Source organism: Periophthalmus magnuspinnatus, chromosome 16 (genome assembly GCF_009829125.3).
Source record: "Periophthalmus magnuspinnatus isolate fPerMag1 chromosome 16, fPerMag1.2.pri, whole genome shotgun sequence".
Taxonomy (NCBI): Eukaryota; Metazoa; Chordata; class Actinopteri; order Gobiiformes; family Gobiidae; genus Periophthalmus; species Periophthalmus magnuspinnatus.
The window spans coordinates 24,941,689-25,059,091 of NC_047141.1; the positions used below are offsets into that span (position 1 = coordinate 24,941,689).

At 38.7% G+C, this 117,403-nt stretch overlaps 10 protein-coding genes and 1 long non-coding RNA gene across 14 annotated transcripts; 9 read left to right on the forward strand and 2 right to left on the reverse strand.

The window, feature by feature from the left end:
• Nucleotides 1–2,101: 2,101 nt before the first annotated feature.
• Nucleotides 2,102–42,778, reverse strand: creb5b (cAMP responsive element binding protein 5b). 2 transcript variants are annotated; one of them, XM_033981717.2, is made up of 11 exons: nt 42,719–42,778; nt 39,688–39,765; nt 38,569–38,662; nt 36,064–36,185; nt 33,415–33,593; nt 24,164–24,287; nt 22,863–22,970; nt 7,683–7,985; nt 5,929–6,156; nt 5,274–5,382; nt 2,102–4,363 (listed from the first exon to the last, which is right to left on the reverse strand). In XM_033981717.2, the coding sequence occupies exons 2-11, from the start codon at nt 39,739–39,741 to the stop codon at nt 4,209–4,211; spliced, it is 1,476 nt and encodes a 491-aa protein (XP_033837608.1). In that variant the 5' UTR covers nt 39,742–39,765; nt 42,719–42,778; the 3' UTR covers nt 2,102–4,208. The 2 variants fall into 2 exon arrangements, with proteins under 2 accessions (XP_033837608.1, XP_055083526.1); XM_055227551.1 differs by lacking the exon at nt 22,863–22,970.
• On the forward strand, nt 27,244–31,565 carry LOC129456872 (uncharacterized). The gene is made up of 4 exons (XR_008648991.1): nt 27,244–27,394; nt 28,564–28,792; nt 30,762–30,812; nt 31,314–31,565. It is a non-coding gene; the product is annotated as an uncharacterized LOC129456872 (long non-coding RNA).
• Nucleotides 42,779–44,752: 1,974 nt separating the features above from the next.
• On the forward strand, nt 44,753–55,001 carry jazf1b (JAZF zinc finger 1b). Its single transcript, XM_033981132.2, has 5 exons — nt 44,753–45,008; nt 49,165–49,237; nt 49,914–50,083; nt 50,890–51,059; nt 53,662–55,001. Exons 1-5 carry the CDS (start codon nt 44,894–44,896, stop codon nt 53,836–53,838), a joined length of 705 nt encoding a protein of 234 aa, XP_033837023.1. The 5' UTR covers nt 44,753–44,893; the 3' UTR covers nt 53,839–55,001.
• Nucleotides 55,002–55,019: 18 nt separating this feature from the next.
• tax1bp1b (Tax1 (human T-cell leukemia virus type I) binding protein 1b) lies at nt 55,020–70,817 on the reverse strand. Of its 2 annotated transcripts, XM_033980334.2 has the most exons (18): nt 70,697–70,817; nt 69,916–70,109; nt 65,184–65,286; nt 64,370–64,560; nt 63,751–63,909; nt 63,031–63,179; nt 62,854–62,944; nt 62,565–62,750; nt 61,552–61,803; nt 60,913–61,083; nt 60,471–60,543; nt 60,246–60,364; nt 59,916–60,041; nt 59,094–59,180; nt 58,081–58,276; nt 57,171–57,331; nt 57,002–57,087; nt 55,020–55,939 (listed from the first exon to the last, which is right to left on the reverse strand). In XM_033980334.2, exons 2-18 carry the CDS (start codon nt 70,090–70,092, stop codon nt 55,741–55,743), a joined length of 2,526 nt encoding a protein of 841 aa, XP_033836225.1. In that variant the 5' UTR covers nt 70,093–70,109; nt 70,697–70,817; the 3' UTR covers nt 55,020–55,740. The 2 variants fall into 2 exon arrangements, with proteins under 2 accessions (XP_033836225.1, XP_033836227.1); XM_033980336.2 differs by lacking the exon at nt 59,094–59,180 and having other exon boundaries at nt 70,697–70,807.
• A 554-nt stretch (nt 70,818–71,371) lies between these two features.
• On the forward strand, nt 71,372–77,300 carry hibadhb (3-hydroxyisobutyrate dehydrogenase b). Its single transcript, XM_033981361.2, has 8 exons — nt 71,372–71,477; nt 71,886–72,046; nt 72,146–72,255; nt 72,792–72,913; nt 75,138–75,271; nt 75,359–75,435; nt 75,509–75,665; nt 76,173–77,300. Exons 1-8 carry the CDS (start codon nt 71,408–71,410, stop codon nt 76,329–76,331), a joined length of 990 nt encoding a protein of 329 aa, XP_033837252.1. The 5' UTR covers nt 71,372–71,407; the 3' UTR covers nt 76,332–77,300.
• A 1,410-nt stretch (nt 77,301–78,710) lies between these two features.
• On the forward strand, nt 78,711–80,170 carry hoxa13b (homeobox A13b). Its single transcript, XM_033981520.2, has 2 exons — nt 78,711–79,362; nt 79,570–80,170. Exons 1-2 carry the CDS (start codon nt 78,744–78,746, stop codon nt 79,806–79,808), a joined length of 858 nt encoding a protein of 285 aa, XP_033837411.1. The 5' UTR covers nt 78,711–78,743; the 3' UTR covers nt 79,809–80,170.
• A 3,019-nt stretch (nt 80,171–83,189) lies between these two features.
• Nucleotides 83,190–85,112, forward strand: hoxa11b (homeobox A11b). The gene is made up of 2 exons (XM_033981262.2): nt 83,190–84,004; nt 84,823–85,112. Exons 1-2 carry the CDS (start codon nt 83,404–83,406, stop codon nt 85,053–85,055), a joined length of 834 nt encoding a protein of 277 aa, XP_033837153.1. The 5' UTR covers nt 83,190–83,403; the 3' UTR covers nt 85,056–85,112.
• Nucleotides 85,113–87,972: 2,860 nt separating this feature from the next.
• hoxa10b (homeobox A10b) lies at nt 87,973–90,131 on the forward strand. Its single transcript, XM_033981238.2, has 2 exons — nt 87,973–88,756; nt 89,534–90,131. The coding sequence occupies exons 1-2, from the start codon at nt 87,997–87,999 to the stop codon at nt 89,806–89,808; spliced, it is 1,035 nt and encodes a 344-aa protein (XP_033837129.1). The 5' UTR covers nt 87,973–87,996; the 3' UTR covers nt 89,809–90,131.
• A 1,478-nt stretch (nt 90,132–91,609) lies between these two features.
• hoxa9b (homeobox A9b) lies at nt 91,610–93,133 on the forward strand. The gene is made up of 2 exons (XM_033980987.2): nt 91,610–92,182; nt 92,559–93,133. Exons 1-2 carry the CDS (start codon nt 91,702–91,704, stop codon nt 92,795–92,797), a joined length of 720 nt encoding a protein of 239 aa, XP_033836878.1. The 5' UTR covers nt 91,610–91,701; the 3' UTR covers nt 92,798–93,133.
• A 4,747-nt stretch (nt 93,134–97,880) lies between these two features.
• On the forward strand, nt 97,881–99,507 carry hoxa2b (homeobox A2b). The gene is made up of 2 exons (XM_033980986.2): nt 97,881–98,368; nt 98,790–99,507. The coding sequence occupies exons 1-2, from the start codon at nt 98,011–98,013 to the stop codon at nt 99,443–99,445; spliced, it is 1,014 nt and encodes a 337-aa protein (XP_033836877.1). The 5' UTR covers nt 97,881–98,010; the 3' UTR covers nt 99,446–99,507.
• Nucleotides 99,508–102,553: 3,046 nt separating this feature from the next.
• skap2 (src kinase associated phosphoprotein 2) lies at nt 102,554–110,771 on the forward strand. Of its 2 annotated transcripts, none has more exons than XM_033981689.2 (12): nt 102,554–102,644; nt 102,901–103,006; nt 103,080–103,105; nt 103,196–103,294; nt 105,358–105,438; nt 105,776–105,859; nt 105,945–106,069; nt 106,624–106,687; nt 106,779–106,898; nt 107,192–107,281; nt 107,919–108,034; nt 110,325–110,771. In XM_033981689.2, the coding sequence occupies exons 1-12, from the start codon at nt 102,605–102,607 to the stop codon at nt 110,415–110,417; spliced, it is 1,044 nt and encodes a 347-aa protein (XP_033837580.1). In that variant the 5' UTR covers nt 102,554–102,604; the 3' UTR covers nt 110,418–110,771. The 2 variants fall into 2 exon arrangements, with proteins under 2 accessions (XP_033837580.1, XP_055084022.1); XM_055228047.1 differs by having other exon boundaries at nt 107,922–108,034; nt 110,325–110,450.
• Nucleotides 110,772–117,403: the final 6,632 nt, after the last annotated feature.

Consider the following 117,403-nt stretch of genomic DNA (forward strand, 5'->3'; position numbering starts at 1 on the left):
GCAGTGCGTTTTGCGTCATTGACCTGTTGCAAGCATCATCACCTGCGACTGAGACCAAGCTGACACAGGCCAGCACATTTCTCTCTAGAATCCCTTGATAGTCTTGAGATTTCATTGTACCCTGCACAGGTTCAAGACACCCTGTGCAAGATGGAGCAAAACAGCCCCAGAACATAACAGAGCCCCCCCCATGTTTCACAGTAGGGACAGTGTTCTTTTCTTGATATGCTTTATTTTTCAGTCTGAACATATAGCTGATGTGCCTTGACAAAAAGTTCAATTTTTTGTCTCATCTGTCCATAGGACATTCTTCCAGAAGCTTTGTGGCTTGTCAACATGTAGTTTGGCAAATTCCAGTCTGGCTTTTTTATGATTTGTTTTCAACAATGGTGTCCTCCTTGGTTATCTCCCATTAAGACCTCTTTGGCTCAAACAACAACGGATGGTGTGATGACACTCATGTTCCGTGAGCTTGAAGTCCACCTTTAATCTTAGAAGTTTTTGTAGGCTCTTTTGTTACCATTCGTATTATCCATCTCTTTGATTTGTCATCAATTTTCCTCCTGCGGCCACATCCAGGGAAGATGGCCACAGTCCCATGGATCTTAAATTTCTGAATAATATGTGCAACTGTAGTCACAGGAACATCAAGCTGCTTGGAGATGGTCTTATAGCCTTTACCTTTAACATGCTTATCTATAATTTTCTTTCTAGTCTCCAGAGACAACTCTTTCCTTTGCTTCCTCTGGTCCATGTTGAGTGTGGTACACACCATGACACCAAACAACACAGTGACGACCTGTAGCCCTGTATATAGACCCACTGACTGATTACAAGATTGTAGACACCTGTGATGCTAATTAGTGGACACACCTTAGATTAACATGTCCCTTTGGTCACATTATTTTCAGTCTTTTCTAGGGGTACCATCATTTTTGTCCAGGCCTGTTTCATGAGTTTATTTTTTTTAAGTAATTCTATTGAAGCATTGTTGAAAAGCAATGTCTGACTTTCACTGGTTAAATTTCATAGAATTTGTATGTATTATGTCCTGGATGTGATCGTGGCTGCGCCCCTCACAGAGAGATTTCTGCCCACTGTGAACTGGAGCTGCAAAGTTCAAAAATGTCTTTCGCTTCCCTTGGAAGATTCAGCCCAGCGACACAGAAGTGGCAGGTTATGTTCGACAAGTGGGAGATTTTTTCCAGGTATAGTCCTCATTATGACTCTACATGGCCGTATTTTAGAGGGTAATGGTTTTTGATTTATACTGTCGCACAAGTCATTGTTTGAGGAGGTGGACACATTTTGCCCTACGACCAGCCAGCACGCTCCTTTGACATGATTGACAGGTTCTTATCCACTATTAAGTGAGTATGAAAAGCCCAGTGTTTTGTTTTTTGTTTTTTTTAAACAGAGCTCTCTTAAAAGTATTGATTTTCAAAATGTAAATGAACAGACTCAATGCTTGACTGCTGTTTGGGAGTTGGGACAGTGAGGGGAAAGTTATCAAATAATAATGTTCAGATAAATGCTTATTTTTATTTTTTGATTACAAGTGATTACAAGCCAGTAATTAATGTTTTGGTGAATTCAAATGTATTACGTTACCATTAGTTCTGCTACTAAAGCTGTACTTTTTTTGCCCACCAGGAGTCACTGTGTAGTAGGGAGTAGACTTGTGTGAAGTAGATTTACGTGTATTGAGTTAGTCTTTATTCAAGAAAAAGGGGGGAAAAAATCCATGTTTAGGGCAATTATGTCTGAACAGAGTATGAAAAATTAACTGAAAAACTAAGTAAAATAGTTGATCTGCATGATCTTGAGCTGTAAGTTGCTGATGCTGACATAACAAAACTGCTGCACTGAAGATAAGTTGCATGTTATTTCATCAGATGACTATCAAGCTGTCTAGACCAATCAATAATTAATGAGCATTCTAAACCTTTAAAAGATATAAGTATTTAATGAGCAGTGTTTTGAACCGGCACACATCATTAGTTCTTATGATGGATGTTGTTCTGCATTTTCACATCCCTGGAGTCAGCCAAACCTCCACCGTCATCAGGTTTTCAACATTACTCATTGGGCTCACTGTAAAGATTGTTACAGAACAAGTGCTTTATTGTTCATACCGTAATGTAACTGCAGTGATGCTTTTCCATCTGTACAAATGTAAACAACTTTAGACCATGACAGACACATGTATAAAAGATGCAGACAATGGAATTACCAGTTCATTACATTAAACGTATGTAAGCAGTGAAATAAGCCTCGACGAAGGACAGAAGGCAACAAGTGCAAACGTAACTGTATTTTACACATATGTACCACTCATTTACTCCTCTCATGAAGAAAGGTGGTTGCATTAAATGTACAGGATTACGTAAAGGAATATTATGTACACTATATATAGTTTAATATTTAAAAATAATACAATTCTAATATCATTAATGCTTTGGAGATCATCTCCCCTCAAATAATTGCACACACACTTTGAATTTTCAACTGCTAATGCAGTACACTGTTACAATGAAACTACTGTTTCCAGTTGAACTTGAGGTCAATACAACATTTTCACATGCAAAAAGGTTAATTTGGAATGATCTATGAAACTAGATATGTTTTAAAAACTACAACCAAATATAAGGCAAGCTTCATATCAAAATGCTTGGTATGACAAAGCCCTTTTTGAGAGAATGCACTTCTCTATCTCTGAGACCCATCACTCCACACAGACTGAAGAGGTCAGATCAGAGAAAAACAGTCCAATGCCGCAGTTAGCTTCCTTCATACATGGAGCTCTTGAGTTTTAATGGGGGTACAAACTTAACAGTTATTTTGGGCCTCTGATGATAAGCTCACCTTTGTTTGGACAGATATAATATCATAAAGCCAAACACTTCGCTGGTGTGTAGAAACGGGCAGTCACTGAGAATTACTTGGACCTTAATATGGCTATTTGAGCCTCTGTGAGACAGAGGGCAAAGTGCATAGACAGCTCTGCGCCCGCTCCACCTGTTAGTGGAATGTATCTCATCCACCCATCTGTAAAACACAGTGCATAATGGTCATGCTCATTAAGCAACATTCCTGGTCATCGGGAAAAAGTACATGAGAAGGCATTATGTTTCAAGGCAGGGAGATGGAGAAGCTCAAGTCTAGTTCAGTCTATTCCATTGGCATTTTGAAACACATGAGATGCCTGAGAGAAAGCACTGATGGAGAGTTCAAAGGTCATATCCAGAGCAGTATCGCGCTTCCTTCTAGGCTGATTTTTGGTCTTACATGCAGCAGTCCAGTCACAGACGCTCTTCTCATAATTACCTTGAGAAGAAACATTGATTGTTCTGAAGAAATGATAAGAGTGGCAACACACTGCCCACGCTCATGTAAAAGGCTTCAGGCACATTGTGACACAAGCACAGATACAAAATGCTCCTCTGATAAACATGCCCATCCACACTCTACGAGCTGAACTTTGTTCTGAGGCAGAAAAACACATGCGTTCACAAACAAAACAAAACAAGAGGATACACTTATAGTCATTAGGAAAGACGATCCGAACACTGGATCTAAATGCATAAAGAGAAAGAGCCACTATATTAAAAGCTTCGATTGGTCCTGGAGAGTGGAGTGTGAACCCCAAGCTGCCTCACTGGTGTCACAGTGTACAGTTCTAAAGCTACAACAGCGCTGCATATGGCTTGGCCATATCAATCACAGCGAGGAGATACTTTACAAACAGAATAAGTGTCGGACGATCAATACTGAGATGTATTGCTTCAATTTGATCATATACATTTGTAGCACTCTTTTAGAATACCACTGTGGGTAACAGTCACATCCATGTCCCCTCGGGCAGCTCTATGTTTCATATGAACACTACATAGAGCTGATAGAGTCTCTGTGACACAGTCTGACCTGGGGGGCTGCTGTGGGGGCAGTCTAAGGGTAGTGTCCATTTCTTTATGAATGACGCATCGGTCCATTCTGTACCACAAAGAGCTGAAAGTCTTTTAAAGGCTGTATGGGATTAGCTAAACTGACTTTGAGCAAAAGCTGGTTAAACAGACCATAGAACATTTAAGCATTGCATTAGTAAGGTCTGTTTATAAAAATACACATGAAGCTACTGTATAAAGAGCTGAGGTTTGTCGTCATGAGGGAAGGGCCAGAGCACAGGGGCTGGTCAGTCTCTCTGTTCTCTAGTGAATAGGGTTAATGTCTGTGCGATGATTGGCCTGTCCGTGCACACCGCTGCCCCCTACAGCCGTGGTGGAGGTGGTGATGGTGTTGTGCTGGATGACTTGCTGCTGAGCGCACACTGGGGCCGGACTGCCCGCGGGACTGGACTCTGGACCTGGAGACAGTAACAGCACTGAGGAGAGGAGCAAACTAGCAAAACACATACCAAAACAACCCTCCATAAGTTACCACATGGCCTTCAAAATGTTGAGAGCAATAGAGCAATAAAGCCTGATGAGAATGCCTCACTTTTATGAAACAACTGGGGTTACACAACACAAAACAATCTTATTGTATTTTTTCTTAAAAGTATAGCAATTGTGATTAGATTTGCGATCCATTTTTAAAAAGGAGGATTCCATTCAGAGTGCGTATACAAACTCTAGGAGCATTAGCATTTAGAGAAAGCTGCAGGACAAGAAGTCTGGCAAACTAATACAAGAATCCAATGAGTTTCAGAATACAAGATTTTTCTATAAAAATACAAAATATTTTCTTCTTTGTAGAGGACATTTTTTTTAAATCAAAATAATTGCAGCTTTTGAGTTTTGATACTTGCGCCAAATTAAATTGAGGGGGGGTGTAATTGAATTGCAATTTTAATTCCATTGCGATATGCTATTTGTGTTATTTTCCTGTGCCTCACGGGGAGGTGCCTCCTCCCAATTACACTCAAATGTCACTTGTATCCGTGTCATGGGTGGGGCTCTGGTGTCAGAATGATTGGACGTGGGTGCTGTTAATCAGAACGAGGTGGTGCATCTATGAGTTTGAAGTCTATAGTCAGTGACATGTTAGCAGTGCGTGGGAATGCAGAAAAGCTTTTGGAATGGAAAAAAGTTAGTGTGCATTTGCCAGCTAAAGTCTTTCCACTGAGATTCTGACTGTGTGAAAGACACATATCTGTTACTACAGACTAAGATAACATGTATTTTCACATAGTAATTATTTTATCAGGACTTGGTTGAAAGGACATAGATAAAGTGTGTGTTGTTTTAAACTCCTAATGTGAATGTATTACTCACTGAGGTAACCTTGGGACTCCTTCTGCATGGTGGTGATGGGGCAGTCCTTATGTGTGAGGAGCAGCTGCTTGAGCTGAGTGACCTCGTTCTTTAGGAGTGTCACTTCATTCTGAAAGACACAAAACATTTATTACACATTTGTGTTGAGAAACGTTAACCTGAATAGACTATTATCATTTATTAGGAACAAAAAAATCAGTTATATACATTTTTGTAATTAATTACTGGAGCAATTAAATAAGATTAATTGAACATCCCTGGTAGTTGATATACCTTATTAAATAGTACAGAAAAAACTATGCCCTGTGCCCTAAACGTGCATTGTATAATTTTTCCGGTCCACCAACTGCTTGCGTCCACCGAGATTTGATTGCTTTGCCTAAAATATTACACAATATGGCATTAAACATGTATATCTCCATGGAGACAAGCAGGTGACATCACAAGACCAAGTTACAGGTTAGGTCTGTGGAGACAAACGCATGATGATGAAGTTTCAGAATGAATCTTTAAAATATGCAACGAGTGCACTTTGCTACCCTTTTAATTTTAAGTAAACTCTCTTAAGTAAAGTGTTTTTCAAGACTTTCCAATGATGCAATATCTGTAATTAGTAGTTTTTAGATAAGTGTCAAATGATCTGTTGGTGGAATACCTGCAGTTGCATGTTGGTCTGTGTCAGCTCCTCTGCTTTTTTCTCTAAAGACATGACCCACACTTTTCTCTTCTGTCGGCACCTGGTCGCCGCGGCCCTGTTGCGTTCTAAAAACTTGCGGCGTCGTTCATCTGGGTCTTCGTCCACGACTCGCCGGCGACGTCCGCTGCCTGGAGGAGGTGACTGCAGTGTCTGTGTGGGCTGCATCTGCTGCGTGGCCGGGGACATCTGGAACAGCATTGATAGTTTTTATTTTTCACATATGGATGAATATACATTTTGGCCCTCAATGTAGCCTTTTGCCCCTCAAAGGGATGGTGAGAATGGTAAGGAGTATCTATTTTGAGTATGAGTATTGTGCTGAAACAACTGTCAGTGGTTACAAAGGAGATCAAACTAGTCTGTTCCCCTAAAATACAATAATTAAAGACCATTTAATCAAAAATCTCTTTGCAGATTAACTTTTTAAAATGCAACACATAATTAGGTTTGGCTCTTGGCACGCTAATACTAATTTTGGCCCACAGAGGAAAAAAGGCTTGAGTACCCCACTGTAGACAATATATCCACTACTACGGTATATACTGCAATATACTACTATACAGACAGTCAAGCCTTGAATTGAAACTGTACCCACTGAATAAAATTGGTACCTGTTGTTTTCTTAAGTCACATACTGCATCACTGATTTGTTTGCAGATGCCACACCTACAAAACAACTAGTACACCTCCCCGTCAAACTCAGAAGTCTAAACATGCATCTATACATTACCCCACTTATTGATGTCTGGCGCCTGTCCAAAAACAACACCTGCTTGTACCCGTGTGCCATTGCCAGGCTGTGGGCAGGCCTATGGGCGTGGTTGTACCCTGAGTGAGTGACTGCACTGAGTCACCTGGCGGCCTGCTTTGTTAAAGAGGTGTGAGGGAGCAGTTTCCACCAGACCACCGCCCACTTCCCTCAGACAGACCGCTCTAGACAGAGTCTACAGGAGTTTCTGAGCTTGCAGTGCACTGACAGATCCTGACAGGGACTTGGCAAGGTCAAGCGTGTTCAGTCTTCAGCTCATTACCATTTTTATAAGTACCACGGAAAATACAAGCTTCTTTAATGGCCCCTGTGCATACGCTGAGTGTTGTTCTAATGTCCTAATAGCACATTTGGAACATATAGTCAATAGCATTTCAGGCCAAAATACTAAGTATTGTAGCAGACGATGTAAAGACTATGTAATGATACTTACAGTATCAGTATTAATGCAGTCTTTTGCTATATCCATACTTCAGTACGATAAATATTTTGTATATCTTGGCAGCACAATCATTTTTGTTTAATTGGAGTAATCACGCATGCACCTGTGCTTTTGCACCAAAATGCAAATATTAAAAAAACGCCATGCACTAATGAGACCCAGAGAAGGATTACTTGATTGACTGCTGTGACAGTTAAGGGTTATGCCAGTCAATGAAAATAAGACAGCTATTTAGTCGCTATTGTTGGTCCAGAGCATCTTATAATGTCGGAAATCTTATTCATACAATGCTGTTCCATTGTCATTCAAAAAATAAATAACATACAGTATTTGGATCAGTTTGTGATAACTTGATATAGAATGATATTGTGTATCCACACATAAAATGCATCTCTAATCAAAACTAAATTACATCCCTCCGTAGCAGTGGTCATGTGCTTTGTCTCATGCATTCTGGGTAATATGTCCAAGAAAAGCTCTAGTAGATGCTGGGTGTCTCACCTGTGAGGAGTGCATAGGTGCGTGGGGAGAGCTCTGGTGCGGGTGTCCCGGGTGCAGATGGGGGTTGTGGGAGTTGTGGTGGGGGGCGTGTCCTTGGTGATGATGCGCTCCGGGGCTGTGGTGATGGTGTCCGTGGTGCTGGTAGGCGTGGGGTGGAGCTTGCAGGTGCGGGTGTGGGTGGGAGTGCATGTGGTGGTGACCCTGCTCCTGTCGCGAGGTCATCATCTCCATCATGTGACCCATAGAGTTCATGTTGCCGTTGGCGATGGCTCCAGGGTGCTGAGAAAGTGCAGCTTTCAGCCTCTGAGTGGACAAAAGAGGGAAAATTAATCAGTCCGTCCGCACTGATATCCAAGTCGTTACTGTGCAGAGCCTGCCCGCCATAAAATGATGAACTGCCTCATAAATCTATGTGTCACTGTGAGAAATCAAAGCTAGTTAGCCTGTCCTCTGTCTATCCTTCAAAGCTGTCAGAGCCCCATTTCAGCACCCCTCTTTTCATATCACTAATAGCCTTTTCCTCGTAACGATGCTGTGTGACTGAGGAGCTGTCTGTGGGGTGAGCCATGTCATGCGCTGCTTTGTTGTTTTAACCAGTCTTGATCTATATGTACTGTGGTTGCCAATGCAACCTCTCCTCAAAAATATCAAAACAAAACTCCTTAACCACAGGTCAAGGCAAAAAACATTGCTTTCTTTTTATGTCTACTTTTAAATATTGTAACAGCAAAAGGCAGAGGAATGTAGAGGCAGACACCACAATAAATACATTTTATAGTTCATACTTTTTTTAATACAATAAAACTTCTACATTTCCTGAGTTTTTGTTTTGATTTGACTCTCACAGTTTTGTCCCGGTGCGCTCCCTTCCCCCTTCTCCAGCTGCTGTCAGTAGTCCACACTCTGTCCAGGGTCCGTATCTTTTAACAACCTTCACATTCATGATTCCCATTGGGAATGACATCCAGCTGGTTTGGATCACGCAGCAAAGACATGGTCTGAACTCTCCCTTCTCTCACTGTCTCTGAGTCCTATGCACCACACTGAGTTTAGTTTCAATTTTATAGAGTTATGTGATGGACTTTCTTACTCATGTAGTGTTAAGAATACATAATACTCAAATTTGAAAAAAAAAAACAAAAAAAAACTCTTGATGCTCAATACTGATTTCAATAACAATAATAATAGTAATAGTAATGTCCAACACAATTATAGTTAATTATAGTGGTCTTACACTAGTTCTTATATATATATCAGAGCTATTCAGCTATTCAATTTTTTTTAAATTTTTGATAGTTTTTACAATATCAATACCATCTAGCTGCAATAATGGTTTTACTGCAAATTATTATTTGGGTATACATTTTTTTGACAACCCTATTTTCATGTGATAATTTATACAACAGTCTCATTGTGGGAAGCTGTCTCATTCATTTAAACAGAGGTGCTCTTGAAGCCAGTGTGAAATTATGAGCTCGTCAAGCCAGTTTTCTTTGAGAGCAGTTTCTGTCAAAGATGCCGATCATAGTGTTAGTGACATCGCTGTACACTACACTTCCTATGAAACTCATGTCACTCTTTCCCTGTTTAAGCATACAGCAGTGCATTCGTAAACCACTCAGACCCAAACACCTTCTGACCAACTTCAATAAACTATAACAACAGCAGCAGCACCTTAATACACAAACACCACAAATGATCGTGAGAAAAGTACCATGGCATAAACATGACAGCAACAAGTTACAGAGTTAGTAAACTATTTTTAATACATGTGTCTTAAAAAATAATAGAAATATAGCTGCTTACAAGTCTTCAGTGTTGTGGATGACATCTTTTGAATATCCAAAAAGAGTATAAACACAAGACACACCTGATACCTTCCTCAGAGCTCCTCCACAAACCCCTCCTCCTGAAACCCAACACCAATCAGAGAGTGACAATCTCCAGACACTTAGTCACAGCATCATCAAAATATTGAATCTTTGCTTGTGCATTTGAGTTTTTATCTCAATATAAAAGCGAAAATTTGCACAAAAACAATATAATTGATTATGTAATGGTAATTAATATGCATGCATGTTGTGAAGAAAATATTCTTTGCGTAAATGCATTTGATCTGTGTCAGTCTGTCAGAGACCCAGACAAGACACTCACATGTGTGTAGACTCAGCAGGCACTGTCCCCAGCCCACAGGAAACTCAATCTTGTTCTACCTGTCCTCAGGTGTAAAAGCTGATTAACTCATGGCGGTGAAATAAAAGTCACTCTGCTTTGATATGTATGTAGCTTTGTAATTCTGGTATAAATACACAGAGCACAGATGCTCTGGGGGGGAGACTGATGAGAGATTTGCTTGTGACGCCGGAAGACTGCCAGTCTGTGGCCAGGGCAGGCCCTGTCCTGTCCTATCTGTTGTAACAAAGAATTAACCCTTTTGTACTTTATAACTCACCAGACTCACCAGACAATTATATTATTATTCCTCAAGATATCATTTTCACAACAATTAGATACCTAAGCCTGAACAAAGGTGGCTCTTATATTATTTGTACATATATATTTTTTTTGGCTATTCAAGTTATAGCCACAAGTTCTGCTTCCACTTCTTATTAGAGCTGTAAACCTCTGCAAAGCCTCCATAGTTAGTATTTAAGTCAATCTAGATTTTAGCAAAAGCTATTAGCCAAAATCCCTCACAACTGAGAAAAATCAGCTGCAGTGCATGTGCAATTATATCCCAATATTCCAAATTGAACCTCCATATATGTGAATACATTCAGTATGTGACCCAGCCCTAATTTGTATAGCCTGTAAGCAACACAGTAATGTGCCGGGAAGGACATATAGGGGTAAGGGGAGGTGCTGTGGGACAGTGATAAAAAGCCTAGGGGGTGGGGTGGGGGAGGGTGAGGGGGGAGACTTGATGGCTTCAAGTGTCTCCTCCCGAGCAACATGGAGAGAGTGCACATTTATTAGTGTCTCCAGATGAGCCCAGCTGGCAGCGCTCGGCTTTCTGTTTATTAAATGAATTTAGGCTGCATCCAAAGAGCCCTTAAAGTGTCAGAGAACAGAGGGGTCAAAGATGCTCAAAGTCCAGGTCAGAAAAAGGTAAATACACAATTTAGACTCCACAGGTTAGAGTCAGGTGACAAAACAACTTTGTAAACTGCACAATGCACAACACTGAGGGGAGAGCAGGTCAATCAGTTTTTGTCTCCTGTGGACAAGCCCATTAAAATGAAGTTCAAGTTCAATAGAAAGATGAATGTTTAAGTATGAGTGGTACATGGTAGCATGGTTGTCAAATACAAGGATTTCAGGATATAAGGCGAACTATGGAAATACTCTTGCGGAGGGTCTGCCATTTTCTTGTCTCTGTGAAGATGCTATTGCATTAAACTAATTTATCTCAATGGAGATGAGAAGGGGGTGGCAGAAGTTACAGGTCTTCTTTGTGGAGAGGCAATCCCACTGACAGAAAGAATGCATATTTTTCAAGGTATTTTTGAGCAATAAAAATCTGGAATTTAAATAACTGCAAGATATTACAGTATCATCTTCATAAAGACAAGCAGGTGGTGGATCCTCCAGTAAAGTTACACAGTTACACAAGATTAAAGTTACAGCAATATGGCAAATATGTGTGGTCTTTCTGTCAGACTATTATTTCTCAATCAAAAAACTTATATAGACGCCATCTGAATTTATGACATAAAATTCTAAAATTATGTGAAATAAAATCTTACCACAATCTTTGCCTATCCATGTAGCTGCACTGCAGGACTGGTTCACTCTCACTCACACTCGAGTGGTCCACCTCTTTAAGTCTTTGCATCCATGACCACAGTGACGCAACAGAGGGACGTTAGCATAGCGCTGATAGCTGTCTGTGAGGCCTAAAAACCCTCATCAGTGCCTAATGCCTCCTGAACACATGGTTGTATTTCTCCAGACTTGACTAAGCACATGACGCAACCGCCGCATGCATTTGTCTCTAATAACACATTCAGATACACTTCTCCTGCTGCAACATGGACGCCACAAAAAACAGTCATTAAACAAGTGCAGGTGTGAGCCTGTGGCGGGCACAGACCTTGTCCAAACAGTCTCTCTGCCAGTCTAATAGAATTAAAAAGAAAAGATGAACAAGATGAACTTATCCTTGTAATATGTCAGCATTTTTGCCCTCTGGTGTTGAATCTACACTGTCCTGTTAAATAAATAAATAAATAAATGAAAGGTGTCTTAAGTTATATCATTGCATTTTCCTAATGTTTTGTACAGTATAAGTTATGTACTGTTTGTATGGTGTAAATTATATAGTCTGCATATTTTACTTGAACATAAAAACATCTGTCTGTAGATATATCTATATAGATCTTGCAAAAACCAAAACAAAACCACAAAAGTGCATTATTCACTCTATACTCGGTAATGGCAAGCCAGTATTTTAGTCACAGCTGCCCTGAGGTAGAGTGACGGAAATGAGGCGTCCAATCTCCGCTATCTGCCTCTCTGACCATCACTCACACACCATACTAGGCAATGTAGTTCCAGTGTCTTGCCTAAGGACACAACAACAGTTTCCTTTAGAACCACTTCTGCCCCACCATGGCACCTGGTATTCTCAGCTCAATTTATCAAATGAGATTAGCAATTAACAAGCAGGTAAGGCTAATTTACTATTACTATTTATATTAGTAATGGACTTTTAAGACTTTTTATTGTGTATATATTAACTAGCCTGTAAATTAAGTTAAAGTTAAAAAGTTTGTCAAGAGAAGCCAGGTTATTATATTCTTCTGTTTGGATGAATAACCACAATTTGTTGGATGCATAACCATCATTACTTATCATATGCAGTCAATGGATTTTATTTGTTTAAATTGCCATAGCAATTAACAGTTCATAACAAAATAATCCATCTTTTGAATGGTGAAAAGTCCTCAAAATGGCACCTGAAACCAATGAGTATCCACAGACACCACATTTCATATATTGTGTCGTGTGCACTGAAAGCAGGATACTTATTGATTTTCCATTATAAAAACACTGTCCACAGTTTGGTTATCTTCTGACCCGAGACCAGCCATCTCCTCTGCGACCTCTGACCTCTCCACTCACTCGTTTTTTTTTAGAATGTCTCCTTTATGTGGTGCGGAGATACCAGGTGATCAGCCATTAATGATATTTATGAATGTGTGCTTCCTCTCCTACACTTTGGCTTTGAGTGATGTCTCTGTGAGTGCTCTGGACAGTTTGAGCTGCTCAGATGACTTCATATCTATTAACCCAAGGAGGAGGAAGGACCAGGAGCTCAGAGCAGGTACAAGCACAGAACAAGATGGGTAAATCAAACCCATCGAGGTCGTGGTGAGCACTTTTATTTCCCGTGTACTGTCAGGGGACCTACGGACCCCTGGCGCCGAACAACTGAAAGATTTAACCAGTCTGCAGTCATTGTTCTACTGCAGAAACATAAGAGTGCGTTTGAGATATTTTATTGAGCACCACACTATAATGGTCAAGGGGTTTGGTCACAGCACATGTACAAATGTCAATAGCTTTCTGAGTAGGTGGTATTCTGCTATTTGATATTGTAACAAGTTCAGATGGAGGAAATGCACTGCTTTTGAAAGAAACATCCAAACTTATGATCCACAAAGGTTGAAATTTATCATTATTTGTTGGACACTGGCTCCACAAATCTGCCATATTAAGCGTTTGTCTTAAAGTTCTTTCAACTGACAACAATCATCATCATCTGAGGTTGAATAATGCACCATTTTCTGAAACTATAATTTCACTTTTGTTTATTTATGCTTATAAAGAAGATGTCAAACTTTGTGCCATTTTTTGTTTCAGGTGGATAGTTCCAGTAATTACAGATATTACCCATAACTAGGTGCATAAATCTGCAATATGACAGGTATCAAAATCTACCATGAAATCTGACCTGTCCTCTATCTCAGTCTCAAACTATGGGTATTATAAATGTTGTGATGTCATAAATGCAATGTATTCTGAATGTCTCTCCTCACTTTTCACTCCCATTTCATTAGTGATTGCCTTCCTGTCAAATAGAACTTATAGTTAAAAAAAATAATAATTCCAAGATTAGGGCAATCAAGAAAATCTTCTGAATTTGTCCTGTTGCATTTTTCATTGTAAGGGAATATTGAGAATTGTTGCAAGGACATTTTTTGGTTACCTAGCAGTGCATGGGGTTCTGTACATCACAGCTTTAGATTGGCTTCACATCTGCTGTTAAACGTTTGTAGTTCTATGACTTCACTAAATGCAGAGGATCTAGTTCCACACTCCTCAAATGCTCTGGTGCTGCTGCCCACAAGAGTCAGCCTCTGTCCCCTAAAACTCCACATCCCCATTAGCCCTGTTTTATTAGATTTCTCTGTTCCCAGAGAGGCAGTAACATCCCCCACTCCTCTCAGCACACACCTCTGGCCTGCTCCTCCGCCCCCTCTGCCGGCGCTTGCCAAGAGCTGGGGACTGTTAAACTGATTTCCTCTGGGAGCAGCCAGGCAGACTGTCTGATGGGAGTGCTCGGCTGTAACGTCGCCCCCTCTGTCCGCTCCCAAATCCTGGTCTGGGCACATCATACAGGGGCTGCCAGGGACTCAGAGAGTTTGGGGTAAATATAAGTGGACCACAGACAGGCGGACCTTGCAGGCAGACAATAGACAGACCATGGACAGGCAGACACATGTATAGGGCCCTTTCTCAAACATCTTCAAAACTACATGGCCCTATTCAGTTATGCTCAGCAAGACTTTACTTGCTCATCATTTTCCACTATAGCAAAGGTGAGCTGTGTTGTCATGTGGCTTGGTGGCATTAAATCACCTTAAAATAAAGTCAGTGAAAGCTGCCAGCTGTTAGACAAACAAGTTAGTTTGGCAAAAAATTCAGCAGTGCCAAGCCAAAAAGTGATATGAGACACTAAAAGACATCTGACGTAGCTTATCTAATGTTAGCTATCTGTCATTGATCTTGGAATAAGAGAACGCTTACAACGTGTGTATCATATCATTACAAGCGGTTACTGCTATTAAACGTTAAAGAAGACATATTATGCTTGTGTCAGCTATACAGTTGTAATCTACACTCGTGAATCATTAAGTTATAATTTGTTACAATAAGTTTCTACAAGAACTTAACTACAGAAACAAGTCTGCTGGCTTCCTGGTTAGAAAACTGCAGTGCCCAATGCGTCACCGCAAACGTCATCACAACACACCTTCAACAGCTGCATATAACGCTAGTGAGTAGCAGATTTTTTTTCATTTATACTAAAATGACTATGCTACACCGTCGAATCCTAAAATTGGAGAACGAAGTAAGTACAGAGGAGAGAGAGCCTGCCAGTTGCGGTGAGAATGGGCGTCGATCGGCAATATGCTGTCTTGAAAATAAATGATTAAAGATTGCTCAAACATTCACAGATCACTCCAAATACAACTTTGAGGGGGTAAATGAGAAGGGAAAAGAACTATAACATGGTTAAAAGCTCTGAAAAGTAAATAGGTCTGCTTTAAATCGCAAATGCATGGACTTTCAACTCACCATTGTTAGAGTTGTTTTGTAATAATTCCCCCCAATCAGTGTCCGGCAGCCTGTTGATGTCACATTTTAATGTCCACTAGGCTCCCAGGTGTCCACACCGGTGGACCGCTGGTGGAAAAGCATGAAAGCTGGGCAGAGGCCGGTGAGTAATACTGAGTATACAGCTGAGATCTCCACAGACACTACAGATTAGCTCGATTATGGACAAAAATAATAATCACCATTATTTAAATCATATTTAAAATGACAGTTATTCAAAAGATTGTTATAAACGTACTCTACAAGTATGAAGGTATACAATCTATGAGCAACATTTCCACTCAAGGAAACCTGTACGAGGCACTGAGCACACTTATAAGTTAATTGTAATAATATGAAATTAAATATTAAATTTGATTAATTGCACAGCCCTATGACAGATCTCCACAGCCAGAGACAAACCCACACAGGCATAGCCGCACTGGAGTGGCAGTTGTCCCAGGGCCAGGCTCTTTGTGCTCTGTGGCGGAGGGCGCAGCGAGCCTCACGCCCTCTAAAGAAGTGTGCTCCAAAGCATGTGCTCATTCTCTTGGCAGCGTCTCCACCCTGTCAACTTAATGGATGGGCCTCTGACTCCAGTCTGCATATCCCCACTGTTCCTCTTGTAAAGCCCTGCTCCAGCACAACCTACACTGTTATCACAACAAGCTTAATCTGAATAAAGAAAATACCCAGCCAGGAAGACTCTGAGGACCCAATAATAAAAAAAAAAGAATATCAAACATCTGCACTGAGTAAATGACTGAAGACTGTACATTGCTAGCTTCATGCAACATTAGAGGATTTTGAACAACGAAATACTAAAACCTGATTAGCAAAAGTATGTGCCTATGTTGTTGACCTGCGGCCTCCCTCCTGCTCTAGCCCCTGTGGTCTCGTCTGCTCAGAGATGGAAGTTAGTTCACCAAAGTCTATTCAGAAGATCTGAACCATGAGCAAATTGCTTTTACACACAGCCTCTTCAGCGTGGCCAAAACAACAGGCAGTCGTCCCAATGCAAACAGATGCCACGCTCTGGACAAACCCTAGTCCATAACCCCAGGACCGCTCTGTCACTCACTCAATGCACACAATGGCATTTTGCACTTGGCTTCAGTTGCTACAACAACAGCTCACTTGTGTCTATATGAAATATATGGAGCTAACCTTTCATGACCGACTGTTAAGTACGCAGATGTCAAGCAGAAATTTCTCTGTCACTGTCCAGCCAGTGGAGAGTTTAAGTATGAAAATAAATTACTTGTGGGCAAAGAGATTGGAACTTTTGTAAATGCCCTTGAACCACAGCGTAAATCATTCTGTCAGTAAATTAAATTTGAAATCAGCAATGCAAATAATTCAGTAATAAAAATCATTTCAACTGCACATTTCCTTTTTTAAGGATAGTTATTTCCTTTTTAGCAAGATTTGAATGCATTTTAGTAGTACTGAACAACAACCAAACTATCTAAATATCTCAAAATGTCAAAGTAATTGTCTCTGTGGAAACAACTAAACATAGTCTAATAAAAATGTCTACATGAGTTAAAATATACTCATACTTGAATTTTTTATATTTATTTAAAGGTCTTACTGATGTGATTTCAAATTCAGATTTTTTTTAAGTAAATTAACAATTGTCAATATATTGAGATTCTGTGTGCTCAATAAAATAAGTTTAGTCCTTAGTATTTTTTTTATTTTTTATTTTTTTTACAGTGAATACATTATGGTTTCTTCCATAAAGGCCTACATACATACACGCATAGGGTTTGGTGAGGAATTGCTGGATCCGTAGATACAGCTGTGCTCACGGTCTCTCCTCGATGACATCATACAACAACAATGCCACCATTCAGTCTTCACACAGATGTTTCTACAAAACCTGGAGTTGTGCTTTTACTGTGCTCCTCCTCACAACAGCATTCAGCCTGAGGTGCTCCACAGCTCTCAAACATGCACTCTACATGTAACACTGTTGTATTATATTATATTGGTAATGGTAACTGTATATAATCAGATAATTAATATATAGTCTCTGTAGGAAAATGAATATCTTGATGTCCCGCTAATAATAATCACATCATATGTTTTGCAATTCCTCAAAAATTTGCTTAAACATGCTGAGGACTGTAGAATTAATTACTATTGTGCAGAAGTATCACCTTGTGTCACCTTGTGTTTTGAAGATAACTATTCAAGTTTTTATTCTTTTACATTTGTATCAAGTCTTATTGCAGCTTGTTGACACTTTGATTGGAATTGTCTTGTCATGTTATGTCTTGTAGACAATATATCATGCATCTCTACATGGCTGCCTATTTCATAAGACTCAAACCATTCATGGTATATAGAATCTTCATTTTCCACTTGAGTATCCCACAGCTGGTTATAATTCCTCGCTATAATATTAAAACAGTAAAAGTGGGCTAAAGGAATTGTAAAAAATAAAAAAGTTGCATTGGCACTGTAGAAACACTTCACTTATTGGTTCTCCTGTGTGCTATGAAATGTGTCTTTAAGAGTCGCAGCGTTTTTTCCCTCCCCAAGTAAAAAGGAGCACATTTAGAGTATGCCAGGAATTATGTCATCCAGCTCTCCAATGCCAGCTCCATGGCCAACCGAGCTGCGAGAGGAGAACATACATACTATTGTTTACCTCATAAAAAAATCAGCACCTCGCCTGATGCTTAGTGACAAATTTATTGTTCTTAGTAACAATGTAAACAACGGGTAATTCAAAGTTAATTCATAACACATTTTGGTGCATGGATTCCAAGTTGTGTCTGATTGAAGAGAGCAGAGAAAAGATATGAAGAAAAAAACTGTTGACACGCATCGAGTACTGACGTCACTGTAAACCAGCTCGATAAGGCAATGTTTGGGCTTCCCTAGTTTGGGTGAGAAGGATAGCAAATAGAGCATAAACAACAGTAAACAACAATACGAACTTGTACCTAAACATTTTTTCACTACTTATGCTGCTTTGGTCATTTTAAGAACCATAAAACAATATTAATAGTGTAGATACAGTTAATATTATACAGTTTCTGTGAGCATTTGATATCACAAAAGTATTATTTAAGAGTACCTAGGACTGTGTAGTTCTATCTTAAAACAGATTGGTATAGGAAAAATACATTGAAAATTTGAAGCATCCATAAAATGTTATTTATGGTTCGACCTGTGCATATTAAATCAAATATTATTTAGAAATATAATAAGTATAATTAATTAAATACTCAACAAACATGCGCCCTTCAGTATATAATAAATGAATAAAAGTGTATTCATGAGTTTCAGTTTGCTAGTTAAAGGTGGCATTTGGAGGACATACGGCAATTCAAAAGCTGCAGTATTTTGTTTTGAACTGTTTATTGCTGTGAAACCAGTGCTAATTTTTCATCACTCTGAAACCCACAGATAAGTTTACAAAGGAAAAGTGAGTAATGTATCCTCGTGTTTTTCTTGCTCTGTGCATGCCTCTGTGTGTTACTGCACAGTGCTGCAGAGTGGAGCGCACAGTCTGTTCACAGGGCCGTGTGGAGGGGTGACGTAATGCTTTGGCCCGGGCTCTGTGGAACTTGGCCTGCGCTCTGCCCAGTTTCCTCCACTCTGTGAGGGTCAGTGATCCCACAACCACCAATGCACAACACACAGCGCCTTATTCCCTAGACCACAACAGAGCAGAACGCAACCACAAAAGAACAAAACACCACAAAATGTCACAAAACACCACAAAGCACCAAATAACACCACAAAACGCCAAAAAAGCCACAAACGAAGCCATAAAAAAAAGTAAAACCACCATAGACCTGAAGAGAACCACACTCTCCCACAACTGAGCAAAACAAATAAAGCACCAATAAAGCAAGACACAAACCATAACAGAACATAAGACAACTACATCAAACAGAAGAGAACCAAATTCTACCACAACAAAAGCAACAAAGCAAAAAAAAACAACAGAATTATATGCAAACACAACAGAATTATACACAACACAATCAGAGCAATGCACAACCACAAGGGAGCCAAACACAATCATAACAGAATCAAACTCAGTACAACATGCCACCATGTTTCAAACAGGAAGTGCTCATGTGCATGCATCCAGCTCCAAGTTCACTTTACATTGAAAAATTGTCACCCCTCTCGCTATAACTGTTGTTGTGAGCCTCATCATTGTGGTCTTAAAATGTTCGCATTAACCTGCTCTACATGATCCTGGTATTTTTATTTTGCTATTGTGTCAGTAAATCAAGATATGAACATTAATAACAGACAAATCAGGCAACTTCTTTCCCTGATGTCGCTCCCATTGCTAGCATTAGCAACAAGTTTGATTGACAGTGTTGCTAACTATCTGCTCCATGCTAAACCAGCAGTGTGAGCGGGAAGGGGTGTTACCTTAAACAGTCTTGCTCCAGACTGGCTCTTTGGTTGCTATGATACTCGTGATCAGAGTTCCAAATATGGAAATCGGCTCTAAATTTGACCCTGTAACTGCTCGCCTCGATGAGCTTCATTTGACTGGAGCTGAACGCTATGGGTGACGTCGCACTCCCTTAGTCCACTTCTTTATACCTTCTCACCTCTATACCTTCTGTCTATGACAGAAATTCAGAACTCATCCACAACAACTAAACACAAGATACATCAACAACAGAACAAAAGAGAAGCACAACAGGACCAAAGTCAAAAACATATGAGCAAATTGCTATCAAAACAAAATTCAAATTCAAACAACTGAACAGCGACATACCAGAGCCGAGCATAACAACAACAGTTCAATACTTAACCTACAGAATCAAACATAACTACAAGTGAAAAAAGCAGAACAAAACCAAATGCAAGAGAAAAAAACACCAAAACAGAACCAAACACAACAGAACAAAATGCACAACAATTTAAAACTCACACAGAACAGAGCACAACCACAACAGGATTAAATGTAACCACAAGAGAAGAAAACAGAACAGCATCACAACAGGCTGCAAATACTGTGACACAAAAACACAAAAAACACAACTACAATAAAATGCAGCCACAATAGACCAAAACAGAACCAAAATTTAACAGAACACACCACCACACACCTCTGCTGTTTCAAGAAACACTTGACTCAAAGCTAATAAAAATGCACTAATCTCGGCAGAGCCCTCAGACGACAAACCAAAAGCATTACAACTAACATACAAGCACAACCTAGCACTTCAATTATGCCACTTAAGGAGAGATAGCAAAGGACAAAGATGGCACTGATGCACAGATATATAGTCTTCAGACTGGAGAGCACAAACAGAGAACTTACAGTGAGATATGAGTCCCCAAGGGGCCACAGCAGTCCTTTGGCTCATTAACTATTTACACCAGAGACAGGGCTCCCGGCTGCTCTGGCCCACCGCAAAATCAATTAGCCTTCATTAGCCCGGGCTCTGGGGCCAAAGCATGCTGCCCCTCACAGACATACAGACAGACAGGCAGGCAAGGGAGGGTTAATCCTGCTCCACCGACATCCAGTTACAACCAGATATACTACAGAATAACTGGACAACAGAGCCAGCACAACAGTCCCTTAAAAACAAGCAAAATAGCATATTCAGAAAAGTTAATAACTATATTTATAACACAATTCAAAAATTCCTTGTCTGCAAATTGACTTGGAAAAAAGATTTAGGATTACAAATCTCAGAGTTGGAATGGAAGTTTAAAATCTATTTAAACCTGTTCTATAAAGTCTAGATAGAGTCTGATTTGTACACTCCATTATTCAAATGACAAATTACATAAAATTTGTAGTGTTTAAGTATTTAGCTATCTTATGGTTAATGTGGGCTTCCAAGAGGCAATTAGTTTAGTTAGCTTAGTTTTGTAGACTGTCAAGACTATGTCTCTTTGGTCTGGTAAAAAAAGAAAAATATGAAAACCTGTAAATCTTACCGCTACTAATAAATGCTTTTGAATAGTAAAAACACGTCTCACGCTGCCAATTTTGCAGAAAAATGTACCTCCTTTTAAATTTTCTGAAACACTTTGCAATTAGATTTGTGTATTTTATCTTAGGTGGGTTAACATTTGAAAGTGAGGCTAAAGAAATACAAGTATCATATGAACTAGTATAAGCACCCATCCTAACTAATTTCAGTATTTGCAAATTACTTCCAATTTTGATTCAATTGCTTTTAATCTTGTCTTGCAATCTTTCTCACACCATCTATCTGTTCAGTTCATGTCAATCAAAGTTCTTCTTGGGCGCTGTTCTCCCAATGTAAACGTGGAGCAGAAAGAGTGCATCTAGGGTGTGGGGTTACAGTGCGGAGATTTCCCATTGGTGGAAAGACAACATGGCCGAGGTAATGTGATTAGAGGCGGATTGTGGACGTCGCAGGGGACACATGGGCCTGATCATGGCCCAGTTATCCGATAGCAAGTCCGTATTTATCGACCTGGCCCAGGCGCGGATATTACAGACATTAGAGACCTGCTCCATACTTATGAAGCCTACCTTGGAGATGGGGTCTTGATAACAGAATTAGACTCTCACTTTCTGTGCACAATCATCAAATTCCATCAGATGCGTTCAGACATCAGGGAGCTCTATCTCAATTGATCCACATTTAGTTGTTGTGCTTTGTGTCTCAATGGCCAACTAACCAGAAAGTTGCCTGGCCAAGAGATCTGCAGCCGTTTAGTGACTGCATATGTTTATGTGAGGCCCAGTCGAGCATTTACAATTCAATTACCCCGATAGAGCAGAAAAAAGATGTGTCTGGATGACGGCCAGAGGAGAGATAAGCCTAATACACTAATATTGTGTTACCCCGAGTGTTACCATAGGAACAGCTGAGGAGATTCAAAAGACTACAAAGACGATCAATCTTGAGAGCGCAGGAGGAAGAGGGAGAATTAAATGCCCTGGGAATGCTCCTGCTCTCCTTTATCAGACCCATAAGTCTTGTAATGACCTCTGCTACCTCTGCCTCTCCACCACACGCTGAAGCCTCCAACACAATGAACACTTTTCATTAGACTCTGTCATTCTCTGATAGCTCTGTCTCCTCTGTTTTTACACTGAGACTTCTCCACTTGTAAGGTTTAGTCCAAAAACATATGTTGCCTTGCCGCATTGCTGATACAGTTTTAAGCAGCAGAATTATAACTGTCAGTCATTAGTAGGGCTTGACCTGGAGGAACAGGTGTCCTTAGTCCTTCTCTGCCTTAGCTTCAGCTCTCAGCCGTACCGTACTCCACACTTTAAACTGCTGTTCTGTGAAGGATGAGGTCATTTGGTTTTCCCACTGTGTTAAACTAGTGCTAACAAGTTGCAGAACTTACAGAACATGTTTGGTACATTAAGATATACATCAGGCCGTCAGTGAGCAGCACAGCCACATAAAGAGGCCTTTATTCAGCATGAGCCTCCTGCCGCACTGGCAGGTTCAGACACAGCTTTGATTACACACCAATGATGAAATCCACACAGGCCTGGAGTGCAGCACTGCTGGCACCGCTCAGTGGAAAAGACTGTTTCAATGTGTCCCATATAGATCCAACAGAATGTGCGTTTAGGCTCACCATTTTGGTCTCTGAGTGCATAGCGGGAATGTGAGTGGAGCAGGAGCTGCTGTGGGCCGGCCCGTGCATGCCCATCATATTGGAACCCATAGACATCTGTCTCTCCATCTGAAGATGACAACATTAACAAATGTCATTTGCACAGTTTACACATAATCCAATACAAGATTTTTCTTAATAAAATCCACATTTGGGTATTTTATGACTAGAGTAAATGACATCACTTTTCTATCTCATACAACTATGAAAGATGAGAGGAACCAAAGTCCTTTTTCACACGACCGGCTGCTGCCCAGTGTGATGATAACTGACCCAAAACAGGAAGCCAGCACAAAAGGACTTAACACAGGAAGCTGCAGTACCAGGGTGTGTACTCTCAGAGGCAAGCAGCAAGTGTCAGTCAGGCTAACACTTGAAACTAAAGGCTCTTCACACGATAGGTCTCAAAAAGTGTAAAAGACAAATGCAGTTCAATCTCTGCCCATTTAAGTTCCTGGTTAGTGTTGTATTTCATATTTCAAACAGACGGGTATTTAAACAAATAGGCAATGAGGGTTCTACATATTCTGTAACAGCTATATGTGCATCACCCATGTCATGGTGATGCACATATGTGGCCTCATACCGGCTGAGCTGTGGCGGTGCTGCTTTTTCACTGGGACTCCTCGACTTTTCCTGACCCCTCCCCCTCTTGTCCTCAGAGACTCAGCTCTAGAGCTTGACGCACAGCCGTAATTGCACTAAGTGTGTTTTGTGTAAAAATATCACCCAAACCTGCACCTCTTTGCTGAACCGTCAATCTTCTCCAGAAAAGCATGGATCTAATTTAATAAACACTGCAGACGTTTGTCCTCACAATAAGCACAGAATGACATATTACAATGGGAACATTTGCATCGTGTCACAGTATGTTAACTACAACAGCTTTCTCTTAATACTTTAACATTTTACCTTTCTAAATATGGCATTGCATTTTGCATGACAATTACATGCAGACCACTCTGTGAAGTAGGGATGAACGTTTTTGGAAAAAAAAATTGCTGTATGTGAATAATGTACAGATTATAAAGCTTTTTTTTTTTCTAATTTGAGATATCAATTACATTTACAATTTAGCTTTTTTTAAACATTGACCATTATAAACACATCCAAATTTAATTATGAATTACTAAGCCAGTAGAACACAAACATTTTAGAACATGTTTGTAAACTACAGAATTAGCAGATTTAAGAGCCCATAATTACAGCCTTTACAAATTGCCAATATGATTTGTAAGTGTCTGTAAGTGTCTGGTACTCACTGGCATGAGCACTGAGGAGCCAGGCATGGTGGGATCTGGCAGGGTTCCGGGCATGGAGGCGGGCAGAGGCTGTCTCTGTCTGTTCCGAAGGTGCAGCAGTGAAGACAGCGACCCGGGCACAGGCCTGAGGACACACAAGTAGGGCTTTATTAATATTTGTGCTATTTTATCAAGATCTTTACAGTACAGTGTGTTTTTAAACACAAAGTTAAAATATGATTTACTGTGAAGTTTAGTACCTAATTTTCAAAACACGAAAAGAGGAAGTAGGTATTTAAATCTAATAGCAATCACAAACCCTTTAGCACACCACTAGTATATACTTACATACATTTTTGGCCAACAACTTTTTCAGAAAGAAAAGTGAAACAGGGTGGACCACCAAAGGACGGTTAATAAGCTATAATCTTCCCAAAGTGCCATATATTGACATAGGTATTTCTTAGAGCAATAGATAAATTATTTTATAATTAGAAGGAGAATAAACTCATATGTGAGGATAAATCTGGGTAATGCAGCTTAAAGTTACTACTTTAATTAATATTTAGCATTAATCAATAACTTGTAAATGGGAAAAATTGGTGACCAGAACATTTTTGTTTAAACCTACAGCTTTTGCCTTTATGTAGACAGGGCTGCAATATTTAACACAATACATTTATTAGGTGCATCGATAACTCTCAGGTTTTTCACCAGTCAATACAACTCAATCGACTTAGAGCATTTTGAAATGAGCACAAACAGAAACATTTAGAGGCGTAGTGTTCAGCCCGTTAATATAATCAATGACCACATCACAGCGGCTCGTGTTACTGTGTCGTGAGGCTGTGACACCCAAATAGGTTATACCAACGTTAACCACCCCCCACCTGAATAAATACCTGTATTTTTCCAGAGCTAAATATGTGCATTTACTCCGACATTTCAGATTGCTCCGTACACACAACCTCACAGCCATTACCATCCCAACTGTGTGTCAGTCCTGTCCAACATCCCAATTTATCACAATCACACTCATTTAAACTGCATGTGCGACATCTGAGCAAATCCAAACAGTTCCACATGGGAAGGGTCATGAAAGTACAATGAAGTCGCACAGCTAACTAGCACTGCATTTGAAACAGGGCCTGACAGAAATAAGCATACTACTATATCATAACTCAATTTACTGGAAGTTTATGTTTTTTATTGCCGAAATGTAATGAAGTTAAATTGTACAGGTTTTTAATACTATTTAGTCTGTATTTTTGGGGTGTGGCTCCACGGGTTAAACATAATTTGTTTTTTGTGGTCATTTTAAAACCATTTGGTGCTATGGTGAGACAGAGCCAAACTAACTTTAGCAAAACAAAGTAATTGCAGTATATTGCATCACTAGGCCTCCTCAGCTGTGCTTGAGTAATGTGCAAATTGATTGGAAGAAACTAATGGTTGAAAATAACAGGCTGAACTCTAAAGCTCCTTTAACTGTGTACTGCAGTGTATTGATTTAAACAGAGTTGTTTGACTAATCATAGAGAAGACGTCCTTTGTTATTCATTAGTATACATTTCCTAAATAAATGTGCTAGTACTACTCTTACTGTGATATACCAAAGAGTTAAAGGTGCAATATGTAACTTTTCCTTGGACATATGCCTCCTGCTTTTCTCCATAGAAATGTTGTTGTTTTAACAGTCTAGAGACAGGCAGGTGATGTCACCATGCCAAGTTAAGTTACAGGTCAGATGTGGCAAGGCAACCCCCACTCAAAGAAGAATGTATTATTTTCAATGTCCCTTTGCAATAAAACCACCAGTAATTGAACAAAAAGATAGTCTAATGCTACACTGTGGAGCATTCAGGCATCTCCATGGAAACAAGTATGAGACAGATATAAGTTATATAGTGCAGGAACTTTAAGTAACCTCAGTTTTTAAGTATTTATTGATGTTATTTCCACCCTAGCAAGCACTGCACTTGTCTTGTTTGTTTTGTTTGTTGCGTATAGATGAGTGAATCTGAATGCCCATCACCCCGCGTGCACATGCTTGTCTCTATGTGAGTGAATAATAACACTGTGGGTCTACAGTGGGGGCTGATAATGGTCTGTACCTCTGGCCCTGGCCTCTGGGGGAGAGCAGGTACACTCTGCAGTCCTGCCCCACAGCTCTCATGTTACCGTGACGGTTCACCAAGCTCCGCCCATATCTACCCCCCAGACCACCTCCGCCAACTGTTGATCATCATTGCCACTTCTCTTACATATTCTTTCTCATCTCATTCCTGAAGTTTTCACAAGTACTGTGTATCAACTAAACAACAGTATTGTATTGTGTATCATTTTGAACGTCTGCTATATAAATTGTTAATGCCTTTTACTAAACAATAATTTATCCCGGTTCATTTTACTAGCTTTGATAGTGTGGTTTTCAAGTTTATAGATGTCAACTTCAGCTGTCAAAAGCCCGTTTACACTTGCTCTTCCATCTGAGAAGTTCTATTGTACCAGTACATCCATCCCAACTCGAGTGTGGAGCAACACAACACAAGCGCCTTGGCTGTCATCCAGCGAGAGACAGAATGAGAGAGAGGCAGAGAGAATGGAGATAGGGAAGCAGAGAGAGAGAGACAGAGCAAAAGAGAGAAAGAAAGACAGAGATAGGGGAAAGAAAGAGAGAGGGGGAGGGTGTAAGAAAGAGAGTGAGACAGGAAGAGCGAAAAAGAGAAGATGGCTGGAGGGAGAGAAAGAGGGAGAGAGAAGAAATTCAGAGAGAAGGGAAGGGAGAGAAAGAGAGTAATAGAGAAAGAGAGAGACGAGGGAGGGAGGAGAGACGAAGAAAGGAAAATGGAGAGAGAGAGGGAATGAGAGAGGGAAAGAGAGAGAGAGAGAGAGAGAGGTGCACTCACTTACTGACTCATATCCTTTCCTCTCTGACTCTGCTCCAGTAATGATGTAATGCTCTTGGCTTCTGGCCCTCCCCCACCCTGTGCCGGCCTACCCCCAGATTCGTCCCTCACTCCTCTCTTTCCTCCCTCTCTCCCTCTGTCTCTCTCTGTGTCCCTGTCTCCCTCACTCTCTCCTCTCCTCGTTCAACAGATTTGCTCTCGCTCCTCTCGCTCGGGTGAAGTCACTGCGCGCAAGCTCTGGGTTAGACACAGCAGCTACAAAACTTTCAAACGTAACCAAAACAGCCCGGGGCCAACTTCCAGACGCTGAGGAGACGGTGGTGCAGTCTCCATGGTGACGGAGGTAAACATGGAGAGAAACAAGGGCCTCAAACAACTTGCAGCTGCCTGGCTCTCTGAGTAAACACTACACAGGACCTGCCCCTGATTTACTGCCTTTAATCACTGGTGGGAGGAGAGTGCCATGAGGTTTGGACTGAGGAAATAATACCAATCTGATCAAATAAATCAGCGCTAATGGGCTACGACACGGGCTGACTTTTATTAGCGGGGCAAAGGAGGGATGGGTGCTACGCTGGAGTAATGTGTAACAGGGTGTCTTCACTGGGGAGCACAATTAAACCATACCAATGCAGAGCCAAGCAGAAACGGAAATGATCTGATCAAATAAATTAGTGTTTTGTTATTTTGCTCCTCAACTAAAACAATATGCGCAGTCTGATTACGTACTAAACCAGGTTCAAGAAATTACAGATGGACTGTACTCTGTCAGAGCCAAAGCTGGATAAATTGGAAGATAAACAAGATAAGATTTTGAATCATACAAATGACTGCAAATAAGACAGAACAGTGTGAGAAATACTAGAAAATAAAGAATTTTGAACAGATACGATAATAACAGCAGGTTGGTTCCAGCTCTGACCTGTGCATATTGTTGTTGTGTCATTGGACACTTTAACTGCCTTGTCAATATAGAAATTTGGTGTGTGTGTTTGGTGGAGTTCAGAGGGGCCCAGAGACCAGGGCAGCTGTGGCTAATGAATTTTTTTTTTTTTAGTCACTGGGGGCGGGGAGTGAATAAATAATGCTGTTCAAGTCCTAGTTTAGCCCTGGTCTAGTTAAATGTTCAGTTCCAATTCTCACCAGTTGTGTATCTAAGTGTATCTAAGATGTTATTGTTTTGTCTGAAATGATTCATAGTATGACATTGGAGACAAGCATGTGTCACCACCGGGCTTAGTTACTGATCAGATTTGTGGAGTGGCAAGCCCATGTACAAGCCAAGTAATTTTGTTTAATGGGAACTGTAACTTTGCAGGAAAAGCAAAAACATCTCTATGGAGACAAGCAGGTGATGGACTCCACACCTGAAAAGTTACATTGTCCACCTTTAACCATGCACTCATCCAAACATGATCTTACATCTCTGCGTTTTAATTCACCCTGTATCCGCTCAGTATTAGCCCAGTCTCCTCCACATCCACATCTGATGCCTATCCTTCTCCTTCGCAGCATCCTGATCCCTCATTTCCTCCTCTCTTCCTCTCCTTCATCTCTCCCTCTGATCCCCTGTTTCCACACTCGCTCGGTGCTGTCAGTGTGTCTGTGTTGGAGCCTGCATGTGTGGTGGCCGCGGGGCAGGGATGACACAGTCCCGCTGGAATGAAGAGGGAACAGAGACTGGGCGTTCCTCGACACTGTTAAACCCACTGCACTACACAATGAGCTCATCTTAATTCAGGTCAGATGGACTTCCTCTGCTTTTGCCTGTAATTAATCTGATCATATACTTGTGTTAATCCTGTCAAACATCGCATATGTGCAAACATTTGGGGCACCTCTGGCACTTAGCAAAGGCCCTGCTCTCGGGACACACCTCCTTCCTTCTCCTGTTTTAAAAGCAATCTAATCATAAACAATAATAAAGAAGGTTTTGTTGAAATAGTTGGGTTGAATAGGTCAAAGTTTGTCCATGGAACACCCATAAGTCTCTGCAGGGGCTATTGTCATTTCTTGCACAATGCTTGTTGAAATCAGCTGTGTTTTATTTGATTATCGCTTTGGAAAATGTTATGCAATCCAAAAAAGAATAACATTGAAACTTGTAATGGAAAAACAATAAATTGTACCTCCATAATGAATTAATTGTACAAAATATTAAGACATATTTTAGTTGTCTGAACATGACATGGTTAGGTGCATGGAGAGTAACATTTTAAATTTAACAGACTTTTACCTGGAAATGAGTGTATGGCAAAAAGTCATCATCATATTAATCAGTCATCACACTGATTAATTAAGATTCAATATATTTTTTTAAACAAATAAAATGTCTTCCAATATGGATTTCATGTATACAGACAAAACAGACTTTTAATCGGTGCCTTATAACACATAAATAGTCCAATGTTTTCTTCTAAACTCTGCTCCAAACCACATGCTTTTAATGACAGAAGGCTGGCTATAAATCCTACGATAAAAACAAACTTGTCATTAATGATATGAAATGATTGGATCTTGATTTGATTAGACTTGAATGAATTGCATAAAATCTGTAGTTTAAAGAATTTGGTATTATTTGTAATTCATAAAAGAGTAAATGCACATCACAGGGTTAATAAGATGAGATAAGGAGCCAAAATTTTCGTGAAGAAGCACAGGAAGTTAAAAGCAACGCATTACTCTCCACTTGTGCACAATATGAAACCAGATCATAAAAAGACCCACTATCTTTCTGTGTTACTTCCCCTAAAGGCAACACCAGGAACCACAAGTAGTTTGGAGAGTGGAAGGTGTGAAAAAGTAATGAGTGGTTTTAGATACATGTAAAAACCAAACCAATAAATAACTTCCTTTGCACAAATAGCAATGCAGCCGGCGTGTTGCACAGATCACGACACATCGCTACATGTCCCTCAGTAGCAAGAAATGACAAGTTTTTGTGTCCGGGTATCATACATACATTTTTAGAACTAATCAGAGGTGGGTAGAGTAACCAAAGATTTTACTTAAGTAAGAAAACTGCTTCTTAAAAATAATATTACTCAAGAAGAAGTACAAAGTAGTGATCCAAGGAATTACTCAAGTAAGAGTTAAAAAGTATTTAAGAAAATTACAAGTTAATGTAATTGGTAGGACAAAATATTACATAGCTCACAAAAAAAACAATATATTAAATAACTCACAAAAAAATGTATACATACGCACACAAACACATATGTGTGTGTGTGTATACATATATGTATATGTATATGCACACACACACGCACCTACACACACATATATACACCCCCCCCACCCCCACCCCCCCCCCCACACACACACATTGTATGTATATATATATATATATATATATATATATATATATACATACATACATACATACATACATACATACATACATACATACATACATTATCATAGTGGGAAGAATAACTAGAACCTTTACTCAAGTAAGAGGTAAGAGAAGTTACACTGTGAAATATATTTATCAAGTAGAAGTAAAAATACAGCGTCTGAAATTACTCCAAGAAATACATTACATTTTATTTAAAAAGTTACAAAAAGATTGTAAATGAGTAACTGTAGCTACTACTACTACACACATATGTAACTAATATCTGACAGAGAAATATGGAGGTGTTGAAAACCACATCAAATAGACTGACAAGCAGGTATTTAACCACATCTGTGGTTTAATGTGTTCTTAGTTAAGCCAGGTGCATCCAACTGTCTCCTGATCACAGAGAGAAGAATGCCAAGTGAGTACCTGCATCATACCAGCACCTCCAACTAAACGATAAGGATGAACACAAGTTTGCATCAGGGCCTGACTATGATACAGAGCTAAATCAGAGCATTGTGAATATTATAAGGCAAAAAATTTATAAGGCAAAAAATTTAAGAGAAGCTAAAACATGTGGAAAAAAACTTGAAGTGCAATTTTTCAAAAAAGAGTATGTGATACTCCTGCCCTTTTTCATTCCATTTTACAGTCTAGTTACATTTGTGCCACAACAATACCACAATCAAGATTATTGTTATCATACAAACATAATTACCCCCTGAAAGTTAGAGGTTTTTATCAATGTGGCCCACCACTAATGTCCCGCATATTTAACTCATAAGTGTAACCCAGCGCCAGATGTTTTAAATTGTAGCAAAAATCTTTTAAAGTGTACACCAGTTTCTGTTTGCGTGTTAATGACAGTTGTGACATTAAAATGGGCTGTTCTTTTTCACACTGGCTTGTGTTGGTTTAGGTCCCACAAGAGCCCACAGCAAGAGGAGAAAAGAGAAAGAGTGAGTGGTCCTCAGGTTTCACAGCTGCCGGCCCTGATCAGCCCCAAAGTAAATGGACTTGAGGAAAGCCAATCCTAATTGATTCCAAGCCTCAAAGCTCTTTAGTAAACATTGTGGAGCAATGAAAATGACTTGTTATCCTAATTCATTGGATGCTCTATGTGAGTTGCACCGGCCAGGCAGAGGGATCCAAGATTATAGTGATCAGACAAAGATTTGTTCTTATCAGATGCTTTCTGTCCTCAGCCTGTACTCAACCTATTCTTCCAGAACAACTGAAATAAACCATATTTATGGTTTAATGACTTGGTTGATAAATCACTTTGTTATTGTTTCAAGCATTTATAGGATGGAGTATGATGATGCTAAAGCTAACATACTAGTGTGTTTTAAGACACAAATGTTGTGTTTTTCTTTAAAAATAAAAATAAAAATCATAAAGCATGAACTGGATAATTATGTGAGCCTTCACTGTAGGAAGGTGCAGAATGTTAATGACAGGTAAACTCAGGTGAGGCAGAGCAGGCCAAGTCTCTGTTACAGCAGTGATTGCTGCTCCTTCAAGGGGATGAAATTCCATCCTGTTCTGGACAAAGAGCCCAGCAGAGTGTCAGTCAGGCTTAACTGATGTGCCTCCATCCAATATTCACCAGCTCCTCAAGCTGTAAATCTACACAAGCAGCAACTCCACACAGCTCCACACAGCTCCACACAGCAGCACACAGCAACACAGAGAAACACACTGCAACACACAGCAACATGCCTGTAGTCGACTAAAGACATTATTGGCCAAATTAAGACAGGCCCTGTGCATCGATTGATCAACTAAAAGGGGACAGGTGTCTCTCAGAACTATTTAGTATCAACAAGCTAAAGAGAATTTATGGAAGAAAAAAAAACAACAACTTATTTACTAATTAATACTACAACTAAAATCAAATCTAGATATTCACTTGTATCAATACTGAAAAAAAAAATAAAACAGGACAAAGTTGGACCTTCCTTAAAAAGTTTTTAAATGGTCTTATACAGATCTCAGCCTGAACCTCTCCGTGTCCAGGAGCACCACAGGCAAAGTCTACAGAAACAGGCCTGGTACCGACCGCAGCAGCGAGACCAGAGACGGGGCAGAAACACGGTACAATTTTAAGTATGTGGCAATTAATAAACACAAATAAGTTGCTATAAATAGTACTTTAAATAAACAAGTTTTTTTATCTGCACTGACAAATGTGTTTATTACATAATGTTTGTGTTACTTAATACCCGACAGTGACTGAGAGGCTGTTCTAAATTTCCCATAGAGAGAAAGGAACTATTTTAGAGCATGAAACGCTAAACTGTTGTAAAAGCAGTCACGGCTGGGCCCTCAACAATGACCTCATCATATCCTCTGGGAGCCTGTGGCATGCTCTGCTGTGGGACAATACTCAGCGCACAGCAAAACATGAATCTTAGGAGCCACACACAGCACAAATGTAACAAAACCCCGACATCCCCCCTGAGACTGAGGCAGCTGACAGCACCACACAAAGGACCAGCTCAGCCTGCGGCCATCGCCTTGACACTGTCGAAGTAAGACCCCCAAAGATCACCTTTCGACAGGACACAGACCCACAGAACATCATGTCTGTCATAGAGACTAGTATATGTCCGTCACAATAACACATTTTGTGTTAAGTGCCATAAATTGGTACATAAAACATCACGATAATATTAAAACTGCTCATTCTAAATGTACAACGTCATTAAAAAGCTATAATAAACAGATAGCATAATGGAAAGAAAATGTGTACTTGATCAATTCTGAACAAAAAATTTCTATCATGTATTGAACAATATGTCCGAAGACTGAAGGTGCCGTTGAAACATGTCAAGGTAATACATCACCTCTTACCTATATTTGTTTGATATACACAAACAAAAATGAATCTACTAAGCAGATAAGATGAACATTATTTACCTATGAACAATATGTTGTGTATGTAGTAATTATCGTGACAGGCCTAGAGTAATAATAATTTTCTCCTTCTTTTTATAACATAGGCATAAGGGACTCACCCAATCTGCCTGTTTGTGGAGGGTGCCTGAGTGATGACGGAGCTAGACTGTGGCGAGGGCAGGGCCTGCTGGATGACGATGCTGGTGTCGTGGTTGCCCATCCGTGAGTGGGGCGGCTGGTGTGGGGGCTGGTTGTGCGGGGGCTGGTTGTGCGGGGCCTGGCTGTGCAGCGTGATGTTCTGCAGACAAACAGTGTTCAAGGTGAGAAAGTGTCAGTCTGTCACATTCTTTCCACCAGTGCAGCTTCATCACAACAGCATCGGGGCTGTTTGGCCTTGGGCACCGTAGCTCTCTGGATAATGAGGAACTCTATAAATTATCATGTGCAGGTTTCTCCTGAGTGCAGAGCGTAATCAACACCACATTTCTCTTCTTATGTGGACACGACAGAAAAACACAAGGTCTTGGTACAAACTATCAACATGTAAATGAAATGTTTGAAGAACTTCTTCATAGCAACATCTGACATCTCAAGGATTACTGTTACACAATAAACAAATTAAGTCATTAAAGGTGCACTATGCAACTTTTCTGGTGGAGGGTGTGCCACCTGCTTGCCTCTATGGAGATGTTATCGCTTGCCTGCCTCTTAATCTCCATGAAGAAGCAAGCCCACTCACGGTAGGAATGGATGTTTTTCAAGGTATTTTAGGAGCCTGCATTTGAATAAATGCAATGTAGAAATGTATAATACTGTGAAACATTCCAGGCAAAGCAATAACATCTCGAAGACAAGCAGGTGGTCATCTCCCCTTCCAAAAAAGTATAGTGCAAGTTTAAAGGCATTAAATTACACTGCAATTTTGCATAGATTTTTATACCAGATAGCTTACCATAACAATCACCATTGGGGCCATCAGTGGTACTGTTTTTGTTCTAATTTGTATTTATGTTGTTTTAGTGGAAAAAGTGATTGATGTCATGACTTATCCTTCTCCAAAAAACATTAAATAAATGTGTAAATGCCAGCGTCTGGAGTTTACCTCTCCATATGAAGCTCTGTCTTCTCAGAGCTGCTCAGACAGGCCTGTGCTGACACTGCAGGACGTCCCTCTTCAAACCACACAGCCCTAAGGCCAGACACTGACCTGAGACTTCCACAGACATGAGATAACCTCTGTCTGCTGCTGATTCCACTAGTCCTCAGGTTTTAGGTAGGCCTGTCACCATAATTACTATACCGTTCAATAACAGCAGAAACAATCAACTGTATGGGTCAGTATTTATCATGGGTATTTTTTCTTCGCTCTAGTGGGGAACTTTTCATTTTTCTGCACTATGATGATCTGAGTTTCAATAAATTACTTATATGACTCATTATAGATACAAAGTAACTTTTATTTTGATATTTGTTTATTGCACCATATGTTTTGTTTTTTTTACTGTATTGCACATTTAGAATATTTTTGGGGGACAATCCTGATTTAGGGATTTTGTTTCAGTTGCATAATTAAACTTCACTATTATCATTTATATTTTCTTCAGCAATATATCTCATTATAAAATGTTTTATTGTGAAAAGAATCATAATAACAATAATATTGAAACTACTTTATGCCACTGACACAATAACTGTAAAGCAAGATAATCCTGATGAAAAATGTTCCAAATACAGCTACAATGTTATCATACAGGCTACACAAAAGTATGAAAAACTAGTGCAATGAAAATGTACACATGATCATTACCGAACCTGAAAAAATGTTGTTCTTTGTATCATATGTTGAATGATAAGTCAGAATAGTAATTACTGTGACAGGCATTAAGGTGAAGGTACCTTGGGGGGAATCCATAATGTATAAATGATCACAGAGTTCTAGCGATGCAAATGCTGGGTCAGGTCTTTTACAGAAACTCACCTTGTTTCTATGTGTTCTATGAGTGTTTTTGAAGTCTAAGAAGAACTGGATCTCTGTTCCTGTCAGGGGTCACAGAGGTTCACCTGCCTGTCTGTCTCTGTCAGCAAGACTAATTGTGTTCAGGAGTGACATGGCTAAGATTAAGGCTGCGTTTACACTTGCATACAACACATCAAAATAGAGACTAAACTATGACTAAACCTAGACAAGAACACTACTAAACCAGAACTATTCTAGTAAAACAAGAGCAAACCAAGTCTACATAAGGGCTAAACAGGGACAAACCAGGACACGTGTGAACGCACCCTAAAACACTGTAGTGTAGAATACACTATAAAAGGCAGATCTCAAGGATGAGTTCAAAAACTGTTTTGGTTGATAATAGAATAATGGCAACCATGTTGAGATCTGGTGAGATCAAAATGCTACAAAATGTTTTGTTCCTATGGAAAATGACCTTAGGAGTTTTTGCCTACCAATCTATTGACAATAAAGATTATAACATATACAACTCATGTGTCAAATAAGACATAGAAAAACAAAATATGACATACAGTAATTATAGCCAATACAAGTGAAATACTATATAAACTGAGTATCAGTGTATTTATTTTAAATGAAACAATTTGATCTTTGATCTTGTCTTTTATAATGTAAGTCTATTCTTCAGCAGAGAACAGCCCAGCACCAGCTGACATCCCTGTGGGTGTGGGTGGTCATGACTTTTGGCTCAAATAGGTTTTTCTATAATCTGGAGGAGGGGGGGGGGGTTCTTCTCTTCTGGTGGTACCTGTTTACTGTCCTCCTCTTCCTGAGCCTTGCAGAACTCCTGTTCAATGGAGCAGTCCAGGTCACTGAAGAGCCCCACCTCCTCACAGTTCTTCAGGAAGCGTGTCGGTGTGGGGGTCTGGTCTGAAAACAAAGACAGCAAATATATAGGACGCATTCTGCAATTTATCTTGTTTTTTAAATGTAAAAGAATGTAGTAGCATGCATATGTTTATAATAAGTGAAGAAATATTCTTAACTAAAATATGTTGAACAATTCAGTAGAGAGAGTGGGCTAAGATTGGATATAGAGTACTGGTACTTGGCCAAGAGTTACATTTTTACATATATTGTGACTTCAGTACAATTAAGGGCATTTCATAACAATTTAAATGTTGTATTTTTTCACATCCATAAATAACTTTTCTCTATAAAATGTGAGCTCTTGTCCTCTCACTGTTTACAAAAGAAGTTTATTTTTTTTATGTACAAAATAAGTTGTTTTTTATGTTAATGTAAAACAAAAATATACCCTTTTGACGGGATTTTTTGAGCTGACAGAGCCCAGAGCAGGCTCAGAGTTAGGAGGGTCTCATTTGTGGAGCTGCAGGGTTCAACTTGACTTTGGGGGGTGCACACGGATCAGGTTTCACATGGCTGAGGGTGATTTTAGGATCAGGATTGTTTTAAAGGTTAAAAGCAAATTTAAGACTTTGTTTGTCTATTCTGGATCGACTGGGGAATGAACAAAAAGTAATGGTGAACCAAAGATATAACACTATGTGGATTTCTAAGAATAAAATCTGTAAAACCACTGGATCATTGGCTGTCCTTCTCCTACCTCAAAACTGTTTGCAATATATAATAAAAACAATTTAAAATTCTTAACCATGGCCTTGACTAAATAAACATTAATTTAATTTGCTTGTTTGTCTTAATGTATTTTGCCTAGAAATGGGAAACTTTATGTTTAATTTAAATACTTTGATGTTTAATTGAAATGCTTTTAACAATTATACATACACATTTTCTCAAAAAAAGAACATTTTACATTTTTTACATTTATTTTTCCCCTTTTTATAAAAGTAGCACTGGAAAAGAATCTAATACGATGTAATGTTGTATGTTATTTTTATTTTTTTTTATTTCCTTTGGGTTAGTCCTTGTACATAATTTGTGGTTTACACTTGTTTTTGGATCTGGTTTAGCCTCAGTTTTCAGTTTCTTTTAGTCCTGTTAAGATCTGATGCTATTTTCCTGGGTGGTACATTTGGTGAGAAAAGTTTATATAAAAATGCTATAAAATGTCTTGCCATTTTTGCAAGTGAAAATTTTGTTTTTTATATATTCAAACATTTCTGTCTCTCCTGCAAAGTTACCACAATGTCACCACTGATTCTGAGCCCTAACTATATAGTAGGCTATAACAATAATACTTTGAAGCATTGTAACTCTGATGCTGTAGAGGTCAATGAGGACATGGCCTAGAAAATCCAATCCCGCTGTTCAGTGTAAATAATAAAAAAGGTACAATTTCAGTGGCCTGGCTGTCGCACCACTGTGTCTTTGATGGCAAGGTCATTGGTTGGCCTTGAACAGTACATTTTAGGCAATTGAGGTCTGTGATATGAATATTAATCTAATGGGGAAAACAAAAGTGCAAAGACAAAGTTTTCAGACCATTATCTGTGAAATAAGGACAGGAGCCCAATGGAAAATACAAATGCAGCTTTAAATTTATATGCATCAAAACTCTCAAAATCAGTTTTATATATATGGACATGAATTATTTTGTTTTTTGACCCAATTTATTATGTAGGAGCTATTAGTTAATTATTTATGTTTAAGTCAAACTAATTTGCCAATTTTGTTTTGTCCTATTCCTTTCCTATTTTCTCCTGCTTATTTTTGTTTTTCATTGTTTATGTCTTGATCATTTTTGCTGTGTTTCTTTTGGATTAGTTGCCTGGGGAAAATTGTGGGCTAGTACAGGTAGCCCAGTATGCACCTGGGTGGGCCTATGTTTTTTTGCTTATCTTATCTGCTTAGCAAGTACGGTATGTCTTAAAAATGTATGCTTGTTGTTTGTCTCCCAACTTGAAAATAAACCCTGTAAAACTGCATTTGAATGGAACCACATACCCAGTGGTACATTATTTGAGTTGTGTGTGAGTGTGTATTTTTATGTGTGTGTGTGTATGTATGTATGTATGTATGTATGTATGTATGTATGTATGTATGTATGTATGTATGTATGTATGTATGTATGTATATATATATATATATATATATATATATATATATATATATATATATATATATATATATATATATATATATATATATATATATATATATACCCGTGCTCTTTCTGTTCTGTCTGGGTGAATTGGCACAGGGGAGGTGCAGACATGTTGTAAAGTGTGTTGATAATATGGACGTGTGTTGGAGAGCATGAGTCAGATGCACATGCACACACCTGTAGAAGAGCTGCAGATTTCCTGTGAAGACGGTGGCCATAACTTACCTGATAACATGTTGTCGTTCTTTATGGCAGGGAACTTGAGGGTCATCTCATGTTTGTGTCGGTGGATCATCAAATGGTCTTCTGTGGGAAACCGCTATCGAGACAGAGCAAAGACACACTGTTGATCCAAATATGTTTTCCTCAGTGACAGACTTATCTCCATGGAGATTTTTTGTTTGGTTTGTCCAGAATGGGCCATAGTATGGCATCTCCATGGAGACACACAAGGGACACCACCAGGTCAGATCTGTGGAGATCCCCTGCTCGTAATAATAATAGTAATCTGTTTTTAAATGTATTTTGAAGGGAAAAAACTATTGAATAAATACAGCTGATAAGTTGAATGCTATAATGTGGAATATTCCAGGAAAAGTAATAATAATATGTCCATTACAACCAACTCCCTACTGGGAAAGTTACATAGTGCACCTTTATAATATTAACTACATGAGTAATAGTTCATTAAGTATTCTATTGTGTGATAAAGGACTTCACTACTAGGTAGGGCAAGGCAAGGCAAGTTTATTTGTAAAGCACAAGTTGTACACAAAGTAATTCAAAGTGCTTTACAGGATGAGAAAGACTTTAAAATCACGATACAACAAATCAAAACCAAATCATCATAAAATGAGCATTAAAACAGAAGAGTTTAGAGTAAAAACCTTTCAGTCATATGCACAGCTAAACAGAACCATTGTGAGCCTGGATTTAAACATTGTCAAAGTAGAGGCCTGTCTCACGTCTTCAGGAAGACCATTCCAGGTTTTAGCTGCATAAAACTGAAACACTGATTCCCCATGTTTAGTCCTGACTTTGGGCACCAGCAGGATTCCAGTCCCTGAAGTTCTCAGAGTGTCCTACTAGTGACCTATTAGCAAATAGGATCGTTCTTTTGTTTACTTTTTGTATTGTTTTGGTTAATCTAACGCCAAAGATGTCACTTGTTGACACCAAACATGTCATTTTACCCAGATTAATAGATTTTGATGAAACCTCTATGCTTTCTGTCGATGCCATGACTTAACTTTGATTCTTTTCTTCCATGTGCGTGCAACCTCATCTATGTAATGCTCTTATTACAGTTCAGGTACAAAGATGTGCACTCTTTGACCTCCTCACCTGAGAACAGCCAGGGGCGGTGCACACAAACGGCCTTTCCTGGTCCGCATTCATCACTCTGATCAGTTTCTCATACAACTGTGGAGAAAAAAATAAATAGTGGTTGGCTTTTCGCGAGACAAAGTGAAGTGCTTTCAAATTAGGAGACAATTCACAGTGCACATTTGAAATACATCCAGGAGTATTAATATTTGAGAGAACACTGAAATATGAACTGCTAAACTAATTCAGGAATCACATTAATTTCAGAACATATTTGTAGAGGTCTATAAGCTACAGGGTTCGAAAGTGATTTCCATAAAAGGCAGAATATTTTGTTGTTTCCAGAGGACAGTATATTACCTAAACTAAGAAATGCAGCTTTTACGATTTGACTGTGACAATTGAACTTGTGATTTCAATGTGATTATGAATGATTAATGCAGAAAAACTGGAAAGCAAGATTCTCAGTGCCCCCAAAACAGCACTGAAGTATAGTGACATCAATACAACCAATACAAGGGAAGTGAGAGTGTGCTAATGGTAAAATTGACATAAAGTACGTGACTTTTTCAAAAGCTGTTGCTGTTTACACATTTTACACAAAATGATTTGCATGAGTCCAGCTGCATGTCCCGTGTCAACCATGAATGCCTTCATACATTATGGGTGTATATGTGTCTTTTACATGGGTACAGACTATTTCCTCAAGCTCAGTCAAAACACTCAAATATTGTGTTTAGCGCGGCAGTCCTGTTTTCCTAACAAGCTGTAGTTCATGATGGAGGCTGCAGGACTGCGTCTGGACAGGGTCTCTGTGTCAGCTCAGCTCTGCTTCTCTCACCACAGGGGCCCTGCAGAGCGGCCCCTAGACTCACCTGCTCTGCTGTCACACAACAAACACCAACAGCATACAAAAAATGTTACTTTATACGTTTTTAAGGTGAATATTATTACTATGTGATCGCTTAATTTATGAGTATATTTATGTAGAATAACAATGATTTATAAAAAGGATACTTCCATCAATACAATTCAACATATCTCAAAAAGGGAAATGGAAGAAGTGAAAAATTATCCCACCCATTACATTGTAGGGTTATCTCCAAAATTGATCAATAGTAAAACTAGTATTGAAACCAGATACTTATTTGAGCGGGAATTAACCATTATCAGAAATACTATGACCGTATGGTAAAATTAAAGAAATTATTATTATGGGTTGAAAATTGCATTCCACTGTTGTGTCACAAGTGTATCGAGTATCATGATTTGAATATGCTGTTTTTATGTAACTATAGGCCTTTAAATGTTATCTTTTCACAAAGTGGAGAAATAAATTTTACAACACACAAATCAATAAATAAAGCCTTTTTCATTTAGCTTTTTTATTCAACACAAAATTTCAAGAAAAGCGTATCGGCACATACCGCTCTCACTTTGGAAACAGCACTTGGCTGTTCTTCTTTGATATAGATGTTTCAGGTTAGCAAAGGAAATTTAGTTACACTTTACATTAACTAAATCCTGATGTGAGAGGGGGGAAGGATTATGCTGCGGAGTTCAATTTCATGTGGAGCAGGGGAGAATTCTCCAGGTAGGTCGTATAGAACAATTTAAACAATATGGTGAGGAAAAGAGGGTTTAGCTGGAAAGGCATTTGGGGGTTATGGCACACACAAAGAAACGTGGTCATTCAAACCTCCTTATACCTTTCACCTACACTTTGACAACTCAGGTCCGTGGTATGAACTCGGCAATGCCTGAAGCAACTTCCCATGCACTTAAACCAAACATTTAGCTCTAAACCAAAACAAAACTGGCCCATATGTACAAAATCTACAGTGCAGGATTTCCTATAAAAAAGGACAATTATCTAAATCCTTTAAATGCAATGTAAAGAAAACCAGATGCACAGAAACTTTTGATGAATTCAACAACCTCAATATGAATCTTTTACCACTGACAAATCTACTACAACTACAAGATTACAACTACAAGAAAGGGCACAAAATTATCTCTTTGAGTTAAGTGAACCTATGATTATGTTTTTGTGGTTTTATTTAATTACAATATGAATTTACAGTCAATAGTTTAAATTTCAAATTAGATTAAGGTGTGTTTTCAACAATGAAGTTGTTTATACATACATACTTGATCATTTGTAGCTCGGTGTATTGTATCAAAACATGTCAGTATTTCTCTATTGCCAAAAGATAATTATAACGTGCCACACTCACATATCTTAAACTATTGATGCAGCCAATTAAAACTAGACAGGGAATAAAACTAGACCATAATGAATTCACTTAAAAACAAGTGGTTATTGATAGTGTTGTCACATAAACGCAATAAAAGCGAGTGATTAAAACACGAGCAGCGGTCACAAAGCACGCCTTGTCAGCAACCCTCCTCAAAGAAACCTCCGCGTCTCGACAACATTTAATCAAATATTGACTAAGCTGCAGAATGACGTCATACTGGTCACTTCTAATTCGGATAAATAAATCATAAATGAGATTGAGTTTTTGAAATAATTGTAAACGAACCTTCCAGTCTGCATAGTTTTCGTCCGGGCAGTGACAGGACACAGCGTGCGCCGGTTAAAGGCTCTATCCGGAGATGGGACAGGCGTGACAATGGTGCAAAGCCGCAGGGAGCGCTCGGGCGGTACAAAAACGTCTAGTGCAATGAGAAAGCGGTGCACTAATGTTTTCATTAATTACCACGAGTGCCCTTGTGTTGTTGTGCGCTAGATATGGACTGATCCGAGCAGCAGCACTTGACTCGAGTTGAACTTCAACAGTCAACAGGCAACGATGGAGTGAGATGGCAATGCAATTATTCACACAAAACCGATCCAGTATTTTATATTCTATTACCCTCCGTGCAAATAAATGATGAGAAACAATGCTTCGTCAAACAGTGAAGCGAACTCAACGCAAGCTGTTGCACAGAAAAGAGACAAAAGTAGCTGAAGTGCTGTGTGACACAAAGCCAGCAGATGCGCATGCACGAAAGCTCGCGTGCTCAAGTATGCTTTTCAACTTACCAAACAAATGTAGAAAATGTGAAGCAGTCTCTCAGAAGAAACCACGTTGGACTGAGAAAAGATTACAATACGATCTATTTAGAGAAGCATAACGTCACCCTGGGCTGACGTCACGTGGGATTCCTGAACTTCTAAATCATTGCGGTCCACGGGAGAGGCGGCGCGAGGCGGGCGGAGTCAGCCAAAACACACCCCGAGCCCAGAGACAGAGAGTGAAGAGCGGACCGGGAGCCAACAGGGTGGACGTCCCAAGCGCACATGCAGAACAACCACACACTTTGCTCTGAGAGACAAAACCCAGCGTCAAACCATAATGTATCAAACTTGAGGGCAGCAGTGGCACAGTGGGTTGAGCTGTGCCCCCGCATGACACCAGAGACTGCAAGACACCTGTACTGCCAGTCCAGCTAATGACTGGTTGTGTCAGTAAGGAGCAATGCTTTTGTTGCATTTTTGTGCGTTTTTGTAATCAGATAACTTTTTGAAAATTGAATTTAAATAAGCTAAAATTATTTGATGAGAAATGGAAATTCACAATGTTAAACTTTAAAGAAAATGAATTGAGGGAAGCTTTGCAGTACCTGTGTAATAAACTGCTAAATGCCCAAAAGAATAGTCTCTCAGGGCTCTGAGTGCTGCCCTGCTCCAGCACATTAGAGGAGATTTAAACATGTCTGAGGCCCAGCACATTTATGTTGGACTGCGTGACCCGCTGGTGCCGGGCGGCTGTGGTTGTAGCTGCACAGACAGTGGCAGTGAGTCCTGACTCTGGGATTAATGACTGCTCACTGGGAGAAATGTTTACCACTCTGCAGCAAGCACTCCACTCTCTAAGAGCTCAGTCATTTCAACAATACGCTGTGTGAAAAGCACCATAACTCAGAGCCTGTCTGCCTCTGTCTTTTAACCAGAGCTTTAATCAACCTTTATGACATCCTTTTGTCTCTTTATGGTCTATATATTTCGCAACCAATCCAAACATTATGCTCCCAATGGAGCAGACTATTAAGGCTGCAAGGGCCAGAATAGTTTGGGTCACTGACCCACACTAAAGCAGATTTGATCTATATTATACTAAACCTTTTTATTATTATGCCTTTGTGTAATGGCTTTGAGAAAGATCACCTTGGGGTGATGAGCACTCAAGGGCTCTTTGTTGAAACAGAAATTAAATTAAATAACAAATATTTAAAAAACTGACTTATGTTTATAAATGTTGGCAAAAAAAAAAAGTTGCTTTCCATATTCTACCTGGAGAGATTTTCTGGAACAGCATTCTAAGTGTATCCAACCGATACCATGATGAGTCCATGATGTCAGAATATGAGGTTGCTATTTATTTAGACAATGTCAATACTTTATAGTCTTCATAATATTTGAATTCAATATTGTAGTGTAGCCTAGGTCTTAGGTATAAAGCATAGTCACACTTACGCTGTGAAGTCTTTGCTGCTACCCTTATCAAGCAGGTCAGAGGTCAATCAAAATCATGAAGCACACGTTCATCAACCACAGTCCGCTAATAGACTGGATCAACGGCGACACCTGGTGGACAAGAGGACAGGTTTCTTCAAGTTTGTGTAGTTAATATAGCTTGTGATGTCTGCCAAAATAAAATGCAATTATAACACATTCTTAACTCCAGCTGTTTATCTTCTTAAGCATTTAGGTCTGATCAATGCTTTGTGTGTGTTCATGTCAACCCAAATGAAATGCCTAGTAATCAATTATTATGACACTTCAACAGGTCCTGGGGTCAATCTTAAATACTGGACCTGCTGCAGAGACATCAGACCCATGCAAATGCTGCCCTCACACTGTGGCCACTCTGGGAATGTAAGTCTAAATGAGATGACTCTTATTATTAGGGGATCTGCCCATATGGACGTCTTGTGGCGAGAAGGGTAACTGCATGCCTAATTGGTCCAACGTGTGGTTAATTAGTTTCGGCTTTAATAGCTGTATTGTTATATTTCATCAGTGACAGAAAGTGCACAAGAACAAATCTGCAAATTATATGTAACCGGTGCGCACTTCCGGTCTGCTGGTGCGCCTCTCGCATTGACGGGGCTCGGCTGCAGCACACAGCACCGCCCCTGCCCCGTGGCTCCAGCTGTTTGCACCGCTGTCCCGTGTCTCTGCCGCTGCGTTCTTGTCTTTAATGCAGCCTTCACAATGACAGGCATCGCCGCCGCTTCATTCTTTTCCAACAACTGCAGGTTCGGGGCCTGCGGGCTCAACTTCGACTCTTTGGCCGAGCTCATCGTGCACATCGAGGACAACCACATCGGTAAGATCCCTCAGTACGTCCAGCCCGTGTGCCTGTGCTCTGTAGCTAGCTCTGTGTGGCTAGTATAAGCTAACAACTTACTTCCTGCGTCCTGACAACCCTGTTGCTAGGCGTGGTGTTGACTACAGTCATAACAGTTGCTTACAAGGCGAAGAGACCTATATTTTCCTCTCTAGACAACGACACATTCATTAGTATCAAGGCGTTGGAACCAGCTCAAATCCTCTTCTGCGCTTTACTGGAGCCCCGTGTGGACCTGCGCGAGGGCTACTGCTGCGCGTGCGTGTTTGTGCACGACATCCGCGCGTGCAAACCGGTCCTCTACTGAACCCGGACACCTCCACAACATGTGGTGCAGCTGCACACTTTATTATTTCCACGATTAAAAAACATCTTTCTTTTATAATTATTTTAAATGCATTTTTATGAAGTTGCAGTTTGCACGACTAGTAATATGGTAATTAACCTTTATTTAATCTTTATAATTGTGATATAGGGCAATGGAATAGGTGTACTTTAGGGAGTCTAAAATAGGCTTCTTTATCTTCCTACTACTATCCAGTTAGGGCAGCTGTGTACAATTTGATGTAACGCATTGGTTTATTTTGATCAGTTATTGTAACCTTAGTCAGAACTGAGTGAAACTATGACTGGTTGACCTATATTGAGAAAATTGATACACCTTCTCTCTCTTCTCAAATATTCTAGTCTGTGCCGTGCTAGTGCTGCTGGTAAAACATATTTATGTATATTTTCTTCCTCGATTAGACGCCAGGAATTAAAGTATAACCATGGTGTGCGAATTTGCTTCACCTGCCTGTAGCTCAGGTCAGTGATCAACAGGTGGCACTGCTGTGCAAGAGATTTGGTATAGTTGGCTATAATGCACAACCCATTCTAGTGTGAGTGTACATTTCTATCTAAATTGAACTGGATAGAATACTTATGCTTCTGTATATCCTTAACCTTTACCTTACATATTCTATTATGTCATACTTTATTACTATATAACAATTATAGTAACAATTATAACACTAAAATGCTATCATTTTGAGCGTCAGCTGTTCTGGAGGAACTAATCTAAAGATATATTTAGTTGGATGCAGAGTTGTGTTTTCAAATCCCATAGTGTGCTGACCGCTGCTGGGACCGGGCCTCACGAAAATGTCCTGGTTTAAAACAATGACGCTTCTTGTGGCCTGTTCTCAGAGGAGACTCATTTAGAACTAACCCCCCAAATCTGCGGAAGTAATAAATTTAAGAAGCAGTTACTACTTCCCTGATCTGTGCACCTGGTGGACCTAATTACATTTCACCATCCCAGACACTGGGCGACACTGGGTAACGTCACTGATACAAAGATGAATTCTGCCGTCAGTTTATTATTACTGCCATTGATTTATATAACTATAAAATATTACATCTACTCAAGGGTAGGGACTAAACTGGGACTGAACTGGGACCCGGAACTACTAAGGGACTAAACCAGGACTAAAACAAGACCAAAGAGAATCTAGATCTGGATTGAACTGAGCTCAAACCAGGACCAAAGTGTGAATACATCTGAAGTGTCCCTCTCATTCTTCACCATGGTGCATTTAAACATTTCATTTGGTTCCTTGACCAAATTATAATCAATGACTGTGTTGTTTGCATAACCTAAAGGCAGCTCACAGACGGAGCTTGAGTCCATTTCATTTCCTCCTCAGAGGTCAGATCCTTATGAATTAGCTGTGCCACCACTCCTGGTAATGGCCCCTGCTGCTCCCAGCCTCCATAAACATGTCAGCATAATGCTGTATGCTCAGGGCACAGAGCTGTACATAGGCTCGGCTGTGAGGCAGACACAGGCGTGACTTCCCCTCTGCAGAGGAAGCCTTGTGCTGTTCTGCTGCAGGTCGTCTCTAGGGACCTAACCATAACATGTTATTGCATCACCTTCTTCACCTACAGTGCTGACCCAACAGTGGGTCAAGCAATTAAGGGATGTGCATTTTCTGGGATTTTATGACTTCACAGTAGCTGAATAATATAGATAAGATTTATAGAATATAACATTTTATTTCTATATATAGTTGATGTTTTTACTTGGCAATGTTATATACTATTTATATCTCTTTTAATTTACTTTTTATGATAAGTGCAATACGGATAATATTATTATTATGACTAAAGAAGGACATATGAATTTTAAATTATTACTACAACTTGTGGCATAAATTTACATCTCACTTACTTCCTGTTTGTTGAGGCTATAGCTGTATATGACCACCACGGAGGGACCACCTGTGTAGAATGATTAGAGGCCTCACCCCCCCTCCAGCTTGTCCCTCCCTTCCCTCCCCTCTGGTCTTATGTCCCAGTCCCACCTGAAGTGTGTGTGATTTACAGTGTGTTTGAGCAGATTGATCCACTGCTGTTTGAATGGTCCATGAACAGACCACCACTCCCCCACTGCTGCCTCATTACAGAGACCTGGAGCTATTTTTTCATACAAACACATACCAGCATATACTGCTCAGACAAGACTCTTAGCACCTCTGGTTTTTTAGGTCCTAGAGGAATGGTCATCATGTTTTTTCTGCCATGTTTTGGTCATTTTGGCTGCGGACTAGAGGAGGGGGTTCTCATCTGTTTCAGGGGGATAAATCTACTGTTAATGAAACACTTGCGTAGGATTGAGGCTTTGAAAGAAACCATGCGAGTTGAAAGCAGCACAGTTTGAGGTGTGCCTGAGGCCTACCTGCAGAGCCATAAAACACTACTCAGCTCTTTTCACACTGTGGCTAAAAGCACTGGGTCTGTGCTAGAATAATCTGGACATGGCATCTGTTCAGTCATTTTTAAGAAAAATTTGCAAGCTGGTAGGGGTGTAAGATATTGATAAAAATGAAATTTTTATTTATTTGGGGGAAGGCTATCACAATATATATTACCAATCCATCGGAAATGTTGTTTAAAATTTACCACAAAAGACAGGAAATTTCACTTTATACTTTTTTATTTTTTGTCATCTTTTTTGCAGCTTTTAGGATATATTATTATTATTATTATTATTATTATTATACATCTAATTTGCATATCTTAAAACACTAAAAACAATTTTGATATTTTGTTACATTGCAATCTATATAAACTTATGTCAACATTACATTGAAAGGTTCACAATTATCCACAAAATTTGGCTTTTTTTAATAGCTTGCAGAACACCCTGAGAACAGCCAGCCTGCAGATTAATGTGGGGCAGGATCTCTTCTAACATCGAGTGTCTAATGGCTCCAAATGTAACTACTGTGCTTTAATAATGAATCAAAATGGTGGATGGAAACATGGGGGTCGTAGTTTCACAGCGGTGCAGGGGCAGACAGTTAGACTCAGCTGGTAGTCTGTGCTTTTATGGGCTCTCTGTGCTTCCTCCCACATGAACAGGGCCAGAGCCGTGTTTGAAGCAGGCCCAGTCCTCCTCGGGGCCTGGATGTTGGCTATTGTTGCACATTTAGCACCACTGGGGTAAATGTGTGTCTGCAGCACAGCATGAGAGCACAGTGTGTGTCTAATGTGGTCACATGTGCAGTGCTTCATTAACAATTACCCCTATGGAAATTATATGGTATCTTTACAGCAGCACCACTACAAGTATAAAATGCCTGGTATGTGTCTGATTATTTAGAGACATAATTGGACTTTCTGTGTCAGTGAATGCACTTCATTAGTATTGTACAGTCATTATTTTACTAAATGTTAGACTAGACATGGGCGATATATTGACTGTAAGATAATATGGAATTATAGCAATGGATAGTCTATAATAAGAAAACCGCAACCAGCACGTTGCAAAAAGATCTGAAAAAAAAGTCTGTGTCATCCTCTAAACAATGATATAAAATGGTATTTCTGTATATTTGTGGTTATTTTTTAAATTTTTGTGATACTTTTTGAATCTTAAATTCTGCATTTACTCTCACATTTTAGCATGTTTCTAATGAATTGGAAAAATATCTTATTATTGAGATAATGCAGAAAAATGACCCTAATTTTTTTGTCAAGTTTAATATAAGTGTAACAATTTTATATGAAATGTACCATATTTACAAGTTTATCTCCTGTGCTTATGTTCATTATTAAATGTCTTTTTCTGTTTTTATTTTCTGCGTAGACACAGATCCCCGTCTTCTGGAGAAGCAGGAGCAGACACAGCCCACATATGTCGCTCTTAGCTATATCAACAGGTGGGTGAACAAAACAGATCCTGCTGATATGGTTTGTATTAGCAGGATCTGTTTAGGGCAGATACTATTCAGTTTTCTTCAATGGAGTTGCAAGATTCCATTGTACCAGTTTTCTACACATTTAGTTTTTATTTCAAAGTACCAATAGTTGTACAACCAATGGTAGGAGAATTAGTAGGTTTTGTTGTTTCACAACAAAATTGTTTCACAGCATCTTTCTCTATATATGTATAAAGTTAATGTTTTTGTTTTTGTCAAATCATTGCGTAGAGCTTACTTGTTTTCTGCACGTCACTGGAAGTCTGCCTTGATGCCATGTTTTAAGTTGGTTTCTTTTATTGCCTATGGTTCGTCCCATTGCACTTTGATATGGTTCTTGAATGGTGGCTTTAGAAGTTGTAAGCAACAAGTCTGTGTACAAGAAACTACTGTCTCCCTGCCTTCACCAACACTGTCTTGATGTGGCTCTTCTGTAATTTGTTAATTCCACTTTGTTTTTATTTTATGATACACATTTACTTTACTATCCACTGTAAACCAGGCGTAAGGGTGTCTGCAACAAGCCACTAAAACTCTTTCTTTCCATGTTCGACAGTAGCTTTCATGTCACATCTTTCCAGTTACTGTTGGATGTTTTTACAAGAGATAAACCAAGACATGTTTCTCTCCATCTCAGATTCATGACAGATGCAGCGCGGCGAGAACATGAGTCCTTAAAGAAGAAGGTGCAGCCAAAGTCGTCTCTGAGCCGGACCACTCCCCCGCGTCACTCCAATGGAAGCCTCACTCCCCCCGTCACCCCACCCATCACCCCTTCATCATCCTTCCGCAGCAGTACTCCCACAGGTGCTGTATTTATTTGTTTACTTAAATATGCACTTTTCAGAAGAAGGATTTTCCTCCTGCTTGTTTCAATATAGATTGTATTGCTTTGTCATGAAAATTACACATTAAACTTCAAGATCTCCAAGGAGACTAACAGAGGATACCACCATGTCAACTTACAAGTCAAATCACTGCAATAAAACATCTGAAATTGAATATCGTAAATGCAAGATAAGCAAAGTATTAAGATGTTTAAAGTATTAAAAGGACTAGTTTGTATTCCACTGAATGTGCAATTTACTTTACAATACTAACAAAAACAAAATTAAATCATGTATTATTTTTATGTAAAAATATTTGACAGTGCAATATATAGTCGAATGTAATGTAACATAACTTAAATTAATTCAAGATCTATAAAGGTATAACAACTTGTTTGTTGTCAATATCTCCCTAAAGTAGGGCTGAATTATTTGGGAAAAATATCTTATTGGGATTTTTCTGACAAGCATTGTGATTGAGATTAAAATTGTCTATTATTTTCATAATAGTAGTCTGTTCAAACTTTGCATATTAAATGTGTCCAGAAGAATTTGCAAAAAGACTGAAATATGAACTGACACAAGAATCACATGTTTATACAGATCTAAATTACAGGCTAGCTAATTATGTCTATTCAAATTTGTGATTTTGATTTGATTACGATTAATCTTGCACACCTAACCCAAAAGCATTCCTTTGCTCCAGTCTCAGATTAGCAGCATAACATGTTTACCCCTGTCCTGTGTACAGTATTAACTGAAATTGTAATTTGTCTCCATTTGTAGGTAGTGAATGTGACGAGGAGGAAGTGGAGTTTGAGGAGTCCGACAGTGATGAGTCGTGGACTACAGAGAGCGCCATCAGCTCCGAGTCTATCCTCAGCTCCATGTGCATGAATGGAGGCGACGAGAAGCCTTTTGCCTGTCCTGTCCCAGGCTGTAAGAAGAGATACAAGGTAGGCCCAAGACTCCAAGATATGATTTGCCATATTTTGCGGACGTTGCTCCGGAGTATAAGTCACACCAGCGAAAAAATGCATAATAATGAAGGAAAAAAACGTATATAAATCGTACTGGACTATAAATTTTTGGGGAAATTTAATTTGCAAAATCCAAGACCAAGAACAGACACTTTATCTTTAAAGGCAAATTATAATAAATACAATAAAATGGAGAACAACAGGCTGAATAGCTGTACAGCATGCTAACATAACACATAGACAACAAATTAAATACATGTCTGGTAAGTTAATGTAAGATATTGACAGTTAATCAGATAACTATGCTAACGTAACACATATTTATTTAGCTATATGAAACATAGACAGCGAACTGAATAAGTGTCTGATATGTTTACATAAGATATTAACAGTATGCCGGCTTGTCCACAAACATGAGAGACACGAGAGTTCTTTTTATTAGAACTAGCAAATACATTAAATATAACATAAGCTCTGGCTCATATTACATATACACACAAAATTGCATATAAACGCATGGAAAATATACATACCACTTCGGCCTGGTAGTAAACAAACCGGTGAACCCAAAACTTTAAATTTTGCTTCTCAATTTCTTCTTAAATAGTGCCCTGTCAGGTAAGACAGAGGAAGGTAAAGAAATAAGGGGAAATAAAGCATGAAATGTATAAAAGAAAACGAGTCAAATAAATGTTCTTACAGGTATTCCAAACACACCGGCGCCATCTATTGGTCAAACAAGTGAACTGTAACATGTATGATCAGCCGTTACATAACACATAATTATTCAGCTACATGAAGCATAGACAGCGAACTGAATATGTGTCTGGTACGCTAATGTAAGATATTAACAATTAATCAGATAACTAAAGCATAAAAAAACAAGCTCACTAAATCACTAAATCCATTGAATTCTTCATCCTCGGTGTCACTTCTGAACTCCATCAACTCCAGAAGTAGATGAAGTGCTGCACGTGGCTGTGTTAGTGGTACATAAGCCTAGAGCACCCTTGCGCAGTTGTCAGATGTGAAATTTAATAATTTTTAAAATTTTAATAATTTCACATACAAGTCGCATCTGAGTATACCCCCAGCCAAACTATGAAAAAAAAGTGCGACTATAGTCCGGAAAATATGGTACAATGGACAATATGATCTAAAATTACAATCTGCCAGTTTGGAGCGATTGTTTCATCCATCTTTTCTGTTAAATCTGGCTCTATTCTCAAACATAGACTTATATCTTAACCTTAGTGACAGCAAGACTCAACCAATCACAGCGCTGATTCTGATTTATCAAAAGAAGAAGCTATTGTTACAAAGTGTAAATGAAGTGTAAACAAAGGGAAATATAAATCTTAAGCCCACCACACACTACAGGAATTTTCAGTCTTGAACAATTTTTAAATGTGTAACAAAAAGCACAGACTGGAAACATAAAGAAAATCGGATGGCAGTGAAGAGACCATGCACCACAAGCCAAAAGTTGTGAGCACACCTCGCATCAGCTGTTTCCTTTCTAAAATAAAAACAACTGGCTCTGAGACTCTAAAATATTCAAATGATTGGAGTATTGCACTTCTAGTTTAGATACAAGTCAAAACTGTGTCACTCCATCTGCCCTGACATTCTATTTTATTGGCTGTTGCCGTGGTGAATGTCTTGTGGTTACGAATTTACGATATGACAGAGCAGCAGAGTCGCTCGGACACCACACACGAGGAGTGCTGCAGCTTAAAAATTACATTCAAGGATCCTAAATCAGGTCATGCCTACCCGAAGTCGGGGAGAAGCAACTTGGATCCTAAATGATCCTGTAGTGTGTGGCGGGCTTTAGGCTCTAAGAAACGTTTGATATGAATTATTTGCCATTTTGCCCATCCCAAATTGGAGATGAATGTCTGATAGTCAACAGAGACTATTGTAGTTGTGTATTACATGTGTGAACATAAATGCATCCACACACTCAGTCCAGTTGAGTAAAGCAGTGTTTTACTGGATTTTCCGTCCACATCTTTCACATCTGGCTTCTGCGGTCGGGATAAATTATGTGCAGCCAGAGAAAATTGCATCGCAGACGTGAATGACAGAGTTACAGCCGATAACTTTGTCTAAGTGTAAGGAAGTGGCAAAAGGCCTCTGTTTAGGTAGAGAAAAGTATATAAAAGATGTAATATGATTTTTTTAAATGGCAGTTCTTCAATAAATTATAGGAGAAGTAATCAAGGAATGACTTAAAGCACTATGTAACTTTTATGGTGGGAGATTTATTACTTGCTTTTCTCCGTGGAGATATTATTGCTATGATATCCACAGTGTGGCAATAATTGTTGATTGCTTGAACAATATCTTGAAAAACATGCATTCTTGCTAAGAAGGGGGTCACATAGCCGCTACATTTCTGACCTGTAAATTAGCCTGGTGGTGTAATTTGCTTGTCTCCATGGAGACAGACTTTATCTCAGATAATTGTCAGATTTTGCATATGTACTCAATTATATTAAACTTTTCCCAGTAGTCAAAGGGTTGTTGTAGTTCTTTTAAAATTTTGCATAACCAATAAAAAATTCACTTGCAGAATGTTAACGGGATCAAGTATCACGCTAAGAACGGCCACCGGACCCAGATCCGGGTGCGAAAACCCTTCAAGTGTCGATGTGGAAAGAGCTACAAAACGTCTCAGGGCCATCGTCATCATACCATCAACTTCCACCCCCCTGTGTCCACTGACCTCATCAGAAAAATGACACAGTAATCAACTACCAGCACTTTCTATTCAAACCAATCAGCACCAGCTCTTTGTTACTCCTCTTTTAAAGTTTATTATGTCTCATTTTTACATATTATTACACTATTTTTGATTGCATGGCATCGTGTTCTACATTGTATTTTTTATGAACATTTTGGATTGTTCACAGCTTTTGTATTTTGCACATTTATCTATTCATGTATTGTAGTGTCAAAATTAAGTATCAGTGAGAAGACTACACCTTTTCATTTGACAGTCTTTTTTTAAAGTTTTTTCTGTAAAAATGACAAAAGAAACAAATGTAAACTCAGGTGACAACTCTAAGCATTTCAGCACTACATTACTACCAGATTTTTTAGTTCTATAATGGCAACAAAAAGTTGGATGAGAGATCAGAGAAAACTGTTCACAAGTACAAGAATCTTTCTTGTGGATCTCTACTGGATTACAGAGGGATTGCACAAACATAGTTTTAAGTATTAGTTGAATTCTTTCATGAGACAGATTTCTCATGCTCATTGTTCCTGGTCCCTCAGTATTTTTACAATAATGCATTCAAGCACTTTTTAAACAAATGTTTTACCTTTTGCCAGTGTGCCACTGTGCAGGGGTCTAAATGTTTAGTGAAACAAAACAACCTCTCAGTACTGTTGCAGGTACGAGAGACTCTTGTATACAGTTGCCTTTTACATAAAGGTTGTTACCCAAAACTTTTAATATTGTTGCTCTGGAGTCTTCTTATGACTTCAGTTTCTCATGCGTGCCATTGTTTTTGATACAAAGGTCTATATTTTGGCTAGCCAGGCTAGTATATTTATGTTACTGTAATACATTCTCAGTTATGCAGAAGTGTGAGAAACATGCCTTCTTTGTGCCATATAAAATCATTTCTACATTGTATATATATATATATATTGTTATAAATGTTCCCACCAGAATGAGAATTATAGTGAGTTAAATGCATGACAGTTGTAAGTATTATCTCGTGACAGTATTGTGTTGCCAGTATAAAGTTTTCTATTGAATGTGATGTTTAAAGTTCAGTGCAGTAAGTAGCAAAGATTTCTGAAATGCTGTCATTGTGAATGTTTTAAACATATTCTGTATTTCAGCAAAAGCTGCTTTATGTAAATGTTTGTTACATTGAAATACAAGTTTTTTTCGGACACAAAAAAGCCTGAAAACTGTTTCAACAGATTCAAAGACTTTATTGTTGATTATATTAGATACATGAACTCACTTAGCAAAGAAATTAAATAAGTTAAAGTGATAAAATGAACGAGGGAAGAAATAACTGAAGCGTTGCATGCACTGGTACGCAGATGTTCAGAAAGTTAAAGATTTGGACACAAAAATCCACTTACATCAAATCAAAACAAGTAAACCTAACATACTGAACACATACAATCGAGGCTTTCACAATATCATTGGCTTAAATCTTCTCTAAAATAGATGATCTAATGATAAACTGTATATTAGTGTAGATGTATTAGTTAAAATGATCACCTTATGATGTCTCCCTGACTGCATACTCTGCACCAAGGCTGTTTTTTCAGAAGGATGAACAAATTACAGTGATGTTTACAAGAGAAGCATTTGACTGGATGATTTAAATGTTTGGTAAACACATATCTCTTTCCCTGATATGTTCCCCATGTGTTGTAATTGTGATCACTGAGTCAATCAAGTTAGTTTTATATACTGTACATACAACAGTCTTTCACCCCCTTAAAACAATTCAAACTTTCTGATTTCCAAATGTCTTTAGTTGCCTTACCTATACACACTAGCTTTATTACCCAAGTAAAAGTTACATTTTTCTTAACAGCCGATCCTCACACCTTTACATGCAGAAAATATTGTAGAATGATTTATTTATTTATGGGTACCGGCTGAACTTTTGTTTTTCTAATCAAAGTTAAGCGGATGGCTATCAAAGTGAGTAAGCACGTGGTTTTCGAACACCTTTTGATCACAGTCCAGCGGGAACTGCTCGCTGCACATGGGGCAGATTTTCCAGTGGCTTTCGACGTGCTCCTCAAACTTGCTCTGGTCGTAGTTGGGCGGGAAGATAACCTCACAAAGTGGACAGCGTTTCATGTCCATGCTGCAAAGAAGGTACACAAGAAATTAGGTGTGAAGAAGTATTTAAAGAACATGTAAGCAAACCAGAGCTGTGCATTTAATCACATTTTAAAAGAGATTGGGATTCAGTCATTTATGGGAAAGATCAGCTTGGGTCTTTTCAATCGAGAGGTCTCTGTTTGTAAATATCAGAGGAGGATGTGGTTTGGAGTTCAGACTTTGGCTGAATTAGACTGTTTTTGATATTCAATAGCAAAAAATAAAAATCTGTAAATCCCAAAAATTATGCAATTAGGGCTATGCTATGTTAATGTGTTTTATCATATTAACTCAAAAAATCATTAATAAGATAAACCATTTTGTCGCAAGTTAATGCGAGTCACATGTATCAGTCAAAAAACTTAGATCAAAGAGCCCACTCCAGTCTGTGAGCCGGGCTATAATTTAGCCCTAAATGGTATATTAAGGAGCCAAAAACAAACCTATTATATAGTTATTTGACCTTTGCGTGCAACATGTGAGTAATTGCAATTAAACATTTCAATTGCTGCCCAGTTTGTTTTTTCATAAGAAAAAAATCTTAAGATGAGAAAAGATTTTACTCTGAATGATACATAAATATTTGAGAGGAAATGTAAACAAATAGCTATAAATAAACACCTGTAATTGGACCACCTTGACAGAAAACTGATTTTCTATGAACAGAATCCCAGACAGACAGACTGATAGAAAGTAGAAGCGTCTGGGGCTGGCTACAAATTCACTTGTTTGGGCTGCTCATAACCCAAAACACATTTAGTTATTTCCTTTGTGGATCAATAAAGTCTAATACATTCACAGAATTACTCCTGTTGAGGATTTTAAGTGACAGTAGTTGTGATATTCCACAGTACAGATGAAAGGTCCCCCCACAAGTATAACTTGTATAATAAAAAGCATCTGTCTTATTCAGAGTGGGTGGTCGGTGGTCCCAGTGCAGAGCTGTGCACCAGAACAAACACTTAACACGTGTTACAATGCACAGGTTTAGTCACTGAGGGCTGCCGCAAACTGAGATGGCATTTATGAGAGCATGGGGTGTTACCTGGAATCAAAGCAGAAGGCAGTTTGTCCATCGTTTGTAAATGGGCTGGGTGTTTCGGCTGCTGTGGGCGGTTCATTGGTATTACCCTAAAAATAAGTGCCATTTTGATTAAAACCGACATTTAGAGACAAAGAAGGGTGTGTTAAGCTTTAAGGTTTTTTGAGCCTACATTGTTGTTGTTATTCTGCTTTTCTGCTGAATCGTCAGGTCCCTCCGGGCGGCTGGGGTTGCGGGTTGGCTGAATACACACTACATTGCTGTCCCAAGAGGGTGGTCCCACAGGGGGCAGTCTCAGAAGCTGGTCATCAGAGAACTCCTCATCTGCCTCATCTAGAATAGAACAATAATAATAATACAGGAAAATGTCATGTGCATTAGGGCTGGAAAAGTGTCTAATTAAATTTTTTTCTAACAGATTATCACAGTTACATTTTTAGTAAAAGATACACTATAACTTTTTTATGAAGGCTCCAGCACCTTGTCTTCATGCAAATGCTATTTGTGTGCTTAGAATGTTCCACAGTATGGCATTAAAGACAAGTAAGTTACAGGACAGATCTGTGGAGAGGAGATCCCACTCACAGTTAAGAATGCATGTTTTTCAAAGGAATTTGTGAGTAATAAAAATGCGTGTGGTTGAATAAATGCTGCAAAATAAATGTGATGCCATTCTGTGGAACATTTCAGTCAAAGCAATCACATCAATGGAGACAAGGAGGTATTGAACTACCAGAGGAGTTGTATAACCCTTTACAATGTCAAACATAAACATTCATTTTACTGTGTACATTTAACAGGCACATTAAATATGAGAGAAAACTGAGCTGAACTGCTAAACTAATAGTAATAACAGAACATGTTTGAACTACATGATAAATTCATTTGTATTTTTAAAAAATGACCTCATTGAAGCACGGTATTTATTTGGGGTAGCGTTTTTATAATCCCAATAATTGCAACCTTTGTGCTCTGTTCATAATGATCTCTCAAATTGCAATTGCAGTTAGATTGTGATTGATCTTGCACCCTTAAGCACAGTAATTGACAGAATAAAACATGCTTGATAAAAAGACACGTGCCTTTAGAGTCTGAGATAGAGTAGGGGTTGCCAAAATGCAGCTTGCTGGGGCTCTGTGACACCAGCAGAGGCGTGGGGGCATCTTGGGCATAAGGGACTGGGTACTGCAGGAATAAAGGCACTCCGGACTGCACATTTTCCACGTTGGATTTCTCACCGGCTGTCTGATCCGCCTTTTTGGAGCTGCTGCTTTTATCCTGGAAAAAAAACATTGGCATACAAATTAACATGCCATTCAATTAAGTTAACAAAATCTTATATACAGACATTTTAATTGCTTCAATCAAGTACAAAAATTGTGTATTAAAATATAAATTACATTTTGTTTTCAGTGATGGGTGCTTATTCTGTCCCCACAAAACCTGGAGTTAAGTCTAATATACCCTTTTTTTTTTCATGAATCACATGCATGTCATTTTATATATTTTAGCATTTATATTCACTGTTTTATGTTGCACTATTGCTAGTGAGCTTTTGTGAATTTTGCTCACTAACAATGGCAAGACAGAGTATTCTTCCTGTTCAGTTTTTTATCAAAACATATTGTTCATTTTTTTCCATAATCAAGTAGCTCTATGCTTTATATAAATGCAAGTTATAGGAAATGAGAAGTACGCAAATACTACTTTCAGTCACACAACAGCCCTGAAGTCCTGACGCTGCTTTTACACACGCAGTTTAATTAACACCAAAACGGCTCATTTTCAAAGAGAATGAAGTGTTGTGTTTAAGTGATGTAAACTGCAGACGCCAATTTAATTTGCAGTCTGAACCTCAAATTGGGTCATTCTGCTCCTCTTAGCTGTACCAGTATTACCTCCAAGCAACAGTTTAGGTCCCAAAAAACCTTAGTGTGGTTCAAAGTAATGTAATGGAAAAACAGAACTCATTTACTTTGCTTCTTCAATTAAAGGCACATTAAAAAGCCTGAGTGGTAGTTGCAAAATGGCACTGAATTGCAGTTTTTTGTGTGAATGAAGTCTATAAAACCAGAAAATGAAAGCTGTCACAAACCCCCTCCGTTTTTTCCTTTGCTCTCACAACAAGCGCTAGTGCATCTTTCAGTTCCTTCAGCTCACGGCCCTTTTCAGCAACCTGGCTCTGGGAAAACAAAAGAAATAATAGGAATGAAGGTCCTATTGATGATTAAAGTGCAGTAAGGCTGCACAATTTTTGGAAAAAAAACTAAAAACTAATAGCGATATTTCTGACAAACATTGAGATTTATGTTTTAATGGCAGAAAGCTCAAAGTTTACATATCAAACCAGTCCAGGAACAATAAGAAATGAGAGAAGACTGCTATATAACCTACTAAATACAAGACTCCCCTGCATTTCAGAGCATGTTTGTAGAGGTTGAAACAACAGAGCGGATTCTATATTCAGATATTCAGTTGTTTACAGTGAAAATTATATTTCTTTAATAATTTGCAACCATTTAAATTGCAATTCTGATTTGTTTGAGATAGATCTTGTAGTTCTAAAATGCATGCAAACATAAAAAGCTTCATTGTGATTAAATGATCAAAGCAAAATAACCTCTTTTAATTTCTACCAGACACAAAGCAAATATCCGCCTGATCTGAGCCAAGTGTAGCATTAACAAAGCAACTAGAGACAATGCCCCAGAGCCAAACCATACTTCTGTCCGGACTCTGACATAAACAGCAGTAAAATGTCATCCCCAGATAGTCCTGCCTATAAACAACAGAGTGACTATGCTCCAAAGCAAAGACCATCAAACGCTGCATAGGAGAGCTAAGACAGTCTAAAGGTCTGCCGTGCTTTACACCTTAACAAGAGCTTTGCTGGCATCTGGCAATCTCAAATATTCACCTTGTAGCGGTCCTCTTCTGCCGCCAGCTGAAGTTTCAGATTTTCATTGATCTTCACTTGTTCCTTAAATTTCACTTCCATCTTTGTAAGCTCGTCAGCATACATACAGCTCCTCTCTTTTTCCTCCTGCAAAACCAACAAACAAATAACAAATTAGGACAGCAAAATCATTTTGCTGTCCAAAACCCTCAGAAGGAACGGGAATTGTTAAACTTTTGAGGAAGCACAATGAACTTTCGAGTACACTAATCTCATCACAGCTTTTGGCAAGCAAGCACAGAAAACTAACAGTAAATAAAGTACAGCAACACTGTCATAAAATATGTTTACCATCAACATCTGCTTGCACTTCCTGTACTTATCATTCCTATCAGATGCCTCTCTGCTTATTCCCTTCAGTTTTTCTTGAATGATTGCCTCTAGCATAGGATCTGCTGAACCAGGACTGCCTGTTAACACAGAGAAATTAACCAATAAATAACCTTAAATAAATAAAAAGGAAACATTACATGTAAGTAAAAGTGAGAAACATAAAGAGTATCGGGTTTTGGGTACCTGGGACAGATGTGTCTGGGCTCACGGTCGGTGGAATTGTTGTTGCCTCTTGTGCTGAGCTTTTCTTCAGATCCTACAGATTAAAAAAGGAAGCATTAGTTCTACTGGGGTGACAAGAGATACACAAAGAACCACAAATTTTAATGTTGCCAATAGATGTGAGAAGTGAAGTTATAGCAGCTGTATGCGGTATGTATGGTAATGACTATGGTAATGACTATGCTAACAGGTCATTTATTTATTAGAGTTAATGTTGTGTTTGCAATATGGTTTACTTAGAAAGGGGTTTACTGACATGATCATGCTTTAGTGTTATTGTGCCAGTGGTATTAAGTGGTCTTCAGTATTGCGTCATCTCTGTTATTGCAGTGTTTTATATATTAATGTATTATCATGACAGGTCTAATTGTATGGTTTTATCAGTAAAATCCTAAGTACATACTCCTTGCTGGTCTGAGAGACGGAGCACATGTTTCTGTAGTCGTTGACACTCCTTGTATTTCTCCTTGTAGTGCTCGGCGGCCATGTGCAGCCGCAGCTTCAGGTCCTCCACTTCTCTCTGCAGCTCGGCCACAAGAGCGGGGTCAGCAGTGTCCTCCTCAGCTTTGGCTTGCTGTACAGGAGACAAAATTAATTTGTTATTCAATAACCGGGATGCAGGGCACAATATAATCAGGAGGTTTTACAATTAAAAATGTTTTATTAACATTAATTGCTTTTTATCTAGCCGTTTATGTCACACTTTTCATTTTGAGTATTTGTTTATTAAGCTGAGAAAATGCTACCTCATTAGATAATGTGAATGAAAATAAATTAGGCTCAAGATACAACGTCAGAGTTTTAATAGTAATCGATAACACAATATTTAATAATCATCTTCTATATTAGTCTACAGTGGCCAAGTACACTCTTTATTATTATTTAACTTACAACACTGGTTAAATAAAGTATGTTTAAGAATGCATTAACCACCACATAAAAATTGGGATTAAACAAGATGGAATAAGGACTGAAATGGGATCAAACCTGAACAAGCTTGAATGCAGTGTTAAATCTAATTTAACGTAATGATTATCCTTACTGCCTCCTGCTTGATCTCTGCCTTCAGCTGCTCCACCAGGCGCTCCAAACAGACACATTTGGCCTGAACCTCTGTCTTGGCCTGACGTAGGGAGTCCACCTCCACCTTTAAGTGGTACAGTTCAGACATGGTGCGGTCCCGGGCACTTGAGGCATCTCTCAGCTCAGCTGCCAGCAAAGTGGACTGTTGCTGATTGGCCAAAAGCTGGTCTTCTTTCTGTCGCAGTTGCTCCTTCAGGGCTTTCATGTCACTCTATAAGAAACAAAACTTTTAAGCTCAAATATGACACATTGAGATTTCCAAAACAATTGCAGTCCAACTAATTTATCTCACAGTTGCAGTTTACTTTACAGCACAGTAATAACATGGTAATAGGATGGAAATAATTATATAGTAACTATAGTTAATAGGTAGACAGGTATAATGAAGTATAACTACATTTTACATTGCTGTTTGAATTTTATTACCAAGAAAATATTAAACATTTACCCTGGTAATTTACAGTTTTCAGATGAAGTTGCGGTAAGGCTGAGTCATATTACTAAGTTTAAAAAAAAGTACAAAGAAAGATGTGTACTTTTTCCATGAGTAATTAGTATGTACTTACCAGTACTACATTCACTCTGTTTCCTATTACCATGCTGTTACTGTGCTGTGCTAAGTGGTTTTACTATTTCACTATTCACAGGTTTAAGGGTGATGAAGTTAGCACCGTTGACATAGTAATTAACCATTCAAAACAAAATATTATATACTCTGAATGCTGAAATGTTCTCAAAATGGTGCCTAATAGATTTAGAATAGAATTGTATAAGAATTTAAAATATATATTTTTTATGTATTTATTAGATTGTGACTCAGAACCAGTTTGAATGTTTGATTATGTGTCTGTATTGCCTTAATCTGCATTGATGCCAAACCTGAAAATTGCTGCAAAACAAATCTATCTATGGTATCTACTGGTACAATTAAAGTCACCTAAGCCTGGCCCTGAAGTGATATTTCTTTCATACCAGTGGTGGGACTTTGGCTAGGATCTCTCTGTATTGTTTCTCTTTGTCAGCGAGGCATGCCTGAAGCCGACCCACTTCTTCTTTGAACTGGGCAATGGTGTTTTCTTTGTTTACATCCACAGACTTCAACATCTGCAGCTCTGCACTCAGTTTAGTGTTCTCCAGCTCCCGATTTTTTAGGTGAATCTATTTTACATAAACACATAGTCAGGCATGGAGATTTAATGCAAGACAGACTAAATATCAAAGAAGCAAACAGACATACGAAATTGTTCATTTACAAGCGTACCTTGTAGAGCTCCTTTTCATCCCGTTCGTTCTTGAGATGCAATTCCAGTCCATCCTTCTCTGTTGTAAGTTTCTTGACTCTGTCTCTGAGACTAGAAAAAATATTAAACACTCAGATAATTATCACAATGCCAGTACAGTAATATATGGGGTAGTATATCTTCTAATTTGAGCTTACGTGTCCAGTTCAGTTTCCTTTTGCAAGCCCTTTTGCGTGACACCAATCAGATCTTCTTCCAGCTGAATAACTCTAGATGTCGCCTCCTCAAGTCTTCTCTTCACTTCTTCTTTCTCTTCTTGCAGAGCCTGTGAGGAATTCTGGATGTCCTTGAGGGTAAAATAAAAATGATAATGAACAAAAGCATACATGGATTTGAGACACTAACATTTAAGATATAGTAAGGCCTAATTCAAACTAGACAGAATGTAACTCACCAGTGTCACTTTATTTTAACAATATACTTTGCACAAATAATGAAGATTTAGGCTTAAATTGATACCCGTTTTCTGCATTGTCAAAATCTTTAATATGGACCACAGAAACAATGTGGTGTAATGAGCTTTCTGTATAGCATCAACTGTGTCACTATAAACAAATAATACAAGAGGTTTTATGGGTCACAGAATCCCGGTTTACTCCAGATTTAAACAGGGTTTGGTCCTCTTCTAGACCTAGTTTTGTCATGGGCGAGTTTTGGTTAAGTACTAGGTTGGTCTTAATTTTGATGTAGTGTGTGTGTAACTTTAAATGAAGCCAAAAAAGTAAAGTTTAAAGAAAGTGTGTATTTAGGCTTCATCATACCACTAGGGGGTGCTGAGAGACTGTTTTCATATATGTACATTTTTTCCAGTAAAAACAGATGATTTATTTTATATTACCATTGATCCCTGTTCTCACCTGGTTCTCTCTCTTGAGCTGTGCGTAGCTCTCCTTTTCATGTTCACACTCTTTCAGCAGAGCCTCTTTCTCCACCTCCAGCTGCTCCTTCTGTTTCTGCAGAACTGTCATGTTTTTAACCAACTCTTCCTTCTCCCTCTGCACCTCCTCCATCTTTTGCTACATGGAAAAAAATGTTAGAATAAGATTTGTGAAATGTAATTGTACTTATTTAACAAGATATTAAGATAAGTGAAAACAAAGATGTAATTATTTACAATCTACTGCTTAATATACTCAGGACTTGACAATAACTTATTTGTTCAGTGTGTTTGTGATTTATAATGAATAATTTGATATAAAATGTATTCTTCTGGCTCAAAAGCTATAAAGCTAAGTGAAATTGATTTTATGTTTGGACAGGAATCAGAAATATTTAAGTAGACGAAGTAAAGACTGGGAGCACTAGGTATGAAATTTGACAGCCAATTACGTTTTTCAAGCTATTCAAGTGGCTAGTGGGACTAAAAGGGTTTGTGACCAAAATGAAAATCTACTATTTTACTAGCTGGTTTGTAATGATGTCAAGCACCAAATATGATATATACCATTTACTGAATATAAACAAAAGAGCTTGTACCTCCAGGAATCCAGCTTTGGTGGTGACAACCAGGATGTCAGAGTTGCATTCATCCTCCACTGTGAGCAGCTCTTCTTCTGTGGGGCTGTTGGCGCGGAACTGGAACGGTGTGCTGGCCCCCCGGATCTCGCCTTTGTGCGTCACGTAACAGAATTGGTAAAACTCTCCGTCATCGTTGGGCACATAATATCCTGCAAGAAATAAAACAGACTGTAATCTAAAAGGAAATATACAACACAAATTCTTCTGACCTTTTAAACTAATCACGTTACGAGAAATTACCAACCAACAGCATGTTGTTCTGATGCTGCTATTGTACATATTTTTTCCCTTTAAGTATTTCATTTGATTTTTTAAGCATATCTTTTTAACTTTGTGCATGCTCTTATTTGTATTTGTATTTATTCAGTGTGTTTATGTTGCACTTTTTCACCGTATCAAGTTCCTAGTTTGTGAACTGTGTTCACAGACTATGGCAATAAAAGTCTTCTGATTCTGATTCTGATTCTGATAAATTGTTGCTTATTAGCTCAAGAAAACAGAGTTTTGAACCAGATTATAACTACATAGTAATTTCCATCTACAGTCCCTGATTTATTAATTTATGCTCTAGAGCCACTTTTCAGTATATGAGAGGAAATAAAAAGTCAGCTCAAAATGTCATAAACACCAACATAAAATAAAATGGGGAAGATTTTCATTTGATTTTTTTCCCCTGATGTAGTATAAAAAGTTTAACAAGCCTCCGAGTGATCCTCTGACATGCGGTTATTAAAAGGTGTCAAAGTTATATAAAACTATGGTATGATCTTACCCTGAAAGACCACGGTTCTGTTAACTGCGGTGCCTTCCACATAGTTCTCTGGCAGAGGCGACCACAAGAATGTGTAATAGTCCCTCGCGGTGCTCCAGCCAACCTGTGAGACAGAGAGACGTATTCAGACACTCACCGCATATGTATAAGAAAGTAATAATGAAGGATTAATACAGCTTTAATTTACAAATATTATTTATGACAAATATTTATTTCATATGGCCAGAGTGCCCGACAAAAAAGCATGTCACTATATTTACTAGGGATGCAGCGATCCAGCTTTTTCTGTTCCTGTAAAAAATTCTGATAATTCTGATACTGGTATTGTTTGATACCCAATATCAAATGATACCAGTACAGAGACTGAAAATACCATTTATTTCCTTTAAGCCACCTATGATTAATAAATAGTCATTGATTTATATTTCCAACCAGGATATCAGCTCAGCCAATATTTTGAAGCCGCTATCCAATTATACATTCCAGTGATTTAAACAGACCACATAGGCAATAAAAACATTCAATATATAGTATTATATTATTACTTAATACAATTTATGGAGTAAAATGTATTTTAACAGTAGGCTGAAATGTTTATGATGATGCAAAAATAAGACATACAATTTCTAATCTATTGTTAAGTTGTTTTTAAATATGGCCGTCACTACTCTCTAATATTAATTCTAAACAATGCAGCTTGTTTGTTTTTTTGTTTTCTCTTTTCTACAAATTTTTTACTTGCTTCATAATTCAAATTTTATTACAATTTTAGAAACCGCAGCTAAATAAAGTAAGCAAAAGCTTAGCTTATCTGATTTTATTTATTAATTTATCTTATTAAATTTATTATTTTTTTTTTTTTAACCGTCATAAAATGTTTGAGAACTCATTTATCTCATTTATAAACATGGATTGATAAAATAATTTAGAGTCTCCTAAATACAAACAAAAATACCAATGGGATTTTCGTGTGTAATTTATGGCCTTTTGCTCATGTGGTTCTTCAGAGTGTCTTATTGAGGAAACTGAGCTACAACTCATGTTTTACAGGAAGAGCGAAATAGGTGAAAATTTTATATATAGGCAACTTGAAAATGAAAACCGAAATGTACTTATATGTAGTTTATGTGTTGTTAACTGATGGCTGATGGAGGGGGAGTACAGAAATACATCCATAACTTGGGCCTGGTGCCATAAAACTGTCAAACTAAATCAAAGTCAAGTGGAGCTGGCTGGTGTTCAGTGCACACAGGCAAACACAAGTATCCACAACACGCCCCGTCAATCCAGCAGCTCCACAAGCAACTGCTGCTACAACAGACTGTGTGTAACACTGTCAACATAACTAGTCCATCTCTACACTCGGAGTATTGGGCATTGATTTATTGGTTACACTTTCTAACAGCTTGGCCTTAATTATATAAGAAGCCTTCATTCATAAGAGTTAATTAAGAGTTTATTAAAAAATGTTTAGGATTAGTATTTACGGTTAGGAGTTATAAACTACTTAATTATTTCCTAACCCTAAGCTGGAATCATTCTTAAGAAACTATTAGTTCATCGTGAAGTCTTTAATCATGTTTTCATAAAGGTATAGAAATTATAATGCCTTACAGATTTGATGAACATTTTTTAAAATCATGCAGGTATGGAAAGATTTTTTGGCCACCACCAACCCTATATATAAACTATATTTTAGGGTAAATTCTTAGCTTTTATGGTATGATTATTTTAGCACTGTTTATTTATTGGAGCTCATGACTTTTATTTATGATGTGGTTCAATTAAAAGGAGTTTCATGGAATAATTTTGCTTTAGGTTTACTCCATCAGTGGAATAGGTACTTTCAATGAATGTAACATTTTTTGTTGCAACATATCACACCTCAAATAATGTAATAAGCCATACATTTACAATTGCTATTATTATAATTCTTTTTATATTCAGTAAAGTTTTTCCGTGCTAAATTGGGAGTGTTGGGAGTAAAGAGACAACCAACTGCTCCCCATGAGGTTCCAGCCCAAAGCCGTTAGCCACAGGAAGCAATTAAAACATGCACCTAGTTAGTAAGTGTCATTAGTGAGAGCTAGCCTTCACCAGTCCACTCGTTAAAGGCGTTGAGGGGGTGTGGAGCAGAGGAAGAGGAGAGGAGCTCTTTCACATAGTTAAAACCTCTGGAAACCCATGTGTTCAGAGGAGTGGCATTAAGAACTGACAGATCAACAAGCTCTTCTAATGCACTTCCTGGCCAAAGTAGACACTGGAGTGGAGGTGGGCAAAATATCGAATTACCCATATTATTGTGAATGTCGATTTGTAAAATTTGAATATATCATTTCAATTTTTTTAAAATCTGCAGTAACAAACGCTGCTTGAAAATAACATCATATTTCAATTCATGCTCTTTCATGGTTAATTTGCAGTTCTTCTAAATCTGTCTGATACTTAAACCTCAACTAATACATTTAAAGACACATTTTAGTCTATTTTTGTTTGATTGCCAAAATATCTATCATTATCAGGACACATTGAGATGTTAATTTTTGTCATTATCACCTCTAACCTAGATAGCCCAGGACTATGATAGTGTTTTAAAAGTAACTCTTCTGCTTCAGGCAAATAACAATTATGTCAGGAATTTAGGTTCTTGTTGTTGAGGAAAAACATTGCTCATGAAATCAGAATATAATGCTGCAAAATTTGTTACAAAAAGGACAGTTTAAAATAAGAGCCAAAAGTTCATTTTACTTTGTTGGTTTTAAGGACTCTAGAATATGATAATGTCATACTCTCAGATAGGGGGCAAGAGCCATTTTTGCCTATTGTTTCCTTTGTACTTTGCTATTAAATATAAAAAAATGTAAATTTATCTTTTAGACTAGACACAGAACTCACTGTATTACAACAAAAATCTACATTTTCAACATCATCAGCACTATAGGGACAAAAAAAAGATACATTTTAGCCATATCGCCCTCCCATGGTTTACTTACATTTGTTCATCGTTACAGCACAAGTCTTGGCACCGCTAAAACATTCATCTCTCAGCACTGATAGGAGTGTTTGCATAATTTATGGTACAACAAACAGACAGAGCTTTTCTGCGCTTGAGACACTGAATACAGAGGTAATATGAAGCTGTGAGGTGCCATTTCATGCCTCCCTTTAGGCTATAAACAGAGTGCTATGCCGTTCATCCACAACAATGTGCTGGATCCAAAGTGCCAACAGCCTGAAGACATGAGCAGACCCACTTTCAGTTGCCTGGCATGACCTTCACAATGTGAACACAGTCTACGCTCAGGCCTTACAGGATTCGCTATACCAAAAATTTTACATTTTTCTTTACAATCAAAGAAAGATCAACTAAAGCTTCATTATTTATGTTTTTGACCAAAAATGTTTTTGTTTGCTAAAGGTCAAATATTATGTCATCCTAAAATGACCATAACATCATAACATGACATAGCAAAAGATGAAAAACACATGTTCATAAACATCGTAACATGACATCATAACATGACATCATAACATGACCAGAAAAATCTGATAACTGCAGTAACTAGATAACCCAATAATTAGATCTGATTATTGGTGTGACATTTATGGTTTACTGTTTTTTAGAGGTCAAACTACATTTATTTTTTAAATAATGCTTTAAAGTTTTGTCTTTACTAGTTTGCCATATTGCTGAATTTTCCTTGTTAATAAATACAGTCAATACAATATGATACCTCCACAAATCAGATAATGATCAGATCTTGTTGTGCATGTAAACATAGCCATTGTGACATCCCTTTTTATAATCCCTACTTCTTGGGACTTCAGCAATCCAGGATTATTACTATTTATGTTTTATAAGGTGTTTCATTATTATTGTTATTATTAGGATTCTGAACAAAGTACATATTTTAAAACACACCCATGGGGTTATATCATTTGAGAGAACTAAACAGACAAGAAGAACAGCATGCTTTTCAGAGGTCAAACAGGGTCAGCACGTTGATACATAACTTGATTGATTATTGATTCATACACGATGACATTTTGATGTGATTCATTGTGATATCTTGCCATCCTAATCAGTGCATTCTATACACTATACAGCACATTGCATTAGCATTCAACAATTGAATATTAAAACAAAGCAAAAATGTTTAAATGCAGTGGTGAAATGTAACCTTTATACAAGTAAGAGTAATATAGTACTATACTTTACAAATTTTAGGTATCTGTACTTTACTAAGTACATTTTTAAGTAGATACTTTTTACTTTATTACTTTTGAAAGCTGGTATTTGTACTTTCTACTCCACTACATTTTTGAACAGGACTGAAATATAAACATTTTTTTATTACTGTTTGAGACCTGATTAAAAGGGTTTATTTTTTATCAACGTCATAATTTGAGCAAACAAAAATGTACAAATAAAACCAGCCAGAAAAGGACAATTGATTCAATTGTTTTTGTTGAAGCAAATTCAGCACAAATCTGTACCAAAATCACTACACTTTAGCTTTATTATACATCTCAAAATCTGCAAGAAATACTTTTACTTTTTACTCTTTAAGTACATCTTTAAATAGGTACTTTAATAGTTTTATTTATGTATATTTTTTATGTGATACTTTTACTTGAGTATTTTTATTTGCTCTGGTATTTGTACTTGTGTGTACAATATAAGTAACAAAATTCAATACTTCTTCCACCACTGTTTAAATGCCATAATTACCTTGAATATACCAACCCAGTCCTTGGGGTGTGGTTTGATAAACTGTGTGAGAGTATAGTGACACTCCAGTGCTGCGTGGGGCAGATAACTCTTGCCCACATTCTGGAAGATCACATGGGCAAAGTTTGAGGTGTCCATGTTGTTTCCAATCAAAGGTCTGTCAGAGAACAGGGCCATGAATCACTCAGCAGCAACTAAAACAGGAGACGTTTCACAAATTAGATCAATGACAATTTCTCTCTCAATTCAAGGATGTTTCCCAGATGGTCAACAAATACAATACATACTTACAGTTCACAGTGAAATGATTATAGTAAAGTAATCTAAGCACGATGGAAGGACTTTATTTAAACAAGGCTGAACTGTAAATACAGCTTTCGTCTTCAAAAAAGTTAAGTGGCTGATGTCATTGTTCAGGAACTACAACAACGACGTGAGGCCTAAAGTGATTAAGTGTTGTAGCTAAGTTAGCACAGTAGCTAACAATGTCCACGTTCTTTACAACACAGAAATATGCCATGTAACCAGAGCGGTGCCTATGTAATCTAATTAAAGATCACACTTATATAGATACATTTATAATTGGATAATGATTGATTCGTTGGTTTAATACGGTAAAACAGTCCCTAACAGCAAGAGCTAATCTAATCTAATGACAAGGTTAGCCACCGTAGTTAGGCTAGGCTAGGCTTTGTGTCGCTCAAAACATATGTCAGAGCAGCAAATTGTCTTAAACTAGCGTGTTAAGTAATACATTAATATAAATAAAGTTCAAACATACCAAGATGCCATGTTAAGGTGCAGTCACAATCCAAATGTCTAATAAAAGAGTTGTTGACGCAGTTCAGTGCTTTCCCTTACCCTCTTCCTGTAATAATAACAACAATACGTCACTTCCTGTCAGGGCGCTTTTGGGAATCCCACCCGGTTTTTTTTTTTTTTGGTTTTTTTCTTACATCATTTTGCGTTTCTGATACAATATTACCACGTGCCTTATGAGAAATTATGTAATACGTAAGTGTGTCTTTGAAATAAGATCGTCTCAAATCTGGAGCAAATGTAGTTTGTCTAAATCAGATCTAAGCAAGGCGCATTCAGCTCAATCTGTTAAAACCTGTTAAAAATATAATGTAATGCCTGGGTAATATGATTCGTATAGGCAATTTATTCATTTCTGTTGTATAACAATAAATACTTAATCGACTTTGGGTTATCTTTAATGTGAATTTCGCATATCTCTTTAGGTAGCAAAGCCATCCTATCACACAGTAAAAATAAGCCTACTCACTATTCCAGCTCTTATCCTGAGTCTCCTTTAGTTTGGGAGTTTTGGATTTGTATACTTTTTCTCTGAACCGAAAAGGCACCACCCCCCTGTCTCATTTGCTGGGACAGAAGGCAGGTCGCTGTGAGTCTAAATACTTGATTGGATGAAACGCCTGTCATTTACTTACGTAGCCCTGCGTCGTGTATAAGGTCAAGGAAAAGAAGCATGGCCGCTGTGTTGAGAAGCTCTCGGTATTTGGTCGGAGGCTGCTCCAAACATGTTACATTTGCATTTGGTAAGACGCGAAACTAATGATTTATCCTGAAAGTAGCATAACCCATGATGCATCCTGCGTTAAGGTTATATGAATTAAGGTTCTCTGTGTTAGTAAAAAACAGGTTTGCTATTGCTGGCAGGCTACTGACTGAGGAGAAGTTTGGAGTGATAGCTCTCAATGGTTGTATTGCTCCATCTGATTATTGTGTAGATTTGGCTGTTTTTTTCCAGTAGAACATTGTGTTACTTGTCTTATGCTTCCTTGGTGACAGTTTAAATGATTAATCAAAGAAATCTGAAAGTGCTACCTCTTATTTGTTTATGAGCAACCAAATTCTCCCCTAAATGGAAATGCATGTTGTGTTATGTTCATTATGGTCTTTTTTATGTTATTTGTATCCTGTTTTATCATCTGTACTTTGTTTAGCATCTACCAGGTCCATGGCCTCCAAGACACAAGTGGGCTTTGTTGGTCTGGGAAACATGGGAAATCCCATGGCAAAGAATCTGCTGAAACATGGATACCCAGTTATTGCTACAGATGTATTTCCAGAGTCTTGCAAAGAAGTGCAAGAGCTGGGTGCACAGGTATGTTAGCTACCTGTGTATATTTAGATTTAATTGCAATGCATGTAATACATTTATTACAATATAACTTGCCCCTATTTAATCTGATTTGTTTCTCAGATTGTGGATAATCCTGCTGAAGTAGCAGACAAGGCTGACCGTATTATCACAATGCTTCCCTCTAGTCCAAATGTCATAGATGTGTACACTGGACCCAATGGGATTCTTAAGTACATGCCTCCTTTTGGCATTCCCCAAGCAGTAGGGCTGCACAATTTTATACCAAAACTAATTGTGCTTTCTGAAAAGTTTTACAATTGCAATTAAAACAGTGCACATTAAATAAACATCTAGAGTCATTAACATTTGAAAGAAAAAAAATGAAATGGGTATAAAAGTTAAACTAATACAAGAGTTACATGCTTTGCAGAAAAGGTTTATGGAAATGAGGCAAGTTTGTTCGTAAGAAGATTGGATATTTTGTTGCTTGCAGAAAACATTTTTGCCTAAAAGTTGCAGCCTTTGTGACTTCATAAGATAAGATAAGATATGCCTTTATTAGTCCCACAGTGGGGAAATTCCAGTATTGCACCGCACAGTTCAAGAACAGCAGGAAAATGGTAAATGGTAATAACAATTCATAGCATAATAGCAACAATTAAAATTGTATCATTAATAATAATTGTGCAGCCCTCCTTTTTATGAATTATTATAGATCTAAAACTAAAAGATTAATTTAGGTGGTAACCTGTCTGTTATTTTGTAGAAAAGTGAAGAAGGGCTCCTTGCTCATAGACTCCAGCACCATTGACCCATCAGTTTCAAAAGAGATGGCAGCAGCAGCAGAAAAGATGGGGGCTGTCTTCATGGATGCACCAGTGTCTGGAGGTTTTCTTTTTTTGTTTTTATTTACAAAAAAGCCATATGCAGGCCTTTATGAGGAGTACAAGAAGTCTGTTAAGTCCAAATGCACACAATGCGATTTTGTCAAAATACAAGGGTTTTGTTATGAACGATGTATTACTTAAAATCTAAATACTAATTAATACTAATACTTCGTATTACTGCACATTGTGAACTGTTCTCAAGTCAATTTCAAGTGTCATTGACTTGTTTTACAATATTTTGCCATTGTAGAGCAATGCATGGCACTTCACCTTGAACTTGCCTGTGTGTTCAAACAACTCAGATTAATTATTGCTATTTGCTTTTCCAACATGACTGCAAGTTACTTTTGACTCTTGGCCTGTCATAATTTAACAGAATGCTGTAGATTAGTAGTTCACTAAATCCGAAAATGGAACCTACTTGTCAAACATTGAAAAGCTTGGTATAGACATTGGCATGGGAAAGAAGATGCAAGGACAATGTTGATCACTGCAATATTCATTATTTTAGGCTATAGTTTTATTAAGAGTACCTATAGATTTTTTAGATGTCTTTGTCCTTCTGAAATAAATAGGTGTGCTAATCTCTTACACTCTCAGTGCACCAGGGTTAAAATTCAACACACATCTGGGTCATAAAAGCAGCTGCTTTTTTGATATATTCCAGTTGTTGTTGTTGTAATTTGTCATCATAAATATTCAGTTTCCATTCAGCTCATTGCTCTTTTAACAAGACACTCTGACTGGTTGTAATTTAGGCAAGTGACAAAAGCTGACCACAAAATCTCAGACCTGGTGACATGGGCAGTATAGGCAAAAGCTAAAAACGCACCACAGGTGGACAAGTACCAGCCACTGCGTACCCCTAGACTCTGAAAATGGATTGGGATACAAATGGATGTTCTGCATTACATAACTTTTTTTCTTTATTTTGGGTCAATCTGACTCTTATTCATGGAATTATAAGCATAAACAGCTGATGAACAGATAAGTTTGAAGAATTGCAGTAAGTAATTTCTCTCCACATTTCAGTTGAATTCTTATAGAAACAACATGAAACATCCATTTCCATTTTCTTCCACTTATCCGGGGCCGGGTCACGGGGGCAGCAGTCTAAGCAGGGACTCCCAGACGTCCCTCACCCCGGACACGTCCTCCAGCTCCTCCGGTGGGACCCCAAGGCGTTCCCAGGCCAGCCGAGAGACATAGTCCCTCAAGCTTGTCCTGGGTCTTCCCCGGGGCCTCCATGAAACATGAGTCTGGGGAAAAAAAAAAACTTTTAGGATTTACTGTTGTCTGCGGCACAGTCTGTCTACAGTCCACACTGTGAGACTGCAGCTCAAGGACAGTGCCACTGAAGCTGGAGAACAGGGGTGGAGCCAGGGAGGGAGCAGAGGGCTGGGGCTCCACTGAGAACCACACAGTATTCGGACACAAGCAACATGCAGCATGTTTACCACATCGGTTAACCCCAACTATGCCACAAGTGTTACTAGATTCAAATGGGGCCAGTATTTATTAAGTACTTCTGTAAAAGTTTGTGAAACAGATGCAATTTCCTGTACAAATCTAAGAATTTCCTTGCTTCAAAATCATTCCATTATTCAGAATTCTTGTCCAGGCTGCCAAGAGTGCCAGCATTGCAATATATGGTCAAATGTGAACACTGCTTTAGTTTCTTAAAATTTAATATATTGCACATCTTAATTTTTAGAAGTGTAGGTGTTGGAAAACAAAAGTTCAGAATGTAACTGTGGTTCCGTGAATCTCATATCAGCACCAGAGGACTGATTCCACTGCTCATGCCTGAGACCAATTCCTTCTTAATCGTCCTCAAATGTGGTACTTTGTCACAAGATTCCAAGAAATACAATTTGGTATATTACCAATCTGCCTGAAACATAAATTGGAATTGTAATGTTTCAGCTCCGTTCAAGTAAGTCTTATTATTATTGTTTTAATTCTGTACTCATTTTTCATTTTTGAGCAGTGTAGTAGTTGTCACTGATTTGTTTGGGGGGTCTTTTTGTGTTTTATTTTTTTTCCCCCATATATTCTTTCCCCCTTTTTAGACCTTTCTTTTTCTTTGTCTGGTCTGTTGTATTACCTTTTTTGGACATTTGTAAACTGGAATAATTTAAGAAAAGCAAAGATTCCAAATTTAAGCTTTACTCATTCCAGTTTCTTGCCTCCTGTGTGGGATTGTAATTAACATACATTTCCAGGTGTGGGAGCTGCCAGTTCGGGGAAGTTGACTTTTATGGTAGGAGGAGCTGAAGAAGAATTTACTGCTGCCAAGGAGTTGCTCAGCTGCATGGGAGCTAACGTGGTATACTGTGGTCAGGTTGGGACTGGACAGGTATGACCAAATGGTAGACTTCAACACATGAAGAGAATGGACTATACGCTTGCTTATTAACATCGCTTCAATGCATTTTTTCTATAGGCAGCAAAAATATGTAACAATATGCTTTTGGCCATTGGAATGATTGGTACATCAGAAACTATGAATCTTGGAATCAGGTACAGAAATAAATATTATTTCATGTTTGATTTTAGGAAATGACAAAGTTGGGTGCTCTGTTTTTACTTCCAGACTTGGTCTCGATCCCAAACTTTTGGCTAAGATCCTCAACATGAGTTCAGGCCGTTGCTGGTCGAGTGACACGTACAACCCTGTGCCTGGAGTTATGGAGGGCGTCCCATCTGGAAACAACTATCAGGGCGGCTTTGGCACCCAGCTCATGGCTAAGGTTTGGAGTAACAGAAATCAAATGTACACTATATATGGAAAAAAGTGTACATTATGAAACTTTTCTGAGAACTTTATTGAATTGCATGGAATGTTCCGCATTATGGCATTAAACATCTCTTAAATGCATGTATTAAATTATTTTTGGTGCCCAGAAATACCATAAAAAATTGTAAATTTTTACCACAGCTCTGACCTGTAATATTGCGTGGTAATGTCACCTGCTAGCGATAGACGATGGATGAATTTAATGCTTTTCTGCAGAGCATACCAGTTAAAGGATTAACATCCATAGAGAGGAGCAGGTGGCGAACCTTCCACCAGAAAAGTTACATTGCACCTTTTTTTTTAAAAAAAAAAAGGTTTTTTTTAAAGTTTTTTTTATTTTTATTTTTTATTATTATTATTATTTGGTCTTTATTCCAGCAAACTGTTTTTAATATAATATTATATATGTATATATTGTTATATACTTTTTGTTATATTGTCTGCTTTTGTTTTCCTTCAGGATCTGGGACTGGCTCAGAACACAGCCACAAACACAAGGACTCCGGTGCCTCTGGGCTCTCTGGCTCATCAGATCTACCGTATGATGTGTGCACGTGGCTATGCCAGTAAAGACTTTTCCTCAGTGTTTCAGTTCCTGCGTGAGGAAGAGGGCCAGTAAGGGGACTCTGCGCCGTCCAAAGCCTAACCAGGCCCAGGGCACATGTAGCCGGGCTCAAGGACTCAAAGTCATGTTTTTGGTGAAATGACCTTTAAAATTCAACACTCCTTTGTCGACAGTGCAGGACAAATATTGGGTATTTGGAGCATTTTAGGAAGAACCAGAAGACAAAAAAAAATGCAAATAAGTGTGCTGAGTATCTTTCTTGCAATTAACTGGGTTCTGTCTGTGTCATTGTGATGTCCATATATTTATCAGGTTATTTTGATTCTTCCTCTTTTGACTCACTCCAATGTCTCTAGGAATGTTACTTTGAAATGAAAAGTGTTTATTCTTCTTCATAGAAAATGAATAAATAAATCTTTTGCAAACTTAATTATCCAATACACATTCATTTAATGTTTAATTATATATATCATGTTCAGGCTTGCAGTTTCATTTTAATTTGTAAATTAAGATTTAATCCCAGAAAAAAAAAAAAACTGTCGGCTGTGTTTTCTTTTATTTTGTCCTGTTTAGTCTCTGCCTTAGACTTGGAAGAAGCAGCATGTTTCTGATCAAGTTCACCAAGAGCCACTGAGGGGCCAAGGTGCCACGGGTCATGCGATCACAAGACAAAGCCATAAAAAGTCCATTAAGCACTGTAGGCTAAGAGTCTGTTGTCATCTGCCTGATGGCTTCTGCAAACAGTGCTGCGCTTTGGTGTCCGGCCTCCGGCGAGCTGCCGTGAGACGCACAGACAGTCGACAGGCCGTCCCAACAAGTTGTACAGCTTTTCGCTTTTGGTAAAATGTAACAATTTAAGAAAGCGCTCTGTAATGTTCATCTTTAATCATATGGACACACTAGAGGTTAAAAAATGGCTTTGCGCCTTTGGGTTTGGTTTGCACATTTAGCCATGTAGACTACGCAATTACGCATAGCCTCTATGCATTTATGTGACCAATAAAATAAAGGCAAATTTAAGATAAGAGACTCTTGCCCATTTTTATTTTATTATTTTTGTATTATTATTTTTGTCTTTGCTTTATTTAAGTTTTGTAATTAGGTTTATCTGTAAAATGATGCGGTCCAAATTAAGATGCAGCGGCGCTCATTCCCTTCACCTCCTGCCAACGAAGTTGAGAATTGAGACAATTCACAACCAAAAACGAGACGAAGTATTATTGAGAAGTTGGCTAATGTCTTACTATGCTTGGGTCTGAAGAACATGTCAGTAGGCTGATTGTTTTACAGATATTGTGTGAGCAACGCTTACTGCAAGCCATGAATTTGGCCCATAAAGATTTACAGCCTCAAAAGGTGAGAAAGCTCTATTAAAATAAAGAGACGCTCAAGTTTAGAGCGCTTGGACTGTTTCCACTGACTGAGCATTACAACAGGATTTAAAATAGAATCTCTGGGCCACGATGAGCAATATTACTGTTTGTCGGGTTTTTTCCCAAGGAACTTTTCAAAGTTTCCTTTTTTAATTGTGCAAATACAAATGTTCCTATAAAAGAGAGGTCATAATATGGACGTGTGAAAAGAACAAATAATTAAAAATATGGTTGAGTAGGCCTAAACATGACAATGGCACGCGCGCTGGACGTGTTCGCCCAGACTCTAAAATCTCTTGTGTTCGCGTGTGTCCGTGAAGAGTCACTGTCCGAACTGTGACTACACTTGACCTTGACCTTCAGACGTGGCCGTGCCACGGGACGCACAGTGTGGCTTATTAGGACTTTGGGGATATTTTTTCACACATTCACATTTTCACACAGTGCAAAGAAATGTGCTTGCTGTATAGGCCTAGTTATGTGACCAAACTGTACAAGATTAAAAGAATTTGTTCATTGGCATTGTATAAATCATTTGAAATAAATAAATCAATATATTCTCCAGCTTCATGTTGAAAAATTCAAAGGCATGGTAATGCTTATAGGCATTAATTATGCGTGGATACCTGTGGCCTAATGAAAAGCACAATAAGCAACATATATCACTATATTTCATCTATCAAAGTTTTTCAAGTTATTTGTGTTAAATAGCTGAGCATATGGCTATATGTTTTAAAGTAACATGATTAAACACTTTGGAGAAGTGGCACAAGAAGTTCCATTTGGCATAACAATAAACATGTAGATAAAACAACAACAATAGCCTAAATATATTCTGTCAGTATTTTTTGGGAGCATGCCCCAATGTACAACAGAAAGCATTTTGTTTGCACATGATCTATAGGCTAGTAGCCTACAATTTTCTTCCTAGACCTTTATCATCTCCTTTGCATATCACGTGTCTGACTTGGGCCAATAACCTTGCGATCTCTCCACTCTCAGGCGTGCTGCTATCGACACTCTGTCCGAGTCCTGTCTGCGCTCATTCGGGAGATTTTGAAAAAGAGTTGCTTGTCTGGATGTAGGGCATGCTATGACCGCATCTGTGCTGCTACATTCACACTGGATTGACCCGGTGATGTTTCTTTACGACAGCGCCCTGGATGACAGAAGCAAAAATATGGAAACTTTCCCTGGAGGCAACTTTACTGCAAGTCAATGCAGGAATCTGTTAGCGCATCCAACTTCTTTGGCTCCCAGCACCTACACGAGCGACGTGCCAGTGTCTGGCATGGGTGAGCCTGGGAAGCAGTGCAGTCCCTGCTCAGCCACCCAGAGCTCTCACAACGCCTCTTTGCCTTATGGATACTTTGGCAGCAGTTATTACCCGTGTCGAATGTCCCACGGTAGCGTAAAGACCCAGGCCTCTGCATATGCGGACAAATACGTGGACTCTCCCTTGTCCGGGGATGACTTCTCAACTCGGGCCAAAGAGTTCTTTTATCAGGGATACTCCTCGACTCCTTACCAACCCAGCTACCTGGATGTGCCAGTGGTGCCCGCACTCAGTGCGCCATCAGAGCCCAGACATGAGCCTCTGCTGCCAATGGAGACGTACCAGCCTTGGGCCATCACAAACAGTTGGAGTGGTCAAGTTTACAGCGCCAAGGAGCAACCTCAAGCAAACACGTTGTGGAAGCCCTCTCTGCAAGGTATGCCCATTTAGTGCAGATCATTCTAGATTCATATCAAGTATAATATCCAATGATTACATTACATCTGTAGTAGCCTGTGAAGTTAAAGAAAAAAGTTATAAATCAACTTGCTCACACAAAGTCTAAATGGGCATGTAATGCTGTCTATTTTTATTGGAATAAAATGTTTAAATAAAAGCATTTGATAGTTGTGTTTGTGCGCAGACAGTGTTCCTGGAGGGGACAGTTCCTTGCGTCGCGGGAGGAAGAAGCGTGTGCCCTACACTAAAGTGCAGCTCAAAGAACTTGAAAGGGAGTACGCCACCAATAAATTCATCACCAAAGATAAACGGAGGAGGATATCCGCGCAGACAAACCTGACAGAGAGACAGGTGACGATCTGGTTTCAAAATAGGCGAGTGAAGGAAAAGAAAGTTGTTAATAAGTTCAAGAGCTCTGGTTAGCTCTGCACGGGTGCAAGTTTATCAAAAACTGTTTGACTAATTTATTTAGAAAGAACACTTAACGTCGCTGCGGCTCCGTTTGACCCTCGCGTTTCCTTCCTGCTTTAATTGGAACCAGTCTCTGCGGCCTGTTGACACTGGACGGAAATGGGCTGCAACAGTTTGACCAAAGGCCATTCTGCGAGGGATGCATGTTCTCATTATGCAGGACTGAGCAAACTATTAGAGTGAAGCCTGGACACCGGAGACCCCCAGTGCAGAGCGACTTTACATCCCCAAAGTAGCCCTTAAAAACACGCACAGGGTTTTGACTTTTGTGCACATTATATTTTGTTTTTGGAACTTTTCACAGGCCATGCATGGCAAGCACGCGAGCAAAATCAGAGCAAGAATTCATTATTCATTATTCTGTAGTAATTTTCTAAAAATTGCCACCAAAATAAAACCTAATAAAATATCGCAAAGAGTAAAGCTGACATCAAATTGCGATGTGTGTCAACTAATAACGCACACTCTTGGATTATTGTGGTATTATGGATTAAACATCAGGCTAGAACTTACTCCTTTTTCCTTGGATGGAGACATTGTCGTGAACAACAGACGAACCGCATTTAAGCACATAGTTCTATATTCCTTTTTTGTATATTTTGTTTATAAACTGGCAATATGTTCAAATGTTAAAACGTGTAAATATGACATAGTTTGGCCTAAAATTTTTGTCTGACTCTAAAATAAACCAGCAGTTTGCAATAAATGTTCTGACACTGTAAACATTTATCTTTTTAACTTTCATTTGAGCCTTTCAATCGGAGTTGCCTATTTATTTTGTACTCATGGTTTCAGCTTCCTGATTGGCCCTATATGTGGCATTTTTAGGACTTTTGACCTTTCAAAATATAGCCTATAATATTTAGTTTTAAATTGTTAATTGTTATGACATCAGTCCTATTTTTATCATTGTGATACTCATGAATAGCATCTACTGTAGATTAAGAATGCTGTTAGGCCACGGGCCTCGCGAACATCCCGTCCTGCAGTGTTTCTGAAAGAGAGCTGTGTCGCCATCTGGCGGCAAACCCGTGTTAGTACAGTACAGGCAGACGAAAGGCTGCAGGGACATGCTGAGAAGTTTGCTGTGACGGTTTAGTCTAGTAATAGACCTGTAGTATTGTTATCAAATTGCTTAGAGCTACTACTACTACTACTACTACTACTACTACTACTACTACTACTATTATTATTATTATTATTATTATTATTATTATTATTATTATTATTATTATTATTATTGTTGTTGTTGTTGTTGTTGTTGTTGTCGTTGTTATTATTAATTCCTTTACATGCTATTTTGTGTTGGACAAATACAGTGGAAAGTAGGATCTGTCAAAGAAAGCAAATAGAAATACACACGTTAAAACGACACAACTGAGTGCGGCTTTAACTTTATCTCATCGTACATTTAGGTCACATGCCCAAAGCCACTATCCCCCTTAAGATGTGTACAGCACATTCGACCCACAGATATAGACCAGTCTTCACGCGCGGATGTTTTAGCTCTTAGTGAAACCATACACTTCCGGAGACCCCCCAAGGTGCAAGCAGGCCCCGCCCCTTGCAGTCTTCCTCCAGCTTCTTAACCTTGGCACTCTAGGCGTTCAAGTGCTGTTTTGTCTGCTTTGGCAATTTTAACATTTCTATGTTTAAAACAAAAAAAACAAAAAACAAAAAAAAAACATTAAAAAAACCCAACCAAAAAAAAAAAAAAACAACAAATGGGTTTATTAGGCTCAAGGTAAGGACGTTAATTCTTTTTCCTCAAAACTTTGTCGGAACCTTTTGTTGATTAAACAGGCTAAATTAAATAAATGTCTTTGATGAAGCCCTTCCATGGTTTCCAGAGTGATAAAAATCTAGCAACGTTGCCATATCAATTAACAATTACAAACAATATATTGTTTTTTGGGTTGTTTTTTTTTTGTTTGTTTTTTTTGTTTGTTTGTTTTTTCTTTTTTTTTTCTTTTTTTTCCTCTTTTTTATATAAATATCATGTACAGAAAGTTGAAAACCATGAACAAATATATTGTTGTGTTCAGTCATTGTGTAAAGCTTAAGCTTTTCGTTATTTAGTAATTCTATGGGACTTGAGGTGTAACTTAAAAGAGGGTCTGTTCAACATGGTTGAAGTTGTTGCAGACAAACACAAAATAAATAAAATATATTTATTTCTGCTTTTCAATGAATCCAACGTTGGAAAGTTCAGCTTTAAAGTTTTAAATAAACCTCTTTCCCTAAGATCTAAATAAGATTAAACGCTTAAACGCACAACTTTAACCGGAAAATCAAGTTGTAAACACAGTATCTTTGTTTAATTTTTGGTTGTGTTTTATTGTGTTTATTTTGGGCTATTTTGGTGTATATTTTAATACTATTTAAATAAATTACTAATTGAAATGTACTCGTTGTTTCCTCGTGCTATCGAAATAAACTGTGTGTTGTGGAAAAAGGCTGTGCCAAAGGTTTATACCGGGTGCAGCAGACAAAGCCCGGGCCATTCTCTGGCTGAACAACAGCCGAAGTATTTATTATCCATAGTCTTTAAACTAGAGCTGCCTGTTAACACTGTATATGCACGTGTCATTACTGCAAAGTTATGTCATTACGCGCGTCTTATTGTTAACTCCACCTTTAAGCACTCGCACAACCAACAAGTTTATTTTACTTAAGGCACATTTTACAAGTGGCCGACATAGTGTACAGTCAATGTTAAGCCTTTATAAAATATAAATAAATGCGTGGAGGCAGTCAGCCTGCTCAGAGAGCACGGTTGACGCCTGATAAAATTGCTGCTTGACTCACATTACTGCGCTTAAGCCTTCGATCAGTCTATTTTTAGACAGAGCAGCTTTTCAAATGCAGAGAGGTTACAAAAATAATCCAGACTGCAGAGACAAATCAGGTATTTCCATTTTTCAATATGATAGGTCTAATATTATTATTTTTGATCGAGTCACAAATATATGTAGGCTAAAAAATAATAATAATAATAATAAAAAAATGTTTTTACGCATAAGCTTATCCAGTTGCTCATGCACAAAATCGCCATCATAATTCCCGTTCAAATATTTTTGTTTACTTTGATGGTGCTCTTGAATAAAAAACAGAAGATATTGAAAACAAATATAGGAGCAAAATTCCTCTTTGTGTGCTGTACTCTCTGTATGTTGTTTGGCAGTGCGCATATGGCCGTTTTAAATATAGTGAAACGAGTGTATATTTTATGTTAAAAAAGAAAGAAAAAGTCTGCTCCGTCCACCAGTTCTCGGCATTTTTCTCCTCTTGTGCAGCTTGAGCCCAGCGTTATAAACTCATTGACTCATGTAGTGTACACACTGAGGCGTATGCTCGCTGTCACTTGTGCCAGTGGTCACATGGCTTTGGCCCTCAGGACTGGATAGAGATGGATTCCCACGTCAGCTTGTACGTCTAAGGACTTGGGTTCAGCGCTCTGCCTCAAAGTGACTGAGGCGCAGCACCACGCGTAGGAGCTATGAGAGGATTATTATTATTATGATCCCGACGTTTCAAAGGGTGCACTATGGATTTTGACGAGCGTGTTTCAGGCTCAAACATGTATCTTCCCAGCTGCACTTACTACGACTTCTCGGGGATTCCTCACTACTTGAGCCAGGGTCAGTCGTCTTGTCCAGTCCCCTACTCGTACCAGTCCTCTCCATTGCCACAGGTCCCGTCCGTGCGAGATGTTGCGTTCAGGGACTATGGCATTGACGCACACAGCAAGTGGCACCACAGCAGGGGCGGCCTGTCTCACTGTTACGCGGAGGACACGGTCCATAGAGACGGCTGGACAAGTTCTGTGTCACGGGGGACAGAACTCTTGGTTAAAAGCGGCCCCGGTGTCAACTCCAACCCTACGCCTGGATTTTACGCGAGTGTGGGGAGGAATGGGGTCTTGCCACAAGCTTTCGACCAATTCTTTGAGACGGCATACGGGCAGGAGAACACAAGCACAACGCACAATACACCAGGCGCAGCAGCTACAGCTCAAGGAAACGTAGACAGAGACCAACAGCGAGCAAAAGCCACAAGCCCCGCTTCAGCCATTGGCTCCGAGACATCAGCGGACAGTCCACGGTCTGTGTCCGGTCAAAGCGACGACAAGCAAAGCAAAGGCAGCGGTCAGTATTTTCTCCACAGGCAAAGAATTCTGCGCGTTGCTCTTAAAGCTTTTATATGCTGTTTTATAAGCCCATGGTTTATGGAGGCCCTGCACATTTTGCCTGCAACAAAAACTTTGCCATAAACGACAAGATCACGTGCTTGAGAATGAAATTGGCCGTGAAGTGTATATCCAATGTTTCCAACTTGATTTCTACTATTCCCTCTCGCTATACTTTACTAGCTTTTAAACTTCATATTGCGTGGGCTCATTAATGGGGCAATTAAGCATCATCAAATTAAATTTAAAAACAGTGTATTAGTTTGTGTAAATCGATTGAATTCAACTCTTTAAATTGTTCATAGCTTATTTTGACTGAGGCCAGTTGTTACTCTGACTCAGGACTCTGCTTTAAATCCTGAGTCTTACATAAGACAAATATTTACAGAATGTATTGGCGGGGATTTAATACCACAACAAATTCCCGTGAAGGACATTCTCTCACACAAGAACAACGACTCCTTATGCCAGAATGAAACCCAAAACGCACAACCAGAGACACAATACTCCAGTCTTTTCCGCGTTCAAATCACCCCCTAAAATCCATTTTATGGGTTTTTATACAGTTTCACAACTTCCGACATTCGATGCATTAAAGCAACTTATCCCAAGTTCAGTTTATGTTTACAAAATGTGCAGGCCTCAAATCAGATGGGGGGGAAGGACTTGAACTCCAAAGGCGACACAACTGAAGCACCATAAAAGCTTATGTATTTGTATACACAATGATAGAACAAATATTTACATTTTTGCAATAACTATTTATGTGCTGTTTAGGTGGCCACAAGACGCGCAAAAAGAGATGTCCTTATTCCAAGTATCAGATCAGGGAACTGGAGAGAGAGTTTTTCTTCAGTGTTTATATCAACAAGGAAAAGCGCATGCAGCTTTCGCGAATGCTCAACCTGACGGACCGCCAGGTGAAGATCTGGTTCCAAAATCGCAGGATGAAAGAGAAGAAGCTGAACAGAGACCGTTTACAGTATTACACCACGAACCCTCTGCTATGAACTCAGCTGACAAGGACACTGCTGACAGCGCATAACCGTTTACCTGGATATAATATCACTGCTATTATTATTATGATTACCTTTTACGCATTATTATTATTATTATTATTATTATTATTATTATTATTATTATTATTATTATTATTATTATTATTATTATTATTATTATTATTATTCGAATAAGTAGCCTAAACTATTGTTGTGTTATTTGGTGTGAGGTTTTTCTGCCTATTGTTAATATTATATAAACAAATACATTTGCGATTATTTACATTTGCTGGTCTGTTTTCTTCTTCAAAGTGTGTTTTAAGAACCACACCAGAATGAAATCCAATGGATCCCTAAATACAAAATCCGAATATAAATCTCACTGCTTGGCTTAAGCGATATTTGTCTAAAATAACTTGAGAAATGACAAGTGTGAAACAAGCTTTCGCTCTTTGTGTCAGCAGCACGCGTGTCACGTATCAAATACATGATATGTGTAACTCTAATAGTTTTTATTCCCACATGTCGAAACGTGAGCCAGAAGTTGTATAAGTTATACTACAAGATATCCACAACAAAGACTTAGTTCAGTTTTAATATTATATGGTGTAATTATTTGATTGAGTTACAACCCAAAGAGTGATCACTGATATTTTATTTGACATTTTCTCCTGTATTCATGATGTGGAAAGGTTATCTTAATTCATCTGGTGCGTCAAGCTGCAAGTGGAAGTCCAGTTAACACTGGGTACAATAGTGGTATCATTAGCTGCTATCAGCTTCCCAAAACAGATCTCAAATGGGGCTTTCTTCTCCCTTGTCCTGAGCATCCTGTCCAGTGTGAAGACCCTAAGAATTCCGCTTTGATTGCAGCACATCCTCCCAGTTGCTCCAGTAACCTGGCCATAAAACGCGAAGTCGTCTGGAGCATTTGGAGAGCAGTGCAATAAAGCGTCTGGGACCAAGGTTATTAACTGTGACCAAGAGGCTGAAAAACAACGGCTGGGAAGGATTCAAAACTTGTACTCCGGCTTTTCTCTCGTCATTTGCTGTAGAAGTCTATATCACTATACGCTCGGAATATGTTTTGCCTTATCCGTGAAGGGCCGTAGAGTTGTGTCCACTTGGTGGCGCTGATCAGATCAATGTCATTACCGTGAATTGAAATATAAAAGAAGTTCTTACTCAAAGTCTGTGGACAACCAGAATTCTTCTTTTTCCAGGTAGGTGAAGCCTCAGGGGCTTTAAACAGCACTAAACTCTTATAATACCCCTGACTCCACATTAAGACATTAAATGCCATAGTTTTATGGCTTAACATAAATGAGTTCGTGACAAAACTACATCGAGTAAACAGAGCAAAGTAACATAATTTTGACGTTTGACGTTTCCATAGACCTGTGAGTCACGCGCCCTGTAACATCTTATATTCCAAATTATACGCTATGTATTTCGGTGTTGCTTTGAGGCTCACAAACTTTTATCATTATCTTTGACTTTTCGCACGAAATGTAGCCTATGTCCCATGTTTTGATTATGCACTAGATTTATGTTAAACCACATAGAAACCATACAACCTCTGACACAGGAAAATGTATTTTACGCACGGCGTTACGCACGTGCCAAAATATTTCTGTCAATACAATTTTAAGTAAATGTTTCTGAAATTCTAATTACTCTTAATTAAATAAGCTTGTGCCTAATTTATTTCTTTTTATTTTTTTTTAACAAAAAATTGATACTTGAATGCATTTCTTTTTTTTTTCTTTTTTGCGTAATTGATGAAACCTATGTCTAAAATTGAAATTTCTACGACATTGTATTTTAAATATTTAAAATAAATACATACATACAACATACAATGTCGTATCGCATTACACACAAAATGATAATATAAAATGTGTAGGTATATCGAGCGAAATTAGCTCATACCGGATGACTATCAGAGGAACATATGCCATTTTGCTTTAGGCCTATTTTTGTATTTTAATGATATCACTTTCTTTGGGTCTTACCTGTGTGCGTGATTGCATATAACAAACAAAGTAAAATTGCAAAATCTTCTGAAAATATAATCTATGCATATTATTCTACTTTAAGGAGTAGTTACTGGTTTTAGGACGGAAATCAAAGTGAAACATTTTTATTTAACGCCACCAATACATTGAGACACCAATAAAGTTGCATAATTTTTTTATATTATATATAATTTATTTAAATTATCCAGGGTATTTGGCTTGATTTGGACAATGCAATTCAGCGCCATCTTTGAGACATTTTCAGGTAAAAGAACATAAACTGATATGTGTTTTCGTAATGGATCACAACAACAACAATAACAACAACAACAAAAACAGCAACAGCAACCGGACCAAAACAGCGCTCATACTTTATTATTGTTGTGAGTGTGTGATTATAATTTTACTCAGGTGCACCAATTGTCCAGGCAGTGGTCAAATTCAGCACTTTGTGCATATACCACGATGTTAAGGGAAAAGGAGACTAGAGGCGATTACTGAATAAATATTAGCAAGAATATATAGTAGAATATAGTTAAATATGTTCATGAGGCTTAGAGTGTTTGATGCACCCATGCACTGCTCAGAGGCACCTCAAGAACCTACGTTTTACAGTGCCGTAAAAGTGCTCATAAAACTATGCATTGGACATAATTGCTGGGGACAGCTTTCAACAACTGACTTGTCAAAGATGGCTTCTTTTAAACGTACAATGAAGTGCTGGCTCACTGACGTCCTGAATCCAAGAGATGTTTTAACATTTTACACAATGTCTCTCTCGCAGTTTAGGCTTCTTTTACTTAGCCTAAAACATTGGCTAATCTATGACAGAGGGGGGTGGGTGGAGCCAGTAGTCGCCTGGTGTTTTAATTGGCTGCACGCTACAGTGAGAAGCGTGAGTATCAGTAATTATTCAGCAATGTTTTGCACAAGAAATGTCAGCCAGGAAGGGTTTTCTTCACCCGCCGTCAAATTATCCCACAACGACGATGACATGCCCCAACAATCAGGCTGCAAACCCCTTTTTTGTGGATTCCTTAATCAACGCGAGAAGCGAGTCTGGCACCTATTACCAAAGTAACGGCGTGTATCTACCACCAGCGACGGAGTACTCGTATGGACTGTCCGGGTCTGGCTCCTGCTTCCCGGGGATCGCTAAGCGCAGCGACCCGAGCGCCCACATCCCCGCGTCTGCGCCATATGTTCAGGGGATGGAAACGTGGCTGGAACAGTCTCGTTCGTGTCGAGTGGAGCAGCAGCAGCCCCACGGCGTGCAACATATGACCCCGTGTTCATTCTCAGCGAGCATTAAAGAAGAAAGCGCGTACTGCCTTTATGAGCCTGATAAATGTCCCAAAGCAGCGACGGTAGATGACATCTCCTACTCAGGGGGCAGTACCGTGCCAGTGCCGGGCTACTTCCGCTTGTCCCAGTCATCGTACACGTCCTCCAGAGTATACCACGATACCCAGTCAGGACTGAACCACTGCAGCCCGGAGAGAGTCGCCCGTTTGGAGGCGCAGAGCGTATCCCAGCCGCAGCATGCTGCCTCCACAGAGCGCGTGGGAGAAGGGAGCCACGAGGAGGCGCCTTGTGTGCCGGACAGAGATGAAGATAGTCGCCCGTCCTCAGACGTCTCATCCTCTCCGGAACCCAATGAGAGCACCGCGGAGAGCCCAGAAAAACCCTCGAAAGGTGAACAGAACTGAGCTAAAAGCATGCGATGACTAATCTGAAACGTTATTAGAAAAAAAGAGAAAAGAATGGATGTCTATGGCCTTGTGCTTTTCTAGGGCTAAACGTATGGCATATGCAATGCAATAGATTTCATATTACACACATAAATATACCTGGTAATGAATAATAATAATAATAACAATAACAAATAACAATGAGCTATAAATAAATAGCTAACCAAGCATGGACTATGACCTCAAACCTAATTCTCAAAGAAACCTTTTGCAAATGTTCACGTTTAAGTCTAAGTTTAGTTCTTTCACTGTGCAACTGGAAAATGTTTGAAATATAGCCTTTATGTTTTCTTTATCTTTTGTTGATAGTTGTCGCTGATGACACAGCGCGCATTAGTCTTAATACTGACCGTGCAGTGTTGGCTGCAGCTGTCTGCAATGTAAAGGACAAATATGTTTAAATCCAAATGAACTGTGTGTTAATTTGGCGAGTGTTTGTGTGGAAGTGAGAGAAACCATTTGAAGGTTATCTAGAGGTCAATGGCCAAATGTACATATGTAATGTTCCTGTGTATTTTATTGAACAGATGGTTTGCATTTGTATTGTGCATTAGCTATATAAAGTCTATATTCAATGTAAATGTTAATATAGGCCTGTTCCAATATTTGTGTCAGGGTATGGTTACTGCATTGAACAGGCAAATCTGGTTTTGTCTAGATGATTGGGTTGTCTTCACCTGTTGTCTAAAATATCAACTAATCTATAATGTTTTTATTACAGGAGATGATAAAACGGAGAGCACTGCGAACTGGCTCACAGCAAAGAGCGGCCGCAAAAAGCGCTGCCCCTACACCAAGCACCAGACGCTCGAGCTGGAGAAGGAGTTCCTCTTCAACATGTACTTGACTAGAGAGCGTCGTTTGGAGATCAGCCGGAGCGTACACCTCACCGACAGGCAAGTCAAAATCTGGTTCCAAAACAGAAGAATGAAACTGAAAAAAATGAGCCGCGAGAACAGAATCCGAGAGCTGTCCACTAACTTCAGCTTCTCGTGAGACGTGTGTGCGTCCCGCCAAATGTGAATATGGACCTTAATGCTAACTTATTGATTGTTGCTCTTTTGAAACTGTTCATTTTGTTTCTATATGTGGTGTATTTATAAATCGCGTAAATGTTGTGTTTTTAAGAATGTGACCACAGCTGCTTAGACATGTTGTACATATGTATATTCTACAAACTGCATGTTGAACTTCGAGTAACTACACTTAAGTACACATTGGACTTCTTCTTGTGACAGCTTTTAGCCCATAATGAAGAGCCCGAGATGTCTGCTGATCATTTGCACATTTCTGATGGTTAAACAAATAAAAAATAAATATCACTGCTATTGCACGTTTATTTCATTTTCTGAGCCTTCCGAAAAATATATTTATACAGACTATTTGTCCGGTGCATGGTTCTCATCCACATTTTGCGCTAATGTAAAACGTGGAAACGCATGGCGCAATTTCAATTAGCGAATAAAACTTTATTTTATTTATATTTTTATTTAGTTTTTAATATTTTTTAATTTTTTGTATTAATGTTGATATATTTCTCTATATATACATATATATTTATTAATTTTGTTTGTTTTACCTCTAATTGATATTTATTTAAATAAAAAGGAAACGTTTAAAAGGGCCTATGTTGCGGTCACATGTGGGTTACATTTTCTACTTTCTTGATTTGACAGATAATTGTTAAATGCCTAATTGGTCTATCCATAAAACTGGCTACATTTACTGCGAGCCTCGGCCACAGAAGCGTCCCAAAGAAGAAGAGCGGGCTGTTGAGTGGTTTAGGTAGTCTCATGTTGTTGGGCTAAATAATTTCACCCACAACACGAAACTGCCTTGATTGCCTCAGTTAAACTCGACGCAATGCAAAAGATGGTCCCCTGTCAATTAGGCAATAAAATAATAAAATAGCCCTTAGACGTGTCACAGATCCGTGCGTAATATCCGTGCGTAAAACAGCCTAATTCACGCTTGGGATAGATCCTTGGTGGATTACTGCCTTTTTTTTCTTTTAGTATTTGATTTATCCAAATAATCCAGGCTTTACCTAGCCAGTTTACGTAGTGTGCGTGGAGAGACAGAAGAACTAGAATGCATAGCAAAAGCGCAGACAAGGCCTCGGTTATGATCATTGCAGCTTGCCAATTGCGTCGCCGCAGGAAATGCCGGATGTGTCTGTCTTGCGCCAAAAGAAAGGAAACAATGGTTTAGCTTTATTGCAGATATTTAGCTTTGGACAGCCAGGTTGTAACCCGAAGAAAAACAACCCAATTGCCCGTGATAAAACGCATGGTTATATTGCACCCAAATAACTTGAGCCCACTTTCCGTTTTCGACGTGTCTTCAAAGCACAACGGTCTGCCCACAGATGGACTTAAAACTGACTGAAACGCATATTTCTATCTCGTAATCTTTATTATACAAGCATTAACAAGCAGTAGAAAGCCATTTAGAATATGCCTATAAAATGAATGGCGTTGATTTAGTTGGCTAAATAAATAATCAAATTTTAGGTTTATATTGTATTGCTAGTCTAATAGTTTAACAAACAAATCACATTTTATTTAACGTAAACATAAGATGTTTTTTGACAGAAAATCATAACGTTTATTGCTTATAAAAAGAAACATTCCCCAGTAAATATACGCGGGGATTTGCTATTAAAATACGGTGGGGAAAATGGTGGCCATTTAGTTGAGCAGCAGGCTGATTTATTATTTATTGTTCTGTCCCACGGTCACGTGTCTGGGGCGCCCTATCCGATGTTGGGCAAGGTTCAACTTATTGGACGCATTGAGCTGCAGCTGGCGCAGCAAAGCATGCATTCTCTGTCATTCCTTCTTAGGAATTAAATGCTATTGAGGACATTTTTGCTTTCTTGGTTTGGAAATGTCGACTCTCGGAACAGGATTTTATGTGGACGCACAGGAAGATATGGCACCAAGGTATCCGTCAACCGCATCAGGGGTGGAGCAGCCGCTAGTGAGCGGAGAATATGGCGGATCAGAGTCTTGTCTTTTACAAAGCAAAACGTCTCTTTTTACCGGCACTTGGAATCCGAGTGCACCCACATATATTCACCATGCTTATAGCACAAGTGGCGGCACTGGGGCAATAGATAGCGACGGAATGTACCCTCGATCCTGGACTCTTGAGCCTCTGCCCTCGTCCCTGTGTTTAACAGGATTACCACCGACTGCCGCGCATTACGAGATCAAGCCAGAACCCCTCATTGCGAGTGGCGAGTGTACTACTCTGGAATCACATGCGCCACTGTTGTCTGACATTGAGAACGCAGCGACACTCACGGAGATACCATCGTGTGAAAGTGAGAGTCCACCAGCACATGAGAAGAAGGACGTGGACCCAAGTAAGACCAAGAGTTAATGATAGAGATATGTGGGATATTATATGAAGGGAGCACAGCAGGAGGGGCATGGGAGTGGGCTACGCTTAGGTTTGGGGACATAAACTATTTTATGCATTCTGTATTGATACACAAATTGACGAATTTTACGTTTGTCCAAGTTTCCACATAAGTAAATAATAAAAATTACGCATGCGACAACTTTTTCATAGTGTTTTAGATTGTCAAGCAAGACCTTCACACTGAACACATACGCATGTGGATGACATAATATTTCCCATGTAGATCCATTTGAGACAACAAGCAGGTTTTATACAAATTAAACCTTTTAGGATAACTCCATCTCATTTGTGGTTTTGACGTCCCTTTGTCTCTGTAGATAACCCTTCATCCAACTGGCTCCACGCAAAGCCTACCAGGAAAAAACGTTGCCCTTACACAAAACACCAAATTCTTGAACTGGAAAAGGAGTTTCTGTTTAACATGTACCTGCCCCGGGACCGTAGATATGAAGTAGCCAGGCTGCTAAATTTGACAGAAAGACAGGTGAAAATCTGGTTTCAAAACCGCAGGATGAAGATGAAGAAGGACAACAAAGAGCGGCGGAGAGACAGTTAATGCTGCAGGACTGCTGTAAAGGAACAAGTGGTAAAGGGGCTTAAATACTGATTATGTTAGATATTCTTGTACATTGTAAGCTATAAAAGCCACACTGGATGGTCTGTTATGTGTCAGTATTTGTGAGAGGCAGTGTCTCGTCTGAATGTAAATGTATTTTTGTGATGCACACAACATCTGTTTCATTTGTCTGTTGCATGACTCTGGACTACCTGAACTCTTGAATGTCACCCAGCTACCTATTGAAACGGTTAATTTATTGTTTACTTGTTGTTGCTATTTCTCAAATGTTATTTTTAAGAGTCAATGTGCACACTTCGGTACCTCGTAAACAAATAAAAGTAGATTGTTTAGACAGAAAAAAATGAACTACTTTTATTTTAATCAATGCAGTGATTATATGCACTAGTAAAAGCAAAATGTATTAAACTATATTTCAGAAAATGGCCTCAAAAATTGATGCGTAAAGAATGCGTAAAGAGTGCGTAAAGGGGGCCAGTTTGCACATAATTTTAAAATAATTTACAGAACTAACAAATAACATTTTTAAGTTCATCAAAGGAGAAGGAGGACGGTTAGAGGCGTCTGTATAATTTCCAGGTTACAGCTATTTAATTGTATGGCACTAGTGATCAATCCTGTTGGTCCGGTTCTCAGTTTCACTTTCAGTTTTTATAGATATTGCACACATAATTCCAGTGTAATGCTAATTCAGTATTTTGAACTGAATGTGTACTTTTATATATTTGTATAGGCCTAGACATTTTATTTTAGAGAGGCGCGTAAAATATTCTTTACAGGGAGCGCCCCATGCTGAACGGCCTCAGGCAAAACCAAAAGAAATATAAGAATATGCTGGCGACTCTATAAACAAAATGTGTTTATGTAGGCCTATTTACAGTCTAGTTCGCACTTAATCAATGCACTCTTGGAGTGAAATGTGTTGTTTATGCAGATCAAGTGCCTTGGGCTCATATAGGCCTCGGCATACTGTAAACCACAATCACTACGGAGACTGTTACAAAGTGCGAAGCAGAAAAGTGTCTATATCTATCTGTGCAACTACAGGAGGATGACATCGACAAAGTTGACAAAGAGATAGTGCTAATTAACAGTCTTCATCAATATGAGTACATCAACTTAAAACTGCACACATAGCCTAGTAGTAAACACAAATACAGCCAGAGAGCGCAGGGTATATAGAGGTTTAGGAGCAGTGCAAATGCGTCTATTTTAAAAACGTCTAATTACTTTACGACCGTCCAGACAGCGCTGAAATCCATTTGTTTTGTCAAACAGCAGAGCCGCTCTTTCCAATATAGCAACACTTTTACCACGAAAAAATTGGCCCTAAATATAAGTCTTTATTTAGGTAAAATGAATAAGCTGGTTTAATTGTGTTCTAAATCTGCGTGTCATCTTATCTGTGGCCAAAATCCTCTTGCTTACTTCAGCATCCATATTGTGCTGATGATCAAGGTTTGCCAGCAGGGGGCACCAGTGGTTCATGTGTAGCTCTTCTACGTGGCGCGTTCACGGCCGTCCTGAGTAAAGACCCACCCCCTCTTTCAAGGCACCGCGAGTCCACTATTGAGGCTTATGCAACCACGATTTAATGGTAAAATCTTATTGACAGTTTTATCATAAAATGGGCTGGCTTACATTTAAGAGGCTGCCTCAGTTTTGCTTACGAAATGAAGAGAATCACAAATTATGTATGACTTAGATATTAATTTTTAATTAAAATGTTCATCACATGATCTATATATTTAACAGCATAAAGATATAATAAACAGAAAAACAACAAAACAACAACAAAACAAAACACACTGAAAATTTCCCAATTTCTTATTGATTATAATACTTATTATTAATAGTAGTGTAGTCTATAGTATAGTATAGTATAGTATAGTATAGTATAGTATAGTATAGTATAGTATAGTATAGTATAGTATAGTATAGTATAGTATAGCAAAGTATAGCAAAGTATATAGTATAGTATAATATAGTATAGTAGCCTATAGTGTAGTACATATAGTATAGTATATATAGTAAACATACAGATATGTGGGATATTACATGAAGAGGGTACAGCGGGAGGGGCATGGGAGTAGGCTACCCTTGGGTTTAGGGACATTTCTCCAAGCTTCCACATAAGTAAATCAAAATTTCGCATGCTACAACTTTTTCACAGTGTATTAGATTATCAAGACCTGCACACTAAACACATACGTATGGATGACATAATATCCCCCCATGCTGACAACAAGCAGGTTTTATACACACTAAACCTTTTAGGATAACTCCGTCTCACTTGTGTTTTTGATGTCCCTTTGTCTTTATAGATATATAGATATATATAGTCTTACATCCAACTGGCTCACAAGAGAAGTATAGTATAGTATAGTATAGTATAGTATAGTATAGTATAGTATAGTATAGTATAGTATAGTATAGTATAGTATAGTATAGTATAGTATAGTATAGTATAGTATAGTATAATAGAGGTAGGAGGGTCGGGGGCTGCGCTGGGATGAACCTGAGACTATATCACCAGCTAAATCCTTTCTCCTTATAGGCCCAAGTTCCGGTCCCTCCCGTTCTTTTTGACCTGCCCACATGCACTCAATTAACTATATTCTGTTTTTTTATTTTTTTATTTTATTTTTTCAAAATCGCACTGGTCTATGACATAAAAGAATATCCCACCTCTGCGGTTATTGTTGCCCAGAAAAGCTATTGGTGCGTAGTCGCCTATATCGATAATGTCTGCAGGAAAACAGAGTTGGTGGGAAGTTGTTTGTCAAGACCTCTGGTGCCCTCCATACATCAAACCTCATGACATGAGGGTCACAGCAGAAATTTAGGGTGCAAAGTCAGGAGCACATGTGGCCTATTTAATCCCAACGAGGAATTAAACCATTAGCAGTTGTGGCTTTTATTTTGTGATCAAATATAGATCTTGCAATCACTTCAGGCAATTTAATCAGCAGTCGATTAAAATCTCATTCGTTTGCTGATCATTCTTGGTATTGGCGTATTCATAGGGGCCAAATCAGGTGAGTGTTCAGGCATTATTTACGCACAAGTCAGCTTACACGACGCGCTGATTTGCAGCTCCTGTAGTATATGTCAGATCCTGTCATGAATCCAGGAAGGCCATAAATACAACAGTAATGTGCGATTCTGCTCCAACACATGTGCACACACAAAGGGTGGAGCACGTGCGTTTTGCCTTATAAATGGCACCGTTTTATTACCATTTTCTGTCATTGACGCGGAAATAAACCTTGTTTTAACACAAGTAAAAGACATAAATGCATGATAAACAATTCATTAAGAAAAGAGGAATTGCTACCTGTAGCTCACAGACATTTACTGACATAAAAAGCAGAAAATATTCTGACATATTTTTTATTTTATTTATATTGGCGTTATAGGAGGTCTGGACACAGTTAAGTTAAGCCTTGTGCATTCAATTATACGAAGAGGACAGTCACTGTTTTGGTCCGTGGTGCCTTCCAGATGTCTCTGGTCTCACAACAGAAGGGAAATGCGCAGCTCCTGTTCTGTTCATCCACTGCTCCGTCCTGCCTTTGATCAAACTCACACAGTCACAGTCAAACAGGAAAAAAAAAAAAAAACCCACATAATTATATTTACAAGCTGGTCAAGAGAGAGTTCTTTTTCATTGAAATTCAAGAGCAAATACATACTTACATACTTATAAATGATTATATACTCATATTTTAACATATGCCTTACTGCAGTATAATTCAATACTTACTGGTCCATATTCGGTTAATCAAGATTCATTTCCAGCAGTTGGTCTAGGATTTCGATTACGTGCAAAAAATGGTTCGCCTTCAAGCTGCTGGGCTTAACATTATAAAGATCTATATGTAAAAACAACAACAACAACAACAACAACAACAACAACAACAACAACATTTAAACACAAAATACTAAATATTGTTCAAAAAAACATTAGCTGTATTTTGTTATTTTATCCAGATAAAGACCTCTGCTGCTCTGTGGGAAAAAGAGAGCGAAGGTAGCGATGAATGGCTCCATGCTGAATGCCAACACCCACTTACCTCAGCAGACAATTGACCCAATGTAAGAAAGGCTTTCGACTAAATCAAGTCACGTTTTCTCTTCTTTCTGTTTGCCCGTTTCGTTAAAAATCATTTCATCGTTTGGTTTAACCGAATGCTTTCTTTCGATCATCTTTTCAAAGCTGCAAAATCCGTGCGTAAAATCACAATTTCTAAAGCATTATGAAATTATTAAATGAAGGTCTCTGGGCTGCCGCGTCTTCAAGTCATACATGATCCGAGGCAGAGGTAGGTGCTTCAGATGCGTTCTTGGGGCTGGGAGCTGTCAGGGCGTAGGGCGAGAAAGATTGATCACGCGCACAGGCGACTAGCGCGGCTCTTTGTTTAGAGCAGGGGCAATAAACAGCCATCACTTCCAGCACCTTATCCCATGGATTCACACTTTAGTAGCAAATCATTTTATACACTCACTGTATTAAGGACAATGAGGGTGCTGTACAGATATTACACTCCAATATACCTTCAAATGACTAAATTGCATTATATATCAAATAATTACTTTATTAGTTCAGTACTGGATTGCCTAATACGCACAAGATTGTTAAAACAGCCAGGTTGAAAATAGCTTCAATGCCAAACGTAACGTGGAGAAGAATAACATACTAATTAATCAATTTAAATAATTTTGAGCGTTTGCTGGAATAAACGTCTTTAGGAAACGATCTCGACTGACTGCTTGAAAAATATGGCCACTATAATCATTCACGGATATCCACATTTGCACCACAACTGTGCATCTTCATAACCAACTTATGTCTCGTGGTCTTGGAATAAATGTGTATTAACAGTGAGTGAACATGGACTCAACCCAAGATGTGTAAATAAAGTGCACCCCTGCCCACGGAATGAGGCGTTACCACTCCGAGTTTCTCGATCAATCACAGGGGACAGTGGCTTCTTTTGATAAAAGCCCAAATTGTCATTGGGCAGATGTAATCATGTGACAAGCTGCCCCGTCTAATTCCAAGCATGGCCTCGCGCAGGCTGTAAATGGCCCAGAACTCTCCATATTCGACTATATCCACATTAGCAGTTTATGAATGACCCGTCTGGTATCTGTTTTTGTTAAACCTTTAAAGCGGCACTAGGGAGGCGATGACTTACGAATTTGGGCGCGAGAGTGGTTTTATCAACAGCCAGCCATCGCTCGCCGAGTGCCTGACATCCCTCACTAACCCTGTCTGTGATGCGTTTCAAAATTCATCAATCAAGAGCTCGGCGCTTTCACACTCAGCCCTGATTCCTCCTCCTTTTGAGCACAGCATTCCCAGCCTGAACGTAGCGGATCATCCACGCCACGGAAGCACCCGCTCCAAACAGACCTGGAAAGGCTGCGTGGAAGCGCGTCAGGCTGCTTTTTCGCCAAAGGAATACCCGTGGATGAAGGAAAAGAAAAGCATCAAGAAGAGCCAGGCTTCCACGGAGTCGTCACCACTTTACTTCTCACCCCAAGGCAAGACATGATTAATAACCTTTGAAATAAAGCCTGCTCTTTGTCTTCCACTGGGCCCGCGTAAAAGTGGACGTCCCTCACTGCACATTGAATCATTCCTATTTATATTTTCAAATTGTCCTTTATGTTTTATAAAGTCTTAATTTCACCAAGTGTAGAAGTGTTAATGGCTGACAGTAATGGAGAGTGATAGATTAGTCGTACATGGGCCGGCAGCTGGCATGTTCATTAATCTTCAGCCTGCGTCCTGTCCTGTCCACGCAGACCCATCATATTCTGCCGTGAGGCCATAAATCTTGAGAGTGGCTGTGACTTGCTGCCACAAGTTCCTCACTAGCCACCGTGTTACTCATCATCCTCTGTGTGGGTTTATTTGTGTCGATCTAAAGCTTTATTAAGTGTTGTGTTGTATACTTCGCAGGTTCCCCTGAGGAGGAGGATGCCGGGGTTGGAGCGGTATCGCGGAGGCTGAGGACCGCATACACCAACACACAGCTGCTGGAGCTGGAGAAGGAGTTCCACTTTAACAAATACCTCTGCAGACCCAGGCGCGTGGAGATAGCATCCTCACTGGATTTAACCGAGAAACAGGTGAAGGTCTGGTTCCAAAACAGACGCATGAAGCACAAGAGGCAGACACACAGCAAAGAGAACCGAGACAGCGACGGAAAATACGCGGGCGAGGACGACGAGGAGGAGGACGACTTCGAACAGACTGAAGACGGCGAGGCAGCACAGTATTTTCCCCAGAATACCGTGAACACTCAGGACCAGAGTGCTCAGAACAGAGAGAGCCATTTCCCTGCTGTTACGCTGCAGAACAGTAATGACAAACATGTGAAACATTTTCCAAATGCGACGCCCGCTGCTCCGATGTGCGCGTCCACAATAGGCCCGAACAATACGCATTCCCCAGCGCAGACCACTGTGCAAGATTTCGCCGTTTTCTCTCCGTCCTCGTCTTTCTCACCGAGTTTGTCAGATTCTTTACAAAGTCCACTGACTTTTTCCAGCGACACTTTTGATCTTTTCTCAGAAACGCTCACAACTATTGATCTGCAGAACTTGAGTTATTGAAACTCCTCTGTTCACTGTATGCGTTACTAAAATGGAATAATATTAGCCTATAGAACTCAAATGAGGTAAGTTACTATGAGACATTCTAATTTACTATGCACTGTTAAATTCATTTTTCTATGTATTTTTTATCAATTTCTATAAATATATTTTTTCTGAAAATAAAACTTATTAATTAACCCATTAGTGTCTTTTTTCATTACAATTTAGTATTATTTTAATTAAGATAAATTGAATATTTTTATATAAATGCTTGCAAAAACAAAATCGTTTTTAGCCTACACAAAACCTGAGAAATGTTTAAGTAGTATTAGTTTTTGGAGAAATATTGGGTGAAAACGATACTATGAGCAGTTTGCATGAGGAAGTTGGGCGAGAGCTATATGACTTTTCTTTGCTCTCTAATTAAATTTTATTGCCTATAAAACTCACAGCACAGAGGCTGCTTGTTTATGGCCTGATGCGCGGTGTAATGCAATCTTTGGGAATTAATATTCCTGCGCCACAGTGGCTTTTGGAGATATATTCAAATGAGACTGTTCAAAGCCAGCGCAATATATTTGATGTATTTATTTCAATAAGCCTGCAGAATTTGACCTAAAATAGGCCTAATGGCGCAACTTTCACTTTATAAGGCTATATTTGTTTTGTTTTGTTGTTGTTTTTTATCTGAATTAAAGCAACATACACAGAAGGATAATGCAGAAAATGTCCGCGGTGCAGAGAGGCGCGCTGGTTTGATTTTTAGATTTAAAGAAATGTTTAAGGAAAATCTTTTTATTTTATGATCTTGTACATCAGTCGGTGAAAACAGCGCATTGCATGGTTTCAGGGTCAGTTCAGTTTTTAGATAAAAGCTGCTGTAATATCAGTCACAGTGGGATTAGCAAGAGAAATGCAATAGTTACGTTTATAAATAAGAAACGAATTATTACAATAACATAACTTTGTGCTTTTTTATGAAGTGTCAAAGATGGACTATAATTAAAAAAAACATTTAGGAGTTTTTATTTGTCATCAACAGACACAAATAAATGAATAAATAATTAAATAAATAAATAAATATGAAATAAAGACATCAGTGCATTAAGCGCAACATTACACCAGATGCAGCTCAGTTTAGTCCTTGGAGGGGGACCAGAGAGGCACTCACTCACACTCAGGCTCCCAGGGGTCAAAGGTCAAGCTGAGTCTCCCTTGCTCTCCAAACGGGGAGGAACTAGTGCTGGGTCAGAAGAGGGTCAGGTTTTGAATGACCACAGAGAGACTCATAAAGAATTTGGATGAAAAATGCTCCACTTTTACGGCAAGTGATTTGAAAAAAAGTAAGAATTATTGGTCCTATTACAATAAATGCTAAATGTTTTATTATCAACATATCATTTATAGTGTCTTTATATTAGTAGCCTCACTCAAACCCAGGTGTGTTAAGTGTTATTAGGAAATGGTGCATATGGCGTCTTATGACATTGGCAAATATAACACAATACCTGCAGCTATAGGCTTATTGCTGTCTCCAGAGCCCAGCCTGAACAACTGTCATCCCTGTCACATCGCAGCAAAACAATAGGCTATAGTTCAAAGGCCCGCTCTTTTAGCTCAGGCAGGGTGATGGTGGCTGTCCACAGAAGACTAATGAGAGTGACTGGCACCTTTGTCAACAATATGTCAACAGAGAGATTTGTTTGAGTTTAGGTTACCCCCGACACTGTACACTCTCAAGTGATGCATCATGCAAAGGTTCTAGGGGCGTTAATAATGTCTTTAATAATTGAATGTTATTTCTTGTCATGAAATCAAAGAATAAAATAGGAAATACGTGTTATTTTAGCAACAGAGCACAGTGTTTAAACCAAGGAGTGTTTTATCCCACAAGATGTTTGAATTTGAGTGATACAATTGAGCAGTGCTTTCCAACCAGAGGTACAGGAATGTGTTGATGTTTCCTTATCAGAAATATACCTGGACTTGTGTTTTGTTTCATTCACACAAACCCTGCATATTTAGGTTGAATTCTCTGATCCACCTTGTGATGTCATGTGGTAAGACAAGAAGTGCTCCACTGTGTTTTAAACTCCTCATACCTTCACTAGAATCATTTGGATAATTTTAGCCCTGGAACTGCCTATTTCTAGTGAGCTAAAAGTAAAAAGTAGCTGTTAATGTGAAAACTACCTCTTCATGACATCACGAGGTGGAACAGAGCATTTTAAGATGTGACAATCTAATGAAGGATTATTTAGACATATGTGAATGAAACAAAACACAACCCCGGGTATGTTTTTTGTGATTTAACAACATTATAACATGGCTTAAAGCTCGTGAGAATCAATTTTGTGTAATATAGGAATAAAGGAATGTGCAATTTTGTAACTTTGAAGGACAATTTACTTCCTTATGAATGTTTTGTAATGACACCAACCATTAAAATTAGAAAATATAATGGCAATAATTGATAGTAAAGTATCACCATGACACAAAGTTGGGAGGGGGGACTCAGGAGTGTAAGAGGAAGCAGAGGGTGCCCAAGAAACCACTGCAGTAGCTTATATGATGCGAGATAGGAACAGTGCCTTTGCAGAGGCTTGTGTTAAACTTGGCTATTTGGCTAAAGTTTTTGTTTTATATCTGTTAAATGTGGTTGTTCCTGAAACCTTTGCCTAAGCAGCACAACACAGTAAAATAAAAATTAATTTAGGAGCTTATGTTTACCAAACGTGCCCATAACTTTCACACACAAAACAATTATGATCAGATTTTTATTTATGTGTCCATAAACTGGAACAAGTAATGTTATTGTAAGCACTTCAGCTTTGTCCATTAAGTCGGTCAAAGTCAACACTTAAATGCCAAGGAAATATTATCAGGAATCAATCTTAATATATGATCCTCACATTATGCTTTAAATTTATTAGATCCTTTAGCTCCATTAAAACATCAAGACGCTGTCATCACGCGCTGCCCTGTTATGAATAGGCTTATATCATAAAGACCAATAAACGACAACACAACAAAGCGGTGTGTGGTTGATATTGCGCGTGGTCAGTGATAAATAATTAGCAGATTAGCTTCCTGCTTCCGTGTCGTGCTAGGGTTCCTGTTTTGGGTCCGTGCGCACTGGACCAGCCGTGTAAACAGTAGCAAGCAGCTCCAGCCACTATGAGGGCGATTCCTGAAGAGATAACGACGCTTATATCAGGTAAATAGAGGGATTTAGTTCTATGCAAATGTATGTGAGCTGGGGATCTCGTTTTAAGACCGCTTGCAGTCAAAAATAACGCATTCAGACCAGAGTTTTCATACAAGAGGAAGTGTTGCACTGTTCATCTGTAGTGGAGCGTTAGACAATGATTAACAGAGAGTGGAAGGCTTACCATTTCTAAGTTACAAAGAATGAATCTTTGTCTATATTGTAGCATCTTATCTTTTATTTGTGCATTTATTTTGTGTTGTAGATCTTGAAGCTTTCATATGTGATGGGTTAAAAGGAGAGAATCTGAGCAAAAAGGCCAAAGAAAAAAGGGAAGCGTTCATAAAGAGGCTAAAGGATGTAAAATTGGGGTATGGAAATGTACAAAAAGTGATCATCTTTATACAGTACACATGTCACATTGTATTGTCTGTTTGTTTTTAGGTTTCCATATGATTTCAAGGACAAAAGTAAGTCATATATTATGTTCATTCATTCTAATTTACACATAGGCTTGGTGTTCTGTACATGGAAGCATCATGTGTGTACTCATATCGCAGGTGAGGATGACTATGAGGAAGAGGAGGAGTTTGACAGCAACAACGACGGTGGATCCCTGCAGTCGGAGCGCACAGACAAGGATGAAGAAGCATGTGAAGGTAAATCGTAAAACAAGTGACTATGGACAACATTATTATCTCGTTATTTTTAGAAGCGACAGACAGTGTATATTTTAGATTTTTTATATATTTAAACTTTATTTACCCAGCTGAGTTATTAAAATGGCATTTTATGTGTTTTTAAACAACAATTGGGACTGTTCTAGTTCTCTTATCTCAAACAATGGAAGAGATGGGCCAAAACAAAAGTGTTCTCCCTCGTATATAGGTGCAGACATGTGACTTTATACCATTATTTCAGATCATGTATGTATTTATTTATTTACTTATTCATTCATTAGGAATCAGTTAACACGTCCCATTTCAAAAGTTGTGTTAAAAGGCCCATATTATTCTATTTTCTGATCTATGATATAATGTTTCCTCATCAAAAACATACCCGGAGGTTTGTTTTGTTTCCTTCACACATGTTTAACGCACAACCCCTGAATATTTAGAGTTCTCTCCAACAGAAAACACCCTTCCACCTTTTGTTGTCATGTGGTAATACGGAAAGTACTTCACTGTGTTTTTAAACTCGATGCCCCTTCATTAGAATCACTTGGATAATTTCAGGACTGGAATTGCCAATGTCTAATAAAAACAAAAGATTAAAGGTAGCTGCTTCATGACATCACACGATGCAACAGAGCATTTTGAGCTTTTGATCAATAAAACAGGATTACTCAAACATGTGCGAATGAAACAAAACACAACACAACTCCAGGTATGTTTTTGATGAGGTGACAGCATTATAGCATGGCTTAAACCTCACAATAGTCAATTTTGCATAATATGGGAACTTAAAAAAAATTAAAATGGGAGATGCTAACCTTAGCTTTAGAATGGGGACTCTTGGCATGTACCTATTTGTACCATTTGTGGATTACATATAAAAACCACAGTGTTGATATTCTACAAGGTAATATATCTCCCACCAAGCACTTAGTCCAATAGTGACCCACTAACTGGACTTACAAGTGCAGAAATTACACTCTGGCATATACACGCACAGATCTGTAGCCCGCTCCTGCAGAAAGTGACTTTGAGTGGCACAATGAGGCAGACATTCCAATTGTATCTCGGCAACATACTTTGGAAGCAATTTAGGGGCACAACCGTGGCTTGCACCTCCTCTTTTAGGGCCGCCTTTTGACAGCCTGAACATGCTTTATTGCTCCTAGACCCTTTTTCTGGACCCCAAATGACTGCTACGGCTGTACTTGTGACAAAATGCACACATTTCTAACCATACAGTAGCACTAATCCTGTACAATGTTCCCCGCCTTGAAATTTGTGTCATATTTTGTTTTGCGTTTAGAAATTGAGGTTTGAGAAATCCTTGTGTAGAGTAGGGGTTAAGATGTGGTTTATGGCCGGTAAGCAGCTGTCACTTTTATGGGCGCCGTTTCACACAAACAACTTTGACACAGGAGTTGAACATTTGCATTGAAGTTGCACGGTGCAAGGGGCGACTCAAGGAGTAGCACATAGCTATTGCATATCATGGGATATCTTGGATTGCTGAATCGATTAATAAATACTTTTAATTAAAATGGGAATTAAATGTAAATTGTTTTGTTTTTTTCTCGCAAGAGTCAAACATATGCATGCTTAGTGGTGGCCAACATATTTTTACATTGTTTGTAAACTAATTGTCAGTAAGGACTTGCTACCTGTAAACTAGGCTTTGAGCAGGTATGGATAATGAAGAAAATGGCATACTTGGGACAAAGTTGGACCTTTTCTGAATAGTTTTAGAATGGTTGTGATCTGTATCAACACTAGTATAGTTTCTAGTGTATTTAAAGAGATTTTTTTTTTATCATCAATGTGTTATCAAAATCCGTACTGAGTATCAAGCTTTTTCATTTCAATATTGTAACACTGCAAACACTTTATGAAGGTAATATTATTCAGACTGTGTCCAACTTTGTCCATGCTTATAGTTCAGTTAATGCTTCATAGATACATCTTGTAAATATCTTGACCCTTATGAAATCCAGGCCGTCTCCTATATAAAAGTACGGAGACATGGAATTACAGCTGATACTGTTTTTCAGGGGCCCAGCAGTCTCCCCCTGTGGCAGCTCAGGACCTCACATCTGTCTTTAAGGCTGGATACCTCGAGAAACGTAGAAAGGGTCAGTATTCTGTCGTGGTTTTGCTTCAAAGACTGTATCAGGCTGTGTGCAATACATCAAAATCCAAATCATGATTACACTGCAGTTCATTACAAAAGTGGTGTAGTTAAAAAAGCAATATATTGCATTTTGTTTATGATATGGTTGTTTGTTCTGCTCCATAAAACATGCACCACTGCTCTAATGCAGGGCAAAACATGAATCACAAGTTTATTCTTCTTCTCTCTTTACAAGTTAACTTTTGGCATTATAAATAAATATTTAAGTAGACACAAATAATTGTGATATTTCTGTAAATTAAACTATCGCTGTAGTTATCCACATGTTGTTTTCATAGATCACAGTTTCTTTGGGACTGAGTGGCAGAAAAGATGGTGTGCTCTGAGCCAGCACACCTTCTACTATTATGGCAGCGATAAAGGTAATTGTTTTGTATATTTTTAAGACTGCAAAAGAAATATTTGACACTTGAGCGACAATTAACGTGTACCTCTTTAATTAAACAGATAAGCAGCAGAAAGGCGAGTTCAGCATTGACGGCTACTCTGTCAAGATGAACAACACATTACGCAAAGACTCCAAGAAAGATTTTTGTTTTGAAATTTCGGCACCAGACAAGCGAGTCTATCAGGTATGCATGTCAGTGTCTGAAATATTGTTTATAAAAGTTAACTATTAAAGTACACTATGTAACTTTAGTTGAAGGCTGCCAAATGCTTGCCTCTTGCCTCCACAGAGAGGTTATTGCTTTGCCTGTAGTGTTCCACAGTATGGCATTAAACTATCTATCTTCAACTACATGGGTTTTTATTGTTAAAAAAAGACATGCATTCTAATAAAGACTAGGGTTGGCTCTCCTCAGATCTGACCTGTAACTTGGCTTAGTGGTGTGGCAAGTGACAGACCTTCCATCTGAAAAGTTACATAGATCACCTTTAAAATGCAGCTGTGTGTAAAGGCAGCTCAGTAAAACCATTTTTAAACCCCTTCATTCATTTGACACTGCTGCCTTTGCAATTGCTTTACTGACACGCATATATTAGTGTCTAAATGAGGCTTCAGACTCTCCCATGTGGAACATTTTACTATGCATAAATCTCGTATTATTTGTTTATGTTAATTAATACATGTATAACTGTGAATTGAACTGACTAAAGTTTTTATTACGCCTCACCTTCTTCACAGTTTTGTGCGTCATCGATGAAAGAGGCGGAGCAATGGGTGAAACAGATAGACTTTGTTTTGAAAGGTTTGGTTTTTATCTATGTTTTATTAATTCAGTTTAGTTGCATTATTAATATTGTTTTAATGGTCTATATGCTATTGTGTGTTGATTGTAGACATGACTGGGATCATACCAGAAGAAGAGGACGAGCAGGAAATGTATGATGACGTTGGACATGCTATGGACAAGGACGCTGCAGAGCCAATTGATGATGACATCTATGAAGAACTACCAGGTTTGACTTCTCATTTCCTAAAGTCCTCAGCAAGTTTATGTAAGACTCATAGTAATAAAACATGATTCAAATAGGTTTTAGAAGGGTTAAAATTGTATAATACATTTCTTTCTTTTTTTACATTTATGTTAATTTGAGTAATTAAAAACAGACACCCCACTATTTGTTTGAAGTACATTCTCTGGAGTGAGCAAACAAAGTGAAATATTTTAGCTGTTTTTAACCTTTTTAAAGCATATTAAAACCATGTATTATTACTATGTGCCTTACATTTTGCTCTGGTTAATTTTCAGAAGACGAGGTGCCCAGTCCAGTAAAGCCTCCTCCAAAGATTGAGCCAGTCATCAAACCCTCTTCACCTCCTGCTCCTGCCCCTGCTACAGGTACAAGTAAATACAACCTTAATGTATTTGTCTTGAAGCTCTAAGCTCTAAACATAGCAGATATCTTTGTACTTTCACTGCAGTCGTTATAATACAGACTGACTTCAGATGGTCTCGTAAAGGGAAGTTTCACACACAGAGTTCACAAAACTAGATATGAGCAACTTCCTTTTACAGAAAGTGTTGTTATTTTTGCACTCTAAAAATACCCAGTGCTTTTCAAAATTGCACAATATACAACAAGCTACATTTTGTTTTCTATTTGAGCAGCTTATATGTAAATATATGCATACAATGCACAGTTCAATGCACATATTGTGGGAATTTAAATGGATGTAGCTAAGCTCTATAACTGATAACGACCCAACCACTATTTGCTAAGTTGTCACTTATGGAAGCCAAAGAATTAGCATTTTTATGTGGCATTAAAAAATGTGAGTGAAAATAACGCACATCTCTAGTATAATTCCATCAGCTGTAGTGCTGTTGCTCTTATTTGGGCTACATGTGTAGCAGGAAAAACTAAATCTAATGTGCAGTAGTATAAATAAAATGAATGTATGCACAGCAAAATAATTGCTGTCTATTGCTGTGTATAATAGCATTTTAAACTGAAGTATTGGTTTTCTGTTTAAAGCAGTTAATAAGAGCACAGACTACAAGAACTTCTACCAAGGCCTATGGGACTGCATGGGAGACCACCCAGATGAGCTGTCCTTTAAACGCGGAGACGCCATCTACATTCTCAGCAAGGTACAGTCACATACAGCTGGCTTTTCTCCTGAGAGGGGCATTGTTTCTTTAATAAAGGTGGGCTGTTGATGAACACTGTGGCTCAAATACCCTGTAGCCTCAGCATATTGCCTGAGTCAGACATGTTGTTGTATGGCTGGCCACAGACCACCTAAAGAGAGTTAATTCTAGGCCTGGGAGGACCTGACTATGTGTATCCTTTTTACTGGCAGTGAATGGCCCGCTGCCAGGGGCCCAGGGCTGTTGGTACAAGCAGACTGGACTAGGTTTTTCTGTCTGGCACTGCGGTGATGGGGATTAGTTGTGTCACCACGGAAACTGTTTTAGTGTTGTTGGCGGAGGCTGTTTTAGCTGGCACTGGGCTCCCCTCCATCATTTCCATCTGGGCCGTTTCTGCTCAGAGCTGCTGCTGTCGTACCAAGCAGCTAAAGTGGGCTCCCCCTCAGCCCACACACCTCTTACAACTCTCCACCTCACTTTGTCAAATAGTCTTTTTTTGTTCTCACAAAGTCCAAGCTTAGGTTATGGGTCCAAGGCTGATACTGCCCGTCTGGTTTAATAAAACATACTCAAACATTATTGTGAATATAGTCTATTTTTTAATATTTGTTTATAAAAATAAAAGTATATTTCAAAAGGACTCTACTGGAGTTTGTAAACCTGTAAACCCCATTTCCTCATTCAGTACTGTGTCACTTGACTTTTCAAATTCAAGTGCGCCATCTAGTGGTGCGTTTTGGCACTTACAAAACGCAATGCTGTTGAGGCTCCAAAAAAATGGAGAAGCGCCATCAGGCACAATTTAAATAGTAGCCTAATACCAAGAGAATTTTGAAATGGCTACATTGAATATTACATTACTATTGAGTAACTGCATTATTTATTGTTATTATTTCTGCAGTTATAAACATTGTTTTTGTTTTGTTTTTGTAAACAATATAATAATGTTTTGTCTTTATTTCCTGGCACTGAAGCTTTTGGAAAAAGACAATAACAATTCTGCAGGGAAAAAAAACCCAAAAAACTAATTGATTAATTGATCTAGTTGCTGTAATGGGAGGGGCTAAATGCACAAAGCAGACAGAGCCATGCTGTACTCATTTCCCAAATGCCTGTTTATTGCCCCTGTCTTTGTGGAAGAGGACCAAGACTCAAGTTGCCCTTTCACTCAGACGAGGAGTGCCATTAGGTGGAACCTTGGTGTTGGGGGTTGTGGCCCACTGCAAGGGCAATGACCATAAAACCTGTCTGGACTGCAGCGCCCAGCTGCAGCTAAAGGCACAGACCACTTCCTCCCCCATCTTCCTCTCATCAGTCCCTCCTCCATTCTTTCTCTCTCCTCTGTCCCTCCCCCATTCCTCAGCCCAGAAATAGTAGTCTTACAGCAAGACCCCCCAGACAGGCCCAGGGTGAGTATGACAGGAGGCTGTGCTGCCACAGCTCCACCCTCCCTGCTCAAGTCACAGCACATAAAACAAATTGAGGGATGTATGATCATTAACCCATTACCTTAGCCAAATGGGCTGGACATAAACACTGTCCAAATATGATCCAGTGGAGTTCTCCAGGCCAAAGTCTTTATCACATTAAAGCCATCGAACTCAGGCTACACAGTAATGCGACACTAATGTCTGAGCTCAGAGCGTTTATGTTTCTGTCTTATGAGTTTACTTGGTCTTTCACTTGTCTATTTGAGATTCTCTAAACACCCCCCAAAAGGCAAGCTGTGTGAAGAGATATTCAGTGTGTATTTTTGGTCAGTCCAACATGTTGTTGAAGTTCAAAATGTCATTTCAACTGCAGCACTGTCCTCTGTCCTATCAATGATGTTACTGTAATCTCAGGCACGTCTCTGAGCTTGCCACATATAGTCCTGTACGTGAGTTTGGACATGACCGCAGAGGCTGGTTCCTCTTCTTCCGTGGCTGCAGAAATAGATCTCTGTTGTGACTCCCATCTAAGAGGACTTTGATGTGAGAGAGGGACTCTGATTTCAGATCTGTGCAGTTTTGCTTGCGTCGTCGCACACTGACAGACATTTGGAGCTGCATACTGACAGACATTTGGAGCTATTACTTGTCGTGCGGTGGCAGATTTATGTGTGAGGGCTCTTTGCACACAGGGCTTTGTCTTGAGTGGTTAGTGAGCATTTTGAAAAGTGACACCATATAAGGAGACTGACAGAAAGTGAAAATTTGGCTATTTGGACTTATATTTGTGATGTCTAAATACATGTTGTTTTGCATGGTGTTTTAAATATCCTTCTGAATGTGACTGTTTTTTCACACAGGAATACAACACTTTTGGTTGGTGGGTTGGAGAGAAGAATGGAGCCATTGGTATTGTCCCCAAAGACTATCTGATGGAACTTTATGCACTATAAATAAATATGCACCAGTAAATTAATGTGGGAAAAATGAACCACAATTTAGATGGTCTGTTTCGTTTCCTTCTAAAAAGTGTTTCAGACAAATATTTGTATATGTTTATTCATTGTGATTCTACACTGAGAGAACATTTGTCATTTTTTTGTATTATTTCACTTGTTAATATTTTTATTGGACTCATTTCAATTTCCATTTATTTATTAGCTTTACATGCCACAAGGTGGCAATAGTGTTACTTCTGTGGTCACAGTTGACAGTTATTTCAGACAACAACAATAATGTCATTTTTGTTTTAAAAAGTCACGGTTTTGTAAAACACGCCTAATAAAAATAAAACGATGTCTTTAATGTGGTGTTCTGTTTGGTCTTGAGTTGGCTTGAAGGCATCAGAAGACTGTGTGTTATAGCAGCAGAGAGGGTTTGTGGGCAGGAGATCAGAGTGGCAGATGGTTGGCTCTGCCTGGAGCCTGTAGTGAGGAGTGGAGGTGCACTAATAAGACAGGAGCACACAGGGAGAGCATGTTATTGCCCTCTGAGGGGTTGTTTGACAGGTGCCGCTATGGACACATCTTTGTCAGGTGGCATATACAGTATACATAACTGTATACACATGTATAAGACAGTTTTAAACTTAAAATCTGTCACAACAGACAATGTTTTTTTGCCAAGGTTTTTTCAAGGTTGGGAGAAAATGGGACTAAAACTGCTTTCATTAAGCAATAATTCATCATACCTTTGTCTCCGAATTTTTGCTCACTCCTGTCTTTCTGTTTTGTTCCTCTTGAGTGATGAGCAAGTCCTCCGTCCTTTGGGTGACATTCAAAGCCCACATAAATCTCGTTTTTTACGGTGCTCTGCAGTTATAAAACCTGTCTTCTAATTGGAGATGTAATGAATTACCATAATTAGTTATTGAATATAGTACATTGGTATAGGGCAGAAAATCCTTTGTTTTATCACTGTGTAACAATGTAATAGTCACTCAGCCAAGTTGAACAGACGACATTTTTGTGACAATTGGAGCTTCTTGGACTTGATTATCCAACACCAATAAAAAGTTCAAAATGTCTTGAGTGTTGAGTCAGACCCTGACAAAGTCTACAGATTTTCCAAGTGTTTAAAGCCAGAAGTGTGGCTAAATATTGCAGCTAATTTTTATGTGCCAATAAAGGATTTCCTTAATGGATGTCAACTACAGCCCCCTCCCCCACAGATTTGGACAGTCATATCCCTTGAATATACAAGTCCTTTTACTGCAATTTAACATCAAGATATAATGTTTCATAGATAAATGTCACTGTGCTATTAATCCTCTTAGCACTAAATTACACTAATGATACCAGAATATCACTAATTAATACTTTCAAGCATAACGACACATTTTGTGGCCAAATGTATAGATTGAGCTGTGGTGTATCAATAAATAAAGTGGTAATTGATGCAGAATTTGTTTTAGACCATAAGAATTTTAACCACACAACCTTAAGCATGAAGTGTTTCAGTTTTCAGAAAATACAGTTAAATAACCCATATACATTGTCCAACTCATTAGTATCAGAATGTCTTAATTGATTCTCAATGGAATATTCTATAAGTTATAGTAACACCATTTTCAAACTACTGAAATTAATCTGAGACATAAAAACAGTATATTGAATAATATCTAAAACTATCAAAAACCCAGTTTTTATGGAACTAAACTTCCCTGTAAAGAGTATATAAAATACACAGACTATTAAAGCTTAAAATGGAAAATATAACAATTTTAAATACTTGTCTTAAGTCTATGCCTCCACACATACATCACCATGAAGCATCATAGTGACTTCCTGTCAAGAATAACACTCTCTTATTTATGTGAGATCTTCTGGCATTTTGCAGGAAATCTATTACCTCGCCACTGGCCCTCTGTCAGCGTTCCATTAAAGCCTTTCTGCTGCTCAAAATCTTTAAATCTAAAATAGACGTTTTTCAAATGCTAGTCAGTCTTAATTGAGGTCAGTCTCCGCCAGCATAACTCATAGCAACTGACAAATTAAGATTTCCTCACTGGGCCTGGTGACATTGCGGAGATGCGGCCGATTTAAAGTCCAAGCTAACACAGATCCTGACATGGTGCTCTGAAAATTCATATTTAAAATGCAACGTCTAGCAGGTTTAAATTTGTCCAGTGTTTTTTCAATGTGTATTGTATGAGCAGTAGACTGGAAGTTAGTGGCAGACCAGTAAATATAGGTTCAGACAGGTCATTTATAACGTGCCACACCCACTACTTGTATGCTCCTGTGCTTTATTGGAAGGACAGGGACTTTACACTATTATATTAGTCAAGCATAATAACCAAATGTCTATGATACAACCCAAATAGCAACAAACTAATTAAAAGTGGCATTCAGTCATAAGTTGTGGTCTTATAGCAGCCCAAATTACTTTGCGGAGGACAGGTCAGAAGTCAAAGGCAGAATTTGCCATTTAACTGTCCAAATGCAGATCTTTTGATCTGGTTTGCGGTTAATAACTTTATTTTATGTTCATTATTTGTTTATATGGTTGGAATGGTTCCTGTTAATGAACATGCCAGATGTTATGAGCTAATTTCCATTCTTTGCCCCACATTCGCTCTCAGTTCATTCATACACCAGTGTACACTGACACGGGACACAAGGTAGGTGAAGGGTCTTGCACTAGACTAGAGCCACTGCTGCCCCACTGTGGTGTCTGGTATTACCAACGGTCTCCCATACAAATAATACTAGGCCTGCTTAACTTCTGAGATTTGACGAGATCTGGCATTGGCAAGGTGGTATGGCCAATGTATAGACTCTGCAATGACATTTTGTAGACCCAGCCCCTAACACAATATGGATTTTCTGTTTGGTTATTTTGAAATACTATATCAGCCACAGTAATATTATTCACCCCATTCACCATCTGAAATTAAGACAGCAACATTGTCAGCACAATGTTCTGGAGATAGTCTGTTGAATTGGACCATACAAGCCATCCTCTTCTCCACCTGTTGCCTGTAATTCACTCTTCCTTTCTATGAATATTTTCAATAGATACTGACCTTTGCCGACTGTCAAAAATAAACTTAAAGCAATGCTATTATAATATAATCTGGCAACAAGCTCAATTATTAAATCAGGACAAAATGGGCACCTACTTCGTAATGCTTACAGTCTATCCTGCTCACTATCAGGAGCACAGGATCTGTCAACCAGGTCACCTTTGCATGTCATAAAGATAAATCTGATCAGTGTGCATTTCCAAATGCATGTTTATTAGTCTAACTCCAGCCCTGTCTAATCCTTTAATACTCTCACTCTGATTGAGCCATTCCCACTGTATATCCAGCTTGTCATCTCTTGTGCTGCTATTCGCTCCCCTGCTCCACATGGCTCTTGTCTTGCAACGTCCGGCCCTGGCTGTCATGTCCACCGGAGCTATGCACTGACATGCCACTCGGGATAAATCAGGCTTATCAAAGTGACAGCTGTTTGTCCACCTGCTATAAACATCTCCCACACCTTCCCCTGGCACGGCCTCCCGTTCAGATTATTTACAAGTGTTTGGCATCCATACTCTGGGCCCCGTTTACTCTCCAGGTCTGTCTCTAATATCAGATCAATTACTTGATTTAATCTGCTAGTTAGTGCTGTAAATAATGATCGTAGGATTGTTTATTTGTTAAAGGGCATATGGCCAAATCTTTGCTCTTTAACTGCTCCGAAGCTGCCTGTACCACGTGGACCAATCTCCAGGATAAGTCTCTACTCTTTGACCCTCCACAATGTTGTAGATGCCAGTAACCCTGACCCTCAGTGCTACATAGACACCTTCTCAATGTCAAATCTTTTTATAGCGCCTTTTTTTCTGAAAGCTAAGCCCTGGCAGAGGAAGTAAAAGTATGAGGTTTGAATTACCAAGACTTGCAAAGTTGGGAATGTAAAAACATGCTTGCTACCAATTAGCGTCAGCTTCAGTATGGGTCTAAGCCCAGGTTCTGTCAAGCTAACCTGAGCTAATTTAGTGTCCAGTGCTCACACGTGAAAGTTCATCAATACAGACAGTGGTCACATGGGTGTACAGAGTAGCATGACCAAATCGTCACTGCAGTCAGACTCTCAAATGTCTTTATAAATTGGATGATTAAAGGTCTGCTATGTAACTTTTTTGGTGAGGGATCTGCAACCTGTTTGTCTCCATGGAAATATTACTGCTTTGCTAGAAGTGACTTATTTATAGTAATGTAATACATTCTTACTGTCATCTCTAGATGAGGTTAATGCCAGTATGGAACATTCCAGGCAACAATATCTCCATGGAGACATGTTAGACCCTCCAGCAAAAGTTATAGCAACCTTTAAGTTTGTAATCATGTGCACCATGAAATCTGGAGAAAAAAATGATAGATGTGAACATTTGTTCACAATTTAATGAAAATATGAAAAGAACTTTGTACAGGCATGTGTGTACATTTGTCTAGATTTGGGAGCCCACCCATCACTTTACAGCCATACTTACTAACATGGCCTCCCATAAATGATAATGATATGAATTTAGGATGTTCATTACAGAAACAGTAGGTGGAGATATTTGATTAATTTGTCGCTTCATGCTGGTTTTGATGATGGATGGTGTCTAGAGAAGACAACCAAAACCACTGGATCTACTGCAGACTAAGGAGAATTTAGGCTCATCATAAAAGATTTCTTCTCGCCTCTTATTTCACTTGGACATTTTTATGTTTTTTTTATTTTCTACCTCATTGCGGCTGTGAGCTGGCTGCTGATTTACACACACTGGCAGCCAAGCACATAGGCCTCAGGAGACACTGCCCTCTACCCTTCACTATTCCCTCCTGCTCCCTGGGCTCGGCTGTCCACTCACCGCCACCTCAGGGTGCCTCTGGGTGTCTATGGGTGTCTCCGGATTCACCTATCTGCCGTCGACCAAAGCACTCCCCTTGTTCTCGTTCTTCATCTGTAACAAGACATTGCTCTAGTGGGGGCGTTATTCAATGCGGTGACACTCTTAGGTTGGTCCCTTGTGCTAAGACATGAATCCATACGACAATATACCGAAGGCCTGTTTTGTATGTTGTTGTATTTATTGAATTGCTACCTATTCTATTCCATCTGTTTTTATCTGTCCACTCCAATGGGACATGTCTTATTTTACACACCACAATATAATTTTGTGATCTTTTCTTCTCTGCTCCCTCCCTTCTCCTTTTGGCTGCATGCTCAACCCATAGTGACTGCACTGGGATGAGGGCCTATTCAAGTCAATGAGACGCTGTTTCTTGCTTTGGTACAATGATCTCGTCTTATCTGTAGTAGTAATTGGTGACAGCTTGCAGGAGGGAAAAGGCAGATATAGTGTGGCCATGCAGAACCAAAAGGAGAAGATCCCAAGGGCTGTTGAATTTGGTGAATGATTGATGCATCTGAACTTGGCTCATTTCCATGTCCTGCAATGGAGTGACAAAGAAAAATGCTTTAGCCTTGACTGAATGACTGAAAAGTATTTTTGCTGCTCAGTTTGACAGGTGGCAGAGGAGGGTCTGTCTCGGGCACACAAGGACAGATGCAGCGCTTGGAATTTCGTTTTGGCTCAAAGGTTTTGGAATTTTTGTGGCCCCTGTAAATCACTGCCTCAGAATGAAAGAGACCTTGAAATACCTCACGTTCTAAGGCTTGTTTCATGAATATTCCAATTATCAGTTTTTCCCACTTTTTATTGTAGTGAAAAACGAATAAAGCGTAAATGTAGGTTTTATTTAGCAACTTGTAAAAAAACAGGTAATTTGTCTCTATGGACATATTTACTAGTCAAGAGTACACTGGCTGTATTTATCTTTTTGAGTAAAACCTTTATTTGAGTAAAGCCTTATTGACAATGCAAAAAGATAAGAAAGCCTTTATTTGTCCCAAAATGGGGAAAAAACAATGTTGCAATGCAAAGTACAAGAGCAGCACAGAGAATAGAAAACATGCCATACAAATAAAGATGACTTAACAATAGTTGAAAAGGTAAAACAGTGAATAAAAATCATTTAAACATGTAACGTCATTGTTACCATCAGTATTGGCAAATCATTTTTACATCTGTCTCATGAGATCAATAAAACTAATTCATCTAACATCCAAAAACTCACCACGTACTTGTTAACGATTGTCATGGAGAGAAAAAATACCTTGAAATGCCCCATGATCGACCCCATGTCATATACATTTCTTTTATCATTATTTTTCCACTTTTGTTTGAGGTTTTGCTGTGCATACTGTAAGCTTACCTTTTGTTATTAAACAGTTTGAGTATCACAGATGCACAAACTAAAATAATATCTTAAGTAAGTCTAATACTGAACTCTTCTGTCTCTATAATTTCTCCAAAAGAAGGTACTGCCAAAATAAGCACTGAGTTTCTGATTTATTTCTAATGTGCCATCGGTGCAAACCTGCATATGCCATTTGTTTTGGCTGTGAGGAAAATGTCTAGCCAGGATTTGATATAATTTTACATCCACTGTTTTGTTGTGTTGGGCATAATACAGTGTAATATTTTTCTGTTAATTATACCACAAAGTGAATCATAATAAAACAAGCATAAAAAGCACAAATATGAGCTGGGGTTTGTTCTGGTCTGGCAAAGACTTGCTGACTTGGTTTGAGACAAATGGGTATTTCCCAAAGGAGCAGTTTTACTCATCCTATTTTCTTGCTTGTGTCAAACAGTATATTTATGTTATACAACTACATATGCAAGCACTGATGACAATAATACAAAAAATACTTTACAATTTCTTACTATTTTTGCTACATTAAAATCCTTATATTCCCTTGTATAGTAATTTACTTCATTAAGTTGTTGAGAGTCACTAATCCTTCAGAAGGCTGAGAGTGAACCAATTGATCTAATGGATTTAAAAGTGTCAATGTTGTCATGGCAGCAGAAGCCAACTGTCAGACCAGGT

What these genes read in the sequence shown, in the direction of transcription:
- creb5b (XM_033981717.2), bottom strand. Translation starts at nt 39,741, where the DNA reads ATGAATGCGGACCAGGAAAGGCCGTTTGTGTGCACCGCCCCTGGCTGT. An exon ending in TCCACAAACAGGCAGATTGG is followed by an intron (nt 24,288 to 33,414) that starts GTGAGTCCCTTA and finishes GTGTGTCCTCAG; the next exon opens with GCCTGTGCCCGGGTCGCTGT. An exon ending in TGCACTCAGAGACCAAAATG is followed by an intron (nt 7,986 to 22,862) that starts GTGAGCCTAAAC and finishes TTGTCCACTCAG; the next exon opens with AGGCTGAAAGCTGCACTTTC.
- jazf1b (XM_033981132.2), top strand. Translation starts at nt 44,894, where the DNA reads ATGACAGGCATCGCCGCCGCTTCATTCTTTTCCAACAACTGCAGGTTC. An exon ending in CCGCAGCAGTACTCCCACAG is followed by an intron (nt 50,084 to 50,889) that starts GTGCTGTATTTA and finishes CTCCATTTGTAG; the next exon opens with GTAGTGAATGTGACGAGGAG. An exon ending in GCTGTAAGAAGAGATACAAG is followed by an intron (nt 51,060 to 53,661) that starts GTAGGCCCAAGA and finishes ATTCACTTGCAG; the next exon opens with AATGTTAACGGGATCAAGTA.
- tax1bp1b (XM_033980334.2), bottom strand. Translation starts at nt 70,092, where the DNA reads ATGGCCCTGTTCTCTGACAGACCTTTGATTGGAAACAACATGGACACC. An exon ending in CCAAAGCTGGATTCCTGGAG is followed by an intron (nt 63,910 to 64,369) that starts GTACAAGCTCTT and finishes TTTTCCATGTAG; the next exon opens with CAAAAGATGGAGGAGGTGCA. An exon ending in GTCTCTCAGACCAGCAAGGA is followed by an intron (nt 60,544 to 60,912) that starts GTATGTACTTAG and finishes TTTAATCTGTAG; the next exon opens with GATCTGAAGAAAAGCTCAGC.
- hibadhb (XM_033981361.2), top strand. Translation starts at nt 71,408, where the DNA reads ATGGCCGCTGTGTTGAGAAGCTCTCGGTATTTGGTCGGAGGCTGCTCC. An exon ending in TGCAAGAGCTGGGTGCACAG is followed by an intron (nt 72,047 to 72,145) that starts GTATGTTAGCTA and finishes TTTGTTTCTCAG; the next exon opens with ATTGTGGATAATCCTGCTGA. An exon ending in GCACCCAGCTCATGGCTAAG is followed by an intron (nt 75,666 to 76,172) that starts GTTTGGAGTAAC and finishes GTTTTCCTTCAG; the next exon opens with GATCTGGGACTGGCTCAGAA.
- hoxa13b (XM_033981520.2), top strand. Translation starts at nt 78,744, where the DNA reads ATGACCGCATCTGTGCTGCTACATTCACACTGGATTGACCCGGTGATG. An exon ending in GTGGAAGCCCTCTCTGCAAG is followed by an intron (nt 79,363 to 79,569) that starts GTATGCCCATTT and finishes GTTTGTGCGCAG; the next exon opens with ACAGTGTTCCTGGAGGGGAC.
- hoxa11b (XM_033981262.2), top strand. Translation starts at nt 83,404, where the DNA reads ATGGATTTTGACGAGCGTGTTTCAGGCTCAAACATGTATCTTCCCAGC. An exon ending in CAAGCAAAGCAAAGGCAGCG is followed by an intron (nt 84,005 to 84,822) that starts GTCAGTATTTTC and finishes TGTGCTGTTTAG; the next exon opens with GTGGCCACAAGACGCGCAAA.
- hoxa10b (XM_033981238.2), top strand. Translation starts at nt 87,997, where the DNA reads ATGTCAGCCAGGAAGGGTTTTCTTCACCCGCCGTCAAATTATCCCACA. An exon ending in CCCAGAAAAACCCTCGAAAG is followed by an intron (nt 88,757 to 89,533) that starts GTGAACAGAACT and finishes TTTTTATTACAG; the next exon opens with GAGATGATAAAACGGAGAGC.
- hoxa9b (XM_033980987.2), top strand. Translation starts at nt 91,702, where the DNA reads ATGTCGACTCTCGGAACAGGATTTTATGTGGACGCACAGGAAGATATG. An exon ending in GAAGAAGGACGTGGACCCAA is followed by an intron (nt 92,183 to 92,558) that starts GTAAGACCAAGA and finishes TTGTCTCTGTAG; the next exon opens with ATAACCCTTCATCCAACTGG.
- hoxa2b (XM_033980986.2), top strand. Translation starts at nt 98,011, where the DNA reads ATGACTTACGAATTTGGGCGCGAGAGTGGTTTTATCAACAGCCAGCCA. An exon ending in ACTTTACTTCTCACCCCAAG is followed by an intron (nt 98,369 to 98,789) that starts GCAAGACATGAT and finishes TATACTTCGCAG; the next exon opens with GTTCCCCTGAGGAGGAGGAT.
- skap2 (XM_033981689.2), top strand. Translation starts at nt 102,605, where the DNA reads ATGAGGGCGATTCCTGAAGAGATAACGACGCTTATATCAG. An exon ending in GGATGAAGAAGCATGTGAAG is followed by an intron (nt 103,295 to 105,357) that starts GTAAATCGTAAA and finishes ACTGTTTTTCAG; the next exon opens with GGGCCCAGCAGTCTCCCCCT. An exon ending in CAGACAAGCGAGTCTATCAG is followed by an intron (nt 106,070 to 106,623) that starts GTATGCATGTCA and finishes CCTTCTTCACAG; the next exon opens with TTTTGTGCGTCATCGATGAA.